Here is a 131926-nt window from a genome sequence, read left to right on the forward strand (position 1 = left end):
ACATTTTCCTCCACTCGCCAGTCTTAAAGGTCAGGATGCGTCTGTTGCTAATATATTGCTTCTTACACCTGAGCCTTATAGATCTCTGGCTTTGCTCTCTCCTTTAGTGAATGGGCAAAAAATACATACCGGCAACTTAGAGAAGAAGAGAGACAACTGGAACCAAGGACCATGTACTACTTATTCAGATTACACACGGTGGGCAAAAGGAGTTTTACAGTTGTTCATATGGAAAATAATACAATAATTAATAAATAATAATATAAGAACAAACTGTGTTTCTGGTACAACTATAAACCTACTTTTGCCCCACCCTGTATTTATGTTTTAATTTTAAAAGAAATAAAGAAGGTATGATTCATTTCAATTTTATCTTTTTGTGTCATTTCAATAAAATAAAAATGCAATGTATTAATATATCTACAAACTGAATTTCAGCTACTTAAAATAATGACATAGATCTAAATGTATTAATATGGGAATGTGACCATAAGTTTCAGAAAAATATATATATGTGTGTGTTTGTATATGTGTATATATATATATATAATATATATGTAATGATCCTGTGTGTGCATGTGTGTGTACATGCAAAACTGTTTAATACATATAAAAAGGTGCAATGGACTAAATGTTTGTTCCCCCAAAATTTGTATGTTGAAACTTAATCCCCAGTGTGATGGTATTTTGAGGTGAGGTCTTTGGGAGGTGATTAGCTCATGAGGGCAAAGCCCTTATGAATGGAGTTAGTGCCCAGAGAGCTCACTCAACCCTCTGCCATGAAAGGACACAACAAGTAGACGTCATCTCTGAGTCAGGAAGCAGGTTCTTACCAGACATCAAATCTACTGACACCTTGATCTTGGACTTCCCAGCCTCCAAAACTGTGAGAGAGAAACCTCTGCTGTTTATGGACCACCTAGTCTATTGTGCTTTCGTTGCAGCAGCAGGAAGGCACTAAGACAGGTGAGATAAATAGGAAACTGCCAAGGGTGGTTCTCTCTGGGAGGTATGCCATGCTGCCCATGAAGGGAGAGCACTGTTACAGGAAAACTTTCACTGTGACTCCATGTTCCCTTGTACTAATAGATAAAAAGCATATATTTCTTGTAAAAAAACAAAAAACTTTAAGTTGCCACAAGAACAGAAATAGAAAATATACTAAGGATGCAGTCAATCAAGAGAATTTTATAATCTACTTCTCCTGTTTATTTTATTTTATTATTATTATTATTATTTTTAATAAACAGGTGATTGTATTTAACGTTGATTATAACTTTCCTAGGAAGTAGTCTGTGGTGAACTTTGACATCTTTCTCCTCACACACTGTAGACTGACTGGAGAAGTATCTCTTAAGGAGACACTACACAAGTTTAGCCATGGTAGAATTTCAGAATTTTTATATTCTAACATTTCTCTACATAGAATTCTTTCTTTCTAGCAGTAGTCAATTTTTCACTTTCTCACCCAGTATGCAATTCTCAGCTTTGTTGAATTCCTGTTTTCCTCAATTTGACTCTAACCAGGTTCAATCTCTTTGGGATGTTTTCACAAGACATTTGAGAGAGATGATAAACCAGAGTATCCCCATCTTTTGCCTCTTAAAAAAATAAATATTTCTTTTCCTTGTTTAATTAAAAATCAAACAGAATTTCTGCTTCCTGCAAAGATGGAAACCTGGCACAGCTTGCTGACTCCCTTCTTCAGAATCAAACAAGGAAACGCTTCAAGGGAACATGAATTCCAGAAACTAATGACGCGGACAGTAAGAAACTTCTGGGGAAATAGAAGCGCGCGCCTGAAGGGGTGGGACAGGTGGGTCGGCCATGGTCCGGGGCAGAGGACCGCAGAGAGAAGTAGGTTAGTGGAGTAGGCTTGTTTCTTCCCTCCTCCACTTAGAGGCAATGATTGCCTTTGTGTTCACCAGGGAAATCAGAGAACCAGGGGCCCAGGGGATAAAAGCAGGCAACCAACATCTCAGCGGGAGTCAGGAGTTAATAAAAACAAGGGAGAACAGACCGGCCTGGAGCATTTACTCCGCCTCTCCTTCACCATGCTCCCTGGCTATTAATTTCCAAAATTGTATGTCTGGCCTGGACCCTGCCCTTAAACTCCAGACTCATACAGACAAAGCTGTCTACTCACAACTCTGTTTGGATGTTTAATAGGTATCTCAGACAAAAGGTGTCCTCAACCAAACTCCTGCTATCCCCCTAAAACCTGTTCCTTGTGCAGCCTTCCCATTGCAGTGAGTGGCAATTCTATTCTTCTAGTTAGGTACTTCCTTCAACTTATAAATTCACACAGTGGAGAACTATGCAGCTGTAGAAAGGAGTAAGATCCCTGGCGGGTGTGGCTCAGTTAGTTGGGCCTTGTCCCGTGCCCCAGAAGCTGATTGGATTCCTGGTCAAGGGCCCATGCCCGAGTTACGGGCTTGATTCCTGGTGGGGGGCACGCAGGAGGCAGCCGATGGATGTGGCGCTCTCACATTGGTGTTTCTCTCTCTCTCTCCCTTTCCCTTACTCTCTCTAAAAATCAATAAATTACTCTTTAAGCCCTGGACAGCATGGCTCAGAGGTCAGAGGTTTGACCCGCGCACTGAAGGCCTGAGGGTTCAATTCCCAGTCAAGAGCACTTACCTGGGTTTCAGGTCTGATCCCCGGCCCAAGTCAGGGCACCTGCAGGAGGCAACCAGTCAATGTTTCTCCTTCTCCCCCTCCCTCCCTCCCTTCCACTCTCTCTAAAAATCAATGGAAAAAAATATCCTCAGGTAAAGAGGAAGGAAGGAAGGAAGGAAGGAAGGGAGGGAGGGAGGGAGGGAGGGAGGGAGGGAGGGAGGGAGGGAGGGAGGGAGGGAGGGAGGGAGGGAGGGAGGGAGGGAGGAGGAAGATTTCTGTGTTACCAGTATAACATGAATTTCATGATGCATGGGGTTAGGTGAAAAAAACAAAGTATAGGATAAAGTGTATAGCATCCTACCTTTTACCTAAAAATGGAGGAAATATGAAAAATGCACATATTTTCAAAAATGAAATAAATTAAAATGTAATGGAAAAGGGAGGAAGGAAGGAGCAGGTTAGAAAGAATGGAATTAGAAGTTAACTCCTCTGAATATACTTTGCTTTATAGCTTTTAACTCAGAAACCACGTAAATTGTTTACATAATTATAAAACAAAATTAAATCAAGATAAGAAAATATCAATTCTTGAAAACTGAAAACAAAATACCAAATATATCAAGTTGATGGATTAACTATCTAAAGAAGAATTAATTCAATAACTTAAAATACAGCAATTTTTTTGTACAGTCCTAGTGGGATATATTCTAAAGGAAATAATAGAATTGCAAAAAGTTTTAAATTGTATGTAGGGGTTATATTGCTAGTAACAATAGTATGAAACTGTTATATACATGTATATAATAGGGTAAAGCAAATAAGTAATTTTTAAATGATGTTTAAAACTACCATATATGCTCAGAGCATAAGCTAAAGGAAATTAAGTAATTATGTTAATGAGTAAGAATAAAAAGATATAAAACCAAAGAAGTTAGATAAAGAAAACTGTAATATTGTATTTGAATTGGAAATATGAGCATTAACTCATGAGGCTTTTTCCTTTTTCATAGAAGAGTATGGATTTCTAGCTCTGCCCAAGGAACCGGCCTCAAAGCAACGATCAACCCAATGAGGACCCCTAGTGCCCAGATGGTGATCTCTAAATAGCATTTCTCAGGAAAAAGAACCCCGGCTTCTTGGGAAAATGGATGAGTTCCTACTGCAGCAGAAATACCTACCTACTCACACAGAAAATAAGGACGCTGTTGCAGTCCCCTGGGGTCATGTTGAAAGGTCACAGGAACCAACGTGAAGAAGCTCCCAGTGATCAAAACTGAAACAATGTGAAGGGGCTCCCGACAGCCAAATGTGGAACATTATCAATAAGAATAATGACTGCCATAAAGTGAAACATATCAAACATGGTGAAGTCCATAAGTTTAAGATACTTAAAAAAAAACACCTCATCTTTAGAGGATACAAAAGAACCGAATAATTTTTCTAAAAACTGAAACTGGAAATGTGAGAAAGTTAATGCAGGGGGCAATCCTTATACAAGAACAGCCTGGAGTGATAAATGTCCCCTTCTTCCCTCTCAAGCAGACAGTTCTCACGTGCACTCTCCATCACTTCCCAAAGAGTCCCGGGAAGGATTAACCTCCAGTTCCCCACAGTGGGGTCAACTCAGTGAGGTGCTCTTAGTTTTATCTTTTCCTCCTTTCCTGCTTCCTTCTTCCTTCTTCTGTTCCTTTCTGAATCATTTTCTAAAATAATGGCCATCATGAAAGACCTCATCTCAGACTCTGCATTTTTTAAGAACTTAGGCTAAAACAGTTGGTAGTAGAAGTAGCTCTAGAAAGTAGACCCTGAGAATGAGATTCTGGACCTGAGTCACTTACAGGTCAGACATTGGTAAGGACACTATTACTGATGATAAATAAGAAAGAGGTTATTATAAAGATTATAGAGTTGGCTGGCTTTTGCTCATAGCTTCAAAACCCTTGGAGAAAATAAAAATAAAAACAGTGTGCTCAGATTAACAACTCAAGACATCCTATGAAAGTGAGAAAGCCTCCCTGGCAGTGGTTAAAGAGGTTCTTATCTTTTGTAGCCACAGTGGGGGGGCAGCACACTCTGCTGAAAGTCAAGTCCAGAATTTAATTGCTAGACTAGCATTGCTCAAAGAATACTAAACGGCCTGAACAGGGCTCATGTCAAGGCCAAGGACCTGATGTGATGATAGTGAGAAGCAGAGGCCTAAGATGGGATATCTGGGTGCATGAGCCTAACAACCTTGAGCCCTGGTTCCTCTTAATCATCCAGGTTGACAAAAGTGGCTCCCTCCACTGTGCCAAAGAGAACATCCTCCATTCAACTGGGGCCTCCCAAAAGATCTCCAAATGATATTTCATAAAACGTTGATTGTCCTCAAGATCTGGCTTCATCTTCCGTAACGGCCTTCAAACCAATGACTATGGACAAGTCACAGCACAACCCAAGTGGGGATTCCCTCTTCTGGAAGCATTTTGTATACACACCCAGTGAATCTGAATACCTGGCCAACATGTATCAGCAGGAACTGGGACATGTTTGGGAGTGGAACTTAGGATATTAATCAGGGAGGGGAAAATATAAGGCAGGATAAGGGAGCAATTATTGAAATGGGAGCACTCTTTCATGACCAGGGGCTTACTGTGCTGGCAAGGACACCTGAAGTCAGTCTTCAACTGCCATTGGGATGACTCCATGAAGCTTGGACACAATGTTGGTCTGCCATGAGATAGAAATCTTTGAACTGCCTTTACAGAATGTTGAGGAAGGTGTTAGTAGGTTCAGGAATGTATAAATGTAAAAATTAGTGTTATATATGTTAGAATGTTATAGATGTTAGAATGAGAGAAATTGCTGCCTACCTAGGTTCCCCAGGAAGACCCATAGGGCACTTCCATCATAAGAACAATAAAAGATAACATTGGTGATGGGGCACCAGCTTTGAGAAGTTAGGATTCCAGAATAGCAGAGGCCAAATGGTGGCACCTAATCTTAAGAGTCAAGGTGAATATAACTATTGTAATACAGACCAAGCCTGAGTGATATTCAAGGTCCTTTGACCTACCAGGATTTGTGGTGATGGCTAATAGACCATAGTGTTATTGGGAGAAATATAGATGGGTAACAGATTAGAAAATTTCTTTGTTTATATATCCACACAAAAATTGAAAGCTAGAGAGCAAAAGGCTGATATCAGTCACCACAATGGGTTTGAGGGATCTCATTTTCCAGATCTAGGGCATTTCTGAGACTCAGAGCCCATTGAAGAGGAAGACTAATCCACTTGATAAAGGACCCTGCAATGCCGCTGTAAGTACATACACTAAGCACTTCCCACTCCTTCCCCAAAGGAACCTGCAGCCATTTGCCAGGTATACTAGGGAAAGGGGAATAACCAGACCTTTTGAGGGCTACTAGATACACAGTCTGGACTGACACCAGGGGACCTGAAATGCCATCATACACCCCAAGCTAGAGTGGAAACTTATGAAAGACCAGAGGTAAATGGAGTCCTAGCCCTAGTCCATCTTGCAGTGGGTACAATGGGTCCATGAACCTACCAGTAATTATCAGGTCCCTGAGTGCATCCTTGGGATGGTTATACTTAAAAATGGGGAAACCATCAGATTTGCTTCTTGGCCTACTGAATAAGAGTCATGATGGTAGAAATGGCCAAGTGAAAGCCTCTGAAATCACCTGCCCCCTCTTCCAGCCATGATAGTATGTATGTCAAAAGGAAAACCACATACTGGGAAGAATCACAAAAGTTGTACTACCTCCAAAGAATGAAAGGAGGCAGGGATGGTGGTCTGCATCATATCCCAGTTTAATTTACCTTCTCCATCCTGAACATTGGAAAAAGAAAAAAGATTGACTCTGATAACTGCTGATTTACTGCTACAAACTTATATAATCTTAACCAGGGGGTAGTCTCAGTCACAGTTGCCATCCCAGATCTGACACCTTTAGCAAAACAGAACAGCACAGCCTCTGTATACACTGTTGATCTGGTAAATGCATTCTTTCTAATCTCTAGAAGAAAGAAAGTTTTTTTTAATGTAGGATGGACAGCAGTACTCATTCTCTGTTTTGACCCCAGGTTGTGCTAACTTTCCAGTCTCTGGTGTCTTTCATCATGGAGCTACACTTTCACCTGGCCCAGGACTCAAAGAAGCCAATTTTTTTTTAATGCCCATCCAGAGCCAAAAGAGGTACAGGCTTCTGCTCCCTGCCAGCAAAGTAAAACAGCATATGAGAAATAACATGCCTGAGTTGCAACAGCAGCTGATGCCCTGCACAGACCTTTAGAGCACTAAAAATGGCAACTGCTTCCTTCCTTTCAAATCTTGAAATTCTGAGAACTATAGTTCTAGCTTAGGTCAGTTCGAACAGCACAAAGCCACCTCATCAATTTTCATGAGTGTGGTGGAAAGTATCATAGACAGTAGTTATCAAATTTTATTGTTGCAAAAGTATCACCAGGCATTCTGGTTGTCTATCGCTGCCTAATAAACCTCCCCCAAATTAGTGGCATAAAACAACAGCCATTTTATTATGCTCAGGGCTTCTATGGGTTAAGAATTCAGACAGAGCACAGTGAGGATAACTTGTCTCTGCTTTACAACGTCTGGTGACTCAGTCGAAAAGTCTTAAACAGTTGGGGATGTCCTAAATGGCTGGAGGGGGTAATAAGCTGGAGTCTTCCTCACCAACATGATGTGTCTGGTACCTAGGCCGGGATGACTCAAAGGCTGAGCTCAACTGCGATTATCAACCCGTTGGGCTTGATAATGTGGCTTGTGCTTTCTCACAGCATGGCGACCACAAGTAGTCAGCCTTCTTACAGGGTGGCTCAAGGCTCGAAGGACAAGCCAACAAGAGAGAGGCTGGTGGCCTCTCTAACTTACTCATTTTTGTCACATTCTATTATAAGTGAGTTATTTTAAGTGAGTGACTGAAGCCAGTCCAGATTCAAAGGAAAGGGAAATTAGACTCCACCTCTCAGTGGAAAGGACGTCAAAGGATTTGTGGTCATCTTTAAAACTGTAACACTGGAAGAGCTTCCAAAATGCAGATTCCAACTTTTGAATAAATACATTGATATAAAAGCAGAATCTATCCATTGCCTCTTAGAAAATTATCCCAAAACAGCAAGAAGAGGGAGAAACACAAACATCATGTTCAATAAAATTAAGAAATATTTGAAACCCTGAACCTCAAGATAGGCAAAAGAAAAATGCCAAAAGCAGAGAGGATTGAGCAGGGATTCAGGAAAATTCAGAGAGGGAGAGATCACCCAGGGCTGTCAATCTCAGTTGGCAAAGGCATTCCACTAAGGTTAAATGTATACACTGAAGTGCTAAATCAAAATAATTTGTTTGCAATAGGGGGGAGTAGGATGCACAGGTTAATTCCAAAAACTACAGGATGTAGGTTTAAAGAAGAATCCCTTGGACTAGGCATATCCCCTCCCTCTATTCTCCTCTTCCTCTTCATCATCATTATTATCACCATCATCATCATCACCATCATCATAGTCAGCTGTCCAAAAGAAGGCAAGAAAAGAGACAATTTGCATTGTGAGTTGTTTGTATCTAGCTGGAGAGGAAGTGGGAAAGGCGTAATGAATTCCCACATATACCTCAGAATTGTTTTTTAAAATGTCCCTAACTTGAAACACATTCTTTCCCCTTTCCCACATTAACCTTCCATGAATAGCTGATCAAGTAGAAACTCAAGTCATTCAAAATTGAGTAATCAAAATGGAACCAACATAAGAGCTGTACAGAGACCCAACAAGGAAAAATATAGAGGAAAGGGACAGAAAAAGGGGGAAATCAAAAAACAACAGAAAAATATGTCTATATAGGTCAGATGAAAATTTAGACCAAACATTTTATCATGACTTATAAAAATCTAATGCAACTATCACTAAAGAACAAAAGTAAAACGCAGAAATACAAAAACTCCAGGAAATTCAGGGAGAAAAAAGCAGTAATACAAATAAAACTGTCACAGAAATGAAAGAGTGAATGGAAGTGTAGACGTTGCTGAAAGTATAGTGAAGGAAACAGTGGAGATAATGTTCCCCCCAAAACAATGTTGAAATCCTAACCCTTAGTAACTGTGAATATAACCTTATTTGGAAATAGGGTCTTTGCAGATTATCAAGTTTAGATGATGTAATTAGGGTGGTCCCTAGTTCCATATGACTGTCTCCTTATAAAAAGAAGAAATTTGGACCCAGAGACAGATACATACAGAAGGAAAATGATGTGAAGACATAAGGGGAATGCCCTCTACCTGTCAAGTAAAGTCTGAGGCCATCAGAAACTAGAAAAGAGGCCTGGAATAGGACTATTCCTCCCAACGAACCAACCTCAGAAGGAACCAACCCTGCCAACACCTTAATCTTGAACTTCTAGCCTCCAGAAATATAAGACAATAAATTTCTGTTGCTTAAGCCACCTAGTTTGCTGTACTTTGTTACGGCAGCTCTAACACACTAATTCAAGGGAAAAGGTAGAAAAACCAATATACTAAATTTATTATTGGTCATTGTAGGGAACTAATCAGAATTATCTCAAGAAATATGTGAAATAGGGTTCTATAATTAACATAGTTACAAAAGAAACCACTTATACAAAAATATAGTGTTAACAGAAGAAACACACAAAAAACAAATTTGTTATAAATTGTCAAAACAGAAAATATAACTTAAAATTTTATAACCAAACATTAGTCTTATAATTAATGTTAAATGACTAAATTCACCTTTTAAAAGAAAAAGTTTTCAGATTAGATCGAAAGTGAAACTCTGTTATGTATAAGGGCACAAGTAACGGAGATTGTCTACTGCATATTGCTTTGTCCATTTTAAAATGTATCTTTCATTGCTAGATAGGAGCTCAGTCAAGAGGGGTATGCCACCCCTAAAGATAACCCTGACCCTATATTACCTTTGTATGTCACAAATGAATTTGGAAACTTCTCTGGTACTGATTATACATTTATGGATGGGCCTCTGCAAATGAAAAGTGTGATTTCAGATATAGGGTACATTAAAGAACATATAGGCAGAGGTAGGATTCTTTGTCCATAGTTCAAATATGTGTGCCTCAAATTCAGAAAAGTTAAAAATAAAAAGATGGCAAAGGCATCAGAAAAATCCAACTGAAGAGAAAGCTGGGGCTATAATCTTAATATCAAAGTTGAGTTCAGAGCAAAATATATTAACAAGATTTTTAAAAGTACTCTAAATTCTAAAGGATGTAATTCAGAGTAAAAATATAAGTTATTAGTGTCTATGCACCAAATCACATTGCAGCAACAGTCATAAAACAAACCTGTAAGTGGCACAGAAAGACACAGGCAGAAGTACAATAGTAGTAGGAAGCTCTATGCCCACAAATTTCATAATTTAGATGAATTCCTTGAAATACACAAAATACCAAAACTCACACAAGAAGAAATAAATAACCTAAGTAGTCCTATCTCTATGAAAGAAATTGAATCAATAATTAATAGCCTTCCAAAAAAATAAATCACAAGGCCCAGGTGGTTTCATTGGTGAATTTACCAACCTAGATGGAAAATAATTTAACATCTATCAAAACTTAAAATGTACATATGCTTCAGCCCAGAAAATTTTTCTTTAGATATATTTGCACACATGGGAAGTGATATATGTTGTTATTACCAAAAGATTGAAAACAATGTTAATGTCCATTGATTGGCTACTTGTTATATTAGTTATGGTACATCCATACATAGGACTCAATAGAGCTGCAGAAAAAAAATGAGAATGCTCTTCAGATATCATTGTGAAATGATTTCTAAGATATATTGGCATATAAAAACAATGTACAGAAACCATGAGAATTGTAAGCTATCATTTGTGTAATAAGGGAGTGGGGATAAGACTATATGCATATATTTGCTTGTCTACACACAAAAAAATATCTCTTGGAGATATATCTTAAACTAATATAACAATACATGCTTCTGAGAAAGAGAAGTGGGTGGCTGGGAAACTGGGTTAGAAGGGAACTCTGTATTATACATCCTTCAGTACATTTTGAGCTTTTGAAATATATTTTTTACTCTAAACTATACATGACAGTTTTTAAAAGTTAACCATTTCCCAATTGGCCCCTCCCAGAGATTTTTAATTGGGGCCAAGGAATCTGCATCAATAACAGACTCTCCAAGTCATGCAGGAGATACAAAGAGCACTGTGAGCAACACGAATTCACATCTTAGGTCCACCAAAGTACTATAAGAAATGTATCACAGAGAAATGAGGCTGAAAACATTCAGGTGTTGATCCCAATAGAATGGGGAAATTATTGTTCTAAATAGGATAAGATGGAAGGGGAATGTACCAAAATAAAGCACAACCCACTCATGTAGATGTAAGTGGGAACTAGATCCTTCTACCATTCTAGCTGCAATTTTAATATAGACTCTGTCATCAAAAAGAAATAGCTGATATTACAATTGAGTTACGGACATAATGAAGTTCCTCTCTTTTGATTCCTCTTTTTCTCCAAAATTGCTGATTATTATCAGCCTCTAAGTTTCAAATATAAGCATATTTTACACAACTTTTTTCTTCTCCCCTCTAAAAAAAATATATTTAGTGTAGGATGGAATCCTAGATGCTAATACACACACACCTCTTCTACTTAGGTAACCCTGTTCATGTTGCCACTTTTCCTAGAGTTCTGCCCCTCCCACCCCATCCCACCTTCATTCATTCAACAAATATGTACTGAGAGCTTATGTTTCTGGGATGATTCTACATGTTAGGGACAGATTCCTGATCCAGGTCCCTCCCCTTAATGATGTGCACACTCTAGCAGAAAGAGTCAGGCAAAAGGGAAAAAAGCATAGAAATAAGTATCTTCAGATACTATGTTCTTTAGAGCATTTTTTCCCTAGTACAGGGTCCAGTCCATGACCACAGACAGCATTTCCTTGTCATGTCTCTTTAGCTTCCGTTAGTCTGGATCAATTCCTCAGCCTTTTCTTGTCTTTTAAGATACTGGCATTTTAAAAGAATACAGGCCAGTAATGTTAAGACTTTTCTTCTACTTGGGTTTTTCTGATGTCTTTATAGTTAGATTCAGGTTACAGACCTTTGGCTAGAATGCCGCTGGGTGATTTTCTGTTCTCAGAATGTTAATCCAGGGGCATGTCATCCATCCTTGGTGATGTTAATTTTAATCATTTTGATCACTTGGGGAAGGTATTGTCCAGTTTCTGCACTGTATTGTTATTTTTTGGAGAAATATCTTGAGAACATATAAAATCATGCTCCTCATCAAAGGAACTCTTTAAACACAAACATTAATTTGTACCCAAGAAAAATGACACTGATTCACGGTTCAGTTTTCTGTATTATTTATAGTTTTTTAACCTTTAGTTTGTTTAAATCAGGATCCAAAGAAGGTCCATACAATGCATTTGGTAGCTATGTCCCTTAAGCATCTTTCAATATCTGACAAAGGATCACAAATTCTTAAATCTTACAAGCATGAAGTTCCATGATTGAGGAGATGGCAGGTCACTATATGCAGTACCTAGCACATGGAGCTCATAAATTTTGGTTGAACTGTGGGCTTCTCACGTACACACGGACTGTCTCATTTGGCTGCCGGTGGTAGCTGTGCTGTGGTCTCTCTAGACTCTAAAATCTCTCTGCTGGACAAGAAGCTTGGACAGGGCTCCAAAACATTAGCATAGCCAAAGTCCCAGTAAGGAGTGGGCTGGAACTGCTCATGGCATGGAAATATCCAAGCTGCCAATTCAAGAGACAAAGGTGTAACATGGGAAAGTAGGCCTCTTTGGCAGTACCTCAGGGCTGAGCTATGCAAGATCCAGTGCTCCTTGCTATAACAGCTGAGGTGGGGAGGAGCTGCAATCCTGGCTGGCACTTGACTGTAAAATATTTCAATACCATTACTGGGAATGGTAGAAGCTGAAAGAACTCACTTCAAACACTGCAAACTTGAGTGTGGCATGATGTGGTATGGTGTGTGTGTGGGTATGGGTGTGGGTGTGTGGGTGTGTGTGTGTGTGTGTGTGTGTGTGTGTGTGTGTGTGTGTGTGTGTTGCAATAGAGGCCTGGGTTGAGTTCCTTTTAGTGCAGACTGTTATGTTTGGGGAAACTGCTCACATAGGTCACTTAATTCAGTGAATGTGAAGCAGAAATCACAGTGGGAGATGGCAATGTTTGGGAAGCTGCAGCTCTCTGAGCATTGACAAAATGGGTCATCAGTGTGTGAACTGAGGTCATCTCTGATGATCACCTCCTTTGGGAAAAAAATATGTTCATTTTTAAGTATGAACTTAGACTGTGCTGTAGCTAAAAACAAACAGTTATTCAAGGGAGATATATTTGTCCTTATTTGTGCAATGGCAACCAAGAGGTGAGTGTCTGAGGCAAAGAAGAGTGCAGGAGAGACTAACAGACACCCTCTGCACCTCACTCCCAGGGAAGGGCCGCAGGGATAAGCCACTGCTGCTGTCCTCCATACTGTATGTTTAAGGTTCTTATTCTTCCAGGTGCTCAGACCAAACAGGCCATCTCACCAGCTAAATCCTACTCACTGTACCTTCAATTTCATCCAGAAGCAACCATGTCTCACCGTCTCTATAGCGCCCACCCTCGTCTGAGCCATCAACATCTCTCACCTGCCTCACCTCAAGGGCCTGATGACTGGGCTCCCTGCTTCTGCCCTTGGCCCTACCATCTATGATCAACAACACAGCAGCAAGAGAAGTCCTTTCAAACCCTCCAGTGGCTTCCGATATTGCTCAGAATAAGCCCAGTCTTTACAATGAATGACCTATAAGGTCCTACATGATCTGCTTTGTACTCCATTTGTATTAGTCAGGATTCTCCAGGAAAACAGAACCACTATGCGATAGATTGTATATTACATTATTATATACTATATATATAAGACATATATATTATATATCTCCACTATTTTTTACATATCTATTTTAGAGGAGAGAGAAAAGAAACATCGATTTGTTGTTCCACTTACTGATGCATTCATTGGTCGCTTCTTGTGTGTGCCCTAACCAGAGATCAAACCTGCAACCTTGCTATATCAGGATGCTGCTCCAACCAACTGAGCTATCCAGCCAGGGCTGTATCTTCACTATTATATATAATCTATCTTGTTATATCTAATTTTATATATTATATATAAAGAGATTTATTATAAGGAATTAGCTCATGTGATTATGGAAGCTAAGAAGTCTCACGATATGCTGTCTGCAAGCTGGAGAACCAGGAGAGCTAGTGTGGTAAGTCCAGTCTGAGTAGAGATCAGTGTTCTGCTCAAACCAGGCAGAGATCCTGAATTCTCCCTTACCCCACCTTTTGTTCCATCCAGGCCTCCACCAGATTGGATGAGGCCTACCCACATTGGGGAGGGCGATCTGGTTTACTGGTCTACTGATCCAAATGTTAATCTCATCCAGAAACATGCTCACAGACACACCCAGAAAAATGTTTAACCAAACTTCTGGGTATCCCGTGGCCCAGTCAAGTTGACACATGAAATTAACCATCACATCATCCCAAGTGACATTTCTTTTTTCTTAGTTTAAGATTCACTTAGGCCCGGCCGGGCATGGCTCAGCGGTTGAGCATCGACCTGGGATCCAGGCGATCAGGGTTCGATTCCCGGTCAGGGCACATGCCCGGGTTGCAGGCTTGATCAATGACTCTCTCATCATTGATGTTTCTATCTCTCTCTCTCTCCCTCTCCTTTCCTCTCTCTGAAATCAATAAAGATATATTTAAAAAAAAAAATTCACTTAGGAAGCACTTACTGTGTGCCAGGCACTGTTTTAAGGTCTTTACAATTATTCATTCTAATAACAAGACTATGAAGTAGGTATTATCATTACCTTCATTTTACAGATGAGAACCCTGAGGCACAGAGAGGCCAAATAACTTGGTCACCAACTTGTAAGCAGTGAAACTGGGGCTTGAACCCAGGCAGCTTGCCTCTAGAGCCCATGCCTGTTGCCACTCTTGCAACTACCTTCTCCTGTTCTCAGTCTTCCCCAGCCACACTGGCATCCTGGCTTGCCTCAACATACCAGGTACTCTCCCATCTCAGGACCTTTTCACGTGCCAATTTTTAAAATGTGTGAGTGATTTTTAAAACAATAAAGCCCATTCTGAAATGGGGGAGCCAAAGCAAAATGGTCCATTATGCCCTATTGCAGTAATTCATAACAATGGAACAGGTTCCATTACTCAGTGCTTTCTGGGGGGAAAGGTTGTATAAAATGGCACACCCTCAGGGTATGCATGTTTTTGAGCTTCAATTCAAAGCTAGAATAAAGCTAAAAATCAAAGTCAACCAAATGTAACCCCAAAGTCATTGAACCTTCTTTGCTCATTTTATCTCCTCCTAATGCAGATATCAACTCTGGCACCCTTATAACCCACTCACTCGGGAAAGTATGCTGGCTTAATGAACATTTCTGCAGAGATGGAGGAGGCCATCAACTCATGCATCAGAAAGGAAAATTTTCCTTCAACATCTCTTTCCTCAAAATCTTCCTCTCCCCCCAGCAGCTGACTTCGCTCTCTCTTTAACACTCTCTTCCCAGCCTCTTTTACCATAGCCCCTGGTCTTGCATTCTTGCCCTTGTAAATTTTTAGTAGAGAGTTCAACATGCATATGACTTCATTGTAAGGTTCTGCTTTGTCCTGCTTTGCACATAAATATTACTACCTCTATTACTTCACTCTCAGGCTAGGCAAACTCTGCTTCTGAGTGCTCAGCCCATCAAGCTCCATATTTTGAGTGGGTTCTTCTGCTGATGATATCAGCCCCCACCTCCCACCCTCAATCTCTTGAACTAATCTCTCTTCCTGGGTATCATTTCCAGGGAAACAACTATAGCAGCTGCAGCAATTGCTCTAATTAACTGTGAAGTCCCCTTGTGTCTTCTTTCCCACCCTTTTCAGCCCTTGGTGATTTGGGAGTTTGGGTTCATACCTCCTCCCCTGCTGCCCTAGGTGCTTAGAGGAGCATTAAGAGCAGCATGGCTCTGGCCCTGCAATACCTGCCTTTGAACCCTGCCCTCACCATCACTAGCTCTCTGCTCTTAGCTGGATTCCCAAAACTCTCCATGCCACAATTTCCTAATCTGCAACGTTGGGGAAATAATAGTACCTTCCTCCCAAGGTCACTGTCAAGGTTAAATAAAATAAACTAAATAGAGCACTTACAGTGCTTACTGGCTCATATCCAGCCCTCAATGAGTATAAGTTATTATTACCTCTCTCCTACCAAATTCTGCTTCTTCGTAACATTTTATTCCTAATACCATTCCATAAACAACACATACAATTTCTTTTGTCCACAGTAAACACACACTCAACATTATTCAATCATAATACCTAATAAATTGCAAAAGAAAATATTTCACAACACATCATAGTCTTTAGACAAAGGAAACCATCTAATAATCTGTGCTTTAAAATGATGCATCTGTGCAATGCTCTTGAAGCAGCTGAGCTCAGTTCTTGGTAGCAAAACCACCTTTACCTGGGGGGTGGAGAGAGCTCAGCCCCTAACAGTGCTTTTAAATGCCTGAGCTCCATCGATCCTCCCAACAGCACTGTGAGGTGACCTTATTACCCCAACAGTGCAGATGTAGAAACTGAGACCTGCAGAGGTTAGAAAATTAGCAGAACAGACACAAGTCACACTAGCAGGACGGAGTCAGATTGTAACCAAGATTTTCTCACCCAATGTTTTCTCATTCCCAGATGCTTTTGCTACTTGACTATGCTGAGTAATAGGCCCATTTCCTCGTGCCTAGTTCAGTAACTAAAAAAGGTAGTTAGGTCGAATATCAAGAACAGTCTTGTTAATCATTCAGCAGTTATTGAGCAACCCCTAGGTGTGGTGAGTGAGATCAAAGCTAAAGCAAAATATGTCTTTGCCCTTTAAGAAATTTGTTTGTAAAGGAGACGTGGCTGGGAGCAGGAAAAATACTCAAGAACGCTTACAAAGCAACATACAATCTCTTATGAATTGTGAGCTGCATGTCATTTCACACTTTAAGGTCTCTGGATGCTTTCGAGTCAATTGGATGTCATAGTTTACGTGGTAGCATTTGTTTTCTTTCTTGGTGGCACATAAAATACAGTGTCTCTTATAATCAATGGCATCTTAGAGTCAAGAAAATATAAAATAATTAAATGGCCACTTATTTTACAGCAATCAGCAAATATCTATTTGTCAAAAAGTAACCTTTTTTATATGCAGTTAATATCTGTTAGCACAAAACTAGAGGTCATCATTATCACCATTGTCGATTCCCACTGCCTGGCTCGGGTTCAGTGTCCCCTCGCTCAAGCAGGAAGTCCCTCAGCGTTGGTTCAGAGCAGCCTTAACAAAGAATAAACCAAAGAGCACAGGTTCAGAGAGAAGGCTCACCCCGTGTTCCCGGAGACACAGTGAAAGTTGTGCTTTCAGAAAAGTCAGATTTCAAGGGGCGAATTAGAGGGGGAAGACGTCATGATGGTGGCATCGGCGTGGCACAGGGTCAGGGACATACAGAGGATATATGTGGCTCTGTAACAGGTCAGGGTGCCGAGTGCAATAAAAGCGTGGTGGATATTGAAACTGGTAGGCAGTTAGACATGAGCAGAGCAAGGACGCTGGGCCAGGTACAGAAGGTCACCAAGGTGGAAAGCCCCAGGTGCCTAGCAGAGGATAATTGTAGGGTGGGACCTCGCCTCTAGTGTGACTTTTCGTCTCTAGATCTATATCTGTGGTCATGCAGTTTGAACCCACTGACCTTTCCTCCCTAGAGATACCATTTAGGCCTCAGTTGTATTTCATCTCCAGGCCCAGAAAAGCAGCAAAACCAGCCACAGCTGACCTCAGGACCAACTGCATTGGATAATGGCCCCCTAGCATCAGCCAATCGATCAGTGGAGACATAGACCCTGAAAGGACACACCTGGAAAGCTGATGAATATTCTATTGAGATCTTGCCCTGGGACCTCCCCTAAAATCTCCACCCTTAAAATCCTTAGGATGGAGAACCCAGACCCCTCTCCCTCCTGAAAGCACCCAGGTCCCTTTCCCTCCCTCTTCCCCCCACCCCCCCTTCCTTTCCCCCAGGCGCATTACCATTACCTTCCTCACTCCCAAGCTCCAAGGGCCCATCCTTTGCCTCTATAACTTGTTTCCTAAGCCCACTCTACAAATTACTTCTATGTCTGTGATTTTCCAAATAAAAGTTCTCTTATAGTTTGTCTTGGTTGTGAATTCTTTCCTAACCAAAACTCAAGCACCCAAGTTGCTGAACCCAAGTCCAGCCTGACCCCACCCGTCTAACATGGGGTGCCTCCTGCAGCCCACAACAAAACCACAGTGGGATATGAATCCTGGCCAAGCCAAACACTGGGGTTTTTTTACCTTGGTAAAGTCACTGAACTATCTTGAGCCTCGATGTTCTCATCAGCAAAATATGTATGTTCAGTTGTGTGAGGAGTAGAGCTAAGATTTTCAAAACATGTGGCAGGGAGAGCAGGCACTCAATAAATGGTAATAAAACTGGTTAGAAGGTTTTGAATAGGAGTGAACGAGCAAAGCCAGGCACTGGAAAATTAATGTGGAATCTGTGATTAAAACAGACTGGAGAAAAGAAACTGGTAAGTCGTAAGCTAGTTAAGATGCCTTTTCTGTGGCAAACTAAGGGTATCTTGGAGATGCGGCCGTGGGAAGTCTCTAGGGGCAGAGGGCTCAGGAGACCGAGCCTGGAGAGCGCAGCACCCGCCCACGGCACAGCCCTAGCCTGCAGGCCGGGAAAGCGCGCGAGGAATCGGGGCTCCCAAGTTTGGCGCCCAGGTGCACAAGCGAGGCCGCGGCGGCGACAGAACTGGGGGGTGGGGGTTCTCCACCGCTACTGCCTACATTCTTTGCGGGGGACAGTTTGCAGGCACCCCGCCAACGAGTCAGGCTCGGCCTAGGAGGAGGGGTTGGCGAAGGGTGACCCGCCCGCCGCCGGGGGCCCGCAGACCGGCTCTTCCCCGGGGCGCGGGGGGCGGCCGGGCTCGGGCGCGGCGGGGCTCTTCCCGCCCCTTCCCGGCGAGCGCGCCCCGCCCCGCCCCGCCCGCCCCGGCCCGGCCCGCGCAGTTCCGCGGGGCGGAGCCCGAGGCGCCCGCCCCCCCCCGCCCCCTTCGCGCTGGCTGTGCCTGTCCGCGGTTGTCGCCCCCGGTCGCCCCCGGTCGCCCCGCCGCCCCCGCCACCCCGCGTCGGCCGGTGTGTCCCGAGCGCGGCGGCACCATGCTGGGCATGATCAGGAACTCGCTGTTCGGGAGCGTAGAGACGTGGCCCTGGCAGGTCCTGAGCAAAGGGGGCAAGGTAGGCCCGCAGGGCTGCCGAGGACCCGCAGGGGCCCGCGCCCCGCCGCACGCCGGTCGGGGCTGGAGCGGGTTCTGAGGGGCGGGTGGGACGGGAATGTGCCCGGGGTGGGGCGCTGTGGCTCCCGCCGTGCGCACGGCCCCCGCTGCCCAGCACTCGGCCTGGGAAGGAGGGAAGGAAGAGGTGCGGCGCGGCGGGGCGCGGGGCTGTGCGGGAGGAGGGGCCCCAGACGGGCTGACTGGCGGAGAACCCCCCTTAGCGACGTGGACAGCGCCTGTTGAATGCATTCGTTCATTTAAACATTCTGAACATTTGTTTGCTGAGAAACCCTCGGTTGCAGAAAGGACTGAAAAAGTGCTGACCTTTAGAAACTCCCAACTGCTGGTGGCCTGAGTATAAAAGAACAGGAGAGGGGTAAATGTGCAAGGAGCACAGGGGGAGAAGCGGGCCATTCCGCCAGGGCGTGAGGATGAGCCTTCGCAGAGAAAGTGTCTTCAGCTGGGCCTCAGGAATGTGCAGAGGTGCACCGAGAGGAGAGATCATGTGCAAAGGCCCAGTAAAATGGCTGTTGGCCAATGGGACTCCCACAGTTGGGTGCCTCGAATACAGGAGGAGGGAGCAGGGCATAATTGCTGTGTCCCCCTGAGATTGGCATTGCAGCTAACACAGGCAAATTGAACTGCCCCCACAAAACAAGGAGCCTGCCACTAGATTATAATCTCCTGGAGGACAGGTACTGATACACTTAGTGGCTATATACTCAGCTTCCAACTTAGTGCCTCATTTGTTAAGGAACTGTGTTGTTGGGGGACAAGTTCTGGTACCTAGTACAGTGATGGTCACACAAAAGCCCTCAACTAGACTCTGGATTCTTCAACTAGAGCCAGAGGCCTGTCACTTCATCTGTCAGTATTTCAGTTTCTTCAGCTATAGGATGGGTGGTATAGCCCTGAACAGGGATGACATTCAAATGCTTACAAGCAGCCAGGCAGGTAATGGAAATGAGCGAAGTTGGCTGTTTTAGACTAAGGTAAGGTGGGGACTGCAGCAAATCAGAGAAAGAACTCAGGTCTTCCTTGCAGGGTAGCTCCAGGCAGTTGTTGCCATGCAGTGATGTGAACCAGGGCTGCCAGGTTAAGGAAAACCAGCAATCCAGATTCTTCGTGTGACATCTCTCAATTTAAAATTAACTCACTTAACAAATAACTGTTGAGTGCCAACTGTGTGCCAGGCACTCTTATGGGCAATGGGGATAAAGCGGTGAACCAAACTGACATAATTCCTGCCCTCATGGAACTTACACGTTAGCGGCTAATGAACAAGTAGGCCGCATGTATCAGGTGGTCGTCGGTGCTGTGAAGAAAACCAAGCAGAGAGGGGGAAGAAGGGATAGGGAGTGTTGAGATTGAGGCTGTGGTTTAGGGTAGGGCATCTATGTCAGTTTTAACTGTTGGACATTGATGGCAAATGTTTGTAAACACTGCAGGCCAAAGGATCTGTCCATGGCTGCATACTGCCGGAGCACATGCCAGTCTGTGGGCACAGCCTTTTTGGCCCTAACACTTGGAGGAGCCCACATGTTACCAACAGCTCTCAGAGAGCTTTTCTTTCTGTAGTGGAATCTGGCTCACTTGGTCTATTTGGGTAAACAGACAATGTGAATGCAGGCTGGTGGCCTGGGCTGGTCTGCTGCCTGTTTGCCTTCAGATCCCTAGCATATCCCTGGCATAAGGAGCTTCTCTGTGGCTCTTGCTAGACAAGCCACCATGGTTCTAGCTTCCACCAAGTGCTCCAAGTATCTGAGTTCAGGTGACAGATAATCCTCCCTCTACCTCTACTAGGGCACTTACTAACCTCTGGGTTCCCTCACTGTCCCATTAGGTATCTCAGCCCTTTTATTATCTGTGAAATCCATTCCTTGAATTAAGGTCCCTCTGTTCCTAATACTCTAGTAGTTTCTGTTTCCTGTTAGACATTTATTGATACAGTGTCACCTGCCACTGATTTGATGCCTCTAGGGATAAGTGCAGCATCCTGATAAGCATCTTCCCTCAACATTTGATGGGCATATGGGGCAATATGGGATATTGTTACTAGGCTGAAGCAAATCTTTTAAACTGAATGAACCTCAGATTCTGTAGCAGTAGAATAGGTATAAAAATACCCTTCCCATCTAATTCCAGAGTTGCTATAAATATTAAATTTTTTAAAAACATGAAAATGTTTTATAAACTAATATTATATCAGAGCTCATCTCAGCTCCACTCTTACTGGCTGTATGGTCATGGGCAACTTTATTAACCTCTCTGAAGTTAATCATGAGAGAAAATAATCATGAAGTTAATCTTAAAATATCTTACAAGATTGTTTTGAAGTTTAATGAGATAACCAATTATAAGTTCAACAGAATACCTAGCACTTGGTAGGGATGGTAACTGTTAGCTTCCTCAGTTTTACAAGTAATTTTGCAGGTAAGTTATTGAACTTCCCAACCACTCTGAATCCTGAAATTCCTCAACTATGAGAATGACAACACCTGTGTAACAATTAAATGTTCAGATACTTGTAAACCTGTTACATATATTCAGGGTGTTATTATTTTGAAGAGAGCCTCTCCCTGAAATTCTTTCTTACCCCAGAAAGAGTCTGAGTGAGAAACTGTTGTCTACACTCCTGGGCACATGGGTGGCACATGCTGTGCCCCATATAGCTCGGGTTTGGGCTCACCAGATGTTCAAGACTGATTCCAGGCACCCAGAGTGGAGGCCCAGGCTGTTGAAGACCTTATCATGTGCCTTCTGTGTTGGGTTGGGTGGGTCTTGTGTATGCTCAGAGCAGAACTGATATTAATAACTGACATCTTTATGGGAGTTGTGTCCAGCCTGTGCACACTGGTGGGGACCCAACTACCTGGGTTTGAATCCTGGCTCTACCGCTTGCCCACTGTAACTTGGACACATTACTTACTTAACCTCTTGTGCTCCTGTTTGGTCTGAAATTAAAGATAAGAACACTAATTTCACAGGGTTGCTGGAGGGATTGTATGAATGAATCCATGTGAAATGTTTAGAATATTATCACACCCAGAAAGTATTCAGTTAGGTTGATGATCATTATTGTTATTATTAATATTTTCTTATAATGAGAGAGTTGTCTTCCAAAATCAGTGTGTATGCACACTCAAGTGAAAAGGGGGAGGAAAAAAACCTGACCTTGCAAATCCCATAGCAAGAAGCATTCTTGGAAGATCTCTGTCCAGGACTTGAACTTGACCAGGGTCCCAATTGAATGTTGAAAATTGGTGTTTGTGGCCAAAGGCCAAAATCCGCATCTGGTAACCAACTGGGACTGTGAGCTAGCAGAATGCCGGGTAGAGAAGGACTTACGTTCCATGGTACAAGGAAATGCACTTAGAGATATTAGACTCGAAAAATCAAATGTGTCGTGTTAGCTGGATTGACTTAGCTGCTTTATTTTCTGCAGAAATAGAGAGAACTCTATTTAAATTCAGCTCCCTGGAGAACTAAAATAGTTTTATAATATCCATTTCTCAAGCCTAAATTTCCTCAGAGATCCAGTGATTCTAATAAGGGGTTATGGACATAGATGCTGGGAAAACAGGCCGCAGCTGCCATAGAACCATCTTAAGAATTTGTGACCAGCCCAGCCAGCAGTTGAGCATCAACCTAGGATCCAGGAGATCGCAGTTCGATTCCCGGTCAGGACACATGCCCAGGTTGCGGGCTGAATCCCCAGTTGGGGGCATGCAGGAGGCAGCCCATCAATGACTCTCTCATCATTGATGTTTCTCTCTCTCTCTCTCTCCCTCCCTTCCTCTCTCGGAAATCAATAAAGATATATTTAAAAATAAAAATACAAAGAATTTGTGACCAGCTTCTCTCCAGGATAAATATAACTAGACAAGGTTCTCATCTCTCCACCAAGCTATGACTATTGTATGCCTTGTCATTAGAGTAGAAACCAGGTTTCACTCTACAGCCTCCTTTCCTGAAAATAGAGTGCCAACTATATGCATCAGTGACAAAATGTCCAATGGGATGATCTATAAGCACCTCAAAGTCAGCATAACCTACCCAAACACATAAACACACAGTCATGCCCCCAAACTAGCCTAAGTAACTGTCTTCTGTGTTCCCACACTGCCTTACACTCCTCTCCTCTTAAACATATCTTTCTGTTTCCTGGCTACTTCCATTAGACAGTGTCTCTCATGAGGTCAGGAACCGTATCTTTCACCTCTGTAATGTAGCACCTGGCGCAGTGCTCAGCACGTAGTAGATGGTCCATAGTTGTTGGTTGAATGAATAAAAGAAGGAAAGACTACAGGGAAGATCCAGCCAGCTCTTTCTCCAGTGAGAGCTTGTCATTGGTTTCTCCATTTGTAAGAGACGGAGCTGCACTTAATGACTTTTGATGTCTCTTTTCTGAGTTTGACACGGGCATACAAGTGTCTACCAAAAATAACTAACTTAAGAGCTAAAGAAGTCAAAAAATGCAGCATAAAGTTCTGTGGCAGCATTAAGCTAAAATTTGGGGACTTAAATTCTGGTTCCAGTTTCACCATTTAGTAGCCCTGTGGTCTTGGGCAACTCAGTCTCTCTGGTTCTTCTTCGTCTCTTTGGTAAAATCATTTTGAGTGGGTGAACTTTAAAACCTCTTTCATGCTGAAATTCTGTGATTCACAGAGTGGCATTTCTGGAATTTTAAAACATTTTAAGTGGTAAGACTCAGTGGGCCCTCAAATGAAGGGTGAGTCTAGTCTCTGCTATGACCAAGCCAGAAAGAGCAAAACACCTCAAGTTTACATGACACAATTTGCTTCTGAAGGCTCATTGGAAATGTCAGACTCCCCAAAGGGAGGGCCTCATAGTGATCCTCAGAATTAGTAGGCATGATGCCCCAAAGTCAAAGCCAACTTGTGGCCTCTCGATTCTTGGTCTGGTATGATTTCCCCTAGCCCATGTGAAGGGAAGTTTATAAAACTGGCACTCGGTGTTTGCTTTCAGACTTCCTTGGCCCCTTTCTCACTACTCTCCTTTAATTTTGCATGATAAAAACAATAGTATTTTTACATTCTAAATATAAAATTATAATATCACATGGACTGTACTTTTTCACACTCCACAGGCCACTCACAGCTCCACAGTCCTGCCCTTCTCCTGAGATTCATTATGTCCCCTTGGGAGCTGAGTATCTTCAGTCTAGGATGTCATAGGAAGGCCTATTTGACTGGCCTGGGCAGCCAGGTCCTCTGTCATGTCTATTTTGCATAATCATCAGTAGGAGAGGCAGTTCCTTAGTCAACAGATTAATATCTATTGAGTATCTCACATACAAAGCTCTGTGATATAGTTCCTATCCACAGAGACTTCACAGCAGATTTTTCTAGTGTTTGTTACCAGATGGTAAAATCAATAATGAGCAAGTTTTTCTTTCCTTAGTGGACGTAATAAAATTCACTCAAGTACAACAGAAGTAAACACAATAGAAAAAAAAAGGGGGAGGGGGCAAGTATATCAGAATGCATCCCATCCATAGGATAAAGTATTATTTTTGTGAAACTTTGTTTCAATTGCACATATGTTCATGATACAGCATGATGTAAAAATGTATTTCTTGTATGGATTGTAACTTTTAAAATATTTGAAAAACACTGCCCTACAGTATATTCAGAAATACAAAATTGTATCACTGAGATATGAAATGGTGAGGAGGAGGAGATGGAGAGTCGTGCAATATGGGAAAGAATAATGGCCTTGGGACAGGAACTCAGTGCAGGGAGTTGTGATGAGGAGGGGGGTCCTGCTAGGGAGGCAGGACTGTGGAGAAGTGACAGTGGAGCTGAGCGTTCGGGGCAGTGGGGGTACGATTTAGTGAGCTGACTGGGGAGAGGAATCGCATCTGGGAGCGCGGTGTGAACACAGCTACCCTGATTCTTCTTGAATTTCAGCCCTGCTACGGGAAGGGGGCTGATCTTGGGGCCTTAGAGTTCCAGGGGACTGTTGTATTTCTCTGTTTCCTCCTTTCCAATCCCTTTTTCTCTTTTTCTGAATCTTCTGTTATTCAGATATTGGATCTCCTGGCTCGATCCCCGGGTTTTCTTTTCTGTTTTCTACTTCTTTGCCCTGTTTACTTGACTCTCTGGAAGATTTCCTTCAACTTAATTGTCCAGCCTTTCTTCTGAATTGTTAAATTTCGTATTTTTCATTTCCAGGGGCTCTTTGATCTCTGAACATTCTATCTTTATGGCATTCTGAGGATGTTCTGGGTGGCGGTGGAGGCAATACCTTCTCTTACCTCTCTAAGAATATTGATTGAGTGAAGTTTTTTCTGCCGTCTCTACATCTGTAAGAAATTCCAGAACCTATTTTTTCACTGCCCTTTATACTCAGGCTGTTTTTTCTACCCTGTGGCCATACCCAAGCTCATTATAGAAAGTTCCTTAGCAGCTGTGCCTCCTGTAACTGGGTTATTTCTGATTCTAGAGTCATCACAGGTTGCTCCTGTCTATCTCTTAAGCCCTGTGTACTCTCTGCCTCTAGGAAGAGGTGTCCTATGAAGAAAGGACCTGTGAAGGCGGGAAGTTTGCCACAGTGGAAGTGACAGATAAGCCTGTGGATGAGGCTCTACGGGAGGCAATGCCCAAAGTCATGAAGTATGTGGGAGGCACCAATGACAAGGGTGAGTATCCCTGAAGGATGTGGCTCTGGTCTCAGAGGCAAGCCTTGCATTGTCTTCACTTCATCAGTGGAAAACACAAGGGAGGGGCCACAGGGCACCTGCACTACCTGTTTCAGGGACACAGGAACTTGCTGTGCTGCGTGAGCATGGAAGCTTCGAGAGACCACACTGACTTCAGCCCAGCCTACCCCTCTCTGTGTAGTATCTCTGCTTGATATCACAGTTCCTGCTTTTCTCTCGGATACGGAGATGCGTACTCTGTTTGGTTTGTTTGTTTGTTTTTAACCTTACAGTGCTTATCATGTCTTTGGATTGGTGGACTGCATGAAGTGTGCCCACGGTAAGCCAAGCCACAAAGAGAGGGCCAGCCTCTGACTGGAGACGTCTACCCCCAGGCTGGAGATCTCCACTCAGACACCTGGTAGCTCAGAGTCTGTGGGGTTCTGAGTGTCAGCGAGTGATGACTACAGCACGTCCCTGGCTCTGTTCTGGCTTTAAAGGAAGGGTCTGAAAATTCTAAAGCTGTCCCACTCTTAGAGACTTGGCAGTCGGTGCAGGCTGTCTCCCTGTTTTAAAATGCTAGGCCTGAAGTTTCTGTGTACCTGTTAGCATGTAAACTGCATGTAAATATGAATTTAACTCTTAAGCTCTCGAGTTTGAACTATACTTTGGTATCAAACCCAAAATGGGTCAGAAAGCAAGGTGAGAAAAGAAATGTCTCCCTGGCCTGGTAGCTCAGTCGGTTAGAGCTTCATCCATACATGCCAAATTGTGGGTTCAATCTCCAGTCAGGGCACATGCAAGCAACCAATGAATGCATAAATAAATGGAACAGCAAATCAATGTTTCTCTCTCTCTCTCCCTTCCTCTCTCTCTAAAATCAATAAGTAAAATTTTTTTAAAAAGATGACATGTTTAATTTTTAGGATAGTTCTCAAGCTGATCATTTAGAAGGTTAGACACTGGTGTTAACCTTAGTAGCATTTACTAGAACCACAATAATCAGGCTTCAGACAGTGAGTTGACCTGTAGGAGGTTAAGAAGAAATCTTTTTCTGCTTAACACTATCATAACATATTTCATTAGAAAATATGTGTAAAAATTATAAAACTCATTAAAGAAAATCTTGAAAATAACAAAACATCCATCTTTTCTAGTACAATCATTGTTGCCTTTTGAATGTATTTCTTTAGGGCCCTTTAATAGGCTTTTTAAATACAATCATAGTGTTTGTGTAATGTATATTTGGTTTCTGTTACTTATTTCATCACTATCTTCCACTGTTTTGAAATAGTCTTCTTCAGCATAAGTATTACTAGCTGCATTTTATTGCATCATGTGCCTATAATTTCCTTAGGCATATTCCTATTTGGAGCCTATTTATATGGCTCCCAGTTTCTCACAATTATAAATTCTGCCGCAATGAGTATCCTATTACCTACAGCCTTTTCCCTATTTTGGATATTTCCTTAAAATTTATATTTAGATAGAGAGTAATTAGGTACTGATATATTTATGGTCTTGATATATATTACCAAGTAATTTTTTCCAAAAGAGTTGACTCACAACACTCCTACTTCCAATATACGCAAATTGAAGGTCTTTTGTGTGTGTGTGACTACATATTTTTAATGCCTCAAGTGTTTATTATTAATTTCGTGAACAGAAAATATTACCGTGGAAGTAGAATGACACTAGCAGATCTTCCACAGGCCTGAGCAAGTCCTGTCTCCCATTCCCACCTCCTTCCATCGGTTTTTCTGTTTGCAGGAATTGGGATGGGAATGACAGTCCCTATCTCCTTTGCCGTGTTCCCCAGTGAAGATGGCTCCCTTCAGAAGAAAATCAAAGTCTGGTTCCGGATTCCAAACCAGTTTCAGAGCAGCCCGCCAGTTCCCAGTGACGACAGCATTAAGATCGAGGAGAGGGAAAGCATCACCGTCTATTCCATGTAAGGAGACCATTCTCTAGGCACCCAAGGTAGCACTTGGATCTTCTGCAGCGAGCATTTGCATTACATTATATTTTCCCAGCTCTGTTGAGATATAATTGACATATAACCTTGTATTACTTGAAGGTACACAACGTAATGCTTTGATAAATGATTACCACAATAAGTTTCATTAACACCCTCACCTGACATAGTTATAAATTCTTTTTCTTGAGATCAGAATTTTTAAGGTCTACTCTCTTAGTAACTTTCAGCGATACAATACAGTGTATTGTTAACTGTAGTCACCTTACTGTATATTACATCACTGGAACTAATTTATCTTACAGCTGGAAGTTTGTACCTTTTGACCACCTTTACCCATTTCTCCCACCCTCCACTTTTGGCAACTACCCGTATGTTCTGTGTATCTATGAGTTCATTTTTTTTAATTCCACATATAAGTGAGCTCTTACAGTATTTGCCTTTCTCTGTCTGACATTTCCTTTAGCATAATGTCATCAAGGTCTGTCCATGATGTTGCAAATGGCAAGATTTTCTTTTTATGTGGCTGAATAATATATATATATAATCTCACATCTTCTTTATCCATTTATCTGTAGATGGACACTTAGTTTGTTTCCAGGTCTTGGCTATTATAAATAATGCTGCATTCGACATGGGGATTCAAATATCTCTTCAAGATAGTAATTTTATTTCTTTGGGATATATATACTCTGAAGTGGAATTACTGGATCATGTGAAAGTTTTCTTTTTAATTTTTTGAGGACTCTTTCTACTGTTTCCCACAGCGGCCACACCAATTTATATAGCCACCAGCAGTGCACAAGGATTCCCTTTTCTTCACCTCCTCAACAATGCTGTTATTTCTTGTCTTTTGTACAATAGCCATTCTAACAGCTCTGAGGTCATACCTCATTGTGACTTTGACTTGTATTTCCCTGATGATTAGTGAGGTTGAGCACCTTTTCATGTACCTTTTGGCCTTTTGCATATCTTTTTTGGCAAAATGTCTATTCAGATCCTCTGCCCATTTTTTAATCAGATTGTTTGGCTTTTTTGCTATTGAGTTATGTGAGTTTTTTATGTATCTGGATATTAACCCCTTATCAGATTTGCCCCTTATCAGATTAACCCCTTGTCAGATTTTCAAATATTTGCTCGCATCTGGTAGCTGCCTTTTCATCTTGTTGGCAGTTTCTTTTGCTGTGCAGCTATTTAGCCTGATGTAGTCCCACTTGTTTATTTTCATTTCCTTTATTTTTGGTGTCAAATATAAACAACCACGGTCACGACTGATGTCAGGAAGCTTACTATGTACTATGTTTTCTTCTAGGAATTTTATGGTTTTGGGTCTTACGTTCAAGTCTTTAGTCCATTTTAAGTTGATTTTTGTATATGGGTAAGATAGGGGTCCAGTTTCAATCTTTTGCATGTGGCTGTCCAGTTTTCCCAACACCATTTATTGAAGAAACTATCCTATCCCCATTGTCTATTTTTCCTCCTTTGTTGTAAATTAGTTGACCATACGTGCATGGGTTTATTTCTGGGCTCTCTATTTTGTTTCGTTGATGTGTGAATCTATTTTTATGCCAATGCCATATTGTTTTGATTGCAATAGGTTTGCGATATCATTTGAAATCAGGAAATGTGTGATACCTCCAGCTTTGTTCTTCTTTCTCAAGATTTTCTGGTTATTCAGGGTCTCTTATGGTTCCATACAAATTTTAAGATTGTTTTTCTATTTCTATGAAACCTTCAGTTGGAATTTTGAAAGGGATTGCATTACTCTGTAGATTGCTTGGGGTAGTGTGGACATCTTAGTGACATTCCTACAATCTGTGAGCCTGGATTATCTTTCCATTTAATTGTTTCTTCCATTTCTTTCATTTATGTCTTATAGTTTGCAGTGTACAGATCTTTTACCTCCTTAGCTAAATTTATTTCTAGATATTTTACTCTTTTTGATGTAATTATAAATGGGATTGTCTTCTTAGTCTCACTTTCTAAATTTATAATGTTGATTAATTAAGAAGTATTGAGTCCTGACAATTCCTCACTTCAGTGTCTTCAGCCGACAGCACACAAATGTTTGCATTGTATCTGAATAAATGCCTTTGTCAGTTGACAAATTGACTTGGATATAAAGAATAGCCCTTCTGTTTAAACTGAACACATATATTAGCCACAACAGGGTTCTGGGAGACTTGGAAAAAGCTAAGTCAAGCTGTAGTTTGGGGTCATAAATACATAGGAAACATAAAGGGCTGGGGATACCTCATTTTTACCTCACACTTCCCTTAAATGCCAGAAGAGCAGGGAGTATATGCCAGAGCTGGACTGCCACCCCCTTAGTGGTTCATGGCCTGTGATCCTTCGAGCAGAGCACATATGCCTCCTGTTGTCACTCTAGTCCTGTCCCCAGGGTCTCATTTGTGGCCATGTTCGCATGACTGCAGTGAGTACCAAGGGCAAATGGTTACATGTCTTTATTTTTTGGGCCCCAACCTCCCCTTAGAAACCAAGTCTTTTCTAGATAATCAGTGACCCTCCATTTGTTAAAGTCCTACTGTGTGATGGGCACCAAACCATGTACAGGCAGACGCCAGGAGCATCCCCACTGGTAACCACAGGTGGGGGGTTGGTTCTACTCTACAACCTCCTGGAAAATACATATATAATTAATCTTGCACTGGACAGTTTTTGTCCACTCACTGGGGAGCCTCCAAACTTAGTTATTTGCCTGCCTTGCTCCAACTCTACACCTGAGGGTACAGTTTTCTCTGGAGCCAGTGCACGCTGCTAATGTGAGCTTGGCTGAACTGGGCAGTTAGGCCAGGCGACCTAGTTCCCCCAGAGGACAGTGAGTGTACTCCAGTGGGCAGCAAGCGATGGAAACCTCCACTCTTCTACCCCAGTCTTCAGTCAGACTCTCCAGCCTTCCCTGCAGAGGCTGCATAGAAAGCAAACTCTAATTAAAGAATATCTTCCCCAGTGCAGGGACTAGGGTGGGGAAGTGAGGCGCCTGCGGTGCAAGATTTAAAGAGGCGCTCATGCTCACAGTTGTCCAAGTGCAGGATTGGCACTGAGAGTGAGTACCTCCTTCAATCTTGCACACTGGGCATCTCAGCTGTCTCACCCCAGTTCCCGCTCCTCTTTTCTATTCTCTTTCCTGTGACTTGGGAGGCATCTTGGTGTAATATAATGAAATATTTTAGTATATTTTAGTTTGAATCCCAGGATGATGCTTGGGAAGTTTTCAAGACTTACCTTCCCCATCTGTTAAGTGCTGGTAATATAATCTACCTCATAGGATTATTGTTAAAGAGTATCTTTCAATATTTACTAAGATACTATTTATAAATGACTTAATGTTTATGACCTGGAGTAGGTTTCAGTAATTATTCTTTCCCTTTGCCCTTCTTATTTTATAAAGATTGAGGTTGCCCAGCCGGGCGTGGCTCAGTAGTTGAGCAATGACCTAGGATCCAGACGATAGGGGTTTGATTCCCGGTCAGGGCACATGCCCGGGTGGTGGGCTCGATCCCCAGTCGGGGCCGTGCAGGGGGCAGCCAATCAATGACTCTCTCATCATTGATGTTTCTCTCTCTCTCTCTCTCTCTCCCTCTCCTTCCCTCTCTCTGAAATCAATAAAGATATATTAAAAAAAAAAAAAAGATTAAGGTTGACATGATTAAATTAGTTCACATAAGGCTTCAACTAGACAGAGCTAGTTCCTAATCATTTGCATTGCCAGATCCAGGATAGCGAGTTTGGTACAATGTTTTTCATTTGTCTTTAACTTTTTGGTATGGAAACTTTCCAACTTATAACAAGATCGCAGGAATAAGATAATGAAACGCTGTGTACTCATCGCTCACCTTTGATGACAGTGAACTCAAGGCCAATTTTGTGTCACGTGTACTGTTACAGCTTCTACCCAGACCTACCCTGGATCAGGTTTAGGTGAATTCCAAATATTGTATTATTTTGTTCATAAATATTTTAATGTGACTGCTGAAGACTTTTGAATACATAATCATAGTAACTTATTACCCCCAACATTTTAGCAGTAACTCATTAACAATATAAAACACCTAGTGCTCAGATTTCTTCCATTATCTCATAATTTGTTTTCACAGTTTGTTTGAATCTGGATCCAGATAAGATCCATCCATTGCAGTTGGCCGGTACACCCTTTACGTGTTTATTAACACACAGCTTTTCTCACCCCACGTCTTCTCATTTTTTTCCTGCTGTTTATGAATCATTATTAGTCCAGTTGTTTTGCAGTCTGAATCCTGCTGGTTGCCTTTCTGTGGCTTTTTAACACGTTCCTCTGCCCGCTATGTTGCCTAGAAATTAGTAGTTGGAACCAGAGGCGTGATTAGATTCAAGTTTGAGCTTTTTGCCAGGATATTTCCTGGGTGGCGGTGTAGGCCTTCATCAGGGGCTCGAAGCATCTGCTTGCCTCTGTTTTTTGATGTTAGTGATCATACGTCACCCTCACCTAGAGGCCTTGTATCATTAGAGGTTGTAAAATGATAATGTTCTCTATTTTCCCTCTTTATGTATTAGCTGGAATCCTTTGATAAAGAAAACCTTCCCCTTATCTACTATTTAATTCCCCTGAGGCAGAGGCAGAGTGAAAAGCTAGATGCCTCCTCTTTAGTCTGATACCTTCTCTTTGTTAATCAGTTTTCAGAATCATGATTTTATTCCTTAACAGCCTCCAAGGTGAGGTAGTGTTGATCTCTTTTTTTTGAGTATCAATATAAATATCTGAATTTAAACGTAAGTGGTACATTTCGGTTCTTTTCTGCTTTTTAAAATGTTTTTGTTGAGTGTGAGAGAGGGAGGAGAGAAACATTGATGTGAGAAATATTGATTGGTTGCCCCCCACACACACCCCAAGCGGGGGTCAAACCCTCAACCTGGACATGTGCCCTGACCAGGAATCGAACTGGCAACCTTTCGGTGCACAGGGTGATGCTCAACCAACTGAGCCACACCAGCCAGGGCTGTCATTAGTATTCTTATTGATGCTCGAATTGTCCCATCTTTGGCCAGTGGAAGCCTTTCAAATTGGTTTTTTAGTCCTTTGGACATGACTCTAGTAGTTATGATAGTTTCCTTGCTTTCTGGTATGTTTCAAGCACACCTTGACATTTCTTGTTCTACATCTGGAATTAGCCATTTCTCTAAGGAACCCTGGTTTCTTATGGTGAGAAAGGGTATCTATTGAAAGGTACTATTAAAGCCAGGTCTATGGAAGTTTCCTTTTAATTGTCTGAAATCTAAACAGATGAAAGTGACAAATATGGCGTGCAGCCTGGCTCCACAAATTTTTTTTTAACCTACCCAAGTCCTAAGTTAGCATGCGATCATTCCTCAACTAGCCACTTGGTGTCACTGCACAGTCAAATGTGAATTTAAAAGTGCCTTACGGTGGAAGGCAAAGTAAATGATGTAGTAGAAGGTAAAAGCCCTATTTCAAATACACCATGAGTGCATTAGATGACAAAATTAATTCTAAGAGGAAAGCCTGGCATCCTGAAATCAGTCTTCCTGTTCTGTGACCTTGTGAAGGATGCCCACACAGGGATTGTACATTTATTCACAGTATTAATTACAAGTGCTTTTAAGTTGAATAGAAGGCTATGAAAAAATAACACTATCAGAATAGTTTTTGTTTTCACAAGAGGCAACAGAATTATCCTTATACTTAGATGAGTGGCCACATCCCACCACACTGCCCTCCCTCTGTTGTAATGACCACTTAGGTTAGAGCTCAGCCTCCTCTACACAGTTCAGCAGTGGATTCTCAAGAGGGACCAACAGCAGCAGAGGTTTGATGGTTTTAATGAAACTTTCGTTGTTTTAATGACATGTCTGGGTATCAAAGGAAGGGTTGGAAACATGGAGTTCATGGGCGACCTGTGCTCCAGTCCCAGCCCTACCACTGAGTGACTGAGCCTCTCTGTGCTTCAGTTTCTCATCTGTAAGATGGGGGTAAGAGTGCCTAGCCCATAGGGATGTTGTGAGGATGGAATGTGATATTTGTAAATGCCTACGCAATGCTAGACATGAGACAAACACTCAAGAAATGTTCTCTACTTCTTGACCTCCCTCTGAAACTTAAAGTTTTCTCTTACAATTAACAACAAAAGGGCCAGGTTATTGTAGATACACCTGAGTTCAAACCTCAACTCTAATAATTGAGTTTTATAACTTTGGGCTTTCTAAGCTTCAGTTTTCTCATCTATAAACTAGAACATATGGTGCATTGTTGTGAGGGTCCAGGGCCTTGGTCCTTGTCTTCCCTGCATTTCTTTATTTTCCCTTCTTCCCTAAAGATCTTAGTCCCCTCCCATAGCGTCGCTTGTCACCCTTTCATCAGTAACTCTCCAACTTGACCTCTGTCCATGTCCCTTGAATGTCTTATCGTTCATAGACTCATTGTGAAGACTAAGGCAAGGGCATTTACACATTCATTCATTCTTCCAAAAAATCACATATTCATTTCTCACTTACCTTGTACCAAGAATTGTTTTAGATCCCAAAAATATAGCAGGGACCAAGCAAAGGGACTGCTCCTTGAAGTGGGAGAAGCATTCTAGTAGAGAAAACACACAAAAGAAGCAAATGTCTCAAGATATTTCAGGACTCTGTTGTTTCAGAGATAAGAACTGATATCTGTGAACTGAAATTATAGGGAAACATATTTCTACTCAAAAATAAAAACATTCTGGCATAAGGTGTCTATCAGTAAGATGGACAGGTGACGAGATAATGAAGTTCTTGTCCTGGAGGAATTCAAGCACCATCTGGACAGACATATGACAATTATGCTATGTAATGTTTGTAATAAAGTGGCAAATTTGGTTCAATTTGACAGATGTTTATTGAGTACCTCTGATATGTAAGCCACCTCACCTCCAAGAGCCCTGCCAATGATAAGATTCTGTCTCTAAAACCTAATCACCTAAAATCTAAATTAATCACCATTCATTTTCCCCCTAGCTGGTCAGTTGTCCCATCAGTCTTTTACCAACTGCTCCTGGAAGGGGCTTTAGTCACTATTTCTGAGTAGATGAGCCCAGTCTACAGAGCTAGTGCTGCCTTTCCTCCCAAGCACCAGTCTTACATTTCCTGTGCACCTGGAGGTATCACCACATACACCTCCTCAGCCATCCTCCAAATCATCATGTCTGAGATGGAATTCATCTCTCCTCCCCAAAGCCGATCCCCCGTGTTCTCTGTCTTACTGAAGGTCCCCTCCATCCTCTTACCCACCTTGTTCAAATGTCATCCTGTCTCCTTCACCTTCCACATTTAATTATTGGCCAAGTTCTAGTCAACTCCTAGCTGCCCCTTCCCTTCCATCCACACTGCCACAGTTCTTCATCACCTCTTGCCTAAACTATTGCCATGGCCTCCTGGTTGTTTCTAATTCTTCCACCTCTGCCCCTTCTAAGGTGTCCTTTGATCACAGCCAGCTCAGAAGCGCAGGACCCATCACACTACTTCTGCTGCTCAGCTCTGGCTGTGGGCCTTGGCCTGCCTCTGACCCAGGCACACATTAGGGCTGGGACCAAAGCCCAAGCTAGTCATAAAATGTTCCTTCCCCATGAGGAGGGGAATGGGTGAACTTTGGGTTGAGTCCCCAGATGCTTCACCAGGCAGGGAAGCCTAGTAAACTGCCTTGATGTGGCTTTTACTGCCTCCACACATAGCCCCAGTCCACCGTCCACCTCATCTCAGGGCATCTCATCCCCACCTCCCAACGGCCCCCAAACACACATACAACATCCATTTCCATCTTCCAGTCACACTCACCCAGCTCCTCTCAGATGTTCTCCCCAGTCTCTGCTTTTTGGAAGTTCTGGGAGGACAGGAATTTTTGTCATTTTGTTCATTGCTAGCATTCAGAAGAGATGCTTGATATCACGTCCTCCGTAATGCCCTCCCCTCGTATTCTAAGTCAGATCATTCCCTGTTGCCCACCCCCAGGTCATTCTGTTTGTGCCTTTTACCTCCATTCTAGTGCCTTCTGCCCTGTATCATCTTTATGTCTTTCTGTCCTGACCAACCCCTACAGTTAGACCTCGAGAGGGCAGAAAGATGTCTTTATCATCTTTACAGCTCTGTGGCGTCTAGTTTGTGTTTTGTGCTCAGTGATGCTCTCCACTCGATAAACTTGGTTCAGCCTGATAGAAAGAAATGCCTTATGGTGTTAAGCCCCTTTCCTGTTGACACGAGATTGCCAGCTGCTAGTCTTACACGTCTTTGGCTTGGCACAGAGCTACATGTAAAGCAGACTCTCCGCAAATCTGTGTTGACTTGTTGATTGTTCAAGTTTTAGACCAAGTTGATGGTCAGGCTCAGAGTCATTTTATTTCTCTTTCTTCCTCACTGCCTGTCAGCACCAGACACTCCCGAAAAGATAACACGTTAGGATTTTTGCATCCTTGAACCTGCTCTCCTGCATCATCTCCTCCCCCAACTCCACCCCCAACTCTTCTAGCCCTTTTTCGTCAGTGCCTTTTGTGTTACTGGAATCCAAGACATGTGTTAGCTCCTTGGTTCCCATGGTAACCAAAAATCTTTGTTAGGAATGCTGAGCTCTGATTTGGGGTGAGATAAAATACAGTGCCCCCAGGAGAGCTTCTTTGAAGGTGGAGACTGAGAGACTTGTTAACAGGCTTACAAAACTAATATGTAGACTTCATGTTTATTTCCTTTGAGGAGCTCAGGGCGCTTTACGAGCATGCCTGAACTCACACTCACACATGCTCGTGAATTTGGAGAGCTGTGGGCACGGTGTTGTTACCCTCCGTGTACAGCCTGGAAGCTGAGGCAGGGAGGAATGCGGCAGCTTGTCCCAGAACACAAGCCAGGGAGCCAGGGCGGGGCTTCCTGCATTCATCAGGGTTATGTGCCTGGAAGGATTTGGTCCCTGGCTTGTTCATGCAGTTCTGTGACGTGGTTAGATCACCAGGAAGGAGAACACATGTATCTGTTCCATAGCCCACCCAGCTTTGCTTATTTCTAGTAGAAAGCCCCCAGGATGAAGCAATAGGGAAAGTTTTATGCTCATTACCAGCATGCCAGTCCACCAGAGGATAAATATAAAGTTAGGTGTTTTTCCCCAATAATGAACTTAGAAATCCCCGAGTGATGGCATTCTCCAAATCACTCCCTGCCTGGCTCGTACTTCCCAGGCAGCTCCTTCCCAGGGTCCTTTGCCAAGTTCTCCTCCTTCCCACCACTTGGGAACTAGGACTCCCAAAAGCAGTTTACTGATTCTCTCAACTCCGGTTCTTTCCCAAGTCTAAGGAGATTTTCACAGTGACTACCACACACTTAGGTACACAATAATTGTTGCATGAATGTATTTCACAAAGGCTACTTCATATCAGCGCACCCCAAACCAAATTGTTAACCCTCCCCAACCCTCCTTCCAAAGTGCCTCTTCAGCCTGGAACCTCTTATCTGGCTAGTGGCATCAGTATATCCAGAGGCTTAACTGGAAGCCCTGGAGAATCCCCAACTCCCCTCTTCCCATCCCCCACTCCACATCCAGGCACCTCTCAAGGTTGCCTTTGTCCAGGCCTTCATCATCTCACACTGGACTATTCCTGGCCTCCAGTGACTCCATTTCTCCTGTCCCTCCATTACTAACAGAGGTCTCTCTCCAAAATATAATCTGATCATATCAGCCTCTTACTTTAAAACCCCTTCGAAAGTCTACCTTCATCTAGAGTCAGGTTCAAAGTCCTTAGCATGGCATTCAAGACCCTTCACAGTGTGCCTCCAGTCAGCCCACTGTTCCTGTTTGAATTCCCACCACTGTCCCCTTAGTATGTATTTCAGGTGTTTATTATATGAGTATGTGAATGAAGAGGCAAACAGACCTAAGTGCTACCACCTTTAGGTCTATCAACCTAAAAAAAGATAGTAACTTTTGTTGTTTATCCCAGAATTGTTAATTTAGCCCAGGAGTCTAATATGTGTCAGGCATCGTGTTAGGTGCTCAGGATACACCAGTGGACAAAAGGTGGCAAAGGTCCTTGCCTCCATAAAGCCTGTATTCTACCAGGGAACTCAGCCCGTAAGCAATGAACACAATAAGTAAAGAAAAATATCAGAGGAAGAAGGAAGGGGGAGGGGAGAGGGTTTGTAAGAGTAAACAGGATTTTGAGATTAGGCCTCGAGAGACAGTGAGACGGCTGATTGAGCCAGTTCTTTCTTACAGGCTCTCCTCCCATGCTCACGTACTACTTTAGGTTACTGTCATGCCCCTCACCTCCGGAGTCAGGGAATCGAATGTCAGTTCTGAGCAAATTGTGAAGTAATAATAACAGCTCTGTGACAGGCACCGGTGTGAGCAGTTTGCACAGTCTTTCCTCCTTTTAAGCTTTATAGTGGCCTCCTGAGATTTATGTCATCCCTATTTAAGAGGAAGGACCTGAAGATCAGAGAAATTAAAGCATTTGCCCAAGCCCATGAGCTAGAAAGTGGCAGAGGTCGGAGTTGAGCACACAGCTAGCCATTTGCCTCCAACTGACAAATGAAGACAGTTGAGAAGCACTCCTGTGGATGTTCCCAAAACCAGTAGCTGAGAGAGCCAACATCATCCATTTTCACAAGAGAACAATTTAGAATCACAGCATGAGAGGGGCTACAGAGAGCCCTCAGCACCTGTTCCCACATCCAGCATCTGATTATTTTCACACAGGTGGTTCTCAATCTCTAGACATTCTTTGAAACTAATTCCAGTGTCTGGCCGGCTTTTATTGCCAGAAAAATACTTCCTTAATGCTCATCCTCTGTCTACAAATCCAGTTTCCTCTCATTTGAGCCTCAATGAAGCTAGAGCTCAACGTTCTTCATCTGCCTTATAATTTTTCTTCGATATATTTGAAGAGCCAAACCTCCTCTATTCCCAATTGGTCTCAGCTCTGTCCACATTCTGTAGCTGTTGTCTAGACATTATAATAACCAATCTCTTAAAGATGAAATCCTGGGTGTTTTCACGTCAATAGCCCTGTAATCAACGTGCTGGATGCTCTCAAGCATGACTAACCACCATAAAAGAGCAAAGTGTGAGTCACAGAACCCCACCAAAAATAATGCTTTTGGCCTAATCTTGGCCTGATGCCGATTCAGACTTCTGAGTCATAAAGCTCATTAGAAATGGGAATGTATTTGACTCTAATAAAGATTTTTAGGGCAACACAGATTTAGAGTGGTTTATTTAGGGTAGGCCACAGGATGAATTTTGGAGCATAGGCTGGTGACATGAGGAGAGAATAGTAATCTTGAAAAGAGAGGCTTTATTGCTTTCCTGTTCCCACCTTCTGCCATCAGGAGAAAAGGCCTGATTTAGGAAAAGTGTCTTTATTTACTAGAAAAAGAAGGCTTTCGTGATTTGAGCAGGGGAAGGGATTTATTAGAAGTAAGTTCTGTATTTGGGGCATGCTTAAAGCTTGCCTAGGGGCCCTCCCAGAGTTGCCTCAGGTCCCTGCCTTTGGCAGCTGTGATTCTGAACAAAGCTGCTGCTTCTCAGCCCTGATGTGCTCACTCATTAGAAAACCGCTCTGCTGTGGGAGAAGCGTCGCCTGGGCCTGCACCCTGACCTCCCTTCCTCCTTCCCCAGCTGGAGGCAGGGCCCAGAAGAGGGCAGTAGAGGGAGCTAGAGACAAGGGTGTGCCTTGGGGACGGCAGCCGCCACCTCTGGGAAATTCAGAGGAAAAGCGGAGCTCAAGTTTCGCATGGGACTACTGTGTGTCAGGCTCTGCACTGGAGTTTTTCAATCTCTTATCTCACTTAATGCTCATAACAACCTTGGAGGGAAAAGAAAACATCCTAGTTTTTAAAATGAGGATCTGAGGCTCAGAGAGGTCAAATCTACCCGTCTAGGAAGTGGTGGGTTCACAATCTCACCACAATAACGTGATTGTCATAATAAGCGTGGTGAGTGACCTTTTTTGAAAGATCCCCCTCCCTCGGAGACCATGTCCTTTCTTAACCAGCCCCTTGCTCTTGCACCCTCAGGCAGTTTGGGGGTTATGCCAAGGAAGCTGACTACGTAGCCCAAGCTGCCCAGCTGCGCACCGCCCTGGAGGGCACAGCCACTTACCGGAGTGACATCTACTTCTGCACTGGGTATGACCCGCCTATGAAGCCCTATGGACGTCGCAATGAGGTCTGGCTGGTGAAGACCTGAGTCACTCATTGAGCCAGCACTTTCAGGATGTGTGCTTTGTCCCCTGACTGGGCGGGCAGGAGGGGCTTCGAACTGCAACTTCAGCTCAACCAATTTCAAAGCCAGTTACTGCCAGTCCCCTGAAATAAACATGTTCGATACACTAGGGCTCTTTTTCTCCTGGTGGGAAATACAGCGGAGATAGGCCGCCTCCCTCTCATTGATTTAGAACGTTCTATGGTATACCAGGAAAACCCCAGCAGCATTTTCCCAGCTACCTGGATCTCAAAAAACTGATATTTTAAAATTGTTGAATCTGTATTTTTGTAATTAAGGGGAAATGTAATTTGTGTGCAATCTTTCATCTGCAATTCTTGTAAGAGCCTTGTCTAAAAAGAAACTGAAAATAAAGTTCTTTGACTTAAACAGCTGAGATAAATCCTAAGTATAATTATTTCCAGATTCTACCATTCTTGGTTGCCAGAGGGGAAGGGATTAAAGGGATGGGTGAAAAAGGAAAGGATTATGTAAAAATTGGTAGTTACAAAATAGTCACGGAGATGTAAAGTACCGCATAGGGAATATAGTCAATAATATTGTAATAACTATATGGTGCCAGGTGGGTACTTGAAATATCGGGAAGAACACTTTGTAAGTTATATGATTGTATAGCCACTATGCTGTACACCTGAAACCAATACAAAATGATATTGAAAGTAAACTAATTGAAAAATAAAAATTAAAAAAATATTCTACCATGTTATAGATAATACAGTTATGAGTATTACTGATGGTGTTCATTGTGGCAAGAATCCTGTATTGAGAGTTCCTAAGTCCATCAGAATATAAACCCAAAGATCCTAGGGCATGCTTGAAGTCTCTAAATCATAGATATTTACGTGACTGTGCTGTAGTGATTCCACAATCATCAGTGGCAGGTCCTATATGCAGCCAAAAAAGTAGCCAGAGGAGAAAACTTATCTCACAGACATACAACCAGGAAATTTGCCTGGAGGATGTTTTTGGGGTAATGAGATGAGATTAGAAAAAGCTGGGGTCCAGTATCATTAACTAGAGAGGACAGAAATGAAAGAAACAATCTGTAGTTTGGCTTGAGAAGAAGGAAAGGGGACCCGAGGCAGTGAAAGAGGCAAGGGGGTGTGAGCGAGTGAGGACAGAAGGAGGTCACAGGGCTCATGGAGGGTTCACTGATCTCTCAGGGTCACCAGGCCAGCCTGTGGACAGTCCTCCCTAGAGCAGCTGGCATGGTTTTCCAGAGGACCTACCTCAGCACCCCTCTGCAGATTACTGCTCAAGTAGTGAGGGCTCCACAGGGTGCTCACAAGGGAACAAGTAAAAACAAGCTTTAATCCTCACCAGAAAGGGTTATCATTGGGAACACAGTGGAGTTTGCTAAAGAGAGGAATAGGATCTATGTCATCACCAATCCTGGTGCTGTTCAGAGCAGCGGCCATGCCTGGTTCTGAAGGTCAGTGGGGAAGCACACCAGCGGCGAGCCTCGACCACTGCAGACTCCATGCCAGGTGCCTTACATCCGCCCTGTATAGTCCACATACACGGTCTGAGAGGGAGGTGCTGTCATGAACCCCACACACAGATGAGGGGGCTGAGGGTCCCATAGGCCCACACACCAGACTCGGGGTCAGAAGTGCAGCCACAGGGGGCCTTAGGTCATGTCAAGGAGTTTGAATTTTATCCTAAGAAAAATGGCAAGTCAATGGCTTTGAGCAGGAACATGATACCATCGTGTTTGAGAGGGGAAATTCTGTCTTCAGTGTGGAAAACGGATTGGAAGTGGATGCCACAGGAGGCCAATCACAAGACTCCAAGTAAAAGTTGATGGAGGGCTCAGTTAGGATCATGGCGTGGGGATGGGGAGAAGTGGACAGTTTGGAAAGAGAAATACGATCAATAGGACTTTGTGAGCAGCAGGTGAGTGAGATAAGGGAGAAGGGGTCAAGTACAGTGCCCAGGATGGGGCTGCCACTCTAAGTAGGGAGCACAGGCAAGAAGCAGGTTGACCAGGAAACAGTGTCCACAAGAGGGTATTCAGGCCTGTGGTTCATCCAAGTGACACTGTCTCATGGGCAGTTGGAAGTATGTCTGTTGCTAAAAAGAGAAACCTGACCTAAAGATATATAAGGGTGATGTCATCAATATACAGATGGTGTGGATGAATTGTGGACTCTGCCAGGAAAAGGCTTTGGAGTAAAGAGAGAAGAGAGCCTAGGTAAGAATCTGGAGGAACCTCAATGTTTAGAGGAGAACTGAGGAAAGGAGTCTGACAAAGATCAAAAAGAAATGACCAGTGGTATAGGAGGAAAATCAGAAAATCAAAAAGAAAAAGGTGACCAGGAGTGTTAACCTCCATCATTAATTAGATGCCATGGGGCAAGTCCTAAATGATCTTGAGTCTGTCTCCACTGGCACCATCCTAGGACACTTGGCCATCTTTCTTCCCTGGACTCCTGCAGCAGCCTCTTAACTGGCCTCCACATCTCCACTCTCACCTTCCTTTACTCCATTTTCTACTCAACATCCAGAGAGATCATTGCTTAAAAACTCACTTTGCCCTTAGACTAAAAGGTAAACTCCATTATATGGCCTGCCAGGCCTTGTGGGATTTGGCCCCTGACCACTTCTCTAATTCCTGTCTTTCGAATCTCTCCCTTACTATCCCCCAGCCACAGTGAGCTTGTACTTCCTTAACTAGGAGCACTAAGCTCTCTTGGCCCTAGGGCCTTTGCATTCGCTGTTAGGTCGGCCTGGAACCCTTTTTACCTCCTTTTCAAATGGTTCTTCTCATCCTACAGGCCCTAACTTAACCCCCTCCTCCTCAAAGAGACCTTCCGTGGCCCCTAGATCTAAAGTAAGGCCTCCCTAGAGTTCTCTCACATAGCATTATATTTTTTTATTTCCTTCATAACACAAACCACTATTTATCATTTCTGGACTTATTTCCTTTTTTTCTGTCTCTCACACTTGATTATATTTGATAAGAAGGAGCCCCATACCTGCTTTGTTCTTCATTACACTCCCAGCACCTAGCTCAGGGTCATATATCACTTAGGAATGAATTAAGCAGTAACGGAAAACTGAACCAACAGAAGCTTAAACTAATAAGGTTTTATTTTCTTGCATAGCAAGACACCTAGGGATAGGTTTAGTGGCTTCATAGTTACATCTCTGCACTTGCCATGCTCTTTCCTTCTTGGCTGCAAGATGGCTGGCAGGGCTCCTGCCATCTCACCCATGTTCAAGGCAGGAAAAAGGGGAGAGGGGGAAAAAGCTGTATCAGTTGCATCTGTCTCATTTTTAAAGAAACAAAAGAGTTCCCAGAAGTCCCCCCAATAGATTCCCTTTACCTTTAATGGGCCAAAGCTGACATTCAGGGCACCCATGCCTGCAATGGAGATGGGAAAGTGTATGTGTTTAGCTTTCCAGCCTCTCTAGAGGGGAGCAGCAAAGGCAAATGATATTCAGAATGGCTTTAGGGCAGTTAATCTACAGTAATTTCTGCAGTGGGACAATGAGTAGGTATGTACACCTGGAGTAAGGATTTGGGAAGTTGAGAAGTGGGGGATAACTGGAGAGACTGACTGAGGCCAGATTGCACAGAACCTTAAGGGTTTTAATTCTACAATCTCACTTCTGAGCCAGTGCAAATAGATCAGGAGCATGGTGCAAGCTCTCTTCCCAGGGTCTCCTGCTTCCCCCATCACCCCTCTCTCCCCATTTGAAAATCCAAAGCAGTGGAGCGTTCTGAAGGTGAAAAAGGAAGTGGTTGCCAACCACCACCACCCCCCGTGAGGACATAGGGGTGGCTGGATGGTGTGGATATAGTGATTAAGAAAAAAGAGGGACAGGAGCTAAGGAAATAAGTTGTTTTTCCTCATTCTGGATTCAGTAATGAAAAACAACCACAGAAACCAGGGTTGCTAATTGCCAATTTATGGACTAGAAAAGCAATCTCTCTTCTTTACCCCAACCCGCTCTTTTGTCACTATCTTTCCCAAAATAGATGGCCCTATCTCACTCCTCCTCTCCCTAGGGTCTGGAGTAGAGCATATGGCCAATTTCTTTAGATTGCTGTATAATTAAGTTGGAAAACAATCAACAGTAGAGTACAGATATTAACAAATATCCAAACTGTGCTCTGAGTTTAGTGCTCAGGGTGGCAGGCTTAAGGCTGCAGCCTCTCTGCAACTGCTTATATAAGAAGGTTCTGCCTTCTGCCTAAAGGCATCTTCCTGTGATGTTAATCCCCTTGTACATTTTGTGAGCAACACCCAATAAACTTTGTCCTGCGTGCAGCACAACACAATACCACACTCTCCTGCTCCTGTGAGTGTTTAAGGGCCATCAGGTGAGCTCAGGGAGTTGGCCACCACTTGTTTAAGGAAGACCTCCCTCACTTACATTTGGCTTCTCCACTCCTGAGTAATGTCACTTTGATCTTTGAGCCCTGTAATTAAAGCTTCGCAGTATGCCACATTGACCACTATTTATCTGGTTGAATGCCATGGATTTTTGCCTTTGAATCTATATTCTTGCTTAGCTCTAGTTTTTTTTCTTTAGAAATATTTTATTTCTATGGCAACCATTATTCTAGGAATTTGGGGAAGCACCCAAGTAATATCCAGAAATTCAGAATCAAGAATCAATTCATGCCAGGCGGACATGCCAGAGCGGACTGAAGGAGTGGTAGGAACTGGTGTGGGCTGTGTAGAGCTATCTCAACATCAAACTTCAGGTAGAACTTGAATTAAGTTTTCCCTGGCAACGAATTAATTAGACTTTTATCAAAAAGTCATTTGATGAGTGGGCTCAAGCCCCAGCCTCTTCTCATATCATGCCTCATCTTCTCTCCCGGGTTCCTTAGTAGCATGAGAATAAAGCGCCGGTTCCCCTAAGGCACCCCCACTTCCCCGTCAAGCCTCGGCTCACACTGCCCCGGCACTGACCTCTACCCATCCCTCTGGCCTTTGAGGTCTTCCAGTCCCTCCAGTTACACCCCTCTCCTCTGTGACTTATGGTCCCCACATCACCCCCATAGGATAAGAATATGTGCACAGTAGCTGCTCAGTCTTATTAATGTAGATTAATTTCAAAACATTAATTTTTAAAAAAATAAGAGATGTTGATAGCTCACATTTACTGAGCATTCACCATGTCCCAGGCACTATGCAAACTCGTTCCAAGAACTGCCTCATTTACTTTACACAACAGCCCTATGAGGAGTCCCAGACACTGTCCTCTCTACCCCATTTACAGATGAACTGGAGCAGCTCAGCGGGTTCATTAACATGTTCCAGGCTCCACAGATGGTATGTGACAAAGCCAGAATTTTAACTCCAGGTTTCTTGTCTGGCAAAAAATGAAATGAGGCAGAATTTGACTCTACAAGTGAGAACACTGGGTGGATGCTCCCTCCTCCCTGTATAATTTATTTTGAGGCTCAGCCAAGGTGACAGTGATATAATCCCTATGTCCCTAGGGTATGTGCCACTGCCTGGAATCTAGATGAACAAACTACATGAACTTAAAACTCCAGAAACAGCACGGGTACCCAACAGCCACCTACGTGCCACCTGTTAGATCAGCAGCCCTGTCTATCTTTCCTCCCTTTCGCTCTATTGATTAAAATTCAGCTTAAAGAAGTTCTTATGCCACCAATACAAACACAGGACCATTTCCCCTCCTTAAATAAAATAATGTTTATGAAAAACTTTTAAATATATAATGTATGTGTGTAATCACGTTGTCTCGGCTCTCATTTTAGAGCCCTTTCTTGTAGGCTACCAGGTTGTGGGTGTTTGCTGTGTGAGCAGAGTGTGTTTTATGAGAGGGGGGCCCTAAGCTAGAAGTAGAGCCCAGCGGAGGCTCAACCATTCCAGGAATCAAGAGGAACCTTCAGCACTTGGATGTCTCTTCAAGTGCTTCATGAAGGAAGTGGAGTTAAGGCAGTCTATTTCATTTCTAGAAGAGGCTCGATGGCCATGAGCAAACACCATCCTTGACTCCTCCCCTCTCTCAGAGAACGAGGTGTCCCACCTGCCATCCAAGGTTAATCTTGTCACCTGTGCTGGGTGGGGGCCAGCTCTCTCACTTCTTTAGAAATTCCATTCTATTTCACTCTGTCCTAGCGATTTCAGTCTCTCCCTCTTCCCTGGCTCTTTCCTCTCAACACATAATCATGTTCACACTCTCCAATTAAAACAAAAAATACTTCCCTCAATCTTTTCTTGCTTTCTATGTATTGCCTCAGTTCTCTCATTTCCTTCACCAATTGCCTTAAAAATTACACACAAAGTGTTTGTTTTCTTTCCTCTCATTCCGTTCACTCTGTTCATCCACATTTACTGAAATGGATCTTCATTCCCAAAGTCCAGCAGGTTAGGGACTTTATCAGGTTAGATGGCTCCTCTGTACCATTTGACACTAAGACCCCTCCTTCTTTCTCCCTTGTGTTCCTCCTTTGGCACCTGTCCTTCTCCAGGTGCACCAACTTCAGACTACTCTTCTACTTCCTTCATTGCCTTCTCTCCCCCACCTAGCCCTTAAATGTTGGTGTTCTCTGGGGGTCGTACTCTATCCTCTATTGCATTACATCACTCTCCCAAGATGAGCCCATCAATGACGATGCAGATCATGCCCATAGGTTCTGTGACACCCATATCCCGGTGTCTCCTGAGGTTTCATTTCCAGCTCACCTCTCTTCCTGACTTCATTTTTTTCTACAACCCATCTTCTTTTTAAATGTGACCCTCAGGCATGTGGAAATGAGAAATGGGTCCATTGCTGAGACATGCACTGAATAGTCCCTCTCTTAGTGACACAAAAACATAACAAAAGCTCTCAAATTATCACTCATAAGGGCTCATAAGGAATTGATAAGATTCATTCTCTTTGGGGGGTTCTCATTCCAGTAGGAAGGGTTGTGGAAGTATTAATTTATTCTTCAAGTTGTACGTAAATCTCAGCGATTTGTCAGCATATTTCCCCAATTAGATATGATTTTCTTAAGTGCTGATATTTAGTATTATTTATTTTTCCACTCTCAGTTCCCAGCAGAATACCAGTGCACAGCAAAAGCTCAGGATATGATTGTGGGAGGAATAAATGAATGAAGGTGTTTCCCAATTCATGCAACTGCTGAAAGACCACTGGGAAATGAAAATGAAGAGGGCTAGCCTGCCTGCCTATATGCCACCCAGCTTGGCACATGTCTAGGATGCCAACAGGAACCTGGCAATAAAGAAAATTAGCAAAAGGCAGAAATAAATCTATAAGCTCCAGCTGCATATATCCTATGACCCATTTGACATTCACACAAGTAATTCACAGATATCTCAGACTTGGCATGTCCAACACTGAGCTCTGGCTTCAGAATCTTTCATCCCCCCAAATCTTTTCCTCCCTTAATCTTTCCCTTCTCTCTAAATAGCGCCACCATTCACCTACTTGCTCAAGTCAAAAAACTGGAAATCATCTTATGGAGAGACAAAGAGTTTCCTTATTTGCTGGATGACCCTCCCCATGCAGCTATCATCTGAGCTCAGAATGTTTCTCTTGCCAACAAGGCCATTTCCCCAACCTTGGACAGCCCTCATGTTAATTTGATCAGTTGGCCACTTGTTTTCTGTCTCCTCCCAACTTCTCTTACTTAAAATGGAGGGGTAGGTGGGGCAGAGTGGGACCCTCCTGGAGCACGAACCCACAGTGCCTCCAGCCACGCCTGGCCAAGAGTGAGAGTCTGGAGGACCACATGCATTTTGCTGACCTTCTGTGTCTGTCTTCCCTGGTAACCCTGCTTTAGCCTGTGCTTGTTTGTGGTGTTTGGTTCCACTCTATGGCTTAACACACTGTTGATTCCTTCTCATCATTCATTCATTTCACAAATATTCATTGAGCCCCTACTATATGCCAGACATTGTTCTGGGAATTAGATTTTCCAGTGAACAAAACAAAGACCTTGTCCTTGTAGAATAGGGGATATAGACATGAACAATAGACATAATAAATTATTTATTGCATTGTATTTTAGAAAGTAATAAGTGCTATGGCAGAATTAAAAAGTAGAATAGACTAAGAAAATGGACAGCGTCAGAGTATGGGATGGAGATGGTGGTGTGAAATTTTTACTAGAATGGTCAGGGAAGGCCTCATAGAGAACAACGATTTGAAGGTAGTGAGTTAGCTATGTGATATCTGAGGGGAGTACATTCTAGGCAGAGGGAGCAGCCTGTGCCAAAGGCCCCAAGACAAGGTGAGCCTGTGCGATTGAGGAACAGGTCAGGGAGGCTGAAACAGGGAGAGCAAAGAGTGAGGTCAGAGAGGTCATGAGAAGGGCCAGGTCATCTAAGTCCTTCAAGGCCACTTTAAAGACTCTGGCTCTTCCTCTATATAAAATGGAGAAGCCCAATGAAGGATTTTTAGCATCACAGTGACATCATCAAACTGAACTTTTCAAAGGAACCCTCTGGCTGCTGTATTGATTGTACACTGTAAGAGGCACAGAGTTGGGATTGGGGTTGCGGGACAAGAGTGGGAGCAGACAGCCAGTTAGGAGGAGTCTACTGCAGCAATGCAGACAGACAAGAGATGACAGTTACGTGGACCCAGGTGGTGACATTGAAGTGGTGAGAAGTGATCAGAGTCTGTATATATATTTTCAAGGTAGAACCAACAGGATTTCCTGTTAGACTATATTTGGGGTGAATGAGAAAGTCAAGATGACTCTGGGATTTTTTACTGAGCAACTAGAAAGATGGATTTGCTATAAACTGTGATGTGGATAGCTGCTCGTGGAGCAGGTCTGGAGGTATCACAAACCTAGTTTTCCTTCATTCTTTGTCTCCCAACCACCAGCAAGACAGAGATTCCACTTCCAAAGTGTCTTGAATCTTACTGGCTCTCTCCATTGCCACCACCCAACTCAAGAAAACTCATAGCTACCATCACATCATCTCACCCAGACTCTTGAGATGGCTTCTTGCTTCCTATCTTGATCCTCTCTAATCCATTCTTAAATGCTTTGTGTTCCTTAGTAGATTAGACAGACTGCAGCCAAATTGATCTTTTTATAATCCTTCCTTAATGCACTTTAGCGGTTTCCTGTTCCATCAGACTCCATTCCCTGGGTCTCAAGCGCCTGTACCATCTTATGCTCATTTCCTACTCTGCTCTCCCCCTTTGCTGTTCCCCCCTCTTTGCTGCAGACATCATGCCTTCTTCCAATTTCTCAAACACAGCACGCTCATTGGCACCTCTGAGCTCCTGCTCATCTTGACCACTCTGCCTAAAATGCTCTTCCTCCCACTCTGCATGGGCTTGTCTGGCTCTCTCCCATCCTCTGGGTCTCTGCTCACACACTGCCTTCTCAGAGAGGCCCTTCTAACCACGACTCCATGTTTCTCTGTCACAGCATCTTTTATAGTACTTTCCACAATCAGTGGAATGCTAGTGCCTCTGGGATTATCTGATCCTACATGAATGTGTGCCTTTGGCTTTGACTAGGCTTTTTAGAACTCGGCAGAAATAGATGTTAACTTGTAAAAAACTTGTAGAAAACTCACAGCAATGCAAATAATTCCTATATATAAACATGTACATAAATTCTGTTCAGTGAGGGTTCAGTTGAACAACTGGAACAAGAGGATCCATTTCCCAGAGGGCTTTTCCATTGGCATGTCTGGTGCTTTGCCGAGGATGGGTGGAAGGCTGGGCTCAGCTGTTGACTAAAGTACCTCCATGTAGTCTCTTTTGTGACTTGGGATTCTCAGAGCATGGCAGCTGTGCCTCAGAAGAAAGCATCTGGAGACCAAGTATTCCAAGGGACCAAAGCAGAACCTGTGAGGCTTGTTTCGACCTACAGTCAGAACTCGTGCATCATCACTTCCACCACATTTTATGGGTTACAGGAGAGTCACTAAGGCCAGCCAAGATTCAAGTGGAGGGGGATTCAACCCCATCTCTTGATGGGAGGAATGTCAGATAATCACAGCCATTGTTTAAAACTGCCTTGTCTTTTGAAACCTGTGAATGTGTTTGACATTTAAAATATATCACAGTTTCCTCCCAAAATTATAGTTAAGAATGCCCCAAAAGAGATTAACCAAAGAAGTTATATGCATATATGCAAACCCATGGACACAGTCAATTATGGGGTGAAGGCCTGGGGAGGGGGTGGGAGCTAGGTGGAGGGGGTCCATTTGGGGGGGAATGGGACACCTGTAATATTTTCAACAATAAAGATAAATTAAAATAAATAAAAAGAGAAAAAGGAAAAAAAAATCTAAAAATGCACTTTTACTATCCAAATACCATGTCCAAAAATATTGGCCAAATGAGATACTTTTCCAATTCAAGAAATCTAACACTTATTTCTGAGTTGATGTATCATGCTTAGTTTAGTATTTTACCTTATGACAACCAGGAATTCCACCGTGTATACTAAGTTGGTATGGTCAGCTCCAACATCTGAACAAAATATTTCTAAATGTTGTGCTCACTGACATCTCATTTGATTTCAATAAATCCATGAGGTTCAAGTAAAATTTGTTTAGGTGCCAAAGCTTCCTGATGAATAAACCATGGTTGTTAGTCATTTTGTATAACAAATTTTGAATAAAAATCTTAATGATTTTTCTGGTCATATTTGTTGTCCAAGTTTGTAATCCCTTTGGAATTTTTCCAGTTTAAATAATCTTGACTCAACAATACACTTTTCAAACATGGAGATTACATCTAATCAGTTGTGAGTAAAATTAAATTCAAACAATACAAAAAATTTTCTGTAAAAATGATATTACTCATATCTGATCTAACTACAGGTGTTGACAACTTAACAGCTTTTATCAAGTTGAATCACAAAATCTGTATCAGACTGTAATTCTGTTAAAACATTGCTCCTCAAATAAGTCACAGGGATGTAATGTACTGCATAGGAAAAAGAGGCAATATTATCATAATAACTTTGTATGGTGGCACATGGTTACTAGACTTATTTTGGTGACCACATTATAAGGAATATAAACATCCAATCAAATCACTATGTTGCACACCTGAAATTAATGTAATATTGTATATCAACTATAGTTTCATTTAAAAAAATTCCTTTTCTATGTTCTGCAATAGGAAGGAATTGGTGAGATATTATGGTATATTAAGAGATGTAATTTTAAATTTGTCAGCTGGTTCATCATTTTATCATCAAAATCATATGTACTATTCCGTACATCCTGGAAGAATAATTTTTCACAGCTGTGTGACCCATTTCTTGTTTTGCTACCTAAAATACTACTAGATTATAATAAATCTTTTTTATTAATAGATGACAACTTAGAAATTATTGATACATTTATGTATTTTTCTTGTGAGTGACATATTCCCAAATATAGACAGGCTACCATGTTGTTTCCCCAGGTGTGTTTTTAATTTTGAAGATTTAAAGTTTTCGTTTGTAAAATTTTCATTATAAATTCTGTGTTGTCTATCATTTTTTAAGCTTTGCATATTTTAGTAAACCACATTTAAATAATACTCACTATAAGGTCCTACATCTACTTTTCCTTTTTATAATGCAGCCCAAATAAAATTGACATTTTTCTTAGTGAACATTGTCTCACTGTTGTCATATTTATGTTTCCAGATCCAGCAGTTGACTTTGAACGTGCCTCTATACTTTTCACATCATCTGCTTTCCTCTAATAATGATAAAACAACCCAAAATAAGAGCGATGTATACTACTTCACTTAAAATGTTGTAACAGTCACAAACTGGAAAAAAATATCAGAAAGCTTCCTTTCTGAAAAATACCCTGAACATTCATAAAAGACACCCAGTCTTGACAATTTGCTGATCCAGATAAAATACTGAGGTTCTTCACAACTAACAGCACATTATATTAATATACAATTCAACTACACACTGTTTACATCCATTACAAGATTGATCAAATTAACCATCATATACCAGAAAATTAAATGAAGTGCCCAGCCAGCCACCTAATTTGCAGGGCCCAGTGGAAATGAAATGTGGCACCCCGCCTGGGCATGGGTATATCAGCCCATTTTTCCAAGGGTCCACTGTCCAATCCATGATGCACAACTTGCCCCCAAGTGGAATGTGGCAGCAGCAATGAGGCAGGAGCAGAAAGGAGGAAACTGGGTAACCCAGGGCACCAAGGGGTAGCATGGAGTGGACAGCCAAGAACCTATCTCAGGTAGGCAGGGAGGCAATGGAGGCAAGATCGCATGTGAGCCAAGGCTCTCAGCCCAGCGCACGCTCCATTGTCCCATCTAACTTCACTTACAGAACACAGATTCAAAGATAAAATTATTAAGAATTTCAAGACGGTGACCCCAGAGCATTTAACTCCAAGCACAGGATCCTTCTGAGTGTGGGGCCCTGAACAACTGCACTGGTTGCATCCCCGCAAAGCCAGCCTTGGAGATGGCAGTGAGCGAAAGAACAAATGATGCTCCTGGCCAAAGCACCCCGTCTCACACAGCCAGTCCTCACACAGCCAGTCATGACAGCTGCAGAATTTGTTGCAGGATGAAGAATATGTGGTGCATCCTTTCTCATAATCTATTCTCTCTTTTTTTGGTATTAAATTCTATCTTTTTTCATTTTTCAACTACAGCTGACATACAATATTATATTAGTTCCGGGTGTACAACATAGTGATTAAACATCTATATAACTTATGAAGTGAGTACCCCAACAAGTCTGGTACCCATCTGACACCATACAGAGTTGTTACAATATAATTGACTATATTCCCTATTCTGAGCTTTACATACCGTGACTATTTTTATTTTCTTTCTTATTTTTTTCAATTACAGTTTATATTCAATATTATTTTGTGTTAGTTTCACGTATACAGAACAGTTGTTAGACAATCTATTCTTTCTTCTTGTTTCTTTCTGATCATGATCCACGTGTCATGTCTAAGGCCTTGTCTCTTTCAGGGCCTGTCCCTCCTGAAGTGGGAAGTGTCAGGAAAGGCAGCCTGGTATGATAGCAAGAATGTTACCAGGGAACAAAGATAAAGAAAAAATAATAAAGAATGTGACCAGGAGTCAACAACCCTGGCTGTCTCCTCTACCATTCCATTCGCTCTGCACATCCCTTCATTTCTCTTGGCCCCTGCTTCCTTATTATTTAATCCCACGTGTAATGAAGCTGGCCTTGTGGATGAAAAGAGGCCACACGCTAACCTGGCTAGCTCACGGAACGCCTGTGTGGCAGCCTTGCAAACTCAGAGACCTAAAGTAACCACAAAGGATGGTCTGAAATGAAAACTTTTTTAACTAAAAAGCAGTTTATGGTGGGTAGTCATGTCCTAAGCCAGTATCTTCCCTCACGAAGGTCAATCTTTTACCTTAACTGCACTTTTCTATTGTCTTTGCATCTGTGATAACAGATCGTTGCAATGTCAAAGTAATTTTCCTTTTCCCAGACCCCTCAAAGCACAGGCACTGCTCTGCAGAGACCACAAATCCCCTCATTGTAACTGAGTTGTTGACTGCTAACTATCCTGCACCCACCTAAGTAAAAGAAGTGCGTGTCTATCATTTTACTTTTCATCCAATCCAAAAGGTTTCCCCACTTTGCTTCCTCCCGCCTCCCCAATCTATCACAATGGATTTCATGTAGCCCTCTTCCGTCTCCCCCTTTGACTGTAACGCATAAAACAAGGTGTAAAACTGCCATTCCCCGGAGCATTATCTCAATGCGTTAAGATTCTGCTTCTCAGCGTATGTCGACAGTTTGGCTCAAAGAAACTCACAAAAATTCTTCACAGGTTTGAATGTTTCTTACGTTAACATCTTCCTTATTATGAATTATTAATGAAAGGATTAAGACAGGTGACCTCTAACGTTTCCCCCAGCTGTTTCTGAGAGCAGGAAACAACACAAACAGGTGTTTGACAAAAGGCATTTGACATCTTGACTGTTTTATCTCCATTTTTAATGGGCTCATGGTAATCAATACATTTTGATTCATCAAAGCCATATCTGAACTGCTTGGTGTGATGTTGTTGCCACACAAAAGCCAAAAGAATTGAGTTGTGAGTGACGTGGAGGTGTGTGGGCAAAGGAGGCCTCATTTCCTTAAGGCCCAGCAGCACATGGGTCAGTTCTACAACCCCAGATTTTTAAGTAACAATAATTAGTACATGAGACAAGTTCTTTTATGTCAGGTGCTCAAAGGCCTGTGTGGTCATTAACCCATTAATTCACCTGCCTCAAGTCATCAGGTCAGAAGGAATTGCCTTAGAAGACAGGCTGGCCAGAACATCACAACAGTGAGAAACGGCCATGACTAACTAGCTGGGGGGGCTGGGAGGAGGGAAGAGGTCACCAAAATAATTCCCCTGGAAGAATTCAATGGGAAATCCTCTGTTGTTCTACTGACAGCAATTGAACCACTCACTAGGCTTTTTGAGTGAATTCGCATGGATGTCACATTTCATTATCTAGAAAATCCCTTTACCCTTTAATGTAAATTTTAGATTCGCCTTTTCAGCTTCAATCTGACCACAATTATGCCTAAAGCAAGTAAAGCGGAAGACTCTCCTCCCTGGAATATTCTTCTCTTAAAGGAAAAACATGAGTTTTTAATGTTAAGCCGTCTCTAAAATAGAACCCACTTCAAAATGACTTTGTCTGGGGTGTGTTAAGGTCCTGACCTATTTGCAGGTGGTTTTCATTAAAAAGCATCTGCTGGGAAAACACACGGCTGAAAAGCACCTTCACAAGGCCTGGAATTCTATCATTAGGATCCTTCAATTAAACAATCTGTCCACCACCTGGGAGGTGCTCCGCCCGGGGCCAGGTGCTATGGGGGCATAAAATGTGGAACCTAAGCCCCAAAGCAACTATAAATCTAATCAAAAGGATGAGATAATACAAATATAATAAACTAATAAATGTATTTATTTTAAAATGCATTTACTTTTATTTATTAATGAATTAATTAATGCAAATAAAATAGATAGAAAATATGGTTTCTGTAAGTTTGAACAGCACAGACCCTATATGTTGTTGAGTTCAAGGTAGAAGGAGACGAATGAGGGCTACAGTGATCAGAGAAGGCAGGAAAGCTTATAGAGGAGATACAATGACCAGGTCTAAAGGTAGGAAAAGCATTTGGGTAGGAAACAGGAAATAAATCACAAAGGATAAATAGGAATAAAGCGGAGGCATTCAGGTCAGGAACAGCACGTAGGAGAAGGCAAGCAGATGGGAGCTTATTTCTTTGGGAGGCAATAGGAAAGCCACCCTGGATAAACCACAGGACCAGGAGACCTGAAAGAAACACGGGTGGATGAGAAAGGGAGGGCCAGGTCACAGAGTAACTTGAAACTAGGCTAACAGGTACTGATTTGGGGTCTTCAGCAATCCTCTGTCAAAATGCAAATATGCAGGAAAAGAACTGAGGCATAAATTGGGAGCAGGGGTGGAGAAATGAGGAGGGGCCCAAAGCCAGTATAGATGGCACACAGTACTGTGTGCTCTCTTATGTGTCGCCACAGGAGAAAAGGAATATGACCTACCAACGTCAGCTGGTAACTCTCAGTTTTGTGTCCTATCTTGGGCCCTAGGAGTGCCCCGGTGGAATGAGACCCAAAGCAATACATTCTCATACAGGGTGAGGACAGGAAGGACATAGGGAAGTTATACCAAAGTCCACACTTGGTGGACAGCCAAGGCCTGAGCAAGGACTTGAAAAAGAGAGTAGCGGAGAAGACAAATCTCCCCCAATTCACAATTTTGCCAACCTCTGGCCCTCTAAATGCACACACCCTTCTTTATGGCCCAGAAAAGTTCCTATTCCTCTGTTGAATGGATGCTTTTTGGATCTTACAATCAAAATTAAGATGTGGGGGAGACTCTGTAGATGGCTTTTCAAGGAGTAGGTCAGAAGAAGAATGAAGAGTCCTCATGTAAGGCCAACTGAGGGCCTCTCTCAGCTTCCTGAACACACTGGAGTATATAGGGAGCAAGAAGACTTTCCTAAATTCACTCCACCTGCAGGACACTCTTAAAGCCAAGGTGCCTCCAGTGAGCAGTAGAATGAAAAACAATTGTTATCACCAAAGAAGTCTCTGTAGAAAAGTTGCTGTGAAACTGGAATAGGTGTGTCTTTCTGACCTTCCGGTTCTTTTTATAGGCACTGCAGGAATCTGAGTGAGGGCCTCCAGTCCTTCCGCCCATTTGGGGAGGGAATAAAGAAGCTGAAGTTGTCTCCCTCTTACTCATTGGCAGTTACAACCTCACAGCCACCACAGCCTCAGCTTTCAGCGTGGACACAGAGAAGGTAAGTCAAAATGAAGGGGCCATGCCCTCAGCTATAAACCGGGGTCACTCCAGCCATCTGGCTTGGGAATAACTGAAGAGGAGGAGAGCTAGGAGTATTCAATTGCAAGGTACTTTTTTCCAAATGAATATGTGGAATTTTTTCCTAGGCAACCTCTGTTAAGACATAGATTTTGGTGCTAAACTACCCAGAAAGTTATTTAAAGGCAGGGACCATTTTGTATAATTCTTTGATGAACAAATAGTAAATATTGAACAATTATATGATGCATGGAATTGACTTGAATTTAAAGAAGGAACAGTCATTAATATTACTAGGAAAAATTACCTGTCTGTCTCCTTCAGGCAGTGCATCAGTGTCTTGAGTGATCCAATGATCCATTAATGTCAACAGCCCTTGTCATGAAGCCTGCGATAACTGGAATCCCATCGATCATGCAGACTTTGTCACACACCCCGTTTTATGAAAAATATCCTGCGTTAACTTCAGCCTTGGTGGAAATTGTGACATGGAAATGAATGAATTATCTGGAGCCCCCAAGTAAAAACAGGGCCCCTGCTGTTTTTCCCAGCAGGATAGAGCTAGGATAGTTTTGAGGGTTTGATAGTTTGGGGCTATTTCATTCAGTACATCCAGGTGTCTTTATTTGGGACTGAGAGACATTATAGTGACCTGCATATACCCAACAGGTATTCTTGTGGGTAGATGTAAAGTCATAAGTTTGTCTCATCTTTTTTCTCCAGGGAAACAGAAGTCCATTCTCGTGAGGTCCACCTACAGTCACCATGTATGAGGACTTCACCGAGTCCACTGGGGACTATTATTTCCTCTGTGACACAGAGGGGCCATGGGGCATTGTTCTGGAGTGCCTGGCAATAATTGGCATAGTGGTCACAGTTATTCTGCTCTTGGCATTTCTCTTCCTCATGAGAAAGGTTCAAGACTGTTGCCAGTGGAATGTGCTCCCCACCCAGGTGCTCTTCCTGCTGGGTGTGCTGGGGCTCTTTGGCCTTGCTTTTGCCTTCATCTTCCAGTTTAGTCAGCAAACTGCCCCTGTACGCTACTTTTTCTTTGGGGTTCTCTTTGCTCTCTGTTTCTCATGCCTCTTGGCTCATGCCTCCAACCTAGTGAAGCTGGTCCGGGGTGGAGTCTCCTTCTGTTGGACGACAATTCTTTGCATTGCTATTGGTTGTAGCCTTTTGCAGACAATCATTGCCATTGAGTATGTGACTCTCATAATGACCAGATGTATGATGTTTGTACACATGACACCCTGTCAGCTCAATGTGGACTTTGTTGTGCTCCTGGTCTATGTCCTTCTGCTGATGGCCCTCGCATTCTTCGTCTCCAAAGCCACCTTTTGTGGCCCGTGTGAAAACTGGAAGCAGCATGGAAAGTTCATCTTCGTCACTATGCTCATCTCCATCATTATCTGGGTGGTGTGGATCTCCATGCTCCTGAGAGGCAACCCACAGCTCCAGCGGCAGCCCCAGTGGGATGACCCTGTCATCTGCATTGCCCTGGTCACCAATGCATGGGTTTTCCTGCTGCTGTACATCATACCTGAGCTCTGCATTCTCTACAGATCATGCAAGCAGGATTGCCCTTTACAAGGCAACACCTGCTCAGCCCCAGTCTACCAGTGCAGCTTCAGAGCGGAGAACCAGGAACTCTCAAGAGGTACTCTCCTGGGGGATTCAGGGAACAGGGAGAAACAGGAGAGAAATAGGGCAACAGCGTGAATCAAGAGGGAACAAAAGGGGAATGATCAGAATTTAGTGGATGATTAAATAGTTCAGGCATGGCGATGAAAATCCCCAGAATCAGGGTTAAATTTTGATGAAAAATGAGTTCTTCCAAAATACAGAGACCAAATGGAATGAGACAAGACAGAAATGAATCAAAGGCCCTAAGTAAAGAGGGCGTGGCTGTAGTGCTCACGCTGGGTAAAGAAAGGCGCCCACTATAAAATGAGTTAGCCCCAAATTAGGCTTGGACCATGCAATTGCATGACATATAATGCTAAGTCCAGATGTTTTGGCTGTCAAGTACAAAAGTCAATCCTGGCAACAGTGATTGACATTTTAAAAGTTAAGTCTCGAAGTTAATTTGCCCAAACATCATCATAAACCGATTTGTAGGACTCATCACCTCGTTAAAGTCACAAAGCCCAATAACTTCCGGATCTCTGCTTTTTAAACTATTCACTGCTTAAAACCCTTCAAGGCTTACAAAAAAACACAGGAAGAGGCATTAATTCAGAATCCTGAGTAAAGGCACAGATGTATAATCATTAATAGAAATAAAGCAACGTGCTTAAGTGACATTTTCATAATAATTCCTAGGTCATATTTTGATCCTTATGTAAGACCAAGCCACCTGACTACCCTTTATTAAAGAATAAAATATATTATCCATGACAATAAGGTGGCTGGGACACCAACAACCTGGGGGAAATAGTGGCTAATTTCAGTCATCTGGAAATATGTCAAAACATCATTTCCTTTCTAAAACATCTGGCCTATTATTCATAACCAAATATCATCATTGTACATCAATTCTTGTGTCTTAATAGGCATCTGATTTCTCACAATTTATTTCCAGTGTGCACAGATGATGCTATTTTATATATTGTATAGCACACACAATGTTCACTAGGCTCAAAAAAATTAATAGAAGTTTTCCTTTTAAGTGCATACACTTTTTTGAGCTATAATCTATGGTTAATTACACATTCAAATTAAATCCTGTTCAGATGGATGCATCCATTAATTCCTTTCAGTTCAGTTGACCGAGAGTCAGGCATTGACAGTATACATCCTTCCTATAACAGTTTTTCATTGCTTGTTGATGATGTGTAATCAGATCGCTGGAGTTTGAGCAGATTTGCAGAGTCTATTTTTCTTGAAACTACTTCTCACTAGAAGATAGAGTAGAACTTCCTGTGTTTGTTTTATTGTTGTTTTTATGTTTCCAGGAAACAAAAGTCAGAAAGAGGAAGAGAGAGATAATGCTAAGAGTTTCATAAAACCCAAAACACACTGGGATTTGTAATGATCAATATTCCATACCCCAAAAATATTGGGCAAGTGTTTCAAGTGTCCTAAGGAGTGTCCTGGTGGAAAAGCAAGCAAGGGGTTTGCAAAAGCACAGTGTTTCCTAGCACTGGCCTTATTGCTCAAGCAGGTTTAGAAAATCCACTTCTGAGCAGAAAATAGCCTGCCAGCGATAGTCTTTGTCAATGTAGTTTGATACTTTGGGGGGGGGGGGGACCAATAGCGTAGTAAAGAACACACAGATTGCACTCCAAAACTGGGCAGAATAACCAGAAACTTACGCTTTAAGGAATGGAATCAGAATTTAGGTCTCTTGGAAAAAGTACAAATATCAAAAATTAGAAGAATGATTAAAACTCAATAGAAAGTATAGGATTTTACCTAGTTAGGAAAGACATACAAGTAGACACAAAATCGATAAGAGCCAGGCAAGTAGAGTATAGTAAGTACGTATAATAATTACTTGAAAAAGTCTAAGCGTGTTGTAGGTCCTGAGCTGACAGTGGGAAAGCAGCTTAGCACTGTCTTTGTTTTTGTTTGCTCAGGAAACGATCACCACACTATATAAACAGACATGTGGTCAGCAAGAACAATCAGGCCATTGTTCGCAGCATGGTCAGTCTCTAACAGAATACCCCTTCCAGTTCTGGGATCCACTAATGAGAAGCGTGGGGAACTTGGAGAGGTTTCGGTGGGAAACCACAAAGATGATTAAAGGGTTATAACGTCAGACCTACGTGGAAAGGCTAAGACAATGAAACTGAGATGGTAGTTCTTAATGTGCCCTTCTCTTAGACTAAATTCTCTCTCTCAGTTCTGTACTAAAACATGACATTTTGTTCGAGTCCATGAAGTATGCATTTGTCATGTGATCTTCTGATTAATACTGTTTGTAGCTATGACTCCAGTCACATAATTATTTTATTTACCACTGGGTTGTGGGGCCAGAATTACTCAACTGAAAGAAGAGTAAGACAAGAGGGATTAGCAGGGAATTTCACGATATAAAGACCTCTCCCCAAGAGGCTGCTGTCCTGTTATTTTCTGTCGCCAACTGAAGACAATGGGTAGAAATGGTCTCAAACAAAAGCATGAGGGATTTAGATTAATATGAAAATAAGAGTTGGTAAACACTGAAACGGATCAGCAAAGGGGATTAAGGACCCCATTTCCCTGGAAGTCCTTCAAAAGGATATTAGGCTCTATCTCTCTGACATGGGTTATAGACTTAATTCCAAGATATAAAAACATCTAGGTGGAGAAGGAAAATGCAGCCATGTTACTATAGGACACCAAATGACTGGGTATAAATATTCTTCACCCTGTTACAAATGTGGTCCTAAAAAGCAGTATATTGATTGACCTTTTAAAATTAGCCCTTCTTTTAACTGAGAATTTTAAATGTGATAGAATTTGTGAAGGCCTTAAATATAGTCGAATATCAGCCATGAATCTTTTTTTTAGGATGGGAAAGCTCCTGTTCTAGTATCTGTTTTAGACTAATTAGAATATTGTTATATCAAGTTTGCTAAAAGCAAGACCCATGAATTGTTGAAAGTATCACATTATTGTGATCATTTTTCTGTCCAATGTTTCAATGTGTACAGATAAACCTAGTATGATTTTTTTTGAAGGTATTAAGACAAAAATAATGAGTCTATGTAATATAAAAATGGGTCAATGACTATAAAATGATATGAACCAAGAGAAAAATGTTTTTGCAAACATAGCCCTTTGGGTTGTTCTCCTTCTAGCAAATACCAACATTTGCTGAACATAGTCCTTTTTGACAATTCTCAACATTTTTTTCTTCAAGGCACCCACCTTACTATGAAATACCCAATTTGAATGGTCCCAGGGAGTGTGATTTTGGTTTGTTCTTTCATGGGAACAAATAGTGAAACTGTTCTTTTGTCACCCTCAAGAGTGACAGGTCAGAGAGAGAGAGAACTGGCATATAGTAGGGAGGAAGTCAGTGAGCTGGAGAATTAGGCTCCTCTAAGTTATGATCTGGTCTGATAAGAATGTTGGATGAACACTGGTTACCAAGGGGCTGAATATGAAGGAGTCTTATGCCTCAAGTAACAAAGTTAAACCAAAAATTCAGTTCATTCTCCTATGAAGGAAAAAGGAGCCTTTCATATTTCACAGGCTCCAACCCCTCTAAAAAATGCCAGTAGGAGAAGATATCAGAACATCAATTACAACTCTATCACCACACCACCAACAACAATAATATTTAAAGGTTATCACTATGGTGGTTTCTATATATCATGCCCTATTCCAAGGGCCTTATATTTATTGGTTGATTTAATCTTCAAAACAGCCCTCTGAAATAGATTTACTATTATGATCATCATGATCTCTCTTTCACTCCCATCAGGAAACAAAAGCAACAAAAGGTTAAGGAATTGGGCTCTAGGTAACACAGCTAACCAATGAGAGGACAGAGCCAACCTGCTCCAAGGCTACCACCACAGAGTGTGAATACTAGTGGCCCAGGCATATCTATGTCTGTGGCCATCAAACAACAAATATTGAGCAAGGGCCTAGCCTTAGAGACAAACACAGCTATTTCTTCATAAAGCTACAGTCCTGCTGAGAAGACAGATGTTAAACAAGTAACCACGTGTGTGATCATCTACAGCAATATAAAATTGTCTTTAATGATGTTTTAGATTATGTCCAGTTTTTCACATTGAATCAAAATGTGTAAAGTATCAAGCTTCAAGGGACTTCAGTGATGATCTAGTGAAGGCTTTTTATTTTGCTGTTTGAGACAGTGAGATGCCGGTGGTCGTGTGGTAATACTAGACAGCAAAGGCTCTGACCCAGTGCCCATGTTTTCTCCAGAAAGTGATGAGGAATTTCAGCTTCGTCAATTACTAAACACAGATGAGCTTCTCCTGAACACAAAAGGCTCTCCATATACAACCTTCCTCAGAAGCTTTAAAAGTACTCTTTTTTATATTATAGATTTTGTTGTTGTTAGAACAGCCTCAATAGAGAATTCCTTTTTAAAGGGACAATAGCCTCTTTGCAAGCCATTAAGTCTTCTCCTAGTCCTCGAGTGCTATTTCCAGGTGAATCTCTGACACTAACCCAGTCCTTCCCTCCTTTGGCTTTCAGCCCGAGACAGTGATGGAGCTCAGGAAGATGTAGCATTAACTTCATATTCACCTACAGGTAAATGTGCTCACCTGCGTTCCCCACAGAGGGCCATAGCAAGCACTCCTTCCCTATAAGAGCAGTCAGGCTTCATCTCCAATGGCTTTTACTGACCTGAGAGAGGAGTGGCAGGGCAGGGACATCCCTGCAGGCCTGTGGATCCTGAGCCATCTAGAGTAAACCATACCAGGGTGGCACAACCAAGGCAAGTCAGGCCTTTTGCCTCCACCCAAGCCCCTCCCAATCCCCATCACCGCTACCATCAACAATATATTCTGATGCAGTGAGTGTCCCTGGAGAGAAAAGGCAGCTCAAAGGGCTTGTTTGAGGATGCAGAGGAGCAAGCTCACCGGTTTTTGCCTTGGGCACAATAGGGATTGTAAATATGTATGAGTGTCAGATCTGTTTTTAGTATCAGTTGTCAAAATGAATCCCCTGAGCCTCACTGGCTGCCTCTGAGTCACTGTCCAGCTCCAGCTGTCCATCCTGCCCCAAGAGCTGGGCGAGGTCTGTCATCATCATCTGCATGTCCAGCTGGATGTACCAATTTTAATCCTTTCAGGCAAAAGCAGAGAAAGCACTGCTGAGTAGAACTGGAGATAACTCGCTTTTGTCTGTGATGGCTTGAAGCCACACAATCCGGACATGATTCTTGTACTATTGGGATCAGAAGTTACTAAACTGTGAGACTGAAAGACACAAACTATACTGGGCAACTCTAGGCTAATCCCTCTGGTCTGTTATCTGAGACTTTGCCTTTTCCTGGAATGATGCACAGTCCAGGACATAGCTATATTATTTGCTATAATTAACCCTCTGGAGGCCATTTACACGATAGGAAAACCTTTATTATACCCTGCGAGAATTTCTTGGATTACTTTCAATTTCCAGTGATCAGCTATTCAAGAATCTTGCAAAGAGATTCTTGTTAATGACTAAGGGGAAAGATGGTAAAAATGTTCTGATACGGGTAGGCTCAATTATTTTCCTTTTTTATTAACAAAGTATTAAATGTGGTGAAATGATAATATTTTAAACATAGTTCTAGAGAGTATCATTCCCTATGTTGCTCAGAAAGTTCATGATGGCATTTCTTCCTTTCTAGACTGTTGATCCCACTCAAGAGTATTTCATCCCATGGGCTACACTAGGCCCCCACAAAGATGCAGAATTATAAAGTCCAGGCAACCCGAGTAGTGAACATCCAGAAGGCCATCCTAATGTAGCCCTGGTGGGCTGCTGGGGAACCCACAGAGTCATACTGCCAACAAATTATCGACTCATCCTTCCTTCTCTGCTTCCTGGTCCTCTCCATCCATCAGGACCCATCATCAGAAGACCGCCTCTTCAAGCATAATTACAATCTTGCTGGCCACCTTACCTGACTGTGTGTCTTTTTCTTCATTCCTGTAACTGAAAGATTCCCTTCCTTAACAATGCTACAACAAATTGGCTCCTCTTACTAATGGGACCAAAAGACCCTGGTCTGAAGAAATTAGGGTCATGCTACTATGACAAAGTCTAGAGGTCAGTAGCAATTCACTATTGGAATACTTGTCATTTTTTATTAAAAGGCCCCTACATATGAGTGACCCAGTATTTGCAACAAAAGCCATAGCAGAATCTTCAGGATCCCCACAATTGGGCATTTTAAATAATGCGAACATTTCATGGACTTGCAAGGTGGCAGGCTTTCTCCCATGAGGTCTATACTCAGGACAGCGAGTATGATGGCATTTGTGGCTGAGGTTAGTGACCTGCTTTGGTGAACAAATAACAGCAAAGGAAGAACCACCGAGTTGATGCTCATAAAGGATTTTAGGTGGTGCACATAAAAAGCAGAGTCTGCCTGTCTTGATGTTTCTAATGAACCGATGCCTCTGAACTAATTACTTTGCCTTCATTCCTCATGCAGCCCCACTCCTTCCCTATGGATTCATCTGTCCTTAATACCCATTTGTTACATGTAATAGGTAGAACAGGATCAGAGTCAGAGCTGTGCTGCCAGAAGTGTTCTAAGGGTCCAATTCAGCCCTCTGACCTTGCAGATGAGGAAACAGAACCCTGGGGAAATGCAATGACTTGCCCAAAATCACACAGTAGTTAGTGATTTTCCAACCCACAGACAACTCTTTTTCCCAGTCCTGGAGGCTTCTCCATGCCTGCATTTCTATATTAACAAGTAAGGTGTGCTCCTCCCCTGAGAACCAAATGTGATATTTCAGACCAGTGAGTGTTGAGGGCCTGCTGTGTGAAAGATCTTTGAAACATAGCTAAGACTCCATGCATGAAAAAAAGCCTTTTTAATGACCAATTTCAATATCAACAAGTATCTCCTGAGCATGTGCAAGGTACCAGGAACTTTTCTCAGACTCAGTCCTAGGCAAACAAGGCAGACAGCACTGCCTTGGTAGATCTTAAATTTTTTGTGGGGGAGATAACACAATGGAAAGAATTGTTTTTAAAGATTTTTTACTGATTTTTAGAGAGAGAGGAAGGGAGAGGGAGAGAGGGAGAGAGAGAGGGAGAGAGAAACATCAATGTGCGAACAAAACTTCCATCTGCTCCCTCCTGCATACCCCCTAGCAGGATTAAGCCCAAAACCTGGGCATGTGCCCTGACTGGGAATGGAACCTACAACCTTTCAGTGCATGGGACAGTGCTCAACCAACTGAGCCACACTGGCCAGGGAAACAACTCCCTCCTTTTAGAGACAAGGAAAGGGGACTTGCCCAGGATAACATGGCTTGTTAGTGATAGAACCAACTAGAATCCAGGTCCCCAGCTGCTGTCCAAGTGCTCACCCTCTACCCAATGTTCCATGTTCATATATTTTTCTGCTACACTCAAATTAACTTCTCCTTCTTGAAATCTGTGCCCTGAGCAATGTTCTCAGCACAAACCATCACCTAGGTAAATGATCAGAATTTGACCTTCTGTTCTTATTGGTAATAAAAAAAAATTGAGGGAAAATGCTTAAGCATTAAAACTCAGACCTATTGATTAGAAAGGCCCTAATTTGAGAGGGAACAGTAAACCATGCAACCTCACATCTCTGGAAGAAAACCATCAGCACTGATCCTCCTCGTTTCTAATCCCAGAAATGATGACAATGATACCTTTGACACAATTTTATTTTGTTTTGCAGGCAGGAAATGTTTCTGTTGAGTCGGCTGACAAATTTTAATAAACACATTGAAGCCATATAAATAATGGCTGAAGTTGCTTCCCAAAATGTTTTCCCTAAAATTAGTAAAGGTGAAATTGAACCCCTCTGTACCAAATACCCTCTGAAGTGTATAGCATTATTTTACCAAATGTTGGGCTATGTATTAGTTAGATTTGGGGGGTTGTATAGTTGCAAGTGTTTCATTCAGGCTGGTTCAGGAATAAAGTCCTATGGTAAGGCTACACAAGGCAGCAGGGAGACAAAACCCTCTCTGGAACCAGTATAGTCATTCATGCGGCTTCATGGAGATGGACTACTGTCAGGCACTGGGAGGAGCTCCTTGTCTCCTGCCCTGGCCTGACAACCCCCTTTAGCCACTTTGACACTTTCCTCCTGTATGTCACAGTCAGACTCCTGAGAGGGGGCCTGATTGGTCCAGGTATTCGTCACTGTCTCTGGTTGGGAGTTCTTTTGCATTGGCCTGCCTCTTGATTTATAACCAGCCTGGTGATTGGCTGCCCTGGGGTCCAGTACCCACCATTGGCCCATTGAGCTCTGGCTGGCTCGGCCATGTGGTACAGACTTGGTCACATAAGTCTGCGTCCTTAGCGAGACATATCCTCTGGGCCGCAGGGGAAAGCATAACATGCACCATGAGTGACCAACTCAGGAGACATGAATCCAGGAAAATAACATTTTATGAAATTATAAAATATTTTAATGAAAATACAATTTTATTTCTCTCAAGTTTATGGAGCAATTCACATAAAGCTAAAAACCCCAATAGCCTTCTAAGTTGAGACCCATGAGGAACCATTTAAAAGAAAAAATAAAAGAATAAATAAAACTATGATTAGGCTGTTGTACTCAGTTACTCAGTAAGTATTACTTGAAGATCTAAACTCATTTACTTGTGTGTAATGGGTTACATAGTTTGAAAAACACTTATTCTCTTAAGTATTTTAAATAGTTCTCTTCTGATTTTACTTGATTTTATAGCTCTATCCAAAAGAAAGGGTATCAGTGAAAAACTTCACTATAAAATACCTTCCCGATGGAAATGGCTGGTTAGCTCAGTTAGAGCAGACTGCTAGGTATTATTTAATTTACTCTTCATCTTGATGCTTTTTTTTCCCCCTGATTCAAACAGCATCAAAGATATATGTCTCGCCACATTAAACCTCATGATCTCCCCATAAACTTAAAGGGTCCCTACTTACCATCCCTTATTTCAACCTGTGGTGTGGTCAGGCTAACTTTCCCTCATTCCCTCTACCCATTAATCCTTCATTCTTCTTTTAAATAAATGCTCCCCCTTCCTAGGATTCTATCTATTTCATCCTTCTACATCAATTTCAAGCCGGCCTTTTCTCAGAAACTTCCTCTGGTGACATGGGGACATAGGGTTGTCACATGCCAAGACCAACTTAACTTATGGCAGAATGAGGCTCTCTCTTTTTTTTTTTTCCAAATAAAGATGGTAAACAAGATACTTCTGTAGCACCTTTCTCAGAATCAGCCTAATTACCTATTTGAAAAGCACACAATTCATGAGAAATAAACTAGAAAATCTATTTTGTTTCCTTGGTACAAAAAGCCTCCGTATTTTGCACTTGAGGGAGGTACTTCTCAGTTAACATTAAATGGGAGTGATAGCAAAGAACTTGACCAGGAAAAGTAATACTTGACATCTGAGTAAAGAAATACTTTCCTTGGAATTGTTAAAAATGTCTTAATGGCTCAGGCCAGTTTTTAGCTACTGGTCTCTTGTGAGAGATCGTGTTTGCTACTCTTCCAAGACAGATTAGTTAGAATTAAGTTTGCATTTTAACATATAGCAGAATTCATTTATTTAATGAACTTCACAGTGGTTACCTCTTATTACAATGCCTCTCCTGGATTGCCTTCAAGAATGTCTGAGGGAAATCAGTGGGATTGGATTACTATGGGGGTTAAACTGTCAGATTAAAGAAGTGAGTTGAATGATGAATTTCTAATATTGATCTTATCAAAATACTCTCCCATGTTGTGAACCAAATAGAAAAAGTTAATGTAAACTTTCAAGCCCTGGCCAGGTAGCTCAGTTGGTTGGAGCATGGTCCCAATAGCCAGGATTGCAGTTCAATCCCTGGTTGGGGCACATGCAAGAATCAGCCATTGAATGCACAGACAGATGGAGCAACAAATCGACATTTTCTCCCTCTCTCTGTCTCTCTCTCTCTAAAATCTATGAATAAAAATTTAAAAAATAAACTCTTGAAAAATCCCAAGCCCCTCATTGCCCAATCTGTTTGCAGGCCTTGGACAATCCTCATAAACCCATGGGAGCAATGTGACAGCCACACCAGCCTGGGAAACCCAGCCCAATTGGAAAAAATTGTTCCTGTTTCGAAACAATGCAGGGTTATAAAACAAGCAAATTAAACAGTCTGTTTTTATAAAATTTTGATGTGTTGTTTATCATGGACTCTTTTGCATTAATTTCGGTTATTAAAAATTTTGTATCAAATATTATTCATCTTGATTATTGAGGGTTTGGACACTCCCTTGAATTCTGTGCCCAAGGTAAATGTCTCACTCTCCTGACCCCAGCCTGACCCTGTGGATTAGACTTGCCCCTGTAGCGGGGTGTAACTGGGGATGGAGAGTGAACCCCAGCTGCACCGTAGAATCACCTGGGAAGTTTTAAAAGCTCTCCATGGCCTGACCTCACCACAGACCAGTTACGTCAGAATTTCTGGGAGTGGAGCCCAGGCATGAGTATGTCTTAAAATCTTTCCAGATGATTCTGTTTTGCAGCCTGGGTTGCAAACCACTGCCATAAGCAGATATTTAGGGTTAGATGGAAGGAATGAGGAAGAGAGAGACGTCAGGATCCCCGCCTGGGTAACTGAGGGGATGGTGACTCCACTTGTAGAAGAGGTAACCCAGAAGGAGGGTTCGGGAAGACAAACAGGTGTGGGGTGGAAAGGACATGAGGACAGTGCTGAACCACTTACGTGTGAGGGAACACAGATGGAGAGAAGGCTGTGAAGTTTCAGTAGACAGAGGGAAAGATTCAGGAATGAGCTCAGAGGTGGAGGAAGTTGTGGGGGGAGATGTGGTGTATTGGGAGCATAAACAGAGGCCTCGGGGTTGCCTCGTGGTGGAGGAGTCTGCTCCCTCCTCAAAGGGATTCTCTTCTGATGCCTCTGCCTCCATATCCAGTTCCACCGTTAACACTGGGGTGTCTCCACCCAGGGCCCTCCAGAGAGGGAACCTGAGTACTGTTTGCAGACCCGCACTCTAGCTCTGAATGGATAAACCAAGAGAACATTCTGACATTCTTCCTGTGGACTTGAGCTCAAAGGTTGGGAAGGCAGCTGCTGGGGTTTGCCTGGATGATGGACGGATCAGCAAAAGGACAGATGGGGCCAACTATCCAATGCCTGTCCCCAAACCTGCCTAAGCAGCACAGTCAGCTGGGGTACTTGTTACAAATAAAAATGTTCATACCCGGACCCAGCCCTACTAAACCAGAACCTCCAGGAGGGGCCCTGGGATTCTGCATTTTTAAGTTCCTATGTGACTCTTAAGATGGTGTGAGTTTGGGAAGCACTGTTCTGTTGACAAGAAAAGGTTTCCCTTGTGCTCTGGTGTGCAGCAAAAACTGTGCAGGCAATTTGGCCCAGGAAGGCAGAAAGTGGTTGGCTTGGTGTGGCATAATCAATGGAAAGATTTTCTCAGTCAGTCAGGCCCTTGGGGACATTCAGCTTCCAATTTGCATCTTGTTTTCTCCCCTTGTCTGGCATAATGTTCAGCCCAGTCCTACCCCACGTCTACTGCATCCGCACTCTCCCGATTGCTCCCACCCAGTCACCACCTAGGACACACTCGCCTGGTTTTCCTAAGAGAAAATGTGACCAGAAGCAGCTTATTGCCTTGAAATTTAGGAAGATAAATCCTTCCTGAGCCTATTTGCTGGCACTCTTATCTACTTCCAGTTTGGTTTATACAGTGCGAAAGGTCCTTGTTCATCCATTTGGTTCAAGTCCGTTTAGAAAAGTAATGCACTTGGGGGAAAAGGACTGCACTTGATCTTCGGGGGGGGGGGGGGGATCCATCTGAAAGGCTTCTCTGATGTTTGGCTCTGGGGCATGCTTTTCTTTTTTCACATTTGAAGTTTGTTCTTGTGTAATTCTCCTAGGAAACAGCACTTTCCCAAGCTTGACAAAGAAAAGCCTCAGGGAAATGAAACTTGGACTTGATGAAAGGCACTCAGCCCAAAAAGCAAAAGGAATTTTCTTTCTTTCCTCCAAGCCCCAGGCCTGTGAGTAGCTTTTATCACATTGGCTTTCCGTGTTCTCTTATGAAAACAAAAATCCCGATGGTGGATCAGCTGAAATTCATCAGAATTATCTGAGGATAAATTGGCACTGAAAACACCAGAGAAAACAAGAGGGGGCCTGACAGGGGTGTTCTTGGAGTGAGACTCCGTAATCTTAATTATGACAAACAAAAAGCACCTTTGTCCCTAAAAGTTTATCCGTTCATTAACAAATGCTCCTGTGTGTGCAGATGCTATGCCACGCCCTGAACACACAGAAACGAAAACAATTTCTTGTCTTCCTGAAATATACAGAACAATGGGAGAAAAACAAGTGAAACAACAAACAAACATGATTTCAAAGTAGAAGTACCTTGAAGGGAACAGGCTGGTGCTCTGAGGACCAGCTACTAAGGGACACGAGCACTGACGGGGCTGGCTGTGGGAGGCCTCACTGCGGAAGCGACATCTGAGCTGAGATGCAAATGTTATGAAGGACAAGAGTTTGGGGACAGTTGGGAAGAGTTGGGGGAGACTCTGGGGGAAGGCATTTTGAGCTAGAGACCCTCGAGGGAAGGATTTATTGAAAAACTTGTCTCTGACCAGAGTGACTGGAACCATTAAGAACTCTAACTTGAAGGATCAGAACCAAGAAGGGCTGGCAGACCCGATAATAGGCAAAACGTGCCTGGAACAGTCTAAAGGATGGTGAGATGTGATTGCCTCAGCCCTGGGGCAGCCAGGCACGGTCTGAGGTGCCCAGAGCCCCAGACTGGCTATGTCATGCAACGAGCAGCAGCACCCATTTACCCCCATGTCCCACTAGGTGATAATCATTGGGAGGCCCTGCTTATGGCTTTAAGCCCAAACCAAACAGCCTTGTGAAAACCTACTTGGGATTAACAACCACCATATATATAGGTTACATTCTCAAATTTCCTTACAATATATAGGAAGCTTTTTTAGGAAGATGCCTTTCTGGCTTAAGAGGCACCTTGAGAAAAGCAGCGATCTAGGAAGCTATAGAAAGTGGCATAATGCCATTCGGCTGTGTCACAAGCCTGAAGGTTCATGAGAAAGAACGTGGAAATCAAGGTCTCAGGAATGGGTTGCTCACCCAAGTAGGGGACAGTTGGTGGCATGCATCCTTCTCAGCTATACAACCTTTGTTTTGCTACCTTTTGTTTAGCAAGGAGCTGTTTTTATTTGGCCTAATAATATATCTGCATAGGGCCAGTGAATAGAATTAAAGATAATGGTTTCATCTCACTTGGAGAAAGGACTCTGTACCTTGCAATGACATCTGATCTGTGTATATATGTAAGCCTGTGTATGTGAGTGTGCACGTGCACACACAGCCACCAGCAGACACCTCACTTACATACTAGGAATTTCAGACTCTCACTGGCCCCTAGAAAAGATATTTGAAGAGCATAAAAACTTCTGCAGAACTGATAAAGAGCTATTTTTCTTCCTGTTCTCATAAAATGAAATATCACACACACACACACACACACACACACACACACACTAACCCCAGTGACCTGGCAAAAGCATACAGGTACCAATTTGGTGTGTCACTCCCACCAGGTATGTTAGGAAAACGAAGGACAGAGGACCCAGCCAGTGCCCTTGAAGGGACTTGGGGTAGGTTGGAAGCAATGTCATCCAAAGAACCCCATTCTGTGCACACCAGGGTCTGTGCCTTTGGAGGCTGCTTCTGCTCACATCGTCTCCCTCCTTCATGATGTAGGACCTTCAGGAACTTACAGGAAAAAATAGCCACTCTTACTAGAAGGCTCACGTGATGAGGTCAAACCCATCTGCCCAACTTCTCAGACAGTTCATGACACTCTGGGAATTGTAACAATGTTCTCCCGAATTTCTGACTCTTAAGTCTTTAATTTCACCTTAACATACTTTTCTCTTTATTATTTTGCCAGGTCTCTGATTTTACAGCCCTTCCCCCATCAGCCCTCTCTTCCTATCCCCTCATCCCCACTCCCCACATTCTTCCCAGCTCAGCCTTGGCCTCTCCTCTCTCTCCCTCTCATCTTTTTAAGTCCAGTCAGATGCTCCCTCTGACCCTTATCTTGGTTCCCAAGTGTTCATAGAACTCATGGGCTTATGACTCAGATGACTGAACTCGTGCAATGCAAAGGCAACCCACAAACCTTTCTGGTTTTGCTGAGCAATACAAATAACAGGGTTCTTTCTTCTACAATTAATCACCCTCAAAGAACAACATGGACTAGTATTTTGGTATTTAAAAAATTGAAGCTTTCATGTAGAGAACTAAATCAGGCAATATTTCAGGCATTGACTGCACGTATCTGGGGAGGGGCACTGGTGTTTGTAAAGTTCAAGTGTCTTTGCAAAGGATTCTACATTATCACCATGTCCACAATAACGTGATATTAAATATAGCATATACAGCCAGCCCTCCCTATTCCCGGGTTCCACATCTACGGATGCAACCAACCCAAATTAAAAATATTTGGAGAAGCAGTGCCCTTGGTGGTCCCCCAGACCTCTCTCTTGCTTCAATAGTGTTTGTACAGAACAGACCCAGGGATGCCCCTCCTTCCAGACTCCAACCACCCTCCCACCTCTTTTCCAGTCACTACCTTCAGAACCACTTCAGTCATCCTCAGCCTCCGAGACCACAACCAACACCATTGTTTTACTTTAACTCCTTATTGCTGAACAACCATGACCTCCCAAATTCGTCAGAATTATGCCACCCAGGTGGAGATTGCCGTCAACCTCTGGACCTCCTACACCTACCTCTCTCTGGGCTTCTATTTCTGCGGTGACAATGCGGCTCTAGAGGAGGTGGCCACTTCTTCCTGAGTTGGTGTAAAGAAGCTCGAGGGCGCTGAGCGTCTCTTAAAGATGCAAAACCAACACGGTGGCCCTGTTCTCCTCAAGGATGTGCTGAAGCCTTCCCAAGATGAGTGGGGTGACACTCGGGATGCCATAGAAGCTGCCATGGCCTTGGAGAGGAACCTGAACCAGGCCCTTTTGGACCTGCAGGCCCAGGTTCTACCCGCGCAGACCCTCATCTCTGTGGCTCCTGGAGAACCACTTCCTGGGTGAGCAGGTGAAACTCATCAAGAAGACGGGCGACACCTGACTCACCTCGGCAGGCTGGCGGCTCCCAGGCCGGGCTGGGCGAGTATCTCTTCAAAAGGCCCACCCTCAAGCATGACTAGGAGCCTTTGGGGCCCAGAGGTCTTTGAAGGCCCCTCTGCATCCCCCTGGTGTCTGACTTTTGCCTGAGCCTCTCCTCAAAACCACAAGGCATCCTTTTAACCACCCTAGAGCCCTATCCCATGCAGTGGACCAAATGGAGACAATAAAGCTTTTTGCAGTAAAGTAAATAAATAAACAAACAAACAAATATTTGGGGGAAAACATTACATGTTGCTGACATGTACTATGTAGTCAGGCCTACAATGGTTGCATCTGTACTGAACGTGTACAGACTTTTTCTTCCTTGCCACTGTTCCCTAAACAATACACTGTAACAATTCTTTATACAGCATTTACATTGCATTGGATATTATAAGTAATCGAGAGATTATTTAAAGTATACAGAAGGATGTGTGTAGGTTATACGCAAATACTAAGCCAATTTATATAGAGGACTTGAGCATCCACAGAGTTTGGTATGGACAGGGTTGTGGATGTGCTCCTGGAACTAATACCCAGTGGACACCAAGGGACGACTGTACTCTATCCACATGGTACCTTCCCTAAAGCAGGCTATGAAGAATTGTTCTGTAAAATAAAACTGCCACAATACAATATACAGAGGATGTATTATAGAATTGTATACCTGAAACCTATATAATTTTTTTAACCAATGTCACCCCAATAAAGTCAATAAGAATTTTTTTTTTAAATACAACTGCCAGCCAGGAGATGGATTATAACATCCAATAATAAATAACACTCACCAAAAGGTGAGGCTACATCCATACAATGAAGTGCATTTTCACTTCACCTGAAGGCTAAGGAAGTGTTTGGGTGGCAGGTATGAAAGAAAACTGTACAATAAAAGTGGTAACCTCTCCATGGTTCTTAAGATTCAAACACTAGGCATGGCAATTTGGCAAGTAAAAATCCAGAACCCTGGGAGTTCCAAGACTCCTTAAGCTTATCTAGTCCAGCCTCTCTCCTAACACAGAATTCCCCACCTAGTCCTCACCAGAGCATCGTTGAAATTGAACACCTCCAGCAAGAGGTAACCCACCACTTTGCAGGAAGCTCTTCTGGGATCTGCCTCCCTAAAACTACTAACCACTGAGACATCTGTTATGCTGTCATTGTTCAAGACAACTGAGAGGCAGCGTAGGGTTATGCATAAGAGATCCGAAGGCAGCCCACCATCCTCAACTCCCAGCCCTGTCACTTGGTAGCTGTGTCACCTTGGAGCTGCCATTTCTGCAGGTGTTAAGTAAAACGAGGATAATAATCATAATAACATATAGGGTTTTTATAAGTATTAAATAATATTATACAAGTAAAGCCCTTAAAAATGGGTCCTAGCACAGAGTAAGCACACAATAAATATTAGCTGTGATAATGATAACACACTCTGCAGAGTCTTCTCCTCTCCAGATGAAATATTTCCATTTCCATCAACCGTTCTGTGTATCACTCTGAAGGGCCAAATAGTTCTAAAACGAGCTGCTCTGTGTGAAGCTCATGAGATCCAGAGAAGTAGACTTAACATTCTGATGTGGTGTAACGTGCCTCCAATTCGGTGGGAACAGCTCCTGCCTTGACCTACACTACACAACTGTAGCAGTGCTGCCTGAGATTGCATTGGCTTTTTGCCTGCTGAGCCACATCACTGGACTTATCAGTCTTACAGACACCTAAAACTGCTGTCAAACCAAGCCTTTCCAAACTGTATTTATGGAATTTATTTTGGGGGGCATGAATACATTTATAAGTATTAAACTAAATTATTGGTTTGGGACCTTTATTCCAGTCTATTGCAATACATTTTATTCTGGTTTTATTAGTCAATCTTCCCCAATTTTGTGTCATGTGTGAACTTTGATGTTATTTTTGTCCAAGTGGTCAATAAAAATGTAATCCAAGCAGATCTAAAGACAGAGCCCTATGGGAAACCATTAGAAGCCTCCATCTAATAAGTGATCTCTTCTTGGATGTTTGACTCATGACCTCCTAACTCTGTTATCATTATCCTTGCCTTTTTCATAAAGATATCGTGCTAGAATCAATAGATGCTTTTTCTATTTCAATTCCTTGTGGGTAAAAATAGTTGACCTGGAATTATTCTTTCTTAGAGAGAGAAAACTAGTAGCTTTGTAACAGTGGAAAATTATAACCCACCCCACCATTCTTTTGACATTGTTTCTGTAAATGCTGACTCTGATTAATGTGTGACTTGTAGATAAAGAGCATGTTTGTATAAGAATCCTAGGAACTAACTCCAGGAGACACAGACTTTGACCTTCAGTCATCTCAGCTCTAGAATTGCTGACCTTCAGCCAGAAAGCCAGGATAATGCACACCAAACCATCACTTGACCAGTTTCAAGGTCCTTATTGGAATGGACTGTGATGGTCTAAATGTAGAGAACTTTTTAACCTTCCCTCTCCTTCCTTATAAAAACCACTGCCTTCACTGAGGTGGTGAGATGGGCTTTAGACAAGAGTCCCCCATCTTCTCAGGTGACCAGTGCCTGAATAAACCTCCTTCCTTTTTCACCAGCACCTGTCTCACGAGTTTGGCTTTCATTGCAGCAGGCAGCTGGACCTGAGTTTCTGTTAGTTTTGCATAACAGGGTATAGTATGACGCTAGACCCTACCACAATGTTCCAGAGCTCAAGGGATAGCTGCATGGGCTTATCAGAGTTTTGTTTTGTGTTTTTTTAATGAATTGGTGAATCTTAATATGGAAGGGGGCTTGAATTAGAAGCAGACAGTTGGGTGTTGCACATGTGGTAACCAAATTCCATTAAACCTTCCTCTTCTGTTTAAGATAGTGGTTGAATCTGGTGCTTGAGACACATGGCTCAGGTCATTACACACAACAGTTACTTGCAAAGTTTTTCTGAGGACTGCCTCTGAAATCGGCCATCAGAAACTGCACAAGGACTGAGACTGCCCTTGGGTTGGGGGGACTATAACTCCACACAAAAGAAAGGAAGAGGTGCTGGATATGGTTTTTTGACTCCATATGGGACTCAGAGAAGTGGGAGGGTTATCACCCTGGCTGGGAAAATGAAGAACTCTTTTTTGCCTTGAAATCCTTTTGACAGCCCACTCCCTCAAAAGGCAGATGCTCATTTGGCTTGGGGGTTAAAGGACAGTGATCTGTGGTTTAACCAGAAAATGTCAATCTTCCTCCAATCCCTCTACCCACAGTTTACATGCAGCAGGGAGAGAAGATCATTGGAGGAGAAATCAGAGGAACAAAAGGCAATTGGGAAGACAAAGGAAAATGAGAGGAATTTAAAATATGAGTAACCATGGTCACTTTGTCTGATTCTTTACTCAAACACTCTTTTGGAAAAATGTGTCTAACAGTGACCTCCCAAGTGTCGACAGTAGGCAGAACACAGAACTAGAAATCTGGTCCCAATTTTATTACGTCCATTAGGCCTGAGTTTCCTTCTCTGTAATGTGAGGGCTGTGAGGCACCAACTAAAGAAGCTCCATGACCTTCTCAGATGCTAACATTTTAAGCACTGGAGTGTCCCACTCTGAAGGGTTGAGAAAATTGTAGCAATCTGGAGGTTGCAGAAAACAGGACCAGACACTGATATACTGCTACTCACACTCATCTGCAAGCCTGAAACATCCTGAAACCAGGGAGGGCAAAGCATTGTCTGCCCTGGGTAGAAGAGGTTCCAGAGAAGGCCCAAGGTTGGACCAGACAGTTTCCCAAGGCAACAGTCTACAAGCTGGAGGTTGACTTGCCAGGTCCTGGATCTCAGCAGTCAACAGTAAAGAAGGTTTTTCTGAAGCCACCACCTCCAGTTCTGAAAGACTCCTGCTTCAGACTGGGGCTGGGACAGGGGCAAACCTGCAAACCCTGGTAGCAACATAAGGACATGGGCAAGAAAGGAGAAGATAGGTTGCGTGCAGCTCAGTTCTCAGCAGCAAGGACAAGTCTGGAAAGGAAGGAAGGAAACCCAGAATGCACTGGGAGGGGGAAGAATGGGTGTTATTGCTGCGTTTCCAGGGCCAGGCTGTACTCTTTGTTTTGGCACACTTTTCCTGACACAAAGCCAATGTTCCCACCACAAAAATACTCGTTGATATTGCTAACAACAGCATATGAGACCAGTTTCAGTAAAGATGCCAGATTGCATGCAATTGGGCTGGAAATACTTTGGAGAATTTCGCAAAAATAAGGCACAGGGCAATTAAAGTCTGGCAGAGAAGATCAGGAGCAAATTCTCTAAAGATGGTGCGAGGAAGGATGCAAACAGCTCATACACACAAGCCTTTTAAAATGGGACGCGTTTGCCTCAAGCCCACTGAGTATCTGCTGTTCTGCCTCACGCCCTTCACAGAAAGGAGCTTTAGAGGTTTGCTTTTCAGAGGCGCTGCGTCCTTGAGGGCTGATGCCTGAGGTTTTACCGCCATCAAGTGGAACCGTGCAGTATGGCAGCTGTGGGCTCACTCGGCCTAAAGCGAGAGGCAGAAGTGAGGTGCTGTCTATTTATCATCTGACAATGAAAAATGAGAGAAAGGTTGTGAGCTTCATTTTATTATCATCCATTTAGTTCAAACGAGATGCCATCTTGGTCACCAGCCATCAGTCAATTGGCTTCGCTCAAGGACCAGGCTGGGCTAAATTTGCAAATTCTACTTGCAGCCCAGGTGGAGATGGAGACTTGCAGGACTGACTGGGAAACTCTCTTCCCCAGTATCATCACAGTGACTTTCAGAGGCCAAGACCTCCAGCCCCGAGATGTTCCCAGTTTGACAACTGAGTTTAATTATGTGCAGGAGGCATAAGACCCGGCGACAGCTTAGCAGTCATGGGGGATGACAAGTGTGGTTGAATAGAGAGCCTTCTTCACTCCCTTTTAAGAACAAAAACTCAGCGAGATGATGGCCTACTTGTCCAAACCCTGGAGACCACTTTATTTCTTAGAAAAGAGACCAATTTCCGCCCTGGCCAGCGTGTGCCTCGCTTGGTTGGAGAGTCATCCCGTACACCAAAAGGTTGAGGGTTCGATTCCCAGTCAGGGCACATACCTAGGTTGTGGGTTCAGTCCCAGTTGGGGTGCATGAGAGGCAGCCAATCAATGTTTCTCACATCAGTGTTTCTCTCTCTAAAATCAATAAAAACATATCCTTGGGTAAGGATATTAAAAAAATAAATAAAAAGGAAGAAACCAATTTCTGGCAACAGGTTCCTTTCCATGTCCTCTCCTGTTTTGGAAGAGCTTGACTTGAGAACTGCAGTCATGGGGATACAAAGGCCTGGAGACTCTTTTCTCTAATAAGAAAGCAGATCCAGAGTATTTTGCGGCTCTACATTTTACTCAGCCCCCTTTGCTTGGTTGATAGGCTGGAGACTGAAGGAAAGAAAAGAGGGAAGGAAATGTGTATTTCCTGAGTTCCTAGACTGTGACAAAACAATATATGTGAAGCTATATCGCTTTTTCCTCACTGGGTTATGCCCTCTTGGGAAAGACTAGAATAGTTTAGAAGGATAAAAATTATTATTTGTAATTCCCCTTTTCAATACAAAACTTGGCTAATGTTGGTGCAAAGCCATTGAGAAACAGCCAAATCTTCAGGGAAGGTAAGTATCCTAATTCAGCGTGTCATCCAGTCACCTCCAACCTCACCTCACCTCTTTCCATACCTCACCTCTTTCCTTTTGGTGAAAAGCAGAACAGTAGGCTCTGGGGCGGTAACTCCCTAACTCAGCTACATGTTTTTAATGTCATTCCGTTTCTGTGTATGGAGACTTATTTTTTCCTTCATCAAAGAGCAATTTCCTATTGCCCTGCCCCACAGAGCTGTTTCGGGGATTAAGTAAATAATAATTGTTAGGTACCATGTGTACCATGTCTTTTCTGAGAGATATTATGAACCAATTCTGTCAAATAAAAGAAATGGATTATTTCCTCCTACAATTAAACCTCAGGTGAATTGTCAAACTAGCTTTAAGGTGTCCTTCCTGTCTTACCTGGGCTGCCAAACCCCATTCCAGGGTTGCCACTTCTCTGCCTTCCTGGAGTAAAACCTCAGGGTCCGTGACCCCTCCTGGCTCCCCCTCTCACCCCTGCCACTCACCTCAAAAACTGAGGAAAACACACTTGTCTTAGACACATGTGGAGAAGAGGAGAGACACACGGAGAAGGGTCAAGTCCACACCCAGTGGAACCGAACCTTGAACTTCAGCTCCGACATGACTAACGGCCGCCACTCATTCTGCTGCTGCCACCGTGAAAGAGTTGCCACCACGTCTTTATTGAATCTCCAGGTAAAGGACGGTGAATAACTTATGATACAAGGAGCACTCCCTCTCTGTAGACAATGCAGCGCACAGAACGCAGGAGGTGAGCACAGTGCAAATCTAGTCACAGGGGCGGGGATTCGGATCAGTGCCAGGAACAGAGAGGGAACAGTACACAGACGCTCCTGGCAGAGAGAGACTGGGTTTGCCCACGCCAGTGAGGTCCAGAAGGAAAACTCCTGGTAAAACATGTTGGGGAGATTAGTCTCAGGGGCTGGAGGGTGTTGACAGCAAGTTTAGGAGTGATCCCAGGAGAGAAGGGGGGCCTGTGGATTGGTGCTGGGGACCCACAGAGGCCTGTGTTAGGCAGCACCACAGAGATGAGCACATTTAGGGTGATCTTTAGCCTCTCCGGCCCAGGCAAGAAGGGAGGGTGCCCGTAAGTTGGCTTCCAGTGTAGATTTAGGCAGGGAGGGGCTGAGAGACAGCCCTTTGCTATTTTTGCTCAGATTTGCAGTTCTGCTCTGGGCCAAGCAATCCTCACAAAACCAGCTCTGAGTTTTGGTTCCTGAAGTTGAATGAGCCAGTACAGTCAGATGACGGGAGCTTTAGTCACAGGTAAAGTGACAAGGAATAGTAAGAGGGGGACCCTGAGTCTCCTAAGACTCCCACCTAGAAGAAGCATCCTGGGTGTGGGACAAGGGAGGAAAAGTACAGTGCTGCTAGGAACTGGGTCATGCTGGCCCCCCGCAACTCCAGGGCACAGGAACAGTGGTTGAGGCTGGCAGGGAGGTAGGGTCTTCCCAAAATGTTTTGTAGGGTTTCCTTAGAAGACTCGGGATTCAGCCCACATCCCTTCAAACTCCCCATTAGTCCTGCTGACTCGCTGTGTTCATCCCACTCTTCAGAACAGCTAGCTGCCATTTTTTCTTCCTTCATAGTCATTGTAAGGGCTGACCCGGGTCTGGGCCCGTGGAATGGAGAAATCCTTCTGGGAGGTCCGGTTCTAGAAAGGAAGCACCATATTGTGAAACCCTCTCCCATTCCCGGGTGTTTCAACAGAACCTCCGTCTGGGCAGGAACCTCATTTTCTTCCCCTTCTCCCAGACCCTCCCCCGAAAGTCCTCCCTGTGCCCTGCGCTCCAGTCTCTTGCCCTAACCCCAGAAGGCAGATGACAGCAAAGCAGACCTGTCATCCTTTCGAGGTGGCCATTTAGGGGCCATCAGAATGGCAACACCATCTAGTCCTGAGGGACCATGTTCCTGGAGTGCTGAGGCCGCTGATGGAAAAGGAGAGCGATCACTTACCTGCAGCTGAAAATGGGTGGTATAAGGGGCATAGGTGGCATCGCCCGGCTCCTCAAGACCTAAAACAGGGAGAGGGGCAATTACAGCATTAGGGCCCCTGCCCGTGGGCACCCACCTGGCTCTTCCCCGCTGAGTCGTCTACCAGAGCATGATGCATTATCCGCCGAGTTTTCTCTCTGGGAGACTGTAAGTTTCATGGGGAAGATACTGTGTCCTCAAGCCCAGGGCCAGGCACAGAGTAAGCACCGTATTGGTTGAATAAATGAGTAACTAGCAGCATATGATCACTATGGAAACACCTGTCCAAAGCCTCACCAGAGCCCACCTCATCCTGGGACCACTTCAAAACCACATTTGAAACCAGTCTTTTCAGATATAGATCTGGCCAGAGGTATACCTCGAGTGAACCTCACTGGGATTTACCTATTTCCTTAACTGCCCAACAAGGGGGGAGGGGGTTTTTATTATTTTCATTAAAAAGGGTCAGAATTGATGAGCCACTGTTTTCTATGGATTTGGGGACAATCAGAAGGATTTAAGATAAGAAACAGATGAGTAGATACATACAGTCATCATGGATACAATTTAAAGTAATCCATTTATTTCCCACCAAATGTACCTGTTCAAGTTACTCAGTAAATACCTAAACACCTTCTATATGTAAGATGTTGTAAAGAACATAAGGATTAACCAGAATGACTCCTGTATTGAGGATGACTAGAGAGAGTAAGGAATATATGACAGCTCACAAATAGCCATGGAATGAGGTGGACTGATAAGAGCATGGAGTTCTACAGAAGCTGGGGCGGAGTGAATGCTGACAAATCTTGGGGAATGGCTGACTCTGGAAAAGGGCGAGAGTAAGGAAAGCTGTCAGGCAGAGGACAGACACTCCTTGAGCCTGACACAGAAGCAGGAAAATGAGTTGGTTGGTTTGGACTGAGAGCTCAGCTTCCGCAGCTGTTGGGTTCTGGCCGTGAAAAGCCTAACTATGGATTTGATTGAGGTTGTGGGTCACAGGGAGCTGGTTAGGTAGGTGACCAGCAAAGCATGGTGGCCAGGGGAGTATCTTAGAGCAGGCTGACAGTGGCCCATAAAATGAATGGAAAGAAGTGTTGAAGGAAGGAAGACCAGTTAGGGAATGATAACAGGGAGTCTCGGCAGTGAGGTGACGAGTGAAGCCATGGAAATGGACAGGAGGGGATGGGTGGGTAAAATACCCCCTGGGGCCCTCCTCCCCTTTAGGTTTCCAAGTGCCCAGGAGAGGGCCCCCAGCTGCAGGGAGGAGCACCAGGAAGCTCCGCACCTCGGGCTTCAGGAGCAGAGAAATTGGTAGTGGCAGCTGAGAACCTGGCCTCAGAGGCCCTTCACTGTTGTCCCAAACCCATTACCCTGCCCTGATTAGGCCCAGAGATCAATGAAAACCCTGGAGACCAACAAACAGATCCCCATGGGCAAGGGCAGTGTCTGGCTATCAGTTGAGCCTCTTTTTGTCACGAGGACAACAACAGAACACCTGGCTGCTCACAGCTCCAGGAAAGAGCAAAATCGGTTCATTCTTTCATGTCAGATATGATCTCTTCCCTCCCGTGGGCCCAGACACATGAAGTAAAGTATAGCTCTTCAAGTTAAATCAGAATCCTTGGTAACTTTATGGAGATTTCCGCTGGTTTATGATAAAAGGGTTTTCTATCTCTCTGTGCTCGGTGGTCACTACAGGAAATCATGGCTTGGCTTTATGCGCTCAAGTATATGAAGGCCCCACAGAAAGGATGCCTACTTATCTTTTTTATTTTATTTTATTGATTTCAGAGAGAAGGAGGGAGAGGGAAAGAGAGAGATAGAAACATCAGTGATGAGAGAGTTGTCATGCCCCCAACTGGGGATTGAGCCCACAACCCCTGCATGTGCCCTGACCAGGAATCGAACTGCGATCTCCTGGATCCTAGGTCAATGCTCAACCACTGAGCCACGCCAGCCAAGCCTTACTTATCTTTTATAAAGAATGCAGTCTCACTTATTTGTCGCTAAGAACTTTTCCATTCCTTTGCTTTATCTTATTTTGATTCAGAGACACCTACATGGTATTGTGTAGAAAGTACACAGCTCCAGAGGCCAGCTTCTAGTCCTACTCGCTGTTAACTAGCTGGATGACTTTCAACAGGATCTGGGCCTTGGAGACCTTATCTGTTCTGTCAGGGGCATGAGCTGGATGAACTTGCATGTTCCTTCTAGTTATAATACCCTATGATTCTCCCCCATCTTTCTATAAAGGACTCTCCACCCAGCCAGGCTCTATACCTTGAGTGATTTCCTCTTGAGTGTAGGCTCTGTTCTCCACACCATAGCTCTGCTTCATGAATTGAGGTTTACAAAAAGCATCCTCAACAGGGTAGTCCATGGGGTTCTGTTGCTTCGTAAGCAGGTGAAACTCGGGTGCAACATAAGCCAACAGGAAAATCCAGCCGTTGGCCACCAAGGCTGAGCTGAGGATGGTGTCATCCCACACGGTGTCAGGGGTAGGAGTGACCAAGAGCAAGGTGATCCAGGTCACCCAGATGGCAATGGAGAGGAGCGTGGTGAGGTAGATGTGGGCCCCGTGTCTCTTCCAGCCAGTGAAGGGCCCACAGAAGGTGAAGCAGGACGTGAGGAAGGTCAGCGCCATCAAGAAGAGGACAAAGATGAGCAGCATGACAAAGTCTTCATTGCGCCGAGGAGGAGAAAGCTCAGCGAAGATGTCAGCATTGGTCCTGTTCATGGTGAGGACGACATACTCAATCGCGATGACGTCCTGCACCAGGCTGAAGCCCACGGCCAGGCCCAGCATCACCAGCATGGACAGGGGCTTCCAGCCGCGGACCAGCTTGGTCAAGTTGAAAGCGTGAGCCAGGAGGCAGGAGAAGCAGAGGGAGAAGAGGACACCGAAGAGGAAGAAGCGCGTGGGCCCCGTGCTGCTGTCCAGTTCGATGATGAAGGCAAAGGTGAGGCCGAAGACCCCCAGCACACCCAGGAGGAACAGGAACTGGACCGGGAGCATCTTCCGCTTGTTGGAGTCCTGCACCTTGCAGACGAGGGCCAGGAGAGCGAGCATGAAGGCCACTGAGGTCACAGCCCCAACCGCGGCCACGGCTTCCAAGACGATGCCCCAAACTACATCTGTGTCACAAAGTCTGTAGTACCTGGAGTTCAGGCCATTGCGGCAAGTGCTAGGGGTTGTGGTCATTCTGCTCCTGCATAAAAGCAAAGTGGGGGCAGGGGGTGAATGTCCTGACAGACTCAGGCGCAGAGGACCAAGAAAAATTCAGAAAAAATTCTGTATGTTCAGCCAAGGTTTTGCCCATGAACTTACGACATCAGCTAAAGCTACTAACTTTCCTCCACCTCTTGTGGTAAATCCTAAAGGCTGATGAAGGGAAGGAACAAATCTCATGCATTCTTCCCCGCAGCTGAACTATATTAATATTTACCCTGAAGCTAGAGGACCCAGTGTGCTGTTGAGGGGGTTCAGAGTCTCAGTTCAAAAAATATGTCACAAATAACTTCCAGCATTCCTACTATTTTTCGCTAGTTTTTGTTTGCAATTAGTGAACATGGAAATACCTGTCTCAGACATTATTTGTGAACATCCCACTCTCTCATGGATAAAAGGAGTAATCTGAACTGTAGATTTCTCTACAGAAGACCAAACATTCACTTCTCACCCACTGGATTCTCTTCTTCAGCTCTGCTGTCACATAGTAGAAGGTTTTTCCCCTCCTTAGGGCTTGTAAGCCTGGCTCTACTAATTCCAAAAAGTAATGAAGGAGTCTTCCCTGTCATAATGAGCTCTCATATATGAATGAATATTATGTATATATTAGAATGTTATATTAGTGATATGTTAGAATAAGTTAAATAATATAAATAATATATAGCTTAAATCTATCTTCCTAACTTTTCTATGAAATTGGCCCTTCAAGTTTAACTTTGTATTATATAGTCATTCATTCAATCAATATTTATTGAATGCCACTCTGTGCCAATCACTATTCTAGATACTCAATGGGAAAGGAGGGAATGGACATGTTCTCTGCCATAGTAGAAGAGACAGACAGACAGATGCAATCTGCCACTACTGCCCCAGGCTCCCCTCGGCCTTCTCTCACTGTGGGCCTGTTGCCTGCACTCTACCCCACGGGAATTACACCACAGTCACCTCTAGTGCAGGAAGAGCACAGAACAAAACATGAGTTAGGTTCCACCTCTCCAGGGCAGAGACTGAGAAACAGAAGGAAAGAGAACAGGCCAGTGAGGTTCAGATACAGGCAACCCCTGAAACGCAAGTACCCGAAGTTGGTACACTTTGCTTACTGATGTGCACTCCAAGGTGCTATGGGAAAGTGAGGTGGGGGGCGCTCCCTTGTCCATGCCATGGTTATGGAAGAGGAAGAGCCCTGTCTAACTCAAGGTCAGCGCAAACAGGGGAAGGGGCCCAGGCAGGCCCTGCGCATTTCACCCTCCCTCACCCTCACCTCTCCTCTTCCGTCCCTCCCTCTCGGATCAATCATCAGGGTGGTATCTGGCTGGAAAGGTACTTCTCTCACCATCCCTGCCCTTTCCACTGTTCCTTCCCCACCCTTCAAAGTAGTGCTGTTTGTTGACAAGTCGTTGTTATCATAACTACCTGATAATTGATTATGAAGGACTTTGAATCTCTAAATCTTGACAAGAGACTGATGAGGTTTTGCATAGAGGACAGTCTGGGGATGGACAGAAGGACAGTAAGGCAGAGACCCCCTGCACCCAACTTGGACCTCTAGGCCCCTCACTACGGGTGCAACGGTGCAGGAGGGAATAGTGTCTAGGGGCCTCCTGACACCCACAGACCAGGGTCCGACAAGAGCGATGGGCAGTGGGCATGGGGTGGGAGAAAAACAATTTTCCCCAATTTCACGTCTACCTTCCCTCCAATCATGCCAGGGAGATAGAGAAACAGTCCCTGAACTGCCTTTAAAACAATGGGATTTTTTAAATGTTTGAGTTTTTGTGACAGACACTTTCAATCATAGTCAAAAATAAACAGTATAATGGAGGCTCATGGACTCATCATATAGTTTCAATTATCAATGTATCAGCCAATCTTGCTTCACTAATCTACATCCCCACCCCACTCACTAGATTATTTTTAAGCAAATCCCAGACATCAGGTCAGTTTGTCCATAAATACACACGTACACATATATGACAAAAACTCCTTTTTAACTTAGCCACACTTAAAAAATTAACACTGACCCTTTTATATCAAATATTCAGTTAGGGTTTCAATTTCCCAATTCTCTCAGAAATGTCTTTTTAAAAACTTTTAGTAAATATTTTTTACTTGAGTGACTAATTTTTTGAACTAATTATCCTTCTTTTTTTTTTTTTAATCTTCACCCGAGGAAATTTTCCATTGCTTTTCAGAGAGAGTGGAAGAGGGAGAGAGAGAGAAATAGCCATGTGAGAGACACATCGATTGGCTGCCTCCTACACCCGCCCCGACACCAGGCCCAGGGATGAAGCCTGCAGCCGATGAACATGCCCTTGGCTGGAATCGAACCCAGGACCCTTCAGTCCACAGGCCGATGCTCTAACCACTGAGAAACCAGCCAGGGCTAATGATCCTTCTTAACTGACCTCCATTAGCCATTCCCCAACATGCCCGGGATTACACAACAGGTCCAAAATGTCCTAAGTGCTTTCAATTTCGCTGGAAGAAAAGAACCTTCACCAGACTCCTTATCGAGTAGGCCTGTACTGAGAAGGTATCAGGTCTCCAGGGAATGGCCCAGATGAGGAAAAGACCTGGGGAAGGTGGCTGGGAGAGGACAGGGTTCTGGGAAGCTGAAAAGGACTTCCGGAAAGCAGAAGATCAGGCCCAGTTTTATGCACTTCACTCTGAACCCTCACAAGCACCTTATGATAGAGCCCACGTGATTATCCCTGTCCCACAGGTGCAGCAACTGAGGCACAAGTTAGCTGGCTAACCCAAGTCACACAGCTAGGCAGCGGAAGGACCAGGACTCAAACCCCAATTAGAACGTCAACATTGCACATCTCAACACAACACCACAGAGCCCCTTTGTCTGGTAAGAACTTAAAGCCAGAAGGGGCCCGCTAGTTAGAAAGGGGGTGACATTAGGCTTTGAGCATGGGTTAATCCGCCGGGAGCTGAGCCTACCCCTGAGTTGCCCCAGCGGTTCAGTTATGCATACCCCCCAGTTCCTACACGGTAAAGAAATGACTATCTGCCCGCTGACTGTGCGTGCTCTGCTGAAGAAGGCAGGGCAGGAGGGGAGGTCCTCTAAGAGAAAGCAAGAGGTGGGGCAGGAGGCATCCCAGGGCCTCCCCACCTGCGAACCCGAGGCAGTGGCCCTGAAAGCCAAGTTAAGATCCTACCATGGAGTTGGGAAATGGCCGAAGAAATCTCTAGGCCTCTTTAACAAGCCCACCGTCCACAGCCTAGCACCTCCAGCTCTTCAATGCCCCTTCACTGTGCCGCCCACGGTCATCTCCACCCGGACCACTTCAGAAGCCTGGCCTCTGTCTACCGGTTTGCCGGCTCCGAGCGGCTCTATTGGCATCCAGGGGAAGAGCCATAACCCTGCACAGCCAGTGGAAGGCTTTCATCCTCAGTCCCCATCTGCCTCTCCAGCCTCAGGCCTTGTCACCACACCCTCCTCCTCCAAGTCCCCATTATTCAAACTTTTTGTCACTCCTCCAAACAAGCCCGGGGTTCTCACTTCAAGCATGCTGTCCCATCTGTTCGGGGCATTCTCCCTGCTTCCCCACCCCCTTCATTTGGCTTTGTGGCCCCTTCTTCCAGGCTGCTTCCCTTGATGCCCACATCTAGTGAGACACGTGTTCTTTGAATTCTCAGGGAGCCTCTGCATTTCCTACCACTCTTGGCACGCAGCCCTGTGGTGCCTGTTGAGAAGTCTGCATCTCCCTCTAGACAAAAAGGTCCTGTGGAGGTGGGGTTATTAAATGTCTCTCCCCAGCCTCCAGCCTAGCACCTGACTGTGGTAAGTGCCCGGCCAGGATGGGTGAGCGAGCGTATGGTTAGGGGTTGCTCATGAGACGGTGGGGTGGGGTGGGCTGCACCTCACAAGCCCATCTGCTGTCCTTAATCCAAGTCCCACCACTCGCACCCACCCTCCCTCTCATGCAGGCTGTCTAAAATCCCACTTTGGATCCAAAGTTAGGGGCTCTGGGCCATGTCTGGAACCGTGCTCCTAAGTGACTGCAGGTGTCTCCTAGGAGACATGAATCCGGAGGCTTTCCCAACAAGCAGAGGAATTTACTGGAATCCAGTCATCAGCTCCCACCCAACTTCCTGATGACTAAACCCTGCACTTCCAAGGGAGATGGGGAGGTTTTAGTGGCCTGGGAAATGAGAAAGGGACTCTGAGTCAAAAGGGCGAGACCCCCCTTTTCACTTACGACAGTGGCTAACCGAGCCAACTACCTGCCTCCAATAACCCAACAGCACCCCACCCATGAATGAGACCCTGGAATCGCCTGGCACTGCCTTAACCTTTCTGAAATGACTCAGGCCATTGACCCAAAGGTTAAGGGAAAAAAGAAATAAAAAAAGGGTGGGGGGGGCAGTGGAAGAACAATGAGAGGAGGAAGTTGGGGAGAGGAGAGGCAGGCAGGGAAGAAGAGAGGGAAGGAAGAAAGGAGGAGAGGCAGGGAAGGAGGGAGGACGTCACCGGGCTCAATTCCAAACCCTCCCTTTACTCTGCCCCTTTAGGACGGAGGGGCTTTAGCTACCTCCACCTGCGGACACTATCTCCTGGAACCTCAACCCCTCTGTAAAATGAGGGCGGGTGCTCAACGAGGTGGTCTAAGCCTATGTGCTGTCATTAAAAGAATACATGCAGCAAACTGCTAACCCAGCTGGCCGGAGGTGAGGGTGAAGAGTCTGAGTGCAGGCCAAGGAGGAGGACGTCCACCTGCAGGACAAAGCCACAGGGAGCTGGAGCAGTGCCGACCCTGCACGCGGCCTTGACCAATATGTGGCGTTGACTCGTGTGCAGGGACAAATGCCAGCAAGTGATGGGTCTCTGCAGCCCTGCCCTGGAGTATCTGAGCATGAATTACCTGGGGCCCTGAACCTTCCCAATAGCTGATCTCATCTTCCTCCTTAGGAGATTAATCAATTTATCTCCTCTGTCATCTAAAAATGGAGAAGACAAGGCTCCCTCAGAGACTGCCTGGGAATAACATCAAATAAGAGGTGTCTGTTGAAGCTGAGCCTTCGCAGGCAAATTTGTGATTTTCTATCATTTTAATTTCCTCTCTGTCCTTGAAGTGCCACATTCAATCTGTACTAATAACAACAGTCACAATATAATCACAAATAAAAAGAATGACGTCTACTGCCACATGCTGAGCCCTCTTGTGAGCCAGGCACAACACTTAGTGTTTGTTTTTATGTGTATTTTTTCATTTACCTGTTTTTATACCTATTATCTCATTTAATATTCCTACAACTCCTTTTATAGGTGAGAAGACTGCGTCTTAGACGAAGTTACATGTCCCGCGTCACATAGATAGAAAAAATATCCTTTTATGAGTTTAATCATAATTTGATCTGTCATTTTATGGTGGGCAGTTAGACATGAGCAGAGCAAGGACAATGGGCCAGGTACAAAAGGTCACCAAAGCAGAAAGCCTTGGGTGCCTAGCAAAGGACAATCATAGGGTGGGACCTCGCCCCCAGGGTGACCTTACCTCCCCCAGCATATCGCTGGTCATGCAGTTTGGACCCCCTGACTTTTCCTCCCTAGAGATAACATCTAGGCCTCAGTTGTATTTCAGCTCCAGATCCAGAAAAGCAGCAAAACCAGCCACAGGTGACCTCAGGACCAACTGCATTGGAAAATGACTCCCTGGCACCAGCCAATCAATCAGTGGAGACCAAGACCCTGAAAGGACACACCTGGAAAGCTGATGAATATTAAGAGCTTTCCCTGAGACCTCCCCTTAAATCTCCACCCTTATAACGCTTAGGATGGAGGATCCAGAGCGCCCCCTCTCTCCTGGGAGCACACCTGTGCCTTTCCCTTTCCCCTCCCCCTTCCTTCCCCCCAGGCGCGTTACCATTACCTTCCTCACTATGGAGCTCCAAGGGCCCTTCCTTTGCCTCTATAACTTGTTTCCTAAACCCATTTCTTCTAGGAATTACTTCTTCTGCCTCTGTGACCTTATAAATACATTTCTCTTACAGTTTGAGTCTTGGCTCTGAATTCTTTCCTAGCCAGAACTCAAGTCCCAAGGTTACTGAACCCAGGTCCAGTCTGACCCCACCGGTCAGACACCTGGTGCCAGTTCCCACCGCCTAAAACAATTTCATCTCTAAATCAGTTATGATCTCAGAAGCTTTTCTCTCCAACTCCAGCCTCTCCATTTAAATCATCTCTGAGAGGTCTCCAAAGCAAGCAGTTTTGCATTAGGTCAATCAACAAACATTTAAGTGCCTACTTAGTGTTAGGTACTGTGTTAAGTGTACAAGTCACTCGGACCACAAGCGTGGCTGCTGCCCTTGGGAGGACCAATAGAGTTACACAGACATACAAACAAGGAGTTACTGAGTGTTCAGGGAATGCTGAGGGCACATGGAAAACAGGGGCCTGTTCTACCTAATCGAATTAAAAAAAAAAAGGAAAAAAAAAGAAGCTTTAGCCAGGAAACCAGAGAGATGGGCAGGGAATGGTGAGAGACTTGAGGGAAGGTAGAAGAGATAGGGCTTGGGGAATGAAAGAGTACAGGTTAATTCCCAGATTTCTAATTTAGGCAACTGAATGGAGCTTAGAAATACAGACTTGTGAGGGGAGGTGCCAAGTTTAGCTTTGTTGAATCTAAAATGACTATGGGGCAGGCAATTGGAAGTATCCAGAAAGAACAAACATTAAGTTCTTCTGAGAGTTCACTCTGGGCCACACACAGTTATCATTTAACCCCCACATGACCCTATTATTATGCCCCCTTTTTACAGTTGAGAAAAATGAGGCACAGAGAAATTAAATTACTTTCCCAAGATCACATGGCTCTAAAAAGCCAGGCTCCTAGACACCAGGTTGAGGTGACCCCCTCTGTACTTGGACATGTGGGTCTGAGGCAGGAGAGGTTTGGGCTATACACACAGATTGGGCCCATCCGAGGCATCTGAAGGCTTGAGAGGAGACGATTACTCATGGAGCACATACGGTGAGCGAGAGGGCTGAGGACCGAACCATGGGAACACCATCTCATCAAAGCAGGAGCAAGAATCTTAAAAAGAAATCACTAGGACCTTAGCCTGTTTGACTCAGTGATTAGAGCACTGGCCAGCAGACTGAAGGGTCCTTGGTTCGATTCTGGCCAAGGGCACATACCTTGGCTGCAGGCTTGATCCCCTGTCCTGGTTGGGGTGCGTGTGAGAGACAACCAATCGATGTGTCTCTCTCACATCGATGTGTCTCTCCCTTCTACTCTCTGAAAAGCAATGGGAGGGAAAAATATCCTCAGGTGAGAAGAAAGAAAGAGAGAGAGAGGGAAAGAAAGAAAGAGCGAGAGAGAAGAGAGAGAGAGAGAGAGAGAGAGAGAGAGAGAGAGAAATCAATCACCGGGGATTATAAAGAGAAATAAGCCCAGGTGGTTTCCCAGAAACCAAGGAGCAGTTTCCCAAAAAAGGGTGGTCAATTGAGCTAAACGCTTCAAGGGGAGCAAAGAAAAGAAGGCCTGGGAAGAAAGCAAGCAAATCTTTTTTTTTTTTTTAACATTTATTTATTAATCCTCACTTGAAGGTATTTTTTCCATTGATTTTTTTAGAGAGAGTGGAAGGGGGGGAGAGAGAGAGAGAGAGAAACATCAACGTGAGAGAAACACATCGATTGGTTGCTTCCAACCCAGGCCGTAGGATGGAGCCTGCAACCGAGGTAAGTGCCCTTGACTGGAATCCCAACCTGTGACCCTTCGGTGGGTGGACTGGCGCTCTAACCACTGAGCCAAGCCGGCTAGAGCAAGCAAATCTTCCAAGAGTATCTTTTCTATCTGGTAGGAAACTGGGGCTCATCTAAGACCATCTCAGACAGTCACCCTCTTTGCCTCAGCACATACATTATTCTTTTAGCCAGAAAGACCCTACCCCTCCTATTTACAACACATTTACCGTATTGTTCAAACTTGGCCCAAATCTTGAGGTTTTTAAAAATTTATTCGTTCCATCTCATTTTAAAGTTGTAAGTCTCTTCATAGTTTTTGTAATTAAGTACTTCTTGGCACTCACGGTTTTCCATATATATGTTATATATTATGCTTGAATATCAGTGTTGACTCACCTATCAGATAACAAGCTTCTAAGGATTAAGGAAACTGAGCAAATCTTCTGTTTGTTGGTGCCCCTCACTATGTGCTCTGCACAGTGGTTGCTGAGCAAATGTTTGGAATAAGACTGACCGCTGATTATTTACTCAAAGCAAGTTATTTATTAGCAAGTGTGAGTAATGGGGAGGAAGAATTTTTGAAGATGAATATGTGCTGATCCTCATATTTTTATCTAGGCTGAATTCTAAGACAAGGGTGGAGTCCCACAGAAATTTTCTGCCCTGGATAAAGGATTAGTAATAATTGGAGAGTACTTCCAGGGAAACCTCCAGATCCCCTGTTCTGAGTAGCTATTCGTACTATGATGACATAAAAGTGATACATCATGGCAACAGCTTGTGAATAACATCTGAATAACACCAGTGAATTGAGCTTCAGTGCAGTAACTGAGTGAAAATAAAGCATCACACTACCATAGGCACAGCTAAACAAGTACAGCAACAGTGTTCATGCCAACATCTTCACTTTCGAGTAGTTCCATGGGGGTATTATAATCTTCCTCTATTCTAGACAAAGCATGTGAACTTTAGATTAATGTAAAATAAATTATGGAATATAAAATAAAAATACTGAAAATCATTTTTTAAAAATTTGAGTGAAAGTTTCAAATCTCTTAGGCCCAGAATCTTAAGAAATGAAATTTCCAGAAAATAGGTGGTTGAATAAAGTGAAGTCTTCTACTGGTATGCCATCTCAAAGCTCTCAAAGACACCTTTTTTAACATATCTCATTTCAATATATAATGGTAGCACATTCATGTTTGATCCAGCAAGCCCCAAGCTAAATTTGTCATCTTTCCACAAAAGCCTGTATTTCTAAGCCCTATGAATGGCATTACCATCGCCTGAGTGGCCTAGTAGAGCTAAAAATACAATATAGACTATCTAATGTGGGAGAGAGTGGGGAAAGCAGAATACATGGCCAAAAATTAGATGACAACAGCAAGCAACTATTATCACAACAAGTGCAAATGGTAACTCTTCTATTTTGAAAAAAGACTAAATTAAACTATATTATACTATAAGGACCTCACCTAAAACAACTGGGTTCAAAAAAGTCGAAAGCAAAAGGAAGGAAAAAATGAAAATAAATGCCAAAAAAAAGCAATGATAATAGATAATGTTTATTTAGCTGGTATTATGTGTCAGGTACACAGTTAAATAGCTTGCTCAAGGTAAGACAATTAAGAAAGAGTTGAGGTATTGATATCACACAAAGTGTAGTCAAGGCAAAAAGGCACTACACTATAATAATCAGGATACTTCACATTGAAGATACAACCACCATAAACTTTTATGCACTGAATAACATAGCACCAAAACACAGAAAACAAAACTACCAGAAGTACAAGGAGAAATCAAAAGAAATACTACAGTTGTAGGAGACTTTAATACTTCTTTACCAGTCTTCAGCAGATTAAAAAGAAAAAATGAATAATAATATGGTAAATTTTATATACGTCCTGTGGATACTTTAATCAAAATATTCTCTATCTTTATATCTTATTAGATCTCCATTATTGATCATATAATTCAGAGCCTCTATATCTGAGATCAGCAAACATTTTCTATAAAGGGCCAGATAATAAGTGGTTTAGGCTCTGCAGTCCATATGTTACAGCTGAAGCAGCCATAGATAATGCATAGACAAATGATCTAGGCTGTGTTCTGATAAAACTTTATTTACAAAAACAGGCTGAGAGATGTGTTTGGCCATGGACCTAGTTTACCGACCCCTGCTCTGTATGATTGCTTCTACGGAAAAGGTCTTGGAACATATACAAAAACAGCATATTTTAGACCACAAATAAAACCTGAAATCCTAAAATAAGAAATGTACAGACTATCGATCCTGACCACAAAGCAATAAAAATAGGAATAAAAGTAGAAACACACCAAACCACTCAGAAAATCTGAGACCCTTCAAGCGAAAACACTATTCAATTCACTGTTGTTAAAGGTCCTATTATACCAACACATCATTTCCTCAACCCAATGTGTGGATTTTTAAACAGCAGTGGACCTGAAGACCAACACCCAGAATGAGAAAAATTAAGTCACACAGTCAAAATTCTTCTTCACATGCTGTTATCTTCTATTCCCACGAGTGAAATACGAAGGCAAGGCGCAGACTCCACAGAGGACTGCCAGGGGACATGTGCAGATACAGAGGGGCTAGAATCTCAGCCTGCGAAGGAGCTGGGGGCCTTCGCAAGACCCCTTAGGAGGAACTCAAGGCCTAGGCCCTTGCCCCCTCACAGCCACAAGGTCCTGTAGAGTCAGGAGGAGAAACCAGGCTTCCTAACTCAAGTGGAGAGCACTTCCCAGGAATGTTCTGTTCATTTGCATTTGCCCTTGGAACTCACACCTCTCTAGGCCCTGGAGGAGCCTTTTAATCTCCCAAGTAAAACTCCTGACCCTTCCTCCCCCTCATTCCTTCCCTCTCCAAGTAGCACCCAGCACACAGCACTGGAGAGCCGCACTCTGCCTGGATCCTCACCCCTCCATGGGCCCCAGGCCATTGTATCTGAAGCGGTTCACCTATCCATCCCTTCAGGAATGAGCCCTCAGCAGCGGATGATTCAGCTGAACATCTGAGGTGTGACATTTACAAACCCTGAGTCGAGAATCAGCCGGGAAAGAAGTTAGGAATGAAAAAAGTCTTCAAATTCCTGCAACCTGAGCAGACTTCCCCTGTGTGCTGGCCTTTCCTTCCCCGCCTCCGACGTTGGAGGGGCCCTCTTGGGCGTCTTTGGGGCCGTTCCCAAGTCCTATTGAGTTGTTACTGAACATGCTGGAGTTCCTGAGCCACTCACGGGACAGCAGCGGAGGGAATGCTGTGGAGCTGACGACCCCACACTCACATCAAAAGAAGCCATGGCTTCTTTTAATCTACTTCCCGAAATTCAGAAGGCTTTTTGGGAAAGGACGGAATCATTGGAAACTTGTCAGTAACTGGGTGAAGTAACCATTGTCACCATCTTTCTCTCCCTGCCCCCCCGTCCCAGTTTCCACCCCTCTCTGCCCCAGTCCCTTCCCTTCCTCTGAGATCTTTCTCCCCCTTCTCTCTACCTCTCCATCCCAGAACTGCTCGCCTGCCTGGCCAGGATTCCACCCAGCAAGAGTGTGCAATGTGCCTGAAACTGCTACCTGATGTTCACTTTGCTCTGCGCCTCTGGCTTAGCCTGCGAAGCGCAGGAGAAAAAAGCAGCTCAGTTGTGTTAAACTAGGGGAATTTCTTTCCTGGGATTCTTCTTTGCAGAGCCAGCTGCAGCCCACACTGCCAGGCTTCCTCTCGAATTCCACCCGTCCCGACCCCGCTCACCCCCAGGATTTACATCCGGAGGCGGGGCGCGCCGCGCGCTCCGTGCGCCTCACTCACCCGGTGCCTCGGCTTTGGCGCGCGTTGGAGACGGAGCTGAGCCCCTGGGTGCTGCGGAGCCCGCGAAAGCGATCCCGCCCCAAAGGCGCCAAGCAGTTATAAAGGCGGCTGTCGCCGGAGGGAGGGAGCGAGCGAGGAGGTGAACGGAGGGACAAGGGGCGGGAGAGGGTCCGGGGGAGAGGACACGCCCATTCCAGTTCCACGACACTGCTCGCTGTTATGAAAATAAAGTCCGGGAGCCAGGGAATGAACCAAAAGCGGCCTGACGTCAGCGGCACAGTCACCCTTGAAATGGGGAGGAGGGCACCTGGCCCGCCCAGCTGCGCAGACGGCTCTGAGGCCAGCGCACTGGTGGCCTCCTGGCACCGCGTAAAAGAAGGGGGCCAGCGGACGCCTCCTTATCAGTCCCAAAAACTGGCGCCTGCAAGGGGAAGCTGCACCCGCGCTCCCCGCCTGGCACTCCTGTCCCCCAAGGGCAAGGGCCAGCCAGGTCGCTGCGCCTGTTTTAAGGTCTGGGTCCCACAGCCCGTGGGCCGGGGGGCCGGGGGAGATACAGGCTTATTTACCGTGTTTATTCGCGTAAATAGAACGGAGAGCTGACCCCCGCGTGGCCCTTCCCTTCTCTCCACGACTCTCGCCCCAGCGGGGCAGGATGAGAAACCGGGGACAGGAAAGAAGGTACCCCGCCTTCCCCGCTCGGGGCTCACCGGCCCAAGCGAGGGAGAGGCCAAGGAAAATTTACTCCTGGGGTCCAGAGAGAGCCCGAGGCTCCAACTTGCTACTACTGTCCTCAGATGAGACCCATTAGGGCTGCCCCGGGGGCGGAGAGATCATTATCTCTCTACTTTCCTAACCGCCTCTCTTAAAGCCTCACAATGCAGGTTTAGAATGGGGATGCCAGATAAAATTATGAAATAAGGAATTTGCCTTTGGTATCTGGTTCCCCCTCCCTCTGGCTGCCCACCCCTCTTCCATTATCAAGCCAATCCTACTGAAACTTGTCTTTGTTTACTTGTCAAACAATCCTTAAGTGGCTGACCGTAGAGTGTCAGGGCTCAGGCGTGGCTCTACCCCACTGCCTTGGGGGAGGGGGGCTCTGTGCCATTGAGGTGCCCGTTAGCACACCTGGTAAACTAACCTAATGTGTTACTGTGAATATGAATTAATGGGGGAATGTCCAGGGCTCCCCAGCTTTCTTGTCACTTCTTTTAAAATGTGACTTCTTGGAGAGAATACCCGCACCTTTGTTAGATTTATATTTTACTCCCAAGAAACCACAGCTATTGTCTTCAGTCTTGGAACACTTGTCTTCAGGCCTGCAGCCTACAGGTCTGTAAGCCCACCTGCTCCTTTCCTGGTGCCCCTAAACCTCTGTGTGTGTACGTGTGCCCCGGCCCTGGTTTGGGTGCAGATGGGAGGCAACCAATCAGTGTGTCTCTGTCATAATAATGTTTCTCTCTCTCTCCTCCCATCCCCTCCATTCTCTCTAAAAGATCAATGGAAAAAAAAATCCTCAGGTGAGAATTAAAAGCAAACAAACAAAAATAATAAAGGAGGAAGTTGAACTAGACCAACCTTGTCCAATAGATATGGACAAGGCACCTTAAAAGAAGTAAAAAAAAAAAAACACAAAAAAAAACCCAGGGAATTAATTTTAATAATATTGTATTTAACCCAATAGATCCTCAACATGATCATTTCAGCATGTAATCAATCTTTTAAAAATATTAATGAGCTATTTTACATTTTTTTCATTTCAAACCATGCCCTCAAAAGTCCAGTGTGTATTTTATACTTACAGCACTTGCCTGTGTAGATTAACTAGCCACACTGCAAATGCTCTAAAGCCCCATGTGGCTAGTGGCTCCCCTGGGGCCAGCACAGGTCCAGCAGTCTCTAAGGGCTCTCCCAGCTCCACACTGCAGGGTCTGAATCACCATGCCTAGGGTGAGGTTCATGACATCAAGAAAAAGATGTCAAGTCAGAGGAGGGAGTGAAAGCAGAGGGAACATGACTTTGGGGGTTCCTTCCCTATCCCCCTCCCCCTCCCCAGGACAAGAAACCCAGGAAACCTCAGGATTAAGGACGGTGTGTTCTGTTTTTCCTGTTACTCTTTGTTCTCTGGGTGACATCTGTCTGGCCTGTCCAGGGCTGTGTGCATAAGAGCTTTGTGGGGATGCTTGTTTCCAAGCACTGCCCTCGGCCACCTGCGCCCTTTAATCTTCACTCTGCTACTGACTTTGGATTTCCCACCTTGTTTCTTAGCACTGTCTCTTCTACACCCCCCCCCCCAACCTCTTTTTCCCCTCCCATCCCTTTGTCAATATACCAGCCCAGCACCAAGCCAGCACTGGGGGGAGGGCCCTGGAGCACATCATTTAAGGAGACACTGTGCCCTGAGATTGAGCGCCCCCTTACGCTGTGAGCCCTGGACCCCCAGCCCCAGCCCTGCCCCAGGACTCCCAGGGGTCCGGCTGTCTGGGAAGTGGGGAGGAGACTGGCCGGGTAGAATAGCTGAGTAATTTTGAGATGCCCCTGAGTGGGACAGGGAAGGGCCAGTAGATGGAATGATTCACTTTCTGGGTCTCCCATCCTGCTAAAATGGTCTGGAAAAAAGGTTGAGGCCCTTGGAAATCGTGGAAGAAACAGTATAAAAGGAGTCTGGAACGCAGGTATGAGTCCAACCCTGGTTATCCTCCTCTGAGTGTTACCTGGCTTCAAGTGACAGGTGGCATTGTTGAGGGACACAGAAGAGAAGCTCACATGATTGGAAATGAGGAGATGAGAAGAGAGAGCCTCACAATAAGGGTGCCTTTTTCCTCCTAAAAAAGAGGCTGCTCTGATGCTGCAGAGGCCTTCACTCAGCAGTCAGGCCAGCAGGGGGTCATTTTCCAGGAGGGTGGGCCCGGGTCAGCCTCAGTCTAGGAGTCCAAAGACCTGGGTCCCTGCAAACACCTCTCCTACAGACCCCACCAACCAACACCAGTGCCCCCCACTCCTGATTTCAGGAGTTAACCAGGAACATGGACAGCTCTACCAATGTCCTGGTCATGGCCCCTTTGCCAACTTTACCTCAGAATTCAGGGCTGTAGAACCTCAGGCCAGGGGCTCCCCCTTTCTCTCTCTTCACTTCTTCACTAGCAAGACCTCTCTGACCTCCTCCCTGACCTCAGTTAAATATCTGAACCCTGGTCGGTGCGGCTCAGTTGGTTGGAGGATCGTCCCATACACCAAAAGGTTGCGGGTTTGATCCCCAGCTGGGGCACGTGCAGGAGACAACCAATTAATGCTTCTCTCTCACGTAGATGTTTCTCCCTCCCTCTGTCTCTTTGTCTCTCTCTCTCTCTTCCTTCCTCTCTCTGAGAAAAGAAAGGAAGGGAAGGAGGGAGGACCTGAGACATAGGAGAAAAGCACTGGGACTTTTATTTCCTCGGGTCATTTCACTAATGTAACTGCTAGGGTCAGCTCACAGGTCCCACCAGGTTGCTGCTAACAATCAGCTGCTAACCATATAGGAAGCATTTGCTAGTCAACTGCACACCAAGTGTTGTAGGGAGTATACTACAAGGAGAGAAGCTACTACTCAGGCTATGCCCTGGCGGGAACGCCTATGTTTATTTAGAGGCTGTGGATGACCTTCTGTATACTTGTGTGGGGACGCAAAAGAAAGCTGCCTTTAAGGAGCTCCGTCTGGTGGAGAGACAGACAGTAATGAAACAGAAGCAATGCATCATGTTAGATGTTAGGCCACAGGAACACAAGGACCACACCTGGGCACAAAAGGCAACTGTGAACACCCCCTATAGCATACAGGGTAGTACTCACCCAGGGCAAGAGCCTTGAGAGATGAGTGAGAGTGTTTCAGATGGAGAGGGAAGAGGGGTGAGGAAGGGGAGGGCGTTCCATGCACAGGGGACAGGATTTACAAAGGCATAGACATGTGGAACAGCCCTGCCCCTGCCCTGCCCCTGCCGAGAGTGTGAGCACAGTGTGGGCACTGGGCAGATTGAGTGGGGAGCCCCAGACTCATCTTGGAACCAGAAGGCCACTGAAGCATGAAACCAGTGTGGTGGCCCTACATCCAATGACTGGTGTCCTTATACGAAGAGGACACAAAGAGATACACAGACACAGAGGGGACAGAGACACAGAGAGGAAGGCCAGAAAAGACAGACACAGAGATTGGAGTTACGCTGTCACAAACCAAGAAGCAGCAAGGATTGACAGCAGCCTCTAGAAGCTAAGGAAGAGGCATGGGACAGTCTCTCCCTCAGAGCTCCAGAGGGAGCCAGCCGTGCGGACGGACACCTCCTCGACTTCCGACTTCTAGCCTCCAGAACTGTGAAAGAATAAACTTCCGTTGCTTTAAGCCCCCCAGTTTGTGATCCTTAGTTAGGGCAGCCTAGGAAACTAATACACCTCTGAAGTGTAGGCAGTTTTGCACAAGGCAGGGGATTATGGGAAGTGCTACAAGGAGCCTGCCCAGCACAGCAGCAGTCTCAAGGACTTGATCTTGAAGTGGCTTTGGTTTCGTCTTCCCACCTCCACCAGGTGGAAGGGAGACAGGTGGAGTGTGCAAAGGGTAAACACACGTGGCACACAGGAGATGACACTTGAAGCCCCGGAATGCAGTCTGCAGGGAACCAGAGCCTGCAGTCAGCACTCTGGCCAACCCCCACCCATGCCGGTCTCCGGCCTCATGTCATCAGACTATGGAAAACGTCATGGTTACAGCTCAGACTTCCCCACCTTTTCTGGGATTGTCTTTAAGATTGTTCTCATCTCACACTCAGTGTCTTAATTCAGAGGAAAACTATGAGCTGAAGTCTCCATGCTGAAACCAGAGAAGTGCTCCCAGTAACCCCAAGGCTGGGTTAGAGTCCCATTAAGTGCCCAGACTGGTTCTGCGATGTGAAACCCAAGCAGCTGGAGCCCAGTGGACCTGTCCTGACCTACCTATCTCTCCTCTCTTTTTCTGTCTCTGGCTGCGCTCAGCCCAGGACAGGGAGTTAGTGGCCAGGATGATTTGTATGGGAATGAACGTGAATGATTTAAACCTTGGAGTTAGGAAGACCTGGTCTGAATCCTACTAGAAACTCCAGAGTCTATTCCCTCATCTGAAAAAGGGGAGTTTATAACATTTCATTCACAGTGTTGTCATGAGCATCAGAAAGACTGACATGGAGCACACAGGAGATATTCAGTGACATGCATTCACTCACTCTTGGATTTCTGGCACTGAAGGCAGGAAGGCAGCTCCTGGAGTCCGAACATAAAAGACAAATCGGGAAAGCCAGCACAAGTGCCTTTCAGCGTCTTACCCTGTCACTTCGTTACCCAAATGCCCATATACATTTTCTTTTCTTTTCTTTTTTCTTTTTTTAACCCTCACCTGAGGATATTTTTTCCATTGCTTTTCAGAGAGTGGAAGGGAGAGAGAGAAACATCGATGTGAGAGAGACACAACGTTGGTTGCCTCCCACACGAGCCCTGACCAGGGCCAGGGATCAAGCCTGCCACCAAGGTATGTGCCCATGGCTGGAATCGAACCTGGGACCCTTCAGTCCACTGGCTGAAGTTCTAACCACTGAGCAAAACTATCTAGGGCCATATACTTTTTTAAAAAACTGTATGTTTTTATTGACTTTAGAGAGAGAGGAAGGGGGAGAGAGAGAGAGAAAAACATCAATCAACTGCCTCCTGCACGCCCCCTACTGGGGATCAAGCCTGCAACCTGGGCATGTGCCCTGACCAGGAATTGTGACCTCTTGGTGCGTGGGACAACACTCAACCAACTGAGCAACACCAACCAAGGAAAATGCCCATATACTTTTCATATCTTACTCAATCAAAAGAAAAATTTCATTCGAACTAAACAGTTAAAGGAGTGAACAGATTTAATTTCACATTAACAGAAAGGCCTACTAATTCCAAATTCTACCTAGCAATAAAAAGGAATGAACCACTAATATGCATTACAACATGGATGAATCTCAAAAACGCAATGCTGAGCTAGAGAGTAAAAGACTACTTGCTGTATGCTTGCAGTTATATATAATTCTAGAACAGGCAGAATTTGTCTATGGTGACAAAGCAGGTCAGTGATTGTGTAGGGCCAGGGGTGGAGGGCAAAGGGATACAAGGGCACTTTTTTGAGATGATGGAAATATTCTTTACCTACATGTGGTAGCTGTGACACAACTTATGCACCTGTCAAGAAAGACTCAACAATCTGTACCCTTAAAAATGGGTGTATTTTATTACAAGTAAATTATACAACTAAAAAGATAATTTTTTTTAATCTTCACCCGAAGATATGTTTCCACTGATTTTAGACAGAGAGGAAGAAAGAGGGAGAGAGAAACACTGATGTGAGAGAGAAACATTGATCAGTTGTCTCCCATATGCGCCCCTACCAGGGATCAAGCCCGCAACCTAGGTTATGTGCCCTGACCCAGAACTGAATCTGTGACCCTTCGATGCACGGGACAATGCTCCAACCACTGAGCACACTGGCCAGGACTATAAAAGTGATTTTTTAAAAGGGGGTGCCTATTAAAGGTGTTGATGCTTAATACTAAAAAATTAATCACTAAGAATAGAATTTTAAGGAAACGCAAGGATGGCAGAGCCAGTACCTGGAGGGCATTTCAGGAGATGGTCCTGGCCTAACAAAATTATTTGGTGTCCTTTCCAGGCATAAGAAGCTATTTGGGAAATGTGGTTAAGACACCTGAGTATTTAGCACTCTGAGATTACCCACACTCCTACCTTACCCACACTTCACTCTCTGGTTTGAGCCTAGGATATTTAATCACGCAACAAATATGTATTGAATATCTCTACACGCCAGGCACTCTTCCAGAAGGTGGGCATTCCACAGTGAACAAGACAAAGTGTCTGTCCTCATGGAGCTTACATTTCAGTGGAGGGGAGAAACCAATAATCAAGGGAACATACTATGTTAAGCAGAGTGGGGAGGAGGTGGCCAGGGAAGCCCTCTGTGAGAAGATGTCGTTTAGGCACAGACATGGAGGCAGTGAGGGAGGGAGTCTTGCAGAAATCTAGGAAAGGCATCCCGGGCAGAGGGAACAGCGGTGCCGGGGGCTGTGCTTGGCATGTTCATGCAACAGCAAGGAGGCCAGAGAGACTGGGGAGGAAGGTGCAAGGGAGAGAGTGCGAGGGGCTGAAGTCAGAGAGGAAGTGGGGAAGGGAGAGGGTGCTGACCACGTCGGGCCTTGGGAAGCACTGTGAGGCCTTTGGCTTTCACTCTGAGTGAGACAGGAAGCCACTGGCCATGAGGAGTGACGTGATCAGACTTACATTTTATAGAGGGTCACGCTCCCCGTGTTAAGAACGCACATGAGGCCCTGGCCAGGTAGCTCAGTTGGTTAGAGTGTTGTCTCCATACGCCAAGGTTGCAGGTTCGATCCCCAGTCAGGGCACATACAAGAATCGACCAATGAATGCATAAATAAGTAGAACAACAACTCTCTCTCTTAAATGAATATTAAAAAAAAAAAAATGCACATGAGGGCTGGGGCAGGGCTGGCCAAGTCAAGAGGCAGGGCGGCCAGCAGGGGCCACCTCCAGACAAGGTTGCCTGGGGCAGGGATAGCAGAGCGGGGTAGTAGGAAGTGACCGGATACTTTCCAAAATAAAGGCAACAGAACTTAATGAATTAAACGTGGTGCACGAAAGAAAAGGAGTCAAGGGTGATTCCAAAGTTTGAGGCTTTGAATATAACTAAAAAGAAAATCCCTTTTGTTATATATGGTATCTTATCGAGAAACAACGGGGGCCTTTATAACTAAATTCTTCTTAAAATTAAATGTCCATATTTTAAAATTAAAACAATGTGGACTACCCCATGGTTTTGATGCCACACACGAAGTGCAAGAGGCAGTTTTAAAAATATAAAGACCTAAATATTGAAATTTCTGAGACATTTTGAAGGCTAATGGGATCAGTTGTGGGACGAAGATTGAAAACTGGGATGATTCCATAAGTGTTTTGAGCACCAGCTTCTCCCAACAGAATTACAGAAATGCTTTCTTGTTGGTTCTCAGAAGAATCATGAAATTAGAAATTATTTCATGGTCAGGTCACTTGCACCAATGTGGTTGAGTTGGATGGAATGAAATAATTTTGTGGTGAAGCAGGAGTTTGGCGACACAGTCAGATTAAGACAGAAATTAACATGAAGCTGTCAGTCCCTAGGGTGGTTTAGAATAAGCCAGTCATCACTTAGCCAAAGGGGGGGAATATCACAGGAGCATAATTATAGTTTTGTCCATCATGGTTGTGTGTGTTTTTTAATTCTCTATTGTGTCATCTTCCACAAGTTTAAAGTCATAGGTTTTTGAGGGATTTCTTTCCCCACGATTGTTTACAGTGATGATTCATTTAGATTCCCAGCATAAGACCAGGAATTCCTTCCTCTGCCTTCAATCCGCAACACTTCTCTCCAACCAAATAAAATGAGAGGAGTGAAAGCATGTCTACTGGAAGTATCTGAGATCTTGCTCCTTAACACTTGTCACCAGTTTGACTCAACTAAACTCTTATAAAAATTCTAATAAATAAATAATTAAAACATTTCGACTCTCCCTATGTTCCTAGAGTGGTAGGCTTGGCTGAGACCCATAAAAGAAAACTGACCTGCCTGAAATTTACTTGATGAGATAGTGGAACCCAGGAAAATATTCTTACCAAGATAATAAGGTCAGTAAATGAAGTCAGTTCTCCTCTGAGAATATATAATGCAGCTTTACTCACGATTTCCTGAGTTTTCAGGAGAAGAATGAAGCACCTGATGGCAGAAAGCAGTAAGAACCAAATATTGATTGGAGGTCTGCTCTGTGCCAGCTCCCCCTTTTTATGTAAAAAAACTAAGGAGATCTATTCATATAATCTCTCAGTGAACTTACACAAAACACCTACTACGTGCCAGATATGTGTAGTGTTTCAGATGAAACTGAATCAATTAAAGGGCTTTATCCAAATCAATAAATCACCTTTGCATCAAAATGTCCTTCCTCTCCTCTCTTGGACTGGAAAATCAGCAGATTATCACTTTGTGTGGCCTGTTATTTGCTAAGTGTATTTAGGTTTTGGTAGCCAAAAGGGCATGTCCCACAGGGAATGGAATGAGAGGGGTCCCAGACTGCTTTCAATCTCAGGCCATATCTGAGTCTGGTTCTGGCCTTGTCCCAGAGATGGGCCGGTGGCATCAGAGGACAAGCAGGCTGATTAACTAGCTAATTCCAAGGACAACACAGACCCAAACCAGAGTGAAACTCCTGTGGAGAGGCTGTGGGCTAGCACTCAGGGCACACCCTGGGTCCCGCCAGCAGGGACACATTGCCACAGCAGCGCCTAAACCACCCCAGCCTGCGGCAGGTGGAGAGCAGGACAAGTGTGCTATTGGGCTTGCCACTTGCCTGCCAGCCATTTCCTTATTTCCCTTGTTCTACCCTAAACCACTACTGCTGGAAACACCTTTTCAAGAAACTGATGGGTGTGACCTGGGGAGGAAACAGTGTAAATAGGCATGACAAAGGTGAGTATTGAGAAAAGAAGACTATTTTAAGAAACGTGGGAGAAGACTAAGCCACTTTGGTCTTGCTGAAGATGAAGTCCTCAGATATTTCCTGGTATGACTACTAGTTTCCCATAACCAAGGCTTGTCCTAGATCCCCTGTGAAAGAAGTTTGGAATTGAGAACCATGGAAATTTTATTTTCCCACTATAAAGAAGCATGGATCTCTTCCCACAGGATAATAATAGTGTGTGTGTGTGTGTGTGTGTGTGTGTGTGTGTGTGTGTGTGTGACAGAGAGAGAGATATAGACTATAGATATACATATATATGCTTTGCAATGTTGAACTATTAGTTAATAATATTTGGACATGAGGGGAACCCTTAGCATAGTGTGTCTGGCCCCTGATAGAGCATCAGTAAATAGTAGCTCTAGGTGGGAATAAACTTGACCAATGAGAGCACTGAAGTTCAGAGAGACCAAGGGACATGTCTTAGGTCCCAAATCTACTTATCTACTTAACTAGGGAGTCAAAGACTAGAACCCAGGTCTCCAGACTCATGTTGCAGGCATCTAGCTGTTATATCACCCTAATTCCCACTTCATGACTTATTTAAGGATAACAACTTAGATAGCAAACTCTTTTATATCAAGCATGTTGTTGTTTTTTAATGTTTTTATTGCTTTCAGAGAGAGGAAGAGAGAGACACATAGAAATATCAGTGATGAGTCATTGATTGGCTGCCTCCTGCACACTCCCCCACCCCCCACTGGGGATGGAGCCCAAAACCTGGGCATGTGCCCTGATGGGGATTGGAACCGTGATCTCCTAGTTCATGGGTGGAGCCTCAACCACTGAGTCAAGCAGACCAGGTGTATCATGTGTTTTTCAAATCTTGCATTTTCACTCTGAACCACAAAAAATGGAAAAAACTTCCTTGATATTCTCAAGGACCACCAACGTTCCCTATTTTCTATAGTGCATGGGCCCTAACCTCAGGCCCATAGACCACACACACACACACACACACACACACACCAGGGATCCAAAGATGGGTTTCAAGTTGAAAGCCCTTCTCCATTGTCATAAATGTGTGTGTATTTTCCTTGAGAAAACGTCCATAGCTTTACCACATTCTCAAAGGTATCCATGGAGGGATAAAAGGTGGGAACCAGTATTAACCTATATTACGTGACATTGTACTTGCCAGTATAGATTGGGTTTTCCCTGGCTCTCAACTTTAAAAGGATACCCCTACAAGTGACAGAAAGGGTACAACAGTGGTAGACCAACAAAGGCTTGGTTGAGAAATATAGGGTCAGCCTAGGGGTAAGTATTTCCCTATTCTGGTGTTTTATATAAAGCCTATTTGCTTACTAACACAGATTTTTTTCTCTCTCTCTCACTAAAATATATGATGGAATAGTCATAAGAATCAGTGAATATTTAGACTGAATATTTGTGTCCCCTCAAGATTTACATGTTGAAGACCTAACTCTCAAATGTGATAATATTTGGAGAAGGGGTCTTTGGAAAATAGAGCTAGATGAGGTCATGAGAGTGGGGCCCTGATGATGGGATTAGTGCCCTTATAAGAAGAAACACCGGAGAGCATCCTCTCCCTCTCTCTCTCTTTCTCTCCCTCCCCTATCCCCACCCCCCACAAAAAAGAGTTCATCTGAGCACACCATGAGATGGTGGTCACCTGTGAGCCAAGAGGACAGATCTCAAAATGAAACTACCTCATTATGCCTTGATCTCAGACTTCCAGCCTCCAGAACTGTGAGAAAATAAATTTCTGTTGTTTAAGCCACACAGCCTATGATTTTCTGTTATGGCCACCCAGCAGACTAATACAGTCAATTTAATTTTTTTCATGATGACAACAGACATCCAGAGTTTGTACAGTTTCCACAACACTTGTGCTTTCTTTGTCTTGATTATTTATTTATTTATTTATTTATTTATTTTGAGAGAGAGAGAGAAACATCGATTTGTTGTTCCACTTATTTATGCATTCATTGGTTGCTTCTTGTATGTGCCCTGACCAGGGATGGAACCTGCAAACTTGGTGTATTGGGATGACCCTCTAACCAACTGAGCTGCCCAGCCAGGGTGTCTCATTTTTCATATTTACAGAAACTCTTCAAAGCAGATATTATCCTCATTTTACAGGGGAGGAACTGAAGCTCAGAGAGCTAAGTGGCCTGCACGTTGTTCAACTTTCAGAAAGTGGCACGGTGCTCCCACACACCCCGTCCCTAACTCCAGCGTCAGCCACTCTTCCCTGCATCCCTCTGCCCTTGGCTCCTTGGCCCATGTGGCTGACTCTGCAAGAACGTTAGAGACTGTGCCCTCTGTCATGGTTCCTGGGAGACCTTGTGTGGCCTCCCTGCCAGCCTCGCCCTGTTGAGCTCACTGGCAGCTGCTGTTGCCCTGCAGCCTTAAACAGTCTGCTTTTTAGACATTTAGGTTTGGCAGGGGCTGCAGCTACCTCCCTTAGTTCCTCTTTCCCAAGTGAAAAGAGGGACAAACTGACTTGTCTGGGGCCAGGCTGGCATCTCTTAGCAAATGTCTCCATTCAGAGCTTATTTTCCATGATTCATATTTGGTGCTATTATTGTATTTCCACACATCCTAAGATGCATAACAGAACTATTATATGGCTGTATCTTTATTTGGGATCAGTCAGGGACTTTACCTGATTTCTTGGGTTTCCTCTCACCTGTAATCTTAAGGGCTTCTAGCAATCAAGATCACTCTAGTCTAAAACGAGCTGGGAAGGGATGCTCTCAGTCTTGGGTCTGCTCCTGCCCCCTCCCCACTCCACTAACTCCATACCCTTCCCCACATTTCCTCTGTCCCCTGAACACCTTCCCACTTCTAATCTTTTTGGTCCTTTTCTATTTTAAGCTAACATCTGCTGGGCACCTTCTTATGCCAGGCTCTGCATTACATGTTTTATATCCATTATCTCAATCATTTTCCCCTCCCAGGAAGAAGCTGATAAACACATTAATGGCAAGAAATGCCAGACAGATAAGGCTGAATGGGTTCACCCTGGGATACTTTAGTGGAAACCAGACCTAAGTCAAAGCATGAGTCTGTCTTGTAAATATACAACTATTAGTAAGCCAGGTAAGGAAGGAAAGGCAGGGTTTGATTTTGTTTGGTAGACTAGAGATGTCTTCCTATAAGGCCTTGATCATGTTATCAGGTGTTCATTCACTTGTCCCTCTTTTCATGACTGTTTCCATTGGCAAGTATCCTTACTTAATTGGATTCAACACAATGGTTTCTATAAAGCACCTACTGTGTGAGAGCATTGAACTAGTCTTGCAACAGAACAACCTCTATACAAAGGAGGCTTCTGAACCCCAAATACTACAGAAAGTTCAAGAATGAATGACTGCATTTTCCAGGGGAGAAGTTTCATAGCTTTCTGAGATTATCAAGGTTCTTTAACTCACTACAGGTTGAGAAATCTGCTTTCCAGATTTAAGTTATAAGTCCCCAGATGTTAAGATACTTTGTAGAAGGAATGAACATAGAAACAGAACTAATACAGAAACACATATAATAATCAAGTCCCATTCTGTTACCATCTTCCATGGAGATATGCTGTGACCGTGTGGAACAGAAGGACCCGCTGCCCACCTTCACTGCCCTCTGGTCATGTAGCATTAGTCAGGACTCAAACAAAAAGAGTGGTGTCTAAGTTACTCTACCTAAGGCACTTGACTAAGTTGGAAAGCCCAGGAACTGACCGATCTCTTATTTATCCTTGTGCATTTGGGATTCACTTACTGTTAACTCCTTTTAAGTCACCTATTTAGTTTCCTTGGCTATATTTGCCTTGAATGAAGAGAGTCATTAAGATAAACAACTTTAAATACACACAGACACATGGTATCCTCTCCTTATCCATGGAGGACATGTTCCAAGACCCCCAATGGATTCCTGAATCCTTGGAGAGTACCCAACTCTCTCTCTCTCTCTTTCTATATATATGTGTGTGTGTGTGTGTGTGTGCATATATATATACACACACACACATACACACTATATGTTTTTCCTATACATACATAACTTTTCACTTAAAGGAAGCACTTTATGGCCTCTCTTTGGCGTATCTCAATTGTCAGCATCACTACTCTTGCACTTTGGATTACTAAGTAAAATAAGATGACTTGAACACAAGCACTGCGATACCTAGACAGTCAGTCTGATAACTGATAGGGCTACTAAGCGACTAAGAAGGGTGGGGCTGAAAGCATATACACAGGACAAAGGGATGATTCACCACCCAGGGTGGGACAGAGACGGACAGCACAGTTTTCATCACCTACTCAAAACAGTGCACAATTTAAAACTAATAAATTGTTTATTTTCTGGAATTTTTTACTTAATATTTTCAGACTGCTGTTGACTGTGGGGAACTGAAGCCAGCAGAAAGCAACACCATGGATAGGAGGGACTATTGCATACATATATTCATATAGTAATTTAAAACAACAGAAATCTGGTTCATTCATTCATGCATTCAATCAACTTTCATTATCATACCTGGAACCAGGCTCTGGAGTTAAGGACATAAGTAAAGTAGGTCCTGTCCTTAAGGGCCTCACTGTCTAAGGAGAAACAGGCAAATAAGCACATGATTACAATACAGGGAGTTAAGTGCAAAGTAAATAAACAGAATTCAAAAGAAAGAGGGCAATTTCTCTGGATGGATAAAGAAAGTAGGGAAGATTTCACAGTAGGAGTGACTGATAAGCTGAAGAGTAAGTTTAGACTTAACAAAGAAGACACTGAACACATGCTGTCCTCTAGAGGGTTGCCTTTCATTCCTGCACACATTGACTCAACAGATAGATACCAACCCACACCTAGGAGTGCTAAGGACTGACTTCAGCCTTCAGCTCTGTGATGGCCACAATGCATAGTCAAAACACCTGGGGTCTGCCCCTTCCTCTTTCTCCCAGTGAGAAAGATAATTTGCATTGCAAACACCTGGCTGGGGTGGAGAGCACTTTATGAGCAGAGGTTCCTGAGCTCAGGCACAGTTATAAGACAAGTTCAAGTCAACTCCCATCTCTAGAGAAGTGAAAGCCAACCTTTGACATGAGCTATGTCAGGAAGGCCCATCTAACCCATCTAACCCCCAGGATTCTCCTGCCAGAACCCTGTCATCCACCTCAATAAGAGTCTTATTTTGAAATGCTAATATGCCATGGGGATGCTAGTATATTAATCTGGTCACTGGGTTATTGTGATTCACATCTTATGCATAAATTATAATCCAGTTCTCCTCTCCTAATAGTTGCTAAATCTCTTCCCCCAAGGGAGCCCGCTTTGTCTGCACCAGTGAAGAGCCAGCACTGTCTGGGGACTGATGCCTCTCGATGCCTGGCTGAGCACTGACGGTGCAGGAGTGTGAAGGCTCAGCCTCCTTGTCGCAGGCAGTAGGGTCAGGTCTCCTTATTCCCACTCCCCACTTCCAGGCCAACCCCATGGAGGCAGCCCTCTGCAGCACTTCACCTGAGATCCCGTCTTACTTGGCTTCTTCCTTTGCCCTCCCCAGCCGATCTACCCCTGGGAGCCTGACCTACACGTAGGAACCGAGGAGACGCTGCACCAGAAAGCCAGAGAGGGAAAATGGGAAGGCCTGGAAAACACATTCCCACTGTTCGACTGTGTTGCCTTGGGAAGGTCCTTTGAGGAGGGAACACAGGAACTGAGACATAGTATTTGAAGAGTGACTGGCAAGCACCCTGCGGTGTCCAATGTCGTTATTACTACTACTCTTTCATGTTTCTTTCTCCAGCCTTTAAATGACCAGTATCCATGACTGCCATCCACTGCATGCTGTGAGAAGGCCATGCACACGTTTTCTCATGTAATCCTCACAACAGCCCCATGAAGTGGGCATTATTTGTATCCGCACTTTACAGGGAGGAAACCAAGGCTTCATAAGGTTAAAAAACTGGTTCAAGACCACAGACCTGGCCCGGCCGGGTGTGGCTCAGCAGTTGAGCATCGACCTAGGATCCAGAAGATCGAGGTTCGATTCCTGGTCAGGGCACATGCCCAGGTTGTGGACTCTGATCCCCAGTTGGGAGTGTGCAGGAGGCAGCCCATCAATGACTCTCTCATCATTGATGTTTCAACTCTCTCTCTCCCTCTCCGTTCTTCTCTCTGAAATCAATAAAGATATATTTAAAAAACAAACAAACAAAAAAAAAACACACCACAGACCTGGCTGGGGGCAGAGCCAGGACCAACCCCAATCCTCTGGCAGAGGTTGGGCTTTTCAGCACCACTGTAGGTTGAGGTTGATGGTCACTCGCTCAAGGGTTCCTGTGGATTGAAACTAAATCTCCATGCGCAGAGGAAAGCCAGAACAGAGGCTCGGCCCAGCAGGTCTGAAGGCTCCCTGCCTCCCCAGTGGAGCAGCTTGCTCACCTCAGCTACAGCCTCCTCCCACAGGGCTTTCAAAGAAGCCTGGAAGTGAGATTCCTCCTCACACAGGTGCCCGATGCTATCACTCGGAGGGGAGTAGAGGCTCCTATGAGATTCCACTCTGAGAGGGGACAGACCGACCTGGGCTTCGCAGGGAGGTAGTGCTGACAGGAACCAAAGTAAGCTTATCGGTGGCTTTTTATTCACTTAACATAGTTAACATTTATTGAACACCAGCTAGGCCCTGTGCTAGGCCCTGGGGTGACCAAGATGAAAATAAAAACAAAAGCATGGCCCCTGCCCTTAGAAAAGTAATAGTCTAGCCCTGCCAGGCATGGCTCAGGAGATCACGGTTCGATCCCCGGTCAGGGCACATGCCCAAGTTGCAGGCTCAATCCCCAACTAATCCCCAGTTGGGGGCATGCAGGAGGCAGCTGATCATTGACGACTTTCTCATCATTGATGTTTCTATCTCTCTCTCCCTCTCCCTTCCTCTCTCTGAAATCAATAAAGATATATTAAAAAAAAAAAAAAGTAATAGTCTAAGTAAAGAAGCCAGGTGGGTAAGCAGGTGCTGCAATGTAGGAAGTGCTGAAAATGAGAAGCAGTTTTAAGTAAGACTGTCTGGGTTTTAGTTCTGGGTGGGTTTGGCACATAAGTGCTGTGGAGTTATTTTCAAAGTATAAGCTTTAGTTTCCTTAGCAGTGAAATATGGACAGCAGGACCTATTTCTTAGGCTTGTGGGAAACAGTCAACCACAATGTATGTGAAATATTTACCTGGGGACAGTTCCTGGTTAGCCCCTGGATAAATGCCAACCTTCACAACATTGGGCAGATGACTTAACCCTTTCCTCCTTGGCTTCCCGATCTGTAAATCAGGGCTAACACATCTTACACACTTCTGGATCTGTCAATCAACAGAGGTCACCTAGAAACTCTGACAGGTGTTGTGGGGACAAAGGAGGACTCAGCACTCAGACGACTTCCAGAAAAACTGGGAGATGCTCAGAGTAGCATCCTGTTGGGGGAACAACATACTCAGCAGGTGAGTAAAGGCTGAGTTACATGATGCCTACTCTTCCTTTGTGGTTCTTCAAAGGATGGGGGTGACAGTGGGCATGACCCACAGGGCTGGGATAGTGAAGAGAGGCTCCCATATAGGTGGGAATGAGCTGTGCCTTGAAGAACTTGTAAGACTCTATTGACATAGGACTCTATAATCCCACACAGAATCAGGAACAAGCATGGGATGTTGATGGACAAGAGGAGAGATTAGAGTGGATCCTGTCAGGGTTCATTTAGAATGTAATTTTAGACCTTCATGGTCTCTTAATTCAGTGGATGACAACACCACCAGGCTCATTCTTTGCCCACAGTCCCAGCAGCCACCCTGTTGCCTCAAATGTCTCTTCTTAAGAGCCCACACTCCCAGGTAGCAGCCCAGAGTCCCCTGTTCCCAGCTATTCCTAGACCTTCTAAGAACCGTGGGCTCTATGACCAACCTGTGTCCACAGAGAATGTTCGAGAAACCCACCTTGAAAGGCGAAAGGTGCCCCAACAAAGTAGCCAATCAGATGTTACTAGTGTTTTACATGCCAAATAAACCAGAAAAAGCAAATAAACACTCCCAGTGTGACCCGAAGGAGAATAGATGAGGCAGTTATGCTAGATGGGGTGTGACCCTTCCAGCAGAGCTGGGGAAAAACTCTCCTCCAAAGAAAATCACTAACCTTGCTCAGTTTCCTTTAGGTGCAGTGATTTATGGAAGCATACCTGTCATTAGCAATTGCACACTTAAGCAATGGAAAGGGAGACTGTACCTCCCAGCTGAACCATCCCTGCCCAGTTACTTGTAGCTACTTACCTGTCTCCATCAAATAGCACATATTAAACGCATGCCTAAATAAACAAGTAAAAAAGATTAATTTCCTGGCCGGAAATTCCTATGTAAGTAGTCAACCGCTCCAGTCCCAGCTCTGTCACTAACCAGCACTGTGACCTTTAGCAGTTCCTTCTCTCTCCATCCCCATTACCATAACCATAGGCCAGGCCACTATGCCCCTCTCCTGGGCCATAATAGCTTCTAACTGATCTCTGTCTCTAGTTTTTTTCCTCCCCCAAGTATTCCCCACTCTGGAGACCTTTAGTATAGAGAACTTCCTAAAATCCCAAATCTGGTCAACCTTTTCCCCCTTAAAATCTGCAACATCTCTTCATTTACTCTAGGACCAAATCCAAACAGCTTTGTGTAACTTACAAAGCCATGCTCTGGCCCCTGCTTACTGTTCCAGAATCGTACCTTACCCTTACCCTTCCCCATCCCGAGTCCTATGTTCCAGTCATATTTAACCATCCACATTTCCCTGTATAATACTAACAATAACCAACATTTATTTTTGCTATGTACCAGGTATTGTTCTGAAGAACTCTTCATGCATTAACTAATTTAACTTTTTACAATGCTACTAAGTAAAAACTGATTATCTCCATTTCACAGATGAGGAAACTGAGATGCAGAAAGGTTAAATAATTATCTAAAGTACCCCAGCAAGTAAATGGTAGAACCTGAATACACTATGCGCATCATCCCCTCAACCCCGCTTATCTCCAAGTCTTTGTACAAGGGGTTCCCTCTGCCTGGAAGACAACTTCCTCCCTCATCCTTTCTCTTCCGCCCCCTTTCTTCACTTGGCTAACTCCTACCCTTCCTCTGAGAGTCGCCATATATACGGCACCTCCTCTGAGCTTTCCCTCTGCAGACTGCCCTCTCCCCTCACTGGCAATTAGTCTCCAACGACGGCCCCCAATGAGTGATCCTCCCAACACTCATGCCCTGACGTAGTTCCCTCGCATGCTGACTCTCAGCTGGCCCTGTGACTCATAGCAGACTATGGGAGATGTAATACTGAGTAACTTCCAGGCCTAGGTCATAAAAAGCCTGGCAGCTTCCACCCAGATCTCTTGGAATTTGCCTCACTCTGGGGCAAATCAGACACTATGTAAGAAGTTCCTCATGCCCTGAAGAAGCCAAGGTAGCCACATGGAAACTACGTGGAGATAGATCCCCAGCCAGTCCTCAGCTATTCCAGCCATCCAAGACCATGCACCAGATATGTGATAAAGAAACCATCTTGGCTCTGGCCATTATGGCTCAGTGGTTAGAGTGTCAGCCCACACACTAAAGGATCATGAGTTTGATTCCCAGTCAAGGTAACGTACCTGGGTTGCAGGTTTGATCCCGGGGCCCAATGCCAGAAGCAACCAGTCAATGTGTCTCTCTCACATCGATCTTTCTCTCTTTCTCTCTCTCTCTCTCCCTCCCTTCCACTATCTAAAAATCAATGGAAAAAATATCCTCTGATGAGGATTAATTTAAAATTTTTTAAAAAGAAACCATCTAGGATGTTCAAATAACACCAGCCTCAGCCACCACCTGACTGCAGGTGTATGAGAGACCGGAAGAGAGGAGCCACAAAGCTCAGTCCAGTCAATCCACTGACTGATTTGTTCTTTTAGGCCAATAAGCTTTAGGGTGGTTCTGTTAAGCAGTAATAAGTGACCAGAACAATGGGACTACAGTGATGACCAATAGATTGCACCCACCCTCAAGGATGACCTAGTCTAATGGAATAGAGTCAAGCAAGTACAGCAGAGTGTAATGAGCTTGGGTGGTGAGGGAAGGGTGAGGGAATAACAGCCCAGTCCTTGGCACAACAAAGCTAAAAATTAACAAAAGAAAGCAATATGGTGTGGCTGATAAAAGTATGAGCTTTTGAGGATGGAGTTCTTTATTTATTACTTTCTTTCTTTTTTTAATTCTTACCCAAGAAGTAAAGATATTTTTTCCATTGATTCTTAGGGAGAGTGGATGGGGGAAGGGAGAGAGAGAAACATCGATGTGACACAGACACATAGATCGGTTGCCTCCCACGTGGGCCCTGACGGGAGGTGGGGACTGGACCTGCAACCCAGGTACATGCTCTTGACCCAGGAATCAAGACCCTCCAGTGCACAGGCTGACGCTCTAACCACTGAGCCATGCCAGCCACGGCTCAGAGCTCAGATGGAGTTCTTTGAATCCTAGTCCTGAACTTGCTTTTTGAGTGATTTAAGGAAAATTTCTCAAGCACTCTGAGCATCACCTTCATTTATCTATAAAATAGAGATAATAATGCTTAGTTTAGAAGATGGTTGTAATGATTAAATTAAGTACTACTTATAATGTTTATCACATAGCCTACTATATGGTAACATTCTATGCATAACATACATATCACATGTGACTAAATATATTTATAGTTAATTACAGCAAAGAATATTATCCAACAATAACTTGGGCTTGTCAAAGCTCATGTCAAAGGAACACAGCAGAAAATTCCCTCTAGATGCATGAATTTATCTCGGCGTTGAACATTTTATGACTAAATCATTCGTTATATTTCACTTACTTGAAAGCCCATACCTTTGGGAGAGAATGAAGAGGGGAATTATTCCTTATACTTTGGTGTATACTAAGCAGGAGACTGAACCGGCTACTCTTTGAGGACAGAAATGAGCCTTGTTCACCCTCATATGCCCAAGCCGATACCAGCACCTGGTACATGGTAGCTGCTTACTAAGAATGAGTTGAATGGATGAATGAATGAATGAATGAATGAATAAAGGACTCACAATAAATGAACACATTCAAAGTGCCAGAACTAGGCTGAGCATTTTACCTAGACTATCTCACTTCCTTCCCATAACCCCCTATGATACAGGTGATATAATTTCTTCTAGTTGTACCATGAACTTGAAGACGATCTTTTCAGAAAAAAAAGCATGGCTTGACTTAACTGGCTGGAGAGAAGACTCCCACTGCCACACATTTTATCTTCCGATCATTACATAAATATGTGAATAACCTTTGAAAGGGAAGATAAGCATGGAAGGTAATATGGCTGACATAACTGTCTGGTAACTAGAGCAGAATGAGGGCCAGGCACGTAGCTGCCTTCAAGACCATAACTGCGTATTTGCAACTCGTGGATGACGGGAATTTGGATCCGGAGATCAAACGAAGTCGGGAGTCAAAGAACATCTCCAGTGAAAAAGAAGGCTCTGTATTTCAGCTTCCTGTCAAAGAGGGAATGAACCTATCAGAAGGTCCACATGGTCATTTTAACAGGGAAAGTTTCATGTAAAGAATTATGAAGCTCCCGGCCGGGCGTGGCTCAGCGGTTGAGCATCAACCTAGGATCCAGGCGATCAGGGTTCGATTCCCGATCAGGGTTCGATTCCCGGTCAGGGCACATGCCCGGGTTGCGGGCTTGATCCCCAGTCAAGAGTGTGCAGGAGGCAGCCAATCAATGACTCTCTCGTCATTGATGTTTCTCTCTCTCTCTCTCTCTCCCTCTCCTTTCCTCCCTCTGAAATCAATAAAGATATATATATATATATATATAAAAGAATTATGAAGCTATGACAGAATGTAACTATAAGCTGTAAAGAGAACTTTAAAGGATACTCTAGAGCTGAGGGAGAACACCCAAGGAAAGACAAACTGGGAGGGAGGCCCCATCCCCAAGGCTGGGCTCCAGGTCTCACTGGAGAAGATGTGGTTGGAGCCTACTGGATGGTGGAGAAGTTCACTGGGTTGCCCAGGCCTGGTTCACAAGCCCTAGGCAGGCAGGAGACAGCTCTCCAGGGCGCAGGCGAGCTGAGGCTGGTCAGCGGGTGTGCACAGGGCGCGCAGGCTCAGAGGCCACTGCAGGCACAGAGCATGCAGAATCATATAGGACGGGCCATTGGAAGGTGGTCACTGGGCCTGCGTGGCCTCTGAGAGACTGTACATTCTGGGCAGAAGGCTGGGGCAGAGCACCACTGTGCTCACAGAACCACACCACTGACCATTGGTGCAGCAAGAGCAAAAAAGGAAAAACACAGCACACCAGAACTAGGGAGAGAAGCTGTTGGGGAAGGTCAAGAAGATGTGACCTCCAGTTTTAACCCACAAGCTGGACCTGGGCAACTGGAGGCGCCCCATTCCCTCCCCTGTGCTTGGAATGTGCATTCCGCTTGCCTTCCCTGCTCCCAGAAGCTGCCCCGAGGATATAGTCTTGAGATAGAAATGGAGTGTTGAGACCATCTGGACTGTGTGCGTGACTGACCCCAGGTAACATCCTCTGGGGACATGACTAAACCCAGGTAGGACCTCCATATAAACTTCTAAAATTTGGCAGGCAGGTGGGGAAAACTACTCATCTTGTCCCAGCCTAAGACAGCTGGAAAATAAGTTCCCCTGCTTACTAAACCTGCCACCTGCTAGTATGGAGTGGTCTGCCTCTTTCTTCTGTCTCTCCCTGCCCACCACATTTAGGGGCCAGTTTCAGATTACACCTGGGAAGCTCCCAAGAAGGTTGTGACCTAACTGTGGTAGGCAGTTAAACAGACGAGCAGAGCGAGGGCCATGGGTGAGGTACAGAAGGTCACCAAGGTGGAAAGCCACGGTCTCAGTTGTATTTCAGCTCCAAGCCCAGTAAAGCAACAAAACCAGGCACAGCTGACCTCAGGACCAGCTGCATTAGATAATGAACTGCCACCCTGGCACCGACCAATCAATCAGTGGAAACCACAACCCTGAATAGACATACTTGGAAAACTGCTGAATATTCTCTTGAGATCTTACCCTGGGACCTCCCCTAAAATCTCTACCCTTAAAACCCTTAGGACAGACGCTCCATCACACTCTCCCTCCCAGGAGCCTGCGTGCCCGAGCCTTGCGCCTTTCCCTCCTCCACCCCCCAGGCACACTACCATTACCTTCCTCACTCCCAAGCTCCAAGGGCCCTTCCTTTACCTCTATAACTTGTTTCCTAAACCCATTTCTTCTAGGAATTACTTTTTCTACCTCCATGATTTACCAAATAAATGTTCTCTTACAGTTTGGGTCTTGGCTCTGAATTCTTTCCTAGCCAGAACCCAAGTACTAAGGTTGCTGAACCCAGGTCCAGTCTGACCCCACTGGTCTAACACCTGGTGCTGTTCCCTGTTCCCACCGCCTACAACATAACAATTGGTGAATCACCCAGGAGACGAAAGAAATGGGTCTTGGGAAAGAGACATCCTGGGAGAAATCCTGAGCTGGCCACTATGTCTACGTGGGGAGGGGTGGCCAGTACATTAGATGTGTATGGACTGTTGCCTGAATACAGGAACCCCCTGAAAATGCCAGTTGATTTAATGGGCTTGTTTAAGAAACTGCTCATAACACAATACAGCAAAGAAGGGAAGCAAATGGCTGCACAGTGGTCTGGCCTCTACTGTGGACAGATCAGCTGGTCACAAAGCCCAGCTAGAGGCTGAAACTCAAGTTAGAGCAGAAGAGCTGAGGTTAGAGAAGGGTGTGCAGGGCTGGCAGACAAGGTGGGAGAACAGGATAACACAGCTCAATCCACACAAACTGCTGTGGATTAAGGCCTACTGCCTGTGACAGAGCCTGACTGGGACGGTAAAAGGTGGAATCCATGGGTAAGTGATGAAAGTGAAGGGGGGTGTTACGGTGATTGACAGTGAAACAGACTAAGTGCCCCTAGCAATCAGATCCCAATTCAAAGGAAATTTTTAAATAGCAATTACTCCAAAATACCTAGCAGAAAGTTTACATTCTTTCTATCTCTAAAAGTTTTAAATCTTATCATGTCCTTGAAATGCAAACACCCGGGAGCTAACCTCAGAGACTAAATGGAAAAAGGAGGCCTTTTAAATGCCAAAACTGATTTGTAAAAGAGCTGAAGTTTTTTACAAAACTGCTAGAAAATAATAAGAATGCGTACACAAAAAAATAAAATAAGACCATAAAGGGTGGGGAAAATGTAGGTTTACAGTTGTGAGTAGGCAAAATACAGTTTAGCCTGGTATTGTTATTTATTATTGTATTATTTTCCACAAGAACAACTGTAAACCTACTTTTGCTTCACCCTGTATATGGAAACTAGGATGTGTATTTTCAGTAAACAAAGGTATGAAAAACAGATGCAATTTTGTCAAGGTAAAGTGTGGAGGGAAAAGGGGTTCTATGGAGAGTAGCCTCACAGGTTGATCTGATCATAAATTCCTAACTAGGTAGGTCATGGTGGGTAGTCACGCCCCAGGCATATAACTTCATCTTTGCCTTAAGCAAGCCCTGTGCATTGTTCCTGAGTATCTAGGTTAACACACCTTTGAAATAAGGGTAACGGCCCCACCCTCAAGAAAGCACATAATCTTGTTAGCTATCCTATAATCCAATAACCTTGGTTTTATTCCCCTCCTTAATGTCAAAGGCACAAGAGGCTGTAAAATTTCTTCTCTGAAGCATCTGAAATCTTGTTCCCAGCATATGTCATCAGTTTAGCTCAAATAAACTCTAACAAAAATTCTCTACAGGTTTGGATGTTTCTTATGTTATAAAGAACCTTTTCTTTTTTTTTTCTTTTTTTTTTGTTAAAGAAAAAAAGAAAGTAATTTTGTCCTAAAGTAAAATGATTGTTTCAAAATAAGAAAGGAAAGCTAGGACAAAATCTGGAACATATGTGAAAGTTGCAGAAGGTTTGAGGGAACAGAAGGTTCAGGAAAAGGGATCTTGAGTAAAGAATTTTGTGTGGTCAAGCTGCCTAAGATTGGATGGGATAGCTAAGTCAATTGCTACAATTTGTGTGTGTATGTGAACTCTCCCCAGATCTTTAAGTATGGCCATTTTAAGACTGTTATTTACAGAGTTATTGTTTTACTCTGATGCTTTTGCAAAAATGTTTCTACCAAGGTGCTTAATCTTCAAGGAGATTCACGGAAAGACTGACAGTACAGGTTTCTGAGAGGTAAGATCAATTTGGCTTCCTGTGAGAGGGGCAACAATGAACCTTTCAAGTGCTTCCCCGAGGCCACCTGCTCAGCCCCACAATATGTCATGGGATGATTCTCCTTCCCCACGTCAGTAAAATGAGCCTGTTGCATGGATGACATGTTACCATGTGTCTTGCCTCTGCTGCAGGACACATTGCAGGCTCTCCTGGAACATGAACGGGGGACAGATGGGAGAGGAACCCACAGAAAATTCATGGCCCAAGTGACTCTGTCCTTTATGCCTCCTGGTAAAGAAAGGGCAGGTGTGGGACTGGGGAGCTGAGCAGCAAGCCGCCTTTGAGAAGACAAAAATACTGGTGAAGCAGGTTAAAGCTCTGGGCATCTCCCAAGCAGGGCTACCATTTGAGTCAGATGCATCTGTGACCCAGGAAGGTATGGGTCAGGCACTGTGGCAGAGACGACAGAAGGAGAGAGCCCCTAGGATTTTGGTCCCAGCTCTGGAAGGGGACAGAACCCCAATATACCCCCTAAAGCAACAGCTCCTAGCAGTGTACACAGAGCTCCTCCAGGTAGAGCCTCTCATGAAGGAATGAACCGCAGCAGCCAGTGGGCTAAATGAACTCAGATGGGTTTGGCTGGTGATCACTCATGAGCCCTGGTTGTTAACCCTTTGCACCAACAGTTGGGCTGTTCTGAAGAGATTAACCCCATGACTTGCACAATGGGAAGGTCAGGGGTGGATGATCATGAGTAGGCCCTTTTGGAGCCAGGATGTGTGGAGGGACATTTGAATTCACCGGCAAGAGCCTAAGGCAGTCCACAACTGTCTTCCACATCCTGGCTCAAAATGAGCTGACAGCCCCTCTCACTCGAGAAGCTTATGCCCTAGCAACTGACCCTTTAGTAGATACAGCAGATCGAGTACATAGAAAGAGTGACCACCACAGTACCAGGGTGGGATGGCATATTGGCAAAGATGAGGCTTGCATAGGTGAAGAGGGCAGAAGAGGAGAGCAGGCAGACAAAACAGCATGTACAAAGGCCCTGTGGTAGGCAGGAGCTCAGGGACTGAGCTTGTACACCCAGTGTAGCATTGCCCACACACAGCCGTCATGTCACTGAAGTCATATAGAAAATGTATGGTTTCTACCACCATCCTTGGGTTGGAGCAGGACATCCCTTAGCCTTCCCCATTTCTTCAGTCTCTCCTGCATGGGGCCTTGCTACCGGGAATGGTGCGCTGCCCAGGTCAAGCAAGGTTGTGTTCTGCCCCACCTAGTCAGAGGTCTGAGGCAAATCACCTGAATTCTCCATTCTCTGTTTCCTAATCTGAAAAACCAGAGGTGACAAAAAAGGGCTCTCATCAGAAATCTACACTTCCACCGTGTAGAAGTGAGCTGTGGCGGTTCTCCACATTAACCTCCTCTCAGCCATCAGGGTGGGATCAGACAGTGCGGCCCGTTTCCTGGCTTTTCCTGGCCTCCATACTCCCACTGCGCCCCTGTAGCTAGTCACTCCGTTTCATGCTATGCTTTGTACAGTCCTTTGTGCATTTTGGCATCTGATAAAAGTTAAATCAGAAAACCTCAGTGTAGCATCACTGCATTTATTTTGGCTTCTAACTTACAGAAGAGATCCTTATTTTATGCCTTAGTGTTTTTCCCAAATCAGGGGATGAAATAAAAATCGAGCCAAACCACTCCCTGCTGAATTGCCAGAGGTGGAGGAAGAGATAAATGAGGATTGTTAGCATCTGCTTAGGGAATTCCTCCGAAGGAAAATGGGAGGGTCACCAAGCACCACTTAACATGGGGGTAGTCTGGGCTCAGGTTCGACACCAACCAAACCTGTCCGATTTACAAGGTGTGGCAAAAGAAAATGCGGCCTACAGGATGACCAGAATTTAAAGTAACAGTACGAATTCATAATTTTTTCCTCTTTAAAAAAAAGAATACAAGAAAAGGCAAAATAATAGGAACAGAAAGCAAATGGGCATGAGGAAACTTTTTGGTGTGATGGAAGTGTTCCAAAACTGGATTATGGTGATGGCTGCACAAATCTGTTAAAATTCATCAAACTCTACACTCAAAATGGGTAAATTTTTTTGCTACATAAATGATACCTCAATAAGCTGTTAAACATTTTTTAAATTCGTATTTATTTATTTATTTGAGACAGAGAGAAAGGGGGGAGGGAGAGAGAGAAACATCGATTTTTTTGTTCCACTTATTTATGCATTCATTGGTTGATTTGTGTATGTGCTCTGACCAGGGATCGAACTCACAACCTTGGTGTATCAGGGCAACACTATAACCAACTGAGCTATCCAGCTGGGGCAAACATTTTTTAAATTAAACAAAAGTCTGGCCTGGCAGGTGTGGCTCAGTGGTTGAGCATCGACCCATGAACTAAGAGGTCATCCGTTCGATTCCCAGTCCGGGCACATGCCCAGGTTGCAGGCTCAATCCCCAGTAGGGGGCATGCAGGAGGCAGCTGATCGATGTTTCTCATTGATATTTCTATCTCTCTCTCTCCCTTTCCCTTCTCTCTAAAAATATCAAAAAAACATATTTTTAAAAAAGAGCCAAAGAGGGGAAGATAAAAATAGGAACGAAGAACAAATGCAATGATCAGAAAACAGTTACATGATATTCACCCAATATATTAATAATCACTTTAAACGTGAATGGTCTAAACACACTAATTAAAATAGACTGTCAGTCTGACAAAAACAACAACACCTAGTAATATGTTGTCTATAAGAAATCCACTTTAAATATAAAGATATGATGAAAGTAATGGAGAAGGGGAAAAAAACACACAGAAAAAAACACCAAGATCTCAAATCAACAACCTAACTTTATAACTTAAGTAAGGAACTAGAGAAAGAACCTAAGCCTACAATGAGTTTCTACGTTATACCCATTAAGATAGCTACTATCAAAAAAAGAAAACAGTGTTGGCAAGGATGTAGAGAAATTGGAACCCTTGTGCACTGTTGGTGAGAAGGTAATAAGGTACAGCTGTTATGGAAATATTTCGTGCTTTCTCAAAAAATTAAAAATAGAATTACCATATGATCCAGCAATTCTACTTTTCAGTATATACCTTGAAGTATTGACTGCGGGATCTCAAAGAGAGAATTTGAACACCCATGTTCATAGCAGCCTTATTCACAAAAGATAAAACATGGAAGCAACCCAAGTGTGAATGGATAAGCAAAATGTGGCCTATACATACAATGGAATATTCTCCAGCCTTAAAAAGGAAATTCTGCAATATGCTACAACATGGATGAACCTTGAGGATATTATGCTAAGTGAAACAAGCCAGTCACAAAAGGCCAAATACTGTTTGATTCCACGTACATGAGGTACTTAGTCAAAATCATTAAGACAGAAAGTATAATGGAGGCTGCCAGGGGCTGGGGGTGGGGGAGAAGAATGGAAAGTTATTGTTTAAAGCAGGGGTGGGGAAAGTTATTGTTTAAAGCCTGAGAAATCAATTGGTGTGACCCTGCTAAAGTCTCACCAAAGAGAAGCAGTTCCAGCCATCACATTAGGGGTGAGTTCATTAAATGTTTGACCAAATACAGCAGGCTAATTTTTAAGTTGATAATTTTGTATGGCCCAAAAATGATGGTATAAATGTCCAAATGGCCCTTGGCAGAAAAAAAGGTTCCCCACCCCTGGTTTACAGGGTAAAGGGTTTCAGTTCTACAAGATGAAAGAGTTCTGGGGATGGATGGTGGTAGTGGTTGCACAACATGAATGTATTTAATACCACTGAACTAAATGCACACTTAAAAATGGTTAAGATGGTAAATTTTATGTTATGAGCATTTTACCACATTTTGAAAAGTTGGAGGAAAACCTGGCACATGGATGTTTATAGAAGCTATATTTATAATTACAAAAAATTGAAGCAACCAAGATGTCCTTCTGCAGGTCAATAGATAAACTGATACATCCAGACAATGGGATATTATTCAGTGCTAAAAAGAAATGGGCTATCGCCCAGCCAGGCATGGCTCAGCGGTTGAGCATCGACCTAGGATCCAGGCGATCACGGTTTGATTCCTGGTCAAGGCACATGCCTGCGTTGCAGGCTCCATCCCTAGTCAGGGGCGTGCAGGAGGCAGCCGATCAATGATTCTCATCATTGATGTTTCTACCTCTCCCTCTCCCTTCCTCTCTCTGAAATCAAGAGAGATTATTAAAAAAAAAAAAAAAAGAAAGGAAGGGAGGGAGGGAGGGAGGGAGGGAGGGAGGGAGGGAGGGAGGGAGAGAGAGAGAGAGAGAGAGAAAGAAAGAAAGAAAGAAAGAAAGAAAGAAAGAAAGAAAGAAAGAAAGAAAGAAAGAAAGAAAGAAAGAAAGAAAGAAAGAAAGAAAGAAAGAAAGAAAGAAAGAAAGAAAGAAAGAAAGAAAGCTATCAAGGCCTGGAAAGACATGGAGGAACCATAAATGCAAATTAAGTGAAAGAAGCCAATCTGAAAAGGCTAAATAGTGTATGATTCCAACTAAATGACATCCTGGAAAAGGCAAAACTATGGAGACAGTAAAAGTATCAGTGGCTGTCAGGTTCGGCGGTGCAGGGAGGGATGAATAGGCAGAGCACTGAGGACTTTTAGAGCAGTGAAAATATGGTGTATGATACTATGATGGTAGATACATCTCATTACACATTTGTCCAAACCCATAGAATGTACAAAATCAAGAGTGAACCCTAAGGTACCTTACAGATCACGGGCTTTGGGTGATTACAATATATCAGTGTAGGTTTATTGATTGTAACAAAGGTACCACTCTGGGGGAAGATGTTGATAATGGGGAAGCTATGCTTGTGTGAGGGCAGGGGTGATATGGAAAATCTCTGTACCTTCTAAATTTTGCTGTGAACCTAAAACTGCTCTAAAGTGTTTGGGTTTTTTAAAGTCTATATCAGAGTTTTGTTTGAAAATTAATTTCAGAATGAAACAAAAAAATTCTTTTAAAGAACTGCTGTCAGAATAATTTCCTATGGCTTCAGTCTCAAACTTTTCTCATAGTGTACCCCTATTTAGCACAACATTTTTAACCTACTTCCATATTTGTATATATTTAAATCCTTACAATACTTCTATACACTATAAAACATGTACAAAGACAGAAATTAGAAAATAAAAATAAAAGTTCTCTATCTTCTTCCCACATCCCAACAAAATGTCACACACTCCCCTGGATGCACATTTCTCACAGTGGAAACCTCTCCTCTAGGACACAGGGAACAGCTGCAAGCCACTGGCAGGTGAGTGACTCAGGGAGTCTGGAGAATGAAGAAGAGGCAGGAAATGAGACTGTATGCTGCTGAGTACCATAAAATTCTGAAGTTTATGTACAGGCTATAAATCTTACATGGCACACTTCTCTCCCCCCTTTCCTCTCTCCCTGCACCTTCCCCACGTGATCAACACAGAGGTAGGTTCCTCTTCTCTCACCCCCACATAAACTTCTTAGCCTGAATCTTGTCCTTGTGGAGCCCCTGGTGATCACACGTGAACTGGAAAGTTCACCTGGACAAAGTGCTAAAGAAATGAGGCATGAAACAGGACTTACCCATACTCCTTCCGAGATAGCACCTGGAACCTGGTTAGGGACAACACTGGCATTTACTCAGGAAATTAGTCAGGCTAATGTGTTTCCTAGAACACATTTTTGTCCCCCAAAATTTCCCACCACTGTTCTCAGAAAGGATACTTCAGTCTCTAAGATGTAAGCTCTGAAAAGCAAGCATTTTTCCTTAGGCAGGTATAACAAACAAAATCCCACTAGAACTGTTTTGAAGAATAGGAGGAGTCTACTTTCATGTAGCTCTTTAAATAGCTATAATCATGAGAACACTTTATAAAACATACACAAACCTACACATTGCAAAGCACATACAAACTGGTAAACATACGCAGAGTTCCTGCAAGTATCCTCAAAGGGAAAATGAACAATCTGGTTGATCACGAAGGTCGTCTCAAACCCTAAAATTCTGATTTTGTGTGAAGTTTTACATGAATGTTATGGCACAGTCCAAATGTCAAACTCATGCATTTTCCAGAGACTTGGTGAAAATATAAAACTATGGTGAAGCAGGGAATCTTTCCCCCTTTCCCCTCACCCCAGCCCTTCGAATTCCACCAAAATCAATGAAATGAAAACTGAAGCCACAGATTAACTATGATGTGACCAACTCTATTCATTTTGTTAGCATGAGTTCACCCTGCAGAGCTCCTGAGTACTGTTAGATGAACTTAGGAAATCACAAAAGACTCAGAGTAAGGAATGACCAGGTTATGACTTTAAAATATCACAAACAAGCTTTTCAATGTTTCCTCAAGAAATGACTCATTACCTCCAGGAAATTAAATAATATATGGCAAGCCACCTAGCAAATGCCTACTGCACAGCAAGCTCTCTGCAGCCTTACTGTAAAGAATCACAAACAAACCATCACACATGTGCAAAGAAATATATAAAATAAGAAACCTTCTCACAGTCCCTGCTCTCTTGACCCACCTAGAAAGCACAGCAAGGACGTTGGTTGGAAGTCGGCCTTGGATTTAACAGTTTGGGTTAGAGAGTGACCAAGAGGTCAGGTCTTGAGCAGGAGTAGACTCCTCCCCCAGAAGGAATGTTGGGAGAAAAGCACCAGCACAGAAATCAGTGTTTCTGACCAACCCACGTGATTGCTGCTACTACTCTTTTGGAACCAGAGGGACAGTTCCCCCTCCTTGGAGCTGAAAGACATGTCTAGGACAGAATGAGCGAAGGAGTATCTCACCCACTGACCAACACCAAGCTTATTTGATGGAGGGCTACAGACAAAGCGTACTCAGTGGCGTAAGAGAGATACAATGAAAGGGAATCAATGGCTCAGAGAATTTACTTTCATAAACATAAACATGTTCTGGGGGAGGTGGGAGATGGGATAGGCAGTAACAGTTCTCCGAGGTTAGACTGGGATGGGGGTGGGGGGACATAAACAGAGGACAGTGACTTAATCAAAATCCCAGAAGGAAAGGAAACACTTTTGAAAAGAATAAAGCTGCTTGTAAGCAGAAAGGGAGGAAAGGCAGACTGGGGCTGTGAAGGAGACAGTGGTGGAATGCGGCTTGTTCTCACTACATCTGAACTTCAGTTTACTTCTGTTTCCCAGTCCCCATCTTCTGGGTCAAGCTTCTTGAAGGCTGACACCCTTCAAATACCTCTAGGTAGTTCTCATATCCACCCTGGCCCTCACCCCTTCATCACTCTGGACCAAACATTACACAAAGAGTCCTTTTAATGAGTCACTGTGTTGCAGTCACTGCTCACTATTAATCAATCACTCTGCTCAGAATGAAAACCTCCCATTCAGAGGTATCTTTTCTTCCTCCTGCCATCTACTGGTGGAAACAAAAATATATTCTCACCTGGCAGTTCCTGATTTGCAAGTAGGTTGGAGTCTGAAAGCTCATTTGTGTAATATTATGTGGAAGACATCTTTCCAAAGGAAAAAATATATATATTGTAAATGATGGTGCAATCTTTCATTTAGTAAGCATATATCGAATGAATAACATAATAAGAAGTTATACACAAACACAGTGTACATAATATAGAAGCTTGAAATTTTTACTTATCCCCTTATCAGCTATACAACCCAGGCGAGCTCCTTAGCCACTCTTCATCTGTAACAATAGTGATAATTATAATTGCTAACACTTATTAATCATGATGAGCCAAAGCATAGTTCCTTTAAACCTCACAACCCTGTAAAGTAGGTATATTACAATCTGTGGCTCTTCAGATAAGGAGACTGAAACATGAAAGGGTTGACTATCTGGCCCATGGCCTCAGCTCGTAAGGAGCAGATCTGAGAGTCTGGCTCCACAGCTCATAATAGGAACAATGATATCCACCTTTTAGGGTTGTTCAAGGAATTAGATGCAACACACATAAAGCTGCTGACACACAGTATATTTTAAAAATGACAGATATTGAACATTCACTGTTTGTTGGGCCCTGCAAGATCATACAGTTGCATCCATGAATAAGCCATGGCCCCTGCCCTCTAGGCAAGAAAATCACAACACAGTGCTGGCTGAGTTCAGCTAAGACAGTTCAGCCAAGACCGCTCCAGACTTTCTCCTGCATAGTCTTCCTAATCCCTGGCACAGTGGCTAGGATATAGCAGACACTGGTAGGGAAGGAACAGAATTTAAAAAACAAAAGTTTCACTAACTCTCACAAGATCACATAGCAAGAGCGAACAGGAACGACTAGCTCTTTTTGCCACACTTTGTTGTACCCCCCCCCCCATCCCTCTTGTTTCTTCCAGCCCCTAGATGGCATCCAGAGGTTAAGGAAGGACAATACTTTCTGAAGGTATCAGGTGGATGGACGGCCTGAGAGCAGATAAAAACTTCAATATGAGCAGACATCGGGGACTACATCATAGAGATTGCATAGCCTCTAATGAGCCCATTTTCTTCCTGTCTCTCTTCCACTTGGCACAAACCAGCTCTTTACTCTGGGTGAGACTGTTCAATGCTATTTCCCAGAGTTCAAGTTTCTAGTTATTTTTAGCTGGAATTTTACAGCATACCTGGGACAGGTGAGGCATGGAGAGGAATGTGGGTGTGGGTAACCCTTGAATCTCTAGTGCCAGGGTCTGGGTCTCTTGTCATTCCAGCCAAAGGGGAGTGACTCACACCCTGATTTATTATCTGCACTAAGGCTAGGTTTCACTGTAAGAGCTGTGTAGATTAAAACTTCTTGTATATGCCCTAATTTTGTATTCAAGTCTTCAGAACATACCTTGGTGTGTTGTTTTTTTTTGTTCTTTGGAACATACTTTCTTGATGTTATTTTGTTACCTGCTTTAGATAACTTGGATGCCTTCATTTTCAGTAACCAATACCACAGCTTGTGGTTCTTTCTGGTCCCATTTCCCAGGCATTTGAGGGACCTGGGGAAGATAGAGTATCTGACAGATTTTTTGACATATCTGCAGGTGAGAAGCTACCTGGAAAACACTGTGGCCATAAGCCAGATGTCTTGATAGAGTCAGCCAAGTTCTAGGATATTCATTACATTGTTTAGGAACTGAGAAAGTCATGATCTAGTGAGTCTAGACCCCTTCTGGCAACTACTAGAATCCCCTCAGGGTGCCCTTAAATTCCACAGTGCCTGGCATTCTGGGGCTGCTTTAAGCCTGGAATAACCTATCCGACTGAAACCCTACCACTGGGATCCTAGGACCTTCACAAGGTAAAGTTGTTTTCCTCATCTCATGTTAGCTCTGTACCGAAGAGGTGAAACCAGGCTAGCTAGGATCATGAAACCATGACACAGTGGATCTATATAAAGTGGCTTTATGATTCAGATGAGAAATAAGGAGACATTTTTCTCCAGGCCAGTATTACATGACTATTAGATACGCCCTTTATTAAGTCTTAAAAGTCAGGTGTGTTTGCTTGCAGTTAAGAGAAGGGGAGAAGTTGGTCAGTTGTTTGAAGCTCTGTTTCTTAAATCAGAACAAGAGAACTAAGGAATTATACCAAGGAGGGAACAGAAAGGCCAGAAACCTCCTTCCCCATTCCTAAACTAGAGCCACTTGTGCCTTGACTGCAAAGACAATTTAATTTCATTTAAAACAGTCATTTTGAACTCCTATACTTCTACCCATCCCACCATTTCTGAAGACCTATCTCCTGTCTCTTCTCCACTTTCTTTCTAATCAGCTCTACCACTGCTACTCCACAATGCAATCTTAAACCCCAAAGAACATAGCAGTAATGGGTTGCACAGCATACCCAAAATATTCATGTCTACCCAGACCTGCAGAATGTGTGACCTTACTTGGAAACAGGGTCTTTGCAGGTATGCCGCTGATCCTTGAACACAGCACTTAGTGGTATAACAACCCCTCCCCCACCCCATACAGTTGAAAATCTGCATTTAACTTTTGACTCCCCCCAAATTAACTAGAGTCATCCCAAGGTATTCATGAGAGATTGATTACAGGACCCCCTGAGGATACCAAAATCTGCAGATGCGCAACTCCCTTACATAAAAGGATGTAGAATAATGCATAGAATTGACCCTACACATCTGCAGATTCCCAACCACAGGTCAAAAATACTGTTATCAACCCACAGTTGGTTGAATCTGTGGATGTGAAACCAGGGATATGAAGGTCCAACTGTTAATGTATTGAAAAAATCTGAGTGTTAAGTGGACCCACGCAGTTCAAACCTGTGTTGGTCAAGGGTCAACTGTAATTAAGGTGAGATCATACTGAGTTAGGGTGCACTGAAGACACAAACACATGAAGGTTATGTGAAGACGGAGGCAGAGACTGGAGTTATTTTGCCTCAAGCCAAGGAACACCAACAATTGCCAGCAACCACCAGCTAGGAAGAGGAGAAGAAGGTTTCTTCTCCTGAGGTTTCAGATCAAGCATGGACCTGAATACTTTGATCTCGGGCTTCCAGCCTCCAGAACAGTGAGGCAATAAATTTTTGTTTTAAGCCACCCAGTTTGTGATACTGTGTTACAGCAGCTCTAGAAAACTTACACACACCTCAATACCGGTTTCAGCAGCAAGCCTTAGCAACCTTGTCTTAGAGGACAAGAAAGCATAGCCCTGAATAATGGCAAACCCACAGCATGTCCCCATTTATTTCTGTGCCTCCTGCCCTTCACAATGACGTTATTTGTCCTGTTTAGGACTCTACTTTGTGGTCTGGACCACTAATATGTGTGAAGACACATTGTCCACATTTCTTCCCTTAGTGCCCCATCTTCCCATCCTAGCAAAGCATAATTAAGCATACACTTTAGAGGTAGCAGCCAAACTTTAGAGTGGTAGTTTTTAACCTTTTTAGACTCCCCAGAAATATGCCTATACCTCAGCGTCCAGAGACCCTAGGTTAGAGACCTCTGCCTATTTAGAAAGCACAGACTCCTTCAGGATAATTCCAATCTCTCCTCCTTACCCACCATGCATACCCCAATTCAATTTCAGCTAGCTTCTGCAGTCATGCACTGAGCTGAAACAGCAACTGTCTATTTGCTTTTACCCACTGGCTGAGAGAGAGAGAGAGAGTTGTCATTATCCTAAGCCATCCTGGAGATTCCCATCAGGAAAATACATTAATGAAGAATTAGCCTCCAGTGGTAGACACAACTCATAACAGTTACAAGCATGGCCCCACTCAACTATTTGCCTCTCCTTTTCTTCTACCCCTTTTCTTTCTCTTGTTGCCTCCTGACTCCTCCAACTTATCCTTCACTCAGATGCACCTTGAACAGCAAGGAAATTTGAAGGCAAACTAAACAAAGTAAGTCAGGTGTTAGATTCCGATTAACTTGAAATGCCTTATGCATAGGCACCCATCTTAGGATACATTTGTGGCAGAAAGCACCCTACCCCCTATATTTACAAAAGACCTTCCTGCAATCAACAGTTCACACCTGACTCCCACAGAGAATTTTACTGACATCTACTTTGTACTTCTCACTAGACTTTGACTAAGAAACACAATTCTGAAACATGCACTTTCCATTAATGTGAATATGGACAGTTTC

At 43.9% G+C, this 131926-nt stretch overlaps 3 protein-coding genes and 1 pseudogene across 7 annotated transcripts; 3 read left to right on the plus strand and 1 right to left on the minus strand.

The window, feature by feature from the left end:
- The first annotated feature begins 18810 nt into the window (after positions 1-18810).
- Positions 18811-40326, plus strand: HEBP1 (heme binding protein 1). Its single transcript, XM_081130844.1, has 4 exons — positions 18811-19034; positions 25598-25736; positions 27507-27687; positions 39748-40326. The coding sequence occupies exons 1-4, from the start codon at positions 18957-18959 to the stop codon at positions 39917-39919; spliced, it is 570 nt and encodes a 189-aa protein (XP_080986970.1). The 5' UTR covers positions 18811-18956; the 3' UTR covers positions 39920-40326.
- Positions 27346-95712, minus strand: GPRC5A (G protein-coupled receptor class C group 5 member A). 3 transcript variants are annotated; one of them, XM_081130841.1, is made up of 5 exons: positions 95498-95570; positions 83027-83955; positions 80726-80784; positions 34222-34303; positions 27346-27771 (listed from the first exon to the last, which is right to left on the minus strand). In XM_081130841.1, exons 2-5 carry the CDS (start codon positions 83946-83948, stop codon positions 27704-27706), a joined length of 1131 nt encoding a protein of 376 aa, XP_080986967.1. In that variant the 5' UTR covers positions 83949-83955; positions 95498-95570; the 3' UTR covers positions 27346-27703. The 3 variants fall into 3 exon arrangements, with proteins under 3 accessions (XP_080986967.1, XP_080986969.1, XP_080986968.1); XM_081130843.1 differs by lacking the exons at positions 27346-27771; positions 34222-34303 and adding an exon at positions 76470-80423 and having other exon boundaries at positions 95498-95712; XM_081130842.1 differs by lacking the exons at positions 27346-27771; positions 34222-34303; positions 95498-95570 and adding exons at positions 79393-80423; positions 94616-94680.
- On the plus strand, positions 56142-63855 carry GPRC5D (G protein-coupled receptor class C group 5 member D). 2 transcript variants are annotated; one of them, XM_081128553.1, is made up of 4 exons: positions 56142-56252; positions 56996-57932; positions 62438-62494; positions 63582-63855. In XM_081128553.1, the coding sequence occupies exons 2-4, from the start codon at positions 57038-57040 to the stop codon at positions 63587-63589; spliced, it is 960 nt and encodes a 319-aa protein (XP_080984679.1). In that variant the 5' UTR covers positions 56142-56252; positions 56996-57037; the 3' UTR covers positions 63590-63855. The 2 variants fall into 2 exon arrangements, with proteins under 2 accessions (XP_080984679.1, XP_080984680.1); XM_081128554.1 differs by lacking the exon at positions 62438-62494 and having other exon boundaries at positions 63582-63786.
- Positions 72664-73166, plus strand: LOC308553042 (ferritin light chain pseudogene; annotated as a pseudogene). The gene has a single exon. The product of its transcript is annotated as a ferritin light chain pseudogene (transcript).
- Positions 95713-131926: the final 36214 nt, after the last annotated feature.

The sequence above is a fragment of the Miniopterus schreibersii genome, assembly GCF_964146895.1.
Source record: "Miniopterus schreibersii genome assembly, chromosome: 2".
NCBI lineage: Eukaryota > Metazoa > Chordata > Mammalia > Chiroptera > Miniopteridae > Miniopterus > Miniopterus schreibersii.

Excerpts from the sequence above, each read along its gene's own strand:
- HEBP1 (XM_081130844.1), top strand. The coding sequence starts at position 18,957 with ATGCTGGGCATGATCAGGAACTCGCTGTTCGGGAGCGTAGAGACGTGG. Across the intron at positions 19,035-25,597 it reads TCCTGAGCAAAGGGGGCAAG|GAAGAGGTGTCCTATGAAGA; the intron begins GTAGGCCCGCAG and ends CTCTGCCTCTAG. Across the intron at positions 27,688-39,747 it reads AGCATCACCGTCTATTCCAT|GCAGTTTGGGGGTTATGCCA; the intron begins GTAAGGAGACCA and ends TTGCACCCTCAG.
- GPRC5A (XM_081130841.1), bottom strand. The coding sequence starts at position 83,948 with ATGACCACAACCCCTAGCACTTGCCGCAATGGCCTGAACTCCAGGTAC. Across the intron at positions 34,304-80,725 it reads CCACCCATTTTCAGCTGCAG|AATGCTTCTCCCACTTCAAG; the intron begins GTAAGTGATCGC and ends TTTCTCTACTAG. Across the intron at positions 27,772-34,221 it reads AAAACAATTCTTGGTACAAG|AGCTGGGAAAATATAATGTA; the intron begins GTAAGTGAGAAA and ends ATATCTCAACAG.
- GPRC5D (XM_081128553.1), top strand. The coding sequence starts at position 57,038 with ATGTATGAGGACTTCACCGAGTCCACTGGGGACTATTATTTCCTCTGT. Across the intron at positions 57,933-62,437 it reads GAACCAGGAACTCTCAAGAG|CCCGAGACAGTGATGGAGCT; the intron begins GTACTCTCCTGG and ends TTTGGCTTTCAG.